The sequence below is a fragment of the Myxine glutinosa genome, chromosome 2, assembly GCF_964187855.1.
Source record: "Myxine glutinosa chromosome 2, kmMyxGlut1.1, whole genome shotgun sequence".
Lineage (NCBI taxonomy): Eukaryota > Metazoa > Chordata > Myxini > Myxiniformes > Myxinidae > Myxine > Myxine glutinosa.
In genome coordinates, this window is record NC_136262.1 from 88,748,540 (window position 1) to 88,887,681 (window position 139,142).

The 139,142-nt window shown below is 43.7% G+C and overlaps 2 protein-coding genes across 3 annotated transcripts; one reads left to right on the top strand and one right to left on the bottom strand.

Annotated features, from left to right (window-relative positions):
• The first annotated feature begins 6,082 nt into the window (after positions 1 to 6,082).
• On the top strand, positions 6,083 to 40,031 carry LOC144890618 (uncharacterized). 2 transcript variants are annotated; one of them, XM_078771204.1, is made up of 3 exons: positions 6,083 to 6,283; positions 23,027 to 23,106; positions 32,836 to 33,348. In XM_078771204.1, the coding sequence occupies exons 1-3, from the start codon at positions 6,265 to 6,267 to the stop codon at positions 33,202 to 33,204; spliced, it is 468 nt and encodes a 155-aa protein (XP_078627330.1). In that variant the 5' UTR covers positions 6,083 to 6,264; the 3' UTR covers positions 33,205 to 33,348. The 2 variants fall into 2 exon arrangements, 1 of the variants encoding a protein (XP_078627330.1); XR_013622319.1 differs by lacking the exon at positions 32,836 to 33,348 and adding an exon at positions 39,917 to 40,031 and having other exon boundaries at positions 6,153 to 6,283.
• A 66-nt stretch (positions 40,032 to 40,097) lies between these two features.
• LOC137421608 (kinesin-like protein KIF2A) lies at positions 40,098 to 99,821 on the bottom strand. The gene is made up of 16 exons (XM_068107829.2): positions 99,736 to 99,821; positions 98,896 to 99,000; positions 92,018 to 92,069; positions 91,743 to 91,859; positions 80,601 to 80,692; positions 74,511 to 74,606; positions 74,313 to 74,367; positions 73,601 to 73,763; positions 64,803 to 64,893; positions 64,626 to 64,671; positions 62,287 to 62,378; positions 61,907 to 62,049; positions 57,284 to 57,509; positions 45,661 to 45,771; positions 42,508 to 42,575; positions 40,098 to 40,664 (listed from the first exon to the last, which is right to left on the bottom strand). Exons 1-16 carry the CDS (start codon positions 99,745 to 99,747, stop codon positions 40,235 to 40,237), a joined length of 1,899 nt encoding a protein of 632 aa, XP_067963930.2. The 5' UTR covers positions 99,748 to 99,821; the 3' UTR covers positions 40,098 to 40,234.
• Between the last annotated feature and the right edge of the window lie 39,321 nt (positions 99,822 to 139,142).

Below are 139,142 nucleotides of genomic sequence, written 5' to 3' on the forward strand. Positions count from 1 at the left end.
CTAGCATTGCCCGTTACCAAAGTAAAGCAGAGATTGTTGCAATCTGAGTCTGCATGCAGATCTGGTTTATAAGACTGTTCATTTGCAGATCTACTGTAGTCTATATAACTTGCTGTTGATCTGCATTTTCAAATGCCCTGTTTCGTTCAGTTTTCTTCTGCATTACAGTACTTACGTTTATTGCTTACAGTCAGTCAGCCTCGACTCCTGACCAGCTATTTTTTGATATCGCATGAGAGCACCATGATGTGGTGGTGAAACGAAAATGTGTAAATTTTTAAATATCCACAACTAGTGATCTTGATCAATTTGTATGGAAAGAGGCATGCGATGAACTTGTGCTGAGTAATACCCCATTCGCACATGTTTAAAATCTAGTTGAAAGCAGCAATATTAAGGATTTGCATTCTAAATTTTGACAAATCGACATATACAATGTCTTGAGATAATTGGTTCATTTGTGTAAAGAAGAGCAGTTCAATATTGGATTAACATAACAACCCATTCTGGAAGCTCAAGATGATGGATATGAGCTTATTGCAGAAAACGGTTTATAATCCTTGTCTAAGCTTTACATTCATTGTATTTCCTATACAGGTGGTTATGCTACTTATGCAATATGAAGAATTGTCTGGACTACTAATACACGTAAGGTTTCTGAAATATTTGTGCTATTTCAAAAACTAACTCGTCACCATTATGTAAATTAGTAGAGTATCCGCCCTACAGGGGATCTTGTTCCAAGCATACAACAGGTTCTTCTGACACGCCCCTTTTTGGGGCAGTGAAAAGACAACAGACCGCGGTTTCGCTCACTCCCGAAAAAAAAAAATGCAGGCTATGCACATGAAGCAAAAACATGCATTCTGCTCATGTGCATATACAATATACATTTTGGTTATATAGTTTGGATAATTACAATTGCACTGGTCCATATGCTGACACCAGAGGGCTGAGGCCTCTACGTATTGTCGCCTTCACAAAGCCCATGATGCCTATGGCTCCAACTTTTCGATATTTGATAGTCTTCTTTTACAGTCGCTCAGGTTGTTTTACACTGAACGGGAAACTTGGAGGGAAAGCATTGCGATTCATAATATGACACTTCCAACGATGTATTGGGCTTTACAAAATGGCGAAAGTATGATTTTAGTCTTAGGCAAAATTCCAGGGGCATAGAAAAGGCCCCTTTATATAAGGGCATGTGCCATGTGGCAAAGTATTGAAAAGAAGAGACATTCCATAGATTGTAGAAAATGTCGAACAATAGAAAATAAGGGGTATTCAAAAAATCTCGTGTGCATGCTGGACTACCCTTGTGTTCTGAGGAGGAACCAAGTAATGCTTTAGAAAAGTTCATGTAAAGGGGCGCCAATTTGATTCATACACCGGCATGAAGAAGTAAATGCATTTTATTTGCCAGATGTAGGACGCCCCTTTATATGAACTTTTCTAGAGCATTAGTTGGTTCCTCCTCAGAATATCATATAATGGAGCAAGTGTTTGACGTTCTATATATAATGGAGTTCTATATATTATATAATATAGTTCTATATATCAGACAATGTAAGTACGTCTATAAAGTATGTACAATTGGAATGTAAGTGCATCTTTAAAGTACAGTATGTCCAATTGGAATGTGAGTGCATCTATAAATTATGTACAATTAAAATGTGAGCACGTCTATAAAGTATTGTTGCAGTTTTTAGAACCCTCACTTGTAAATAATTCTTGTAAATATTCCATCATTTAAAAGGTTAAAGGTTGCACCCTTAGTTAGTCCATATGCAACACGTAGGCCACCATAGGAACTTTAGTTATTTCCTTATTATGTGTCAGATAAGGCCGTGTTCCCAATAGTTGAATCTGCGTTGCATCAATCAAATAAGGAGTAGGCCCTTCCGTTCATTTTGCAGCCGCTCTCTCCCAAGCTACGCCATAATGCGCCCGACAGTCGGGGCTTGTCTCTCCCCAAATTGTCACGTGGTTTGATTAGCAGCATTCGCTGCATTGAGCCTTCGACGACGCCTTAGCGCTCGCTCCAAACGCCATTGAACATGCCGAGGAAAAAGATGTGGCCGAGATGATGTGGCCTTAGCGCTCGCTCCAAACGCCATTGAACATTGAACATGCCTCAGGCCGAGGAAAAAGGGGGCGGGACACAAGAACGAGGTGTGGCCACGTCAACTCACCATCAAGGGCGGAGCCGGTGAGCCCTCGCCAACCAACCAGAGCTGAGGTGAGCTCACTGGCGGGCGTGGTTTGATGAAGCGCGCATTGATCTTTGAGCGCATTATATAAGCGCACGCGCCAAGCCCTTTGAGGGACTGCACCACGGACTGCTGATTGTATAGGACTGCGCGGAGAGAGCTCGATTACCACGGACTTGGGGACTTGAGGAACTGCGTGAGGGAGCTTGTTTGATACGAACTGCCTTTGATACGAACTGCCCTTTGATACGAACTGCCTTTGATAAGAACATTGATCGGGAGAGAGAGAGCGTTGGCACGAAATACGTATTACATATGCCGCATCCCAGTTCCCCCGATATCTGTAAGGTCCGCTCGCGGTCAACAACAACGACGCGCTGCCGGCCCGCTTCCATCACCACCACGGCACGAGTCGGGACCGGACGAGGAGCCTGGACATCTGCTTGGACCTTCCTCCCCTACCAGCTACCAACCCGTGTGAGTGTGTATGTTCGTCTGCGGTCGTTAAGTTAAGACTGTATAGTTAAGCCTGCCCTGTCATACTTCTTCTTCTTCCTCTTCTTCTTCTTCTTCTTGTATATTCCTTTCGTTTCCTCTTCTTCTTGATTGTAAATAAATTCACCTGTTCTTTCTTGGTTTTTCCATAATCCGATTGCCTCCGTCCTTTCTTTCCATTGAGCACCTGTGGCACGATTTCGGAACCGCTATAATCGAGTTAGCATTTGTTAACGGCTCGGATCGCGGACTGCTAACCGCTCGGCATTTACCATCACATCCGTGGTTCGAGCGGAGTTATTTCCCTGCTCGCGGTCGGTGTTGGTAATTAGGTATTTGGGACCCAAATTGACCAATCACCCTACCCAGGACCGACCGGAAGGAGCGTTGTAGCTTCCAGGACTCGGGACGGCCAGCTTAAAAGACAAGGGGATTAACCCCCCTTGATAAGGGGAGAGCCGACCCCCGAATCCGTAACAGTATGTACAATTAGAATGTGAGTACGTCTATAAAGTATGTACAATTAGATTGTGAGTATATCCATAAAGTATGTACAATTAGAATGTGAGTATATCTATAAAGTATATACGTATATCTATAAAGAATGTGTCTAAAAAGTATGTACAATTAGAATGTGAGTATATCTATGTACGTAATGTAAAACCATACGAAACAAGTCTGGGCGAGAGTATGCAACTTTGATTGCTTGTTCTTGTTTCTCCCCTTTTGTTCTTCACGCCTCCCAACATGATCACTTTCCTCATTTTGACTAGGACACCACTTTGATCTCAGTACTGTATCCAATGATGTAGGTACTGGTACTCTCAGTCTTTGATTCAAAACCGTTATATTTCACTATATTGTTATTTCTCTTTTCCCAATCCATGATGTCCTCCATTATTGTCATGTTCTCTACTTTACCTGGCTTTGGAACGGCTATTACAGGCTTACAGCTGGCCTTGGCTTGCATTATCCACACTGAATTACATCTTCTGCCTGTAGGTATATATAGTTGTGACGTTTACACTCTCTCTGCTTATACTTACTAGCATGACTGGGTGCGCTGCGCGCACTGCACCACATGTCGTTTCATAGGGATAGGCATCTTTGACCATTTCGGTGTCTTTTGGGTCTTCATGGTGTTTTGTGTCTTCAGGGTCTTTTGGATCCTCTGGGCTTTTAAGGGTATTTTGGGTCTTTGGGGTATTTTGGTTCTTTGGTGTCTTCAGGGGCTTTTGGGTCTTGAGGGTCTTTTGTTTCCTCTGGGTCTTTAAGGGTATTTGGGTATTTTTGGGTCTTCGGGGTATTTAAGGGTATTTTGGGTCCAACAGGTCTTTTGGGTCTTCGGGGTATATTTTGGTCTTCGGGGTCGTTTGGGGTCTTCGGTGTATTTTGTGTCTTCAGGGTCTTTGGGATCTTTTGTGTCTTCTGTGTCTTCAGGGGCTTTTGGTTCGTCTGGGTCTTTGGGGTCTTCAGGGTGTTATGGGTCTTCGGGTCTTTTGGATCCTCTGGGCCTTTAAGGGTATTTTGGGTCTTTGGGGTGTTTTGGGTCTTCTGTGTCTTCAGGAACCTTTGGGTCTTAATTGTCTTTTGGTTCCTCTGGGTCTTTAAGGGTCTTTGGGGTATTTTGGTTCTTCGGCATATTTAAAGGTCTTTGGGATCTTCAGGGTGTTTGGGTCTTTTTGGATCTTATGGGCCTTTAAGGGTATTTGGGGTGTTATGGGTCTTCGGGGCCATTTGGGTATTTTTGAGCCTTCAAGGGTGTTTTGGGTCTTTAAGGGTATTTTTGGTCTTCAGGGATTTGGTGGTCTAAAGGGTCTTGGGGGGACTTAAAGGGTCGTCAAATGTCTGATGGGTCTCAGCAGTCTAAACGTAATTAAGAGTTCACGGACTGTTTCGGGTGTTAATTTGATTTGAAGAAGAATACGTTTTGGTCGCATATAAACATACATGCAAAACGACATAACCATATACGTTTCCTCTATTGTAATAAAATAGTTATACGTCATAACCATTCGTCCAGAACTCTACGGTCGTATCCTGGCATTGTACATACTAGGGTGTGCCCGCACGTACGTGCTTGCCCGTACATGCTTGCCCGTACGTGCGTGCAAAAAAACATGCGTGCAAACAACAACAAAAAAAAACTTTGAAACCACGTGGCAGTAACGACCACAGAACCCCCCCCCCCCCCTCTATTTACATGAAATGGTTTGGTCCATTGGCAACGACCACAGAACCACCCCCCCCCCCCCTCTATTTACATGAAATGGTTTGGTCCATTCGCAAAGCCAAAGCGAACGGCTTGCGAGTACGGTGACCATACCTTGGGAACCACTTGTCCGATTAATTTCAAACCTCAAAAAGGCACATCCTCGGGTCCCCAGCAATATACCTGGCAAGTTTCAAGTATATCGGACCGGTAGTTGTCGAGAAACAGCGGTCACAGACAAACACACACACACACACAGACACATACACACAGAGATTACTGGAATTATAGATAGACTAGGGCGTGCCCGTACGTGGGTGCAAAAAAACATGCGTGCAAACAACAACAACAAAAAAAAACTTTGAAACCACGTGGCAGTAACGACCACAGAACCCCCCCCCCCCCCCCTCTATTTACATGAAATGGTTTGGTCCATTCGCAAAGCCAAAGCGAACGGCTTGCGAGTACGGTAGAACCCCCCCCCCCCCCCCCCCCCTCTATTTACATGAAATGGTTTGGTCCATTCGCAAAGCCAAAGCGAACGGCGAACGGCTAAATCGCCATAGCTCGGTAACTACTTCTCCGATTAATTTCAAACCTTGAAAAGGCACATCCTCGGGTCCCCAGCAATATACCTGGCAAGTTTCAAGTATATCGGACCGGTAGTTGTCGAGAAACAGCGGTCACAGACAAACACACACACACAGACACACAGAGATTACTGGAATTATAGATAGACTAGGGCATGCCCGTACTATATATATATCTAAAATTATATCCCCCCCCCCCCCCTCTATTTACATGAAATGGTTTGGTCCATTCGCAAAGCCAAAGCGAACGGCTTGCGAGTACGGGTAAATAAATCGCCATAGCTCGGTAACTACTTCTCCGATTAATATGAAACCTTGAAAAGGCACATCCTCAGGTCCCCAGCAATATATCTGGCAAGTTTCAATTAGATCGGACCCGTGGTTGTCGAGAAACAGCGGTCACAGACAAACACACACACACACACACACACACACACACACACACACACACACACACACACACACACAGAGATTACTGGAATTATAGATAGATGCCCATCGTCTACGTGCCACACGGTGTCGTCCCAAACATTGGTTAATGATTTACCTGAAAAAAATGTGTGAACATCCGTGACGCTGACGGACCATTTGCAAAGATCGATGTGACCTCGTCGCCAAGTGAACAATAAGAAGAAGAAGACGGAAGCAAAGTGCGGAGGAAGAGGAAGCCTTAACGAGAGCGCACCGAGGGCGCGCGTTCTGTTTTGATGAAAGTCGACAGTGACCGCGAAACGCTTGTACGTTTCATTGGAAGAAGATGAAGCTGATACGGAGACGTAAGTGAACGGGCATTTTAAACCTTAATACGGTTTATATATAATACACATATATAAATTATAAGAGATAAGGAAGATGTTACGTACGTAATATGCTAGGCGTGCCACGTCAAAGTCCAGTGTGAGTAAAACAGGCGAGACGGGTCACGAAAGAAGAGAATGTTCTATTACGTTCTATTCAATTGGACAATTTAGAGACTTAACTACTATATTGATATTATAAGATCCATCTCCACACATTGCGTATTAAAAACTGTTGGGGGTGCAAATGACGATTCAAATTAGGGAGGGAATGATAGAGAGGGAAGAAAAAGTATGGAAGGTGAGGGAAGATGTGGAGAAACTATTGTGGAGGAAGGGGGAGAAAGGGGAGGGGTGGGGGAGCGTTTCCTAGGAAACATGGGCTACCGGGAATGTGGAGAGGGAAGAGGGAATCAAAAAGTTCATTTTGCATACATAATATATAGATGGATTCTTCCACCATAAATGATCGTTCTAGATATAATATATCCTTGCTTAAATGGTCCGAGATGAGGATAGTTTAAATTCTGACGATGAGAGAAGTTGTGACCTTGTTTGGACTAAACCTCATCATGCTCGGACATTGTCATCATAACGCAAATCAAATCCTGATCCGATCTGAGGTTAAAAACTTCACCATTTCCTTTGCATTTTGAAAGTGCTGCTGATGGAGTGTACAGCATCCGGGATCGAGGGACCGCCTAAGCAAACACCTCTCGAAGAGTGAAGACACCTGGACCATCACGTCAGACTTGTTATAATGGCGCAGAATCAAAATCGAAAGTTGAGTCCTGTAGGGTAGAGTGTTGAGTCCAGTACCCTTGGTTCACCGAATATGCATAACAAGACCTTATGGTACGGACTCCATGCAGTTTGACTTGATTCGAGCTGAAGATTGGTCGGTTGTATGGCAGATACCTTTTAATACCCAAAAATGCACAGCGCTCCATCTTGGAAACGGTGACAGTCGGGAGATTGCGCACACACTTGACCTGGGATACTTTGAGACCTGGGAGGACTCTGTTCCACCTTCTTGAACCCATATATGGAGATAACCAACAATAACGTGTTAAAAATAACAATAACAACAACAATAACTTTTACCAATAGATGCAAAAATCTAGTACAATTTATTTTGTGCCCAAGAATATATATTTATACCAATACCAAGCCAAATATCTATATTATATTGTTGTGGTTTTGCGATAAAGGCAAACCCCCTATAGTTAATTGCACGACAACATGTAGCCTGCAGTAGTTAGTTATTTCTTATTAAATGTAAAGATTAGCTCCGCTCCCAATGTTTAGTAATCCACACCAATATGCGTTGAGTTAGGCAGGATTTCAAACCTCCGTGTGGTTGAGGGAAGACATTTTCATGTGCAGGGAGGCGTGGCTAAAAGAACAGGCCATGTGACCAATGACAGGTAAACAGCAGGCGACCAATCAGGTCGAGCCCACATGAGCAAGCGACCGATGTGGGGCCGTGGAGACGTCACCGGCAGGCGACCAATGGTGGGTTGTAAAACCTCCCCGAATGAAAGAGGGAAGGCGGAATGGAACCTTCCTAAAGGAGGTGGGAGGGAATGGCCGCATGTGACCAACCGCGGCCAATGGGAGGCTGTGGAACATTCTGGAAAGCCTTTAGGGTCAGATATAAACCAGGGCTCATTGCATTTCAAACTCTCTCTGATCCGGCCACCCTCTCTGACCTGCAAGCTACGTCTCTCGTCGTTCGTCTTGAAGCTGGCTGTCCAACGTGCTGGTTCGTCCTTCCTGCGCTGAAATCCATCCGTCCTGGATCATCGTTCGTGCGGACTTCGAAGCGGCGGTTCGTCCTCCGGTCCTCCAAGCTGCGCGTCCGGATCGATTTGTGTGCTGCGCACGGGAGCTGGCGGACCCAAGTCAGCGTCCGCACGTCCATCGGTACGAGTTTAACCGGTGTGATTCATTCCCTGTGTGAGTGAGCAAGGCGCCTGTTGGGATTAGGTTCGGTAAGGATTGTTCAAACTGCCTCTCGTCTCTTTTTCTGTGCCTTGTAAATAAATGGCGTGTAAATTTTGTTGTTTTCAACCTATTTGTATTGTCTTTTCTTTATTGGCCTAGCATCGTCCGAAACCGAATTTGACTACTCAGTCAGGCCCATCAACCGCAATTCGTCCCGCGCAAAACCGCTCAGCACACTCTATCGGAACTGGGTGTGAATTGCGAGGGGGTTCAATACCCTGTCTTTCTGGCCACGTGTCTTTGAAGGTATTTGGGTGTCGTGACCAGTAACCCTTCAGTGCGTGGCTGGGAGATTGGCGATTGAAGTTGCTTCACACCTCGTCGGGCGTGAACTTAGTCACGCCCGACGACACTGTGGACTCGGAGTCTGAGGGGAAACGGGGTCATAAGCCCCCTCTTAGTACGTCGACAGACCCGGGATCCACAATAATATTCTCCGTAGGTGATTCTGTCTGTCTGTCTGCGATACGTTTGTCCGGGGGAGTGGCTACACCTGGTCTGAGAGCTACAACGTCCACACATTGATGAATCACTCTGCCTGTGAAACACCAGGATGACCGTTTACAGCTGGGTCGGGTTTTGAACCCAGGTGAGATTGCTTGGTAGGTGTGTTCGTACCTGTCGGCCATCCTGTCAGCCCAACGCAAGACGGGTGACATGATCCAGATATTCACAAGTTTAAATGGCTACGACAGGATTTCTCAAGATAATTTTTTGTAAAGGCAAGATACCAACCCGTGAGAGGTCACAAATGGCAGTTTTCTTTTTTAATCAGAGAGGCAGACTGAACCACCTTTAGAGGCCATTTTTCCCCACAGAGCAGGAGTTGGCCTTTTTTTGGCACCGTGGTCCCCTTGCTTTTTCACAGCCGGATGCACTTCTTGCCACCAACCCTGTTAGTCGCCCCTTGTGACACACAAGGAATTACCAGTGAACTGGTACTCAATTTGCCGACCTCGGAAGGATGACAGGCTGAGTCAACCCCCCTGGTGTTAATTCAGCGATCGACCGGGATTCGAACCCAGGATCCTGGGATCCCAAGCTGGCACCCTAACCGCTAAGCCAACACCAGAGAGGGAGACTAAGCATCATGACAAGGATTCTTAGTTGATAGATCACTACTGATTGGACCATCATAAAAATGCAGTCAGGACCCTAACGTTGAAGGCATTTAACACTCTTACATCATCACTGGAAATGCAGGCATCAAAAGTATGAAATTGCTCTATCAAAAGTATGAAATTGCTCTATCAAAAGTATGAAATTCACAAATAACAGAATAATCTACAGGATGAACCATCCCTTGCTTCGATTAATATATATACTGGATGAACATACATACATACATACATACATACATACATACATACATACATACATACATACATATACATACACACACACACATATAGAGTGCATTCAGAAAGTATTCAGACCCCTTCACTTTTTTCACATTTTGTTATGTTGCAGCCTTATGCTGAAATCGTTTCAATTCATTTTTTCCCTCATCAATCTACACTCAATACCCCATAATGACAAAGAGAAAACAGGATTTTAGAAAGTTTTGTAAATTTATTAAAAAGAAAAAACTGAAATATCACATTGACGTAAGTATTCATACCCTTTGCTATGACACTTGAAATTTAGCTCAGGTGTCTCCCATTTCTCTTGATCATCTTTGAGATGTTTCTACACTTTGATTGGAGTCCACCTGTGGTAAATTCAATTGATTGGACATGATTTGGAAAGGCACACACCTGTCTATATGAGGTCTCACAGCTGACAATGCATATCAGAGCAAAAACCAAGCTATGAGGTCGAAGGAACTGCCTGCAGAGCTCAGAGACAGGATTGTGTCGAGGCACAGATTTTTGGGAAGCCTACAAAAAAAAATTCTGCTGCATTGAAGGTTCCCAAGAGCACAGTGGCCTCCATAATTCTTAAATGGAAGAAGTTTGGAACAACCAGGACTCTTCCTAGAGCTGGCCGCCCGGCCAAACAGAGCAATCGGGGGAGAAGGGCCTTGGTAATAGAGGTGACCAAGAACCCGATGGTCACTGGCTGAGCTCCAGAGATCCTGTGTGGAGATGGGAGAAACTTCCAGAAGGATAACCATCACTGCAACACTCCACCGATCTGGGCTTTATGGCAGAGTGGCAAGACGGAAGGCTCTCCTCAGTGAAAGACACATGAAATCCCACAGAATCTTGTTTCTCACAGTCTGAGAGTCCTTTATGTGCTTTGTGCTTTTTTGCAAACTCCAAGCGGGCTTTCATGACAAAATGTGACAAAAATTATTTTCACATAACAAAATGTGAAAAAAGTGAAGGGGTCTGAATACTTTCTGAATGCACTGTATATATATTCGCACTATATATATTCGCACTATTCGCACTATCTATATAATAATAGCGTAAGGACTCGACTTTGTTATCCCTTTTACGCCGCACCCAGTGACCCGATGCCCACGGCACTAATGGATTTACGATCTACGAACCGCGCTCTTTGTTTATCACGTACAGACATACTCGAAAAATCTGAATTAGCCGACGTTGGGGCCCAAAAGCATCCGATTAACTGCCGATACGACGCCATCTTACGACGCCATCATATTGGCGTCTGCTGGGCGAAGGCGAAGCAAGCCGTCCGCTGATTGGACAGGCGAAGGCGAAAGCAAGCCGTCCACTGAGTGGACAATCCAGAGCATGCATTTGTGCCGGTGTCAGCGATCGTTGTTCATATACGCACTCTTCATTCTCATCTTTCTTCCTAACTCTTACTCGGACAAGCAAATCCCCTATGCCATCCATAATGATACACTCTATCCATACACCACATCCTCCCTTCCGTGGATGTTCCACGGGTTTCGGCTAGGTTATAAATATTTGTATATACACACACACACATACATATATATATATATATATATATGTATATGTATATATATATATATATATATATATTGTTGCGGATATGGGATTTGCATCCATCCATATCCGCTTGTAAATATTCCCCTATTTCCTCAATACTTCCCAACTATCCCCAATCCCCCATTCCCTAGTCCCATTTTCTGTAAACAACACTCTGTAGACCCGACCTCCCCCTATTTCCCCCCATTAAATGTCGCATCCAGGTCCACCGCATCTCACGTAGACAACTATAGGACATCTTGCTAGTTATTCTTAGTCTATGTCAGTTAAGGATTCGTTTCCATTAATTCTGACCCTTCGTTGCACCAGAATGTGATTGTATGGCACCGTTAGGAAGTTGAGGACCTCCCAATACCTCGCCGCAGCTCTTCCTCACCGTTCAGAAACAACAACAATGGCAGCGGCGTGCACAGGGAGTGCGCGTCCTCACTCCGGCTTGGTTGGTAGGGGGTGTTGGGAGGGCACGAGGCCTTCCCCACGAGCCGCCATCAAACATGTGCTCGACGGGGTTACCAAATAGGGGCTCCCTGTCAGCTCCTCGTCAAGGGCGGAGCCCGGTAACCCCCGCACCCAATGGAAGCGGCGGACCGGTCCCATCTGGGGCGGAGCCAACCAGCCGAGGGCGTGTCACTCCCCGTTGAGCATGCGCAGCCGAGGGAGTGGTGACGTCAGAGGCGCGCTGAGCTTGAAGCAAGAGAGACGTCCCTTCCGAGCGCTGTGCCACCTCCCCGCATCTCTGGACTGGACCGTGCTTTATCCTGTCCCTGAGCCAAGGTGCACCTTGTGCTATCGACTGCCTGTCCCTTCCTGCCATCAATCCCTGTGTAAGTCAGCCTTGTTCCGTTTGTCTGTGGTCTGTCTGGGATAAGATAAGATTGTATTTAAGTGCCCATCTCTTCTGTGTCTTTTACCTCACTCTACCTTGTAATCTACCCCTTTTCTCCACCACTAATTATACCCTCCTCCGGAGGTCTTGAGAACTGTACCCCTTGCGTCGTTTCATTTATCCCAGTCGTTGTGTCCTTTCCAATCATTGATTTAGCGTAGCGCGATTTGGCCAACGTTCGGGTGGAATCGGGTGAGTTGGGGAAGAATCGGGGGAACTGTTAGGTCGCGGCAATACCACCGCTCGGTAAATAACATCTAATCCGCGATCCGTAACAATTGGTGTCGAGGAGTGAGATACGAGGCCCGAAGCGCGCTTAACGCGCTCAAAATTACAAGCAGTTGGAAATTGTTTTTTTTTTAAGGAAAACCCGAATTTTGAAAGTCGCGCTATGGCAGATCAAGACGGCTGGGTTCCGGTAGAGGAGAGTGAGGCAGGGTCGATCCAGGACCAAATTGAGGGACAAGAGGAGAGCGAAGCAGTGAGGGCGGCAGGTTCGCAAAATGGCGTCCTCGCGCACGAGGTTTCGGGCGCACAAGATGGCGTCCTCGCGCACGTGGGTGTAGCGGCACCAAATTTTGCCGCGCCCGTGACCGTAGCAGTACCAAATTGCGCTGCGCCCGTGGTCACGGCAGCCGAGCCAGAGATGCCAGAGTACATGCGAGTCTTTATGATTCAAATGATGGCAAAAATAGATGCTCAGGGGGAGCGATTGGAGGGCCAAATGGGGGTAATGGGGAATCGGATGGATGCTCAGAGTGAGCAAATGAGGGCTGATAGTGAGCAAATGAGGGCTGATAGTGAGCGATTGGGGGGCAGAATGGGGGGCAAAATGGGAGAAATGGGGGAACGGTTAGAACAAAGGATGGGGTCCAATAGCGAGAAATTGAGGGATGACATGGGGGCCCAGATCGGAGGGTTAGGGAGTAGAATAGAGGGATTAGACAATAGATTAGGGGAAATACAGGAGGGGTTAACGGGGGTAGAAAACAGAATGGCCGCTCAAGAGAATCAAATGGAAGGGATGAAAAAGGGGTTGGAGGGGTTAGAAAACAGTATGGAAGGCAAATTGAGGGACATGAGGGACCAAACGGAAAGGGAAGTTTAAAAAATGGGGCAGCAGATAGAGGGGGTCAGAATGGGGGTAGAAACTAAATTGGATGCTCACAGGGAGGAAATGGAGCAGATGAGGGTGGCATCTGGGCAGGAGATGCAAGTGATGGGAGAAGAGATCAGAAGAGGTGTGAGTGAGGAGGTCGGAGGAGTGCGCGAGGAGGTGAGGCACTGTAAGGAGCGCATGGAGAAGGAGGTGAGAAAGGGGACTGTAAAATTGCAAGGTGGTATAGAGGAGTTGACGCTGGGAGTAGAACAACTGACAGTGGGATAAAAGGAGTTGGGGGACCAGGTAAAGAAGAACACAGCGGTAATAGAGGGTTTAAAATCGACACAGAAGGAGATGAAAAAGGACGTTGGGGTAATTAAAAAAGAGTGTCAGACGGTACATGAGGACCTGACGAGGAAAATGAACAAGGTGGTAGAGGTGATGGAGGTTAAAGAGCGGGAGGTGCGGGAGCATATAGAAAAAAATAAGGTGGAGTTAGAGGAAGAACTTAAGGGGGCGCACGAGGAGATGAAGGAGGTGAAGCAGAAATTAGAAGAAGTGGAAGAAGGGGTGAGCGAAATTAAGAAGCGACGGAGAGAGGATAAGAAAGAGATAAAGGAGGAAGTAAAAGAATTGGTCCAAAGTCTGTGTTCGGATCGTGATGATGTGCTCATTAACCGGATGAGGGATTCGCAGGTGATGGAGGAGAAGCGAAGAGAAAGAGGACCCGGTGTAAGTGGTGACCAATATGGTCGTGTGTATGATGCGCCAGGTGATTTAATAAGCTTGGGGGTCGAGATGGACCCGGATGTTCGTGAGAGGCCAAGAGTGAGGTGTATGGCTGGTCCGGAGGGTATGGAACGAGGGTGCGAGCGAGAGGGTCCGGTGATGGGAGAGGTGCGAGTGAGCAAGGTTGTGGTGGTATGGAATGGGTAGCGGGTTGCGGAAGTGTGACCCATGCATCGACACCAACAGGGGTAGTTTTTAGAGGGACAGGGGAGGCACGGGAGCCCCTTGGGGGTAATGTACTGTGGGGGCCCGGCCGGTTCGGCCCCGCGCTGACCCCGCAAGGGGCGACGCACGGGGTCCGGCAGGCGGGCAACGACTCACATACGAGGTGGTCCCACAAGGTCCCACTCGCGCCGTATGACGGTGGGTAAGGGTGGCATCCCTGCCACCCTTCCCATGATTGGGGGCAAATGCGCTATAGATTAGGGGGTTGATGGCAGTGAAAACTAGCCCGGGTGGGTTAGGATATTGTGTGTAGGGCCCTAGAAGATGACATTAGGTAACGTTAAGGTTAGTTAGTGACAAGGATACCTGTAGAGGGGACGCAGGTAGATTAGAGTGGATGATAATGACGAGGGAGTGCAATAGTTTAAAGGGACGACTGGGAAGCGCAAGTTTCAGAGGGGAGTAGTTAGATGAGATGATGCTGTGTGAGAACTGGACAGGTGTGTGGAGCAGTGTATGAGTAGTGAGTGTTGTGGATCAGCGCGAATGCGCTTGGGGGAGAGAAGGGTGCAGGCGGCACCAAGTATGAGAGCACAGGTGTGCAAGTACAGGTGTGTGGAATATATGGAGCAGAGAATGAGTGGTGTGGAGAGAGTTGGAGTAAGTGGTACGGAGTGGTGTGCATGGTGCGAAGGTGTGGATGGGGGAAGAGTGGACCCCTTTTCACGAGTACCCGGGGAGGGTAGTTTAAAGAATAGTTAGAAGGTATAGGTAAATTGTGGTTGGATATTGGCATTTGTGGTGCGGTTGCAGAATGGTATTGTGGATGGGTGCATTGGTGTGGTGAAATTGGCTGGTCGTGTGGCCTGTTAGTATGAGTGTGAATGGTTGGGCACTCCGCCACTGTTAGATGTCGGCCAGGTGAGGCCGCAGGTGGGCTCTGGGAGCCGTTAGTGTCAGTGGGTGCCTGAGGATCCCGGGTGTGGATCGGGCAGCCCGTGCCAGAGAGGGCACTGAGGGGGTGAGAGTGCGAGAGGGCCTTCCCCAGTTAGTTAGGTTAGGGTGAGGAGCAGGTGAGCTCGGTAGGCAACAACAGTGGTGGAGGTGTGCAGGTGGGCGGACCAGCTGGGAGCGTCACACGACCCAGCCACCGAAATTGTGCGGGGGCACCGAGTGTTGAATCGGGGGAGTGAGACCCCAACTTGAGAAGCACCACAGTTTGGTCAATGGGAATTGGTTTTTAGAACCCATAGTGTAAGTTGGCCAATGGATTGGCAGGGAAAGACCCCGGGTAATGTAAAGTTGTTAAAGTCATTTAGGAAATAGTTAGGATTGATGAACCTGTCGCACCATACGCAGCCACTTACCTGAGGTGATGATGATGACTCCACACCTGTGTTCCTTTGTTCTGTGTTGCAGGAAAGGAGAATTGCTGTGTGGATTTGTGAGACGCATCACGACGTGGATGAGACATTGGGGTGATTCCATCTCTCCCTCCTTAGGAGGGACTGATGATGAATTGGTGATGGCAAATTTTGATGTTGAGTTGGAGATGGCAAATTTTGATGAGAGTTGGAAATGGCAAATTTGATTGGTTAGGAGGGAGAGAAGACGAATTTGGTTTATGGGAGGAACGGGGAAGACAGTAGGGACGTTTGTTGATGTGTAAAGTAGATGTTTATGGGTAGTGTTGTGTTTTGTGGATACAGTAAGGGGTAAGGGAGGGCCAATGTAGGTTACCTGGTGGGGGGGGTGGCGTACGGTAGGAACGTACCTGTCTCACCTGGTTCCCATGTGCCCCCAGTGTGCATTACCTTATATTGCGTGCACTTTTGCGCCCTTACCACCTTACTCACTTGTCTTATTTTGTCTCCCACCTCCGAGGATCTGGCTTTGGGGCAGAGAGAGAGGAGAGAGAGGTGCTGGCTCCGCAGTTGTGGGCCTGTACTTCCGCTGCTTGCTGCCTGGATCGATACACCATATGGACCGCAATTTTTGTGGCCGCCCACAATGGACCGCAGTTCTTTTGCGGTCAAGCACCACCCGTGGATGTACCTCTGGGTCAACGTGGCACCTATGCCATACAGGTGAACCACTTTTAGTTGGCCCCCTGTCGGCCACAATTTAGAAATGGACGTGGTTGGCGCCTTTCTTTATTTCTAAAGAAGCCAGAAGGCCAAGTGCACTCCATGAAGGCAAGACCAGCGGCAGAACATCGGCCGGCTGCGACACCACCGGTGACCATGGACACTTAATTGTGCATTGTTATTGAACACTTTATTGGTGCACCGGATGGTGCTGACTGCGTATGGGGTGGTGCTTTTGGTGCTTGGACGGGGTGCTCTGCACATTATTAAAGGCCGTAGGGCCACAGGGCACTCGTGGGTTGGTGTATCGATGCTGGCATGCGTGCTCTCCCTATGCATAACATCTGCATGTGTTCCTCAAAGAACAGGTCCTGGATCGTAGTGTAAATATCAGTCTTGTATAAATGATGCTCCCTACCGGCTGTATGTTTAGTTTGAGGATGCTTTCCGCGATTTATTTATTTATTTATTTTTATTTTTTTTTGTATACAAGATCGAGGCTCGTGAAAGAGCGAACATTAATCACACAGAAAGACAAACCGACACATAAAACATATAACATCGGGAGCGGTAGACAAGATGGGGAGAGAGGGGGAAGGACGCAAACACAACATTTGAGAGCAGGGACCGAGAGACATGGAGACATCGAGAGATCTGAGAGAGGGCGAGGGCTTTGGGGGGGGGGGCATGGGAAGGGGGCGGTGGGAGAGGTATAAAACATATGGACACTGCCAGGACTTCCAGGAAAGAAGTTGGAATTTCAAACAAGGTGGATCTGGGGTGAATTAGCGGGGGTAGAAAAGATCAAGGTTTTGGATGGGGGAAGATAAGAGATGGTGGTGAACAGCTGTTTTAAAGACCTGGAGAGAGGAGTGGGATTGAAGGGAGTGAGGGAGTTTGTTCCAGAGGCGGGAGAAAAGAGGAATGAAAGAGTGAAGGTGAGCAGAGAGCCGAGATTTCGGCAGTTTAACCATCAGAGGGTTGCTGGCAGATCTTGTGCGACCTGTAGGAATATTTGGGGGACAGAGCACAGAGAGAGCTGGGGGTGCAAGGCCGGAGAGGAGTCGGTAGAAGACAGAAAGACCACCTACCTGCCTGCGGTGAGTGAGTGAAAGGCCCTCAGAGATAGCTTCATCGCGGGAGATTCCAATAATTCTGAAAGCTTTGGTTTCAACAGCGTGAAGCCGAGCTAGGTGTGAGGCAGGAGCACCGGCCCATAGGGGAGAACAGTATTCCATTGAGCTGCGGATGAAAGCCTTGTATGTGGTGAGGAGCTCAGGTGTGCCGAGGAAGGACTTCGCACGACGGAGGATGCCCAGTCGGCGACTGGCTTTGGAGGCCAGCTTGGAAATGTGGTTTTCCCAAGAAAGATCATGGCAGATAGTGAGACCCAAAATCTTGAGCGACAGAGCTTCTTGGAGAGGATTGTTGAGAAAGTAGATGGGAGGGTTGTCCAGTCGATCTTTTCAGAGAGACATAGTAAGAGTGTGAGATTTGTCAGGATTGAAAGACATGTTCCACTTGTTTGACCAGTCTGTGATTTTGTCCAGGTCTTCAGAGAGTGAGGAGGCAGCAGACTGCCGATCTGAGGGAAGAGGAATGGAGCGGCAGAGAGTGGAGTCATCAGCAAAGAGATAGAGAGGATTTTCGAGAGAGTCAGAGAGATCATTGATGAAGACCAGAAAAAGCACGGGGCCCAGAACACTGCCTTGGGGAACTCCAGCCTGAACAGGAAGAGGAGATGAGAGAAACCCATTCAGGGCCACACGTTGACGACGACTAGAGAGGAAGTCCGCCAGCCATGCGTGGAGATTTCCATGGATACCAAAGGAGGAGAGTTTGGTGAGCAGAGCGGGGTGCCAGACCGTGTCGAAGGCACGTGATATGTCGAGGGAGACAGCTCTAATTTCCTGTTTGGCATTGAGGACCTCCATCCATTGTTGAGACAGCAGAAGCAGCATGTCCAGAGTAGAGTGACCTGGTCTGAAACCAAATTGATGATCAGAGATCAAGCCATTGGAGAAGAGGAAAGATTTCATATCCGAAGCAATGATGGATTCCATGACTTTGCTGATAATTGGGAGAAGGCTGATTGGTCTGTAGTTGCTAGGATCTGTTTTTGCACCTTTTTTGTGCAAAGCGGTGATGTTGGCTGATTTCCAAGCAGATGGCAGTTGACCTTGAGCAAAAGAGAGGGTGAAGAGAACAGAGAGAGGGTGAGATAGAGCGGCAGAGCAGGATTTTAGGACCCGTGGGCTGATGCCGTCGGGTCCAGTTGCAGAATCAGAGTCGAGGGTTGACAGAAACGTTTCCACCTTGTCAGGAGGAAAGGACACGGAGTCCAGGAGCAGCAGGGTACGACTGGGTATGGTGGGTACAGAGAGGGATGGGTTTGGGACACAAGATTTAGAGGCAAACACAGAGTTGAGGCATTCAGCTTTTTCACGTGCGGAGTCAGCTGTGTAGCCGTTTGAGGTAAGGGAGGGGATGGAGGGGGAACAAACACCAGAAACGGATTTGACCAGACGCCACCAGGATTTGGAAGAGGGAGACAGATAAGAGAGTTCGGTCTTGAGAACGGAGAGATATTGTTTCCTGGCTCTCCTGAGGGTGGACACACACTTGTTTCGGGCTTTGTGAAAGGAAATGAGATTTCCTTCCGTTGGATTTGCTTTCCAGGAGACGAAGGCAAGTTGTTTCTGGGCAACAGCCTCACCACAAGATTCCGTGTACCATGGACGGGAGGAAGGGTATGACAACTGAAGACGAGATGGGATAAATCTGTGCATGAGAGAGAGCAATTTACTTTGGAAGAATTCCCAGGATGAGTTGATGTCAGAGGTGGTAGAGATGGGAGACCAGTCCAGATGATTGATGGCTGCTTGAAGACCGTGCCAGTTGGCCTGAGTGAAATGCCAGACTCGTCGACGCTGAGCAGGCTCCCTGAGGATGGTCAGAGAGATGTCCACTTTAACAAGGACATGATCAGATGATCCGATCGGAGCAGAAGAAGAGCAGCAGACATTTTCAGGGAAGTTAGTCATAACCAAGTCCAGAAGAGAAGATGTTCCGTTGACTGAGATCCGGGTCGGGAAATTGACAGATTGTGTCAGTCCCAGTGAGTCGCAGAAGTCCTTTGCTGAAGAGCCATGGCTGGTGAGAGAGGTACCCACACCCAGCCAACTGGCATGGTGACAATTGAAATCACCACATATGAGGAAGAGAGAGTTGGGATGAGTAGATAGAAGTTGGTCCATATCATCAGACAGCGAGATGTAGATGGAGTCATCACTGTTTGGTGGACGGTACAACACACATATGAACAAGAGGTGGGAGCGAAGGGGAAGCCGTAGCCAGAGGTATTCCTGGGGGTGAGGTGGAGAGAGTGCAGTGCAGGGCGAGTGAGGAAGAGAGTTTTTGATAAAGATAGCAACCCCGCCTCCAGGACGAGGCTCAGGTCTATCATACCGGAGGAGGGAGTAGCCCGGGAGAGATACTATGGAATCAGAGACATCATAAAGGAGGAAAGTTTCTGTTAAGCAGATCACGTCTGGTTTGACAGAAGCAACCTGTATGGAGAGATCAGTTAAGTTTGAACGAAGGCCCCGGATGTTTGAGGTCCATACCGTTAATGAAGAGGAAGGGGGAGCATCAGATACAGAACAGGGGGGAGGAGGGGTAGGGTAAGATGTGGAAGAGGTGGAAGAGATAGGGAGAGCTGTTGAAGGTGTGTCAGAGGTTTCAGAATAGCTCGGAGAAAGGGAAGGATGGGGCGGACAAAAGGTTTGATGGTGATTGGGTGAGCCACAATGAGGTGTTATTTGAGGAGGGGGAAGAGCGAGGCAGAAGGTTGGGGGAGATGGAGGTGAGAGTTTGAAGGGGGAAGAAGCGGGGAGGATGCTTTGAGGAGGGGGAGTGAGAGGGGGGAAATTGAGAAGCAATGAGGGGGGGGAGATTTGAAGGGGAGGGGTGAGGGGGGAGTTTGGGAGGGAAGGGACAAGGGGAGGGATTTGAAAGGGATGGGATATGGGGGAGATTTGGAGGGGAGGGGTGAGGCAGGAGTCTAGGAGGGGAGGGGCGAGGGGGCGTCTTGGCGGGGAGGGGTGAGGGGGTAGTTTAGGAGGGAGGGGGCAAGGGGGGGAGATTTGAAAGGGATGGGTGATGGGGAAGATTTGGAGGGGAGGGGTGATGGGGAAGATTTGGAGGGGAGGGGTTATGGGGAAGATTTGGAGGGGAGGGGTGAGATTGGATTTTTGAAAGTGTACGATTTATGGGAAACGAACATTTATTGCAAAATGAGTTTCTTGTGACCTTCGAGTTAAAAATACGTTTAAGGACGCTGGATGGAGGATGGAGTGCAGGAGAGTTTAGGGAATGTAGAAAAAAGGCACTATAGGAGATGGATATTTTTTTTGGGATGAATTGATTTGGTGAGCAAGTCGAAAGCAGCCTTTTAAAGAAGAAGAAGAAGAAAAAGGTGTTATAAAATATGACGGAATCCATAACTTGAGGGGAAAGTGTAAACATTGAAGGTTAATGAGTGAAAACTATCTGGGGAAATGGGGGAGAAACACGTGGTCGAAGAACGAACGAACGAATAAGAATGAATAAACGAATGAGAACAGAGAAGGAAATGTTTTTTTTTTTTTTTTTTTTTTTTTTTTTTTTTTTTTTGAGTTGAGATTTACACAAGGAAGTAGGCTATGGGTGAAAAGCCTGGGAATACAGAGAACGAAAGTTATTGGATCACAAACGACGGACCGCTGAGAGAAAAACAAAGCCTCAAGGTTGTACAGTGCACACTGTACAAGGCCTCAAGACACGACACGGCAAACAGACGATCAATTTATGAAAGATAAACACCGAGAAACAACCAAAGTTGCACACAATAACTTCACACACCGAAAGATAAATACAGTTTCGACAAAATACAATTGTGAACAGACTTAACTTCGAAAAACGTGGAGACCGTGTGGAGCTTCGAAAATCCCTCCCACCGTCTCCGAGATCTCGCGAGATTTGGTTATCCTGTGGGTGTGTTTCTGTTAGTAGAAGGGTGCAACGTCGCAGGGGGACATATTTACTCATTTGTGAACATCTGTAAAACTGTCGCACTCAGGGTTGAGTTAATAGTAGAGGGAACTACATCTGAGTGCCACACTAAAGTAGGTAAAAATTTATCGGGTCGGGACGCCCCGAGGTAGAGAAGAGTGCAATGTTGCGGATATGGGATTTGCATCCATCCATATCCGCTTGTAAATATTCCCCTATTTCCTCAATACTTCCCAACTATCCCCAATCCCCCATTCCCTAGTCCCATTTTCTGTAAACAACACTCTGTAGACCCGACCTCCCCCTATTTCCCCCCATTAAATGTCGCATCCAAGTCCACCGCATCTCACGTAGACAACTATAGGACATCTTGCTAGTTATTCTTAGTCTATGTCAGTTAAGGATTCGTTTCCATTAATTCTGACCCTTCGTTGCACCAGAATGTGATTGTATGGCACCGTTAGGAAGTTTAGGACCTCCCAATACCTCCCCGCAGCTCTTCCTCACGGTTCAGAAACAACAACAACAGCAACGGCGGCGGCGTGCACAGGGAGTGCGCGTCCTCACTCCGGCTTGGTTGGTAGGGGGTGTTGGGAGGGCACGAGGCCTTCCCCACGAGCCGCCATCAAACATGTGCTCGACGGGGTTACCAAATAGGGGCTCCCTGTCAGCTCCTCGTCAAGGGCGGAGCCCGGTAACCCCCGCACCCAATGGAAGCGGCGGACCGGTCCCATCTGGGGCGGAGCCAACCAGCCGAGGGCGTGTCACTCCCCGTTGAGCATGCGCAGCCGAGGGAGTGGTGACGTCAGAGGCGCGCTGAGCTTGAAGCAAGAGAGACGTCCCTTCCGAGCGCTGTGCCACCTCCCCGCATCTCTGGACTGGACCGTGCTTTATCCTGTCCCTGAGCCAAGGTGCACCTTGTGCTATCGACTGCCTGTCCCTTCCTGCCATCAATCCCTGTGTAAGTCAGCCTTGTTCCGTTTGTCTGTGGTCTGTCTGGGATAAGATAAGATTGTATTTAAGTGCCCATCTCTTCTGTGTCTTTTACCTCACTCTACCTTGTAATCTACCCCTTTTCTCCACCACTAATTATACCCTCCTCCGGAGGTCTTGAGAACTGTACCCCTTGCGTCGTTTCATTTATCCCAGTCGTTGTGTCCTTTCCAATCATTGATTTAGCGTAGCGCGATTTGGCCAACGTTCGGGTGGAATCGGGTGAGTTGGGGAAGAATCGGGGGAACTGTTAGGTCGCGGCAATACCACCGCTCGGTAAATAACATCTAATCCGCGATCCGTAACAATATATATATATATATATATATATATATATATATATATATATATATATATATATATATATATATATATATATATATATATATATATATATATATGAAGACACAAACCATGGTCTTTGTTCTCAAGACATGGGTCATTACCCTTGGACCCTTGGTTGTGGACAAGATCCTGTGGATTTTCTTTAGCCCATCTTGGAGACACTTGTTACCGAGTTGAGACTCAAGATGCCGTCAATGTGACATGCTGATCCATTGTTAAAAAGAGATGACTTTGGCCGAGAGGATTAAAAAGACAGTGTGTACTCGGCCAGGTAAATGAGCAGTGTGTGACAGTTTTTTCTTATTTTGAGCTGTTGTCATGGTTGTTGTGTTGCCCCTGATGTGGTGAGAAGCTCTGTTTGTGCAGGCATATTGAATGCAGCATTCAGTCTGATTCTCTGCCTCATTCCTCCTACCAGTAGCGAGACATCATCTGACACCCCAAATGTAAGTATTTTTCTATTCATCCAGATGCACCTGTAAACACAATTCTTACAGAACCAAATCACTGAAATGTTTTAGGTTTTGTGGCTCAACGTTAAGCACTTTTAAATGTGGAAAATATTTTAACTTTCACGAGAATATAAGATCCGTCGCTTCGCTGACGGAAATAACAGTCCCCTATGGCTTCTACTTCCTACTTCGATGGCTAATGTATGGGGGAAGAAAAAAAAAAGGATTCCTGGGAGATCCTTCTCTCCGTGCAGGTGTAACCAACGTCACGTGTTGGCATTTGCAGTTTTGACGCACGTGACCATGTACCCATTTAAAAAAAAAAATTGGATCACAAACTTTCCCGAGAGTTACCCGAATCCACCGTAGTTGGATTTATTGAAATCCATTAATCCGTTCTCAAGTTATAACACAACAAACAAACAAACAAACAAGAAGATGTCATGCAGAGCACGATACTTGCAAAATCCACCGATACTTGCATGGATCAGCATGCCCCAAAAAAGGATGACATTGATCCATCAAATTGTCCATTTCATCCAGATTAAAATTGACGATCTCGATCAAAGCTCGGGTTAAAAGGATGAAAAGCGACGATTTTTCAGATGAAAATTGATGGTTTTGTAAATTTGACCTCGAGTTGACCTTTGACCTTTTGACATCAAAAATAGTTGCATTCCCAATATAGTGACTCAATATACAAATGCTGTTCAATTTTCAAGTCAATCGGATTTTAAAATGGCGATTTTAGAAATTCGACCTCCTCCTTTGACCTCAATCAATCGGCTTCTCAATTGTGAAGACCTCTACAACTCGGTGAAGTTTCGTGACGATCGGTTTAGAATTGTGACCTGTAGGCCGGTGACAAACAAACAGACAGACAGACGCACAGCTCCGTTTATAATATAGATTTGGAAAATAAAATGAACCATAAACCTTGATGAGCCCTGAAGAATTTTTACTAAACCTTTTTCTTGAACATTGAGGACCGAATTTACGAAAGGCGTTTCGTGAGCGTCTTGTTAACACACGCACATCCCTTAAATGTGGACAAAAACATCGCTGTACCCGGCGCAGCAAAACGCACGTCTAAACAGCAATTTACAAAGGGAGATAAACGGCCGTTTAGTTGTGTGTACCTAAACCACCGATTAGCCTGTGAAACTCCGCCCATATCTGCAACATCCAATTGAAATGATGCACTTACATAGAATCACAGCGCCACGGACAATTGTTGGAGGGGATTTAGCCCATTGCTCCTCATCGTAGGTTGATCCATGTCATCTTGCATTAGATTCAGCAGCCAACAAAAGGATTCCTCCGAGAGATACATCCATCCCTCCTTCGAGGTTATCCATCCTTCCTTCCACTCATCCATCCTTCCAACCATTGATCATGGATAAGATAATCTGTGAATGTGTACAATCTCTGCATCCGGGCTATGGTTCCCACATGTATGCCACTCTGGGTAATCTGGATTGAAGTGATCGCCGGTAGTTATTTAAACATCTATTGGTTCACGAGTTATCAAGTGACCACTATATTCGTCATGTCTGTGTGTGTGTCTGTCTGTCCGCAGCATAACTTCCTGATGATATCATCCGATCTTGATGAATCTTGGGTGGGAGGTTGATATCATGATCTAGTTGTGTCCTGTCTGGAGTGGGCGTACTGCGCCCATTGTGGGCGGAGGGACGCCCGAAAAAGATGTCTTTTTAGGGGGTAATCGAGTTCAAGCTACATCTTCTCCGAGGAGTTGGTGGAATCTGACAGGGGTTTCGGTATTTGGTTAGGCCAATATCATGTGTCTAGCCCCACGGAGCTCGATTTTTCATTTTCGCCCCAAGGTCAAGGTCACAAGGTCACAAAATTTAGAAAAGTCGATTTTTGATGGTTTTATTACATTGTTCGCTTCCTGATAGGGTGAAATGTCGTACATTATCTTATATTATCACATACATCATGAAATACAAGTTTTCCAACAAATTTCAGAATCTTTGACCTTTGAAGGTCACAAAGGTCAAATTTTCAAAGTTGCCGGAATCGAACCGAATTTTCGGTATTGTGTAGCTAACTAACCTCATAACTGATTATATATTATTTTCTATCTCATTTCAAGGTCAGTAACCTTCGTTTTGACATTTCAAGGTCACAAAGGTCAAATTTTCAAAGTTGTCGGAATCGAACCGAATTTTCGGTATTGTGTAGCTAACTAACCTCATAACTGATTATATATTATTTTCTATCTCATTTCAAGGTCAGTAACCTTCGTTTTGACATTTCAAGGTCACAAAGGTCAAATTTTCAAAGTTGTCGGAATCGAACCGAATTTTCGAAATCGAACCGAAGAATACCGCTCGCTCGTGAACCATCGTCGTCTCCTGACTTGTCATGTTTTATGTTTGGGTTGTATACGCAGTATAACTTAATTAGTGGCTATCTAATTATGATGTATGCAGATCTGGTGATGTTTTGCCACTCCTTCCATACCCTAATAGTGATTGTAAAGTTAACTTAAACTACCAGGAAGTATATGAGAGTACAACTGCAGTTCTAACGATACCATTTTTACCAGATTCTTGATTCAAGGCCTGAAACACACTCTTAAACATGCCCTCGCCAACGTGTACAAAGTTTGTTATCCAAAAGCTTGTGACTAGGTTTTGATCGTGCATGACACTCTTCGGCGATAGACAATTCACTTTGAATGGGTGATCATCGCACAATTAGTAATTCTACATGCGTCTAACTCTTTAACACCTTTTGTCTTTCGTAAATTCGGCCCTCAGTGTTTTGGTCATTCCAGTTACAAACGTTTTTGTTTTTTTGTACTTTGCCGATGAAGATACTTGCATTGATGTTTAAATCTTTATTTAACAGGGAATGGTAAAGGGAGACAACAGTCTGGAGCTTTCAGATTGTGGGACAGAAACTGGAGTTCTTTAATTTTATTATTATTAAGGGACCGAGTATATGGAAAGACTGGGTCTCCTATTGGTATTAGACTTATTATTCTTTCCGCCGAGTTTTGTGGAAGCTGTAGCGTCGGCATCATTGCTCCGATTAAGTTGAAACTTTTCGAGAATGTTTGGGCCAATGGGAATTGATGCCATCTTTTTTCTGAATTTTGATTTTGCAATCACCATGGCAACCAGCTTTGATTTAACCAAACTTTTTTTTATTTAATCTTCTCCGAAATCTTCTCCAAAACCACAAATGCTATCGATTCGATTCTTGTGAGGTTATGATCTTCTACCAATGGTGCAAAAATGTTGTTCAAGATGATGTCATCGGTGAAGCGGTTTGGCAGCTACGTTGATGTAAAAAAAAAAAATCTCCAATTAACACGAAACATTTTTTGTGGCATCTATGTACCAATAAGAACTTGAATATGAAATTTATTTTTGATCAGTCAAATGTTCTGGTTATGAAAAAAAACAAAATTGGTGAAAATTGATGATGACATAGGTGACGTCATCTTGAAGCACTTCTGCATGTTGATATTACTGAAAAAAGCTATTTCTTCGGAACTGCTGCTCCGATTAAGTTGAAACCTCACAGGAATGTTGGGGTGAAGGAGTTAATGCAATCTATTCCGAATTTTGATTTTGCGATCACCATGATCACCATGGATTTAAAAGCGATAACTTGAAAAAAAAAACATTTTCTCTGAAACCACAAATGCTATCGATTCAATACTTGTCAGATTAAGATAATCTACCCGTGGTACAAAAGAGTTGTTAAATATGACATCATCAGTGTCGCAGTTTGCCAGCAACGTTGAGATAAAAAAAATTTGTCCAATTAACACGAAACATTGTTTGCGTCATTTGCGCAACAATAGGAACTTGAATATGAATTTTATTTTTGATCGGTCACATGGTTTGGCAATGAAAAACAAAACCAAATGTATGACGTCATGGCTTGGGTCCTGCATCACTGCTTGCAGTTTCAATTATTAATTACTAGCAGAAGTACCCGGCATTGCCGGGCGGGGCAGGGGAGGGGAGCGGGGCTGGGGGGGGAGCGAGCCCCTTGGCAAAGCGAGCGATTTTTTTTTTCATAGCGTTTCATAGCGTCATAGCGATTTTTTTTTCATAGCGTCATAGCGTTCATAGCGTCATAGCGTTTCATAGCGTCATAGCGATTTTTTTTTTCATAGCGTCATAGCGTCATATCGTTCATAGCGTCATATCGTTCATCGCGTCATCGCGTCATAGCGTCATCACGTGATCGCTCTGAGCGAATCAGCGCCCACCTGCTCTGTTTCCGTTGATTCCGTGCGCTGAAATGCGCTGAGGTAAATATGAATAAAAAATATGGATCGTCAAATATTTTGAGTTCGGCCATGTTCGTCCCACGCTCAATGGCCATGGCTATGTCAAATATCAAGCACATAAGCCTCTCCGTTTAGGAGTCTATCGGTAACATCACACACACACACACACACACACACACACACACACACACACACACACACACACACACACACACACACACACACACACACACACACATACACACATACACACACACACACACACACACACACAGTGTTTTATATATATAGATTATTATTAGCCGTTCCCCATGCAGTGGAAGACGGGGTTTTGCAATCACTTCTGTGTGTCTGTGTCTGTCTGTACAGGCCGTAACCTTTTTGCCATTTCAGCTTTTGTCATCAAGTTTTCAACAAAGCTTCATTATGAGAATATGGAGAAGACAAATTTATAATTTAAAAATTTTAAGAATTTGCATATTGGGTCATTGAATTGGTTTACCATTCAAAAGCAAGAAGCTGATTGTTTTTGTTTTTTTTAGATCGAAAGGTCAAGGTTGCCTAAAATATCAGAATGTCAGTGACACAATGACCCAATTCATTTAGTGTAACCTGCGTTCTCTCAAGAAGGTCAAAAGTCAAGGTCACAAAAGTCAGTTGCTATCTGATCGACTTGAAAGTTGAGCAAGGATTGCATATTGAATCACTGAAACCTGTTGCATTTTGAGGTCAAAATGTCAAGGTTGCCAAAAATGGGCAATCTTTTTGAAATTTTAAAGCTGTTTGTCATGTTGAGCAGACGGAAGAAAAATAAGTCCAAATACAAAGCAGACGTGGACGTGTTTTGCATTTTCAGATGCTTTCGAGTTTTCACTGCGTGTGGCCCGTAAGGTAATGCAGCCTGGAATAGCGTCTGTCCGTCCGTCCGGTGAATGCATGTATGTCCCTTCCGCTGGCGTTTTCCGGGTTTATTCCCTTTAAAATTCGTTCTCTCTGCAACAGTTGGTCTGATCGACACGAAATTTTCACCATTGGAGCGCCTCCTCCTGTAAAAAAAATTTAATGACAAGTATGACGTCATAGATCACGTGGTATGGGGCGACCTCTTGGAAAAATGGAAAAACTTTGCACCTCAAATCTTCAAAACCGCTCTGAAATAAAGTGAAAGGTGGCTAATTGTAAAGTACTCTCCATGGGGAATAACATATTTTAATGATAAGGATAGGTGCCTTCATTATGACGTCATAAATTGACAAGTGGAACGCTTGATCTGATCAGTATGAAATTTATTGAGCATGATCTAGTGATCGATTGGTTGGGAAAAAAAAACAATTAATGACGTCATCGGTCATGTTGTTCGACAGCCATATCTTTATGGCAGAACCCATAGAGAAATGCCATCTGGAACAGTGTTTGTCTGTCCGTCAGATGTATGTCTGACCCTCACAAATGTCCACCAATTACAGCTGAAGATCTGTTCACATGAATAGGGGACAGCAAACCCTCCACTCAGCAGATCTAAGCCAGGCTACGCTGATGTTAGACTATTGGTCTTTTTTTTGTATACATGGTCATGACTCATGGAAGAGCTAGACCATAGAATGTATCAGGACGCAACGTAACAAAGGGAACAGCAGGAGGAGAAGGGGAAAATGCCAAAACCAGGGCGGAGGGAGAAAGTAGGCAGAGAGGGACAAACAATGGACACGTACAACGATGATAGGTCGGGGAGAACGCAAGGGGTGGACAAGATGGATACAAAAGCAAAATATGGGGGGGAGGGGGTGAGGGAGTGGGGGTGGTTTCACGGGTATAGAAAAGATCATGGTTTTGAATAATGGGGGATGATTTGAGGTTGTGGTGAACAGCAGTCTTGAAGACCTTGGGGATAAATGAGATGGAAGAGTGTGGAATGTGGTTCCACAGCCAAGAAAGAGAGGAGCAATGGTTCGGGATTTTGGGAGTTTCACCAAAAGGGCTTTGCTGGTGAATCGCGTGCGACCTGCAGGTACATAAGGGGGGTGGGGGGGGGGGGGGGGACAAAGCACGGAGAAGGCAGAGGGTGCAAGACCAGAAAGGAGATGGAAGAAGATAGAGACCACCGACCTTTTGCCAATGACAAAGTGATAGGCCCAAAGACTCAGTTTAATCATGAGAGATTTCAATGATCTGGAAGCTTTGGTTTCCATGGTATCAAACTGAGTAAGGTGTGAGGCAGGGGAGGTAGCCTAGAGGGGCGAGCAGTACTCCAAGCTGCGGTTGAAAGACTTGCAGGTGGTTAGGAGCTAATGTGTGAATACGTAAAAAATGAACAGTTAAATAGTGAAATTTTGTGCATCTACATTTATTATTGTCTCACAGAATAAACTTATCCAGGAAGGGATGAATGCTGGGCAAAGCATTCTGGGTAAAACCAAGATGACAGGCTGTGGAATACAAGGAAATACTCCAATTCCCCAATCGGCCCCAATTCATCCAACTTATTGTGGGGTCAGCCGGGGTGGAAGTTTGGGTCAGGATTTTCACAAACCAGACGGCCAGGCTGAAAAGGCAGGAGCTGATTGAGGCAGGTTTTATCATCAGTTCACAGGATACAGGGGATATAACATGCGTACTCTTTGTGCCAGACGCCATGTGATATGAACATCATCCAACTCATGTTCGGAGATGACACCCAGCTTAATGGCTGAGGGAGGGCACACTTTGTGATGCAAGACCGGACCTGCGAAGCATCCAGCTCCAAATCTGACAGTTTATTGCAAGATGGGGAAATCAAACCCAGGAAACACAGCTCATAGTCAAGACAGCCATGGAGCAAAGGTGGTTCCTTATTGTTACATTCGTGGGTGGAGACAGAGATAGAAATAAGGCTTTAGTCCATTTCAGATTTGTGGTAAGGAAATATATGAATCCAAATATCATGTCAACGGTCACCCATGGTATCTGACTATCTGGAGAGCATGTGTACACACTGGTGCCTGTTGTGCGTGCTGGCACCTGCAGCGTGCGTGCCTGTGCCGTGCGAGGATGTCTGCACTGGGTGAGGATGTGTCTGCACTGGGTGAGGATGTGCCTGTGCCATGCGAGGATGTGCCTACACTGGGTGAGGATGTGCCTGTGCCATGCGAGGATGTGCCTACACTGGGTGAGGATGTGCCTGTGCCATGCGAGGATGTGTCTGCACTGGGTGAGGATGTGCCTGCACTGGGTGAGGATGTGCCTGCACTGGGTGAGGATGTGCCTGTGCCATGCGAGGATGTGCCTACACTGGGTGAGGATGTGCCTGTGCCATGCGAGGATGTGTCTGCACTGGGTGAGGATGTGTCTGCACTGGGTGAGGATGTGCCTGTGCCATGCGAGGATGTGCCTGCACTGGGTGAGGATGTGCCTGCACTGGGTGAGGATGTCTGCACTGTGTGAGGATGTGTCTACACTGTGTGAGGATGTGCCTGCACTGGGTGAGGATGTGCCTGCACTGTGTGAGGATGTGCCTGTGCCATGCGAGGATGTGCCTACACTGGGTGAGGATGTGCCTGCACTGGGTGAGGATGTGCCTGTGCCATGCGAGGATGTGTCTGCACTGGGTGAGGATGTGTCTGCACTGAGTGAGGATGTGCCTGCACTTGGTGAGGATGTGTCTGCACTGTGTGAGGATGTGCCTGCACTGGGTGAGGATGTGCCTGCACTGTGTGAGGATGTCTGCACTGTGTGAGGATGTCTGCACTGTGTGAGGATGTGTCTGCACTGTGTGAGGATGTGCCTGCACTGGGTGAGGATGTCTGCACTGTGTGAGGATGTGCCTGCACTGTGAGGATGTGTCTGCACTGTGAGGATGTGCCTGCACTGTGTGAGGATGTCTGCACTGGGTGAGGATGTGTCTGCACTGAGTGAAGATGTGCCTGCACTGGGTGAGGATGTGTCTGCACTGGGTGAGGATCTGCCTGTACTGGATGAGGATGTGTCCACTGGGTGAGGATGTGCCTGTGCCATGCGAGGATGTGCCTGCACTGGGTGAGGATGTGCCTGCACTGGGTGAGGGTGTCTGCACTGTGTGAGGATGTGTCTGCACTGTGTGAGGATGTGTCTGCACTGGGTGAGGATGTGCCCGCACTGGGTGAGGATGTGCCTGCACTGGGTGAGGGTGTGCCTGCACTGTGTGAGGATGTGCCTGCACTGTGTGAGGATGTGCCTGCATTGTGTGAGGATGTGTCTGCACTGTGTGAGGATGTGACTGCACCGTGCACAGCATGTCTGCAGCATGTGGGGTTGTCCCGTAGAGTGTATGATGGACTTTGTGGGAACAGGCTTAAATTTGGGGGTAGCTGCACAGGAGGATTTAGTGAGTACGGGTTAACGGGAGCCCCAACTGGCTGATACTAACAACTGTTGTTTATGTGCAGGTGCTGAGAGCCGCGAACAGTTGGATGCTCTTGGCAATGGAAAAAAAGGGAAGATGAGCAGGGGGGGACAAGGCTAGCAGCTGCTCATGCAGAATGGGGAAAGGAGTCCCAGGAGCCGTATGGCCATTGTCTCCAGCCATGATTAGATATTCAAGGCTTTAAATTGGTACTGGGACAGCTTTGTGGAATTTGGTTCTCAGGGTAAATTCGGAAGCAAGTCTGCTGGAGGGTCCGAGGTGGTCCCTTCCTGGTCATCTGAGAGGTGTGGCTGGAAGGACCTTTTTTTTGGGAGGCATGTGGAGGTGTGGGTGAGCCACACCTCGGTGGCGATACCCTGGAGGTCCAATGAGAGCTCGAGTGTAAACCTGAACAAGTTTTCCAGGAGTCTGAGGCTCAAGGACAGCACAGGACGTGATGACCACAATGCTGGGCTGTTCGATGGACACAAGTGTCCATGAGGCCCAGTTGTGGAGACTGCCATTAGATGACCAACCGGAGCATATGTGGAATGTTATGGTGTTAAATTAGATGCATGATTAAGGTACAGATGAGCCCATGTAACCTTCCACAGATGGTCTGCTGTGATTAATGGGCCCTTAGTTTGGGGCAGGGCCTTGAGATCGGCTGGCTTTGTGGACCAGTGGAATAATATTTATTATTTTTGAATAGAAATTCAAGGAGTTGTTCGAAGAATTTGCCCGAGTTTATGAATCTGCCTTCCAGTAACTGCAAATTTTGAACCTCTGTGTATATAGAAAATGCTGTGCTTAAAATGTTCTTGATTACATTTGGGTATCAACCAACACAACCATGAATGCAAAGATTGAAGAGAGAGAGAGAAAAAAGATTTGATTGTGAAATTGATCAAGTTAAAGCCCAGGCCCTGTGCAAAATCAATTTAGTCAATTCTGTTTCAATATTGACAAGTCCATTCCACAATATTGTATGCTGATAACCTAATTTCACGCCTTCCTTTTTTCCCATTGGCACCCCTTCGCCCCTCCTCATCCCTTCCCTCCTCCTCATCCCTTCCCTCCCATGCAGCCCGCAACAACGTCCAAGGATCAAATGACTGAAAATTCAAAATCAGTGACCACATTGCACGGAGGGAAAATTGCTTTGATCATTCTGGCGGTAGCTTCAGGTCTAATTATTATTGTGACTCTGCTAGCAAAAGGGGAGAAGTGGTTGAGATATTTCAGGGTCTATCAGCACCGAAGACTACAAGATGCAGGGCAAGAGGCTCCAGCTTATGTGGTTACAGATACAGAGCTGCCCGATTATGCGTGGTCAAGCACTGTTGGACACATGGACGTTGGCAGTGGAGGGGATGATGGCTTTATCGAGGACGTGTATGTAGATGAAAGTGGTCTTAAATACGAGGATGATGATGTATTGGAGGTTATAGGTTGAAGAGCAATAACGGTTGCCACAATAAATGCTATGGGAGACAAGGGTTTTATGGAAAAGTGAAAAGGTTTTGATTAAGCCAAAGGAAATTTTTTGAAAAAGATTTATCCATCACAGCAAAAATAAATAAATAAATAAAAAGCCCAATGGGGGTAGGAAATTAATTATTTTTTTTCCACCGAGCCTAGTCAGCACCTGCACAGTGGTCTTGTGAAGAGGTTTCCTCGTTTCAGAACTGGGTGAAGATTGTCAGATTTTCCTTTCTCTGGAAACCTTCACATTTCGTGGGTCGTGACCTTGTTTAGGGCAAAATTCAAAAAAAATATTTTTTTTTTTTTATACTAAGGCTCGTAGTCGGGTAGGCAGGCAGCGGCATGCTTTGCTGCCTCCCTCTCGCCTGGGACGGAAAGGACTGAGGGCCGTGCCGAATACAAGTTTCAAACGCAGCGAAGACAAAGCCGAAAACAGCATTTTCAATGGGAATGAAGACCACACGTGTAAGGTACCCACTGGGGACGAGAGGCCGAGTTTCTGTGAGTCATGAGGACTGCACCCAGAGCTGCGCCGATCAACATTGCTTCTGCACCCAGAGCTGTGCCGATCAACATTGCTTCTGCACCCAGAGTTTCGCCGATCAACATTGCTTCTGCACCGAGTTGCGCCGATCAACATTGCTTCTGCACCCAGCGTTGCGCCAATCAACATTGCTTCTGCACCCAGAGCTGCGCCGATCAACATTGCTTCTGCACCCAGTTGCGCCAATCAACATTGCTTCTGCACCGAGTTGTGCCGATCAACATTGCTTCTGCACCCAGAGTTGCGCCGATCAACATTGCTTCTGCACCCAGAGTTGCGCCGATCAACATTGCTTCTGCACCCAGAGTTGCGCCGATCAACATTGCTTCTGCACCCAGAGTTGCGCCGATCAACATTGCTTCTGCACCCAGAGTTGCGCCGATCAACATTACTTCTGGGAAGTTGCCTGGTCTTGCAGCTTGGCTTGTTTGGGTTTTGCCTATTCCATCTCACCAAGGAAGGAAAAGACAGAGAAGGAACTATGATGGGAACACGTTTGGAGATTATAGCCGGTGGCAGCGGGGCATCCCTGGGTTGGATCGGTGTATCCCAGAGGTCACGTAGATCGACATTGTAGCCACTTCGGAGAGGGAAAACAGCACAGATAAGGAGATGGCTTGGTCCACGATTCAAGCTCTGGGGTGGAGATAGATGCTTCGTGACAACAGAAGGCTCCGTTCAGTCAGACTCGCACGTTAAGAGGATGCCGGTAGCTTTATATAAATAAATATAAATATATATATATATATATTTATATAAAGCGCACCACTCCTCGAGTTTCCTGCCAAGGCAAATTCAAAAATAATAATAATAATAATAATAATTAAAATAATAAAAAACACAAGGGGACTCGAGCTAATAATCACAACCCAAAAAGCTTCATCCCTCTTAATGCATATCCCATCTCCAATCTTACTTAATTACCTAAAGTGTATGGTATGGGCCAATCCCACACGCCGAGGAAAAAGAGGAAGAAATAAATAGAATCGTGGGAGACGAGTTTGGGGCGTGGGGGCAGCCCCTGGACTCGCTAAGTACCATTGAAGGAGAGGTACCGCTCCTCATCCGCTTGGGTAAAGGGGAAGTGGAAGGGGAGGGAATGTCAGTGTGGTATCATAGTGCGGTGTCCACCAGAGATCTCTGCTTCTTAACGCACTGGTCTCTTCCTCGGCACAGTGGGTCCTCCTTCAGCCCAATGCCAGTTTCTCAGCACTGGCAAGTAGTAACTCTTCCTCTTCAGCAGTAGATCTCTGGCTCAGTTCCAATCTGGCTCAAAATCTCTGGCTCAGTACAAGGTAGAAAAACCCTTTGCGTTCCACTCTTATGCCTGCTTAAGCAGGGAGGAGACTGTTCCCACACAGAGCATCTCCAGACACTCCACCCCACTCTCCTGTCAATCATCTACACCTCATGCTGGGTGTCTTATTCACGGAGCACCCCACTCCAAGTTTCCTGCCAAGGCAAATTCCAGCTAAAAGGACTTTTCATGTGGTATTTTATAAATGAGGTGTGTTAATAAATGTCAGGATGGAGGGAAATATTTTTATAATGAGAATCAAGGCAAAAGCATGCACTTGTACGCCTTTGTCAAGGACCGCTAATGTCTCAAATGTGTCTTGAGGTAAATAAACCGAATTGGAGCTGTGTCTGGAAAGATAAGCAGAATTAAATACTGTGCCTCAAATGTTCCATTTATACCCAGGACACAAACACTAAAGAAATAACGAAAAAAATCGGGAACCTACGTGCATGGATGTGCATTCTCCTGTATTTAAATGCCGGTTGCACCCAGTTAATTATACATGTCTATTAATGACAATGTTGGAATATACAGTCACATGAAAAAGTAAATACACCCCATGTAAAGTTTTGACTTTTTCAACATATTTCAACATAGCTATTGATCTTCCTTTCAACAATATTGACAGAAAAAGGTGATTTAATACAACAAATATCATATCATAAAACATTTACATTTTGTAGTCCATTGTATAATTTAAATAAACATAAATACAAATTTCACATGTGGAAAAAGTAAGTACACCCCTACATTTATCACTACTTCAAATACCTAAAATTAGAATCAGGTGCACCAGATCAGGGGCAAATGGTTAGAACATCATGAGAGGATCTTGGAGGAACCTGTCTGATTTAAACCTCAGACATTTACTTTGGTTTGCTCTTTGTTGTTGAAGTGTGCGGCGTCACCATGCCTAGATCAAAAGAGCTCTCTGAGGCCTTCAGAAAGAAGGTTATAGATGCCTACGAGTCTGGGAAGAGATTTAAAAAGATCTCCAAACAATTTGAAATCAATCATTCGACTGTCCGGAAGATCATCTACAAGTGGAGAAGATTCCAAACAACTGCCAACTTGTTCAGACCAGGCCACCCCAACATGTTTAGCCTGAGAGCAGACCGCAAGATGCTGAAAGAAGTCTCTAAGAACCCCAGAATGTCATCACGGGACCTCCAGGTAGCTCTTGCCACTGTTGATGTCAAAGTGCACGAGTCTACCATTAGAAAGAGGCTGCACAAATTTGATCTACATGGGAGGTGTGCCAGGAAGAAACCTTTGCTGTCCAGAAAGGACATCAGGGCAAGACTAAAGTTTGCCAATGAACACCTTGGCAAAGACCATCACTTCTGGAACAATGTGCTCTGGACAGATGTCAAAGGTAGAGCTATTTGGCCACAGTACCAGAAGACATGTTTGGCGAAAACCAAAGACAGCATTTGACCACAAGAACCTGATACCAACTGTAAAGCATGGTGGTGGAAATATGGTTTGGGGCAGCTTTGCTGCATCAGGGCCTGGGCAGCTCACCATCATAGAATCCACTATGAATTCTTCATTGTACCAGAGGGTGCTCGAGTATAATATGAGGCCATCTGTCGGAAAGTTGAAGCTCAACCGAAGGTGGACCTTGCAACATGACAATGACCCTAAACATACCAGTAAATCCACCAAGGAATGGCTGAAAAGAAAGAAATGGAGGGTTCTGGAATGGCCAAGTCAAAGCCCGGATCGAAATCCCATCGAGATGTTGTGGGGGGGATTTGAAACGAGCTATGCATGCAAGAAACCCCTCAAACATTGCACAGCTGAAATAATTCTGCATGGAGGAGTGGGCAAAAATTTCTCCCAGTCGATGTCAGAGACTGGTAGACAGTTATAAGAAATGCCTACTTGAGGTTGTTTATGCCAAAGGGGGCCAAAGGTGTACTTACTTTTTCCACATGCGAAATTTGCATTTATGTTTATTTAAATTATACAATGGACTACAAAATGTAAATGTTCCATGATATTTGTTATATTATATCACCTTTATCTATCAATATTGTTGAAATGAAGATCAAATAGCTGTATGTTGAAATATGTTGAAAAATTCAAAACTTTACATGGGGTGTACTTACTTTTTCACGTGACTACCTTTCAACCAGACTGCTGACATCCCTTAGACCTTTGAAGACCCTTTGATCCCCCCCACACCCTCCCAAGACCTAGAGGACCCCAATGACCAAAAATACCCTGCAGATCCTCAGACCCAAAAAGCCCCAAAAGACCACATACCCAAAATTTCCCAAAAGACCCATAAGATCCTTTGGACCCATTGGACTCCCAAGATTCTAAAGACCCTCAAGATAATTATTACCTTTAAGACCCTTTCAATACCTCGAGATCCCTTCACCCTTCCAACCAGTTATACCCTTTTAATCTTTACGCTCCTCAGACCTCAACACAATTTAGACCCCTTAGACCCTTCAAAAAGATGACAGCTTGGACCCTTGACCATTTAGAGCATGACACCAATTACACCTAATAAAATATCACCAATATTGCAAATGGGGAAGGAAAAAAAAAATACTCAGCAATACTTGGCAAAAGAGAACGTAGAATGGCATTCAGAGCATCCTTTTGACCTCAAAAATAATTGGCGATTGAACTCTGACCTGATATGCAAATCGTCTTCAAATTTCAAGTCAATCGGATGAAAATTGACGATTTTAGGAATTTGATAAAAGCGATTCATCTTTGGCCGACGTTGACCTTTTAAATAAATTGGATTGTCAGACCACCGACTACCATTTGGTGAAGCTTCGTGAAGATAATTTTAAAATTGTGACCTGCAGGCAAGAATAAGTGAGCAGACAGGCAAACACAAAAAAACCCATACAAACCAGGGTGATCAACACTCATCAAAAAACATTTTGCCAAGTAATAAATTTGTGCAAAAGAAATGTTTGTATTATGATTGGTGCAAATCATGACATAACACAGCAAAGTTGTTAGGTCATTATCCTCAGTTAAAACAAGCCTGTGCCTCTGCGGCGACGTGTGGTGAGGCATGCATAGCGAGCCGATCCACGCAAGTAATTGATAAAGAGAACCTGATTAAACAAATAAAACAAAAAAAAACAACTACTTTTTCATTTATTTTTTGAGCAAAAGGATCCAACATTCAATTTTTATGGCAAAAAAGGCATGTGACTACATCGAGTAACTGGTGGCACCAGGCAGAAGCCTCTCCTCAGTGAAAGACACGTGAAAGCCTGCTTGGAGTTTGCAAAAAAGCACTTAAAGGACTCTCCGACTGAGAAACATGATTCTGTGGGCTTTCATGTGTCTTTCACCGAGGAGAGGCTTCCGTCTGGCCACTCTGCCATAAAACCCAGATCGGTGGTGTGTCGCAGTGATGGTTGTCCTTCTGGAAGTTTCTCCCATCTCCACACAGGATCTCGAGCACAGCCAGAGTGACCATCGGGTTCTTGGTCACTATTACCAAAGCCTTTCTCCCCCGATTGCCCAGTTTGGCTGGGCGGCCAGCTCTAGGAAGAGTCCTGGTTGTTCCAAACTTCTTCCATTTAAGAATTATGGAGGCCACTGTGCTCTTGGGAACCTTCAATGCAGCAGAATTTTTTTTGTAGGCTTCCCCATACCTGTGCCTCGACACAATCCTGTCTGAGCTCTGCCGGCTTGCATAGCTTGGTTTCGACCTCATGGCTTGGTTTTTGCTCCGATATGCATGGTCAGCTGTGAGACCTTATATAGACAGGTGTGTGCCTTTCCAAATCACGTCCAATCAATCGAATTTACCACAGGTGGACTCCAATCAAGGTGTAGAAACATCTCAAAGATGATCAAGAGAAATGGGAGGCACCCGAGCTAAATTTCAAGTGTCATAGCAAAGGGTATGAATACTTATGTCAATGTGATATTTCAGTTTTTTTCTTTTTAATAAATTTGCAAAACTTTCTAAAATCCTGTTTTCTCTGTCATTATGGGGTATTGTGTAGATTGATGAGGGAAAAAATGAATTTAAACAATTTCTGCACAAGACTGCAACATAAAATGTGAAAAAAGTGAAGGGGTCTGAATATTTTCTGAATGCACTGTAAATCCTCTTAGAATTTCAAGTCAATCAAATGAAAATTGGTGATTTTAGAAATTCGGCTTATGTTCACCTAAAATATAATTTGTGGTTGAATTCAGTGACCAGATATGCAAGTCATCTTCAAATCAAGCCAATCGGATGAAAATTGAGGATTTTAGAAATTTGGCCTATGTTAACCTTTTGGCCTATATTGACCTCAAATATAAATGGTGGTTGAATTCAGTGACCAGATATGCAAGTCCTCTTCAAATTAAGTCAATCGCATAAAAATTGAGGATTTGGAATTTGAGAAAAGTTGACCTTTGACCGATGTTGACCTTTGACCTTTTGACCTCAAAAAGTTTCCCTATTTAGTGACAATGTGCAAATGCTGTTCAATTTTCAAGTCAATCGGATGAAAATTGAGGATTTTAAAAACTTGGCCTATGTTGACCTCAAATATACTTGGTGGTTGAATTCAGTGACCAGATATGCAAGTCCTTTTCAAATTTCAAGTCAATCAGATGAAAATTGAGGATTTTAGAAATTTGACCTATGTTGACCTTTGGCCTATGTTGATCTTTTGCCCCCAAAAACAATAGGCTTCTTGCTTTTTACCAACTCGACCATTTGGTGAGGTTTCGTGAAGATCGGTTGAAAATTGTGACTTGTAGAATGGTGACAAACAGACAACCACAAACGCAACTGACCAATATACTTGAAAAATCTTCGATTTTGCAAGTAATGGTGTTTTACCTCCACCACAGGTGGGTGGAGGTCATGTTTTCACCTTTGTTTGTGAACACGATATGAAAAAGTTGGATGGATTCAGAGGAAATCTGGGGGACAGTTTGAGTGCAACAACTGACAAGAACATCTCGTCGTTAGTCGTTTTGGTGCACAGGGACTTTGATCACCCTGAAGATAAACGCACAATGACAATGGGTATACATACATCATATATGTATATAAATGCACTTTATTCAAAATTTCAACATGACCACAAAACAAAAAGTATTTTAACATGCAATTCAGCACTGTTTAAAGACAACGGTAACCATTAAAATATCAGTCTTATCACTGCATCAATGTGACCTGTGTGTGCTTGAATGTCCTCCAATTTCTTCTCCAACCTCTTTCTCCTCCTGCAAAGCTTGGACGTACACTTGTACCTGGCTTGACAGATCGGCGAGCATTTTCCACATTTTACCGTGCTCTGCAGTTCGCTCCAGCAGATCGAGATGGTCCTCTAGTTCAAAATCGGCTGTCTGGGACTTTTTCTGTAGTTGCTGCAGGTCTTTTAAGCAGCAAATAACCTCAGGCACAACGACTCCAACTTGTGATAAAATATTCTCTTCCTTGACAGCTACTGCAGACACCACATTTTGAAAACAGAGAACCTCCTCAGAAACGTCATCATTTGGTGACGCATCACTGTTGGTTATTCCTCCTGTTGTCACATTGTTCTCAGCAGTGCCTCCCTCCGCTCCACCTTCCTGTGGTAGTTCCTTTACTCTGAGGGTTTGTTGGAGAGAAAAGGTGCAAATGGAATGGGTTGTGGTGAGATAAATATACAATGTCATTCCTTTCTCTGACGAAGCAGGTAAGTTTTCTCAGCCTTCTAAATGACAGCACTACTAATAAAAAAACGACGTCATGCAGAGCACGATACTTGCAAAATCTGCCCCACACCCCCAAGAAAAAAAAATTCCATTGATGCAGCAACTTGTCCATTTCATCAAGAGTAAAATTGACAATCTTGATCAAAGATCGAATCAACAGGAAGAAAAGTGATGATTTTTCAGATGAAAAATGACGATTTTGTAAGGTTGACCTTTGACCTTAAAAATAGTTAGTTCCCCTATTTAGTGACAATGTGCAAATGCTGTTCAATTTTCAAGTCAATCGGATGAAAATGGATTTTAGAATTTTGGCTTATGTTGACCTTTTGGCCTATGTTGACCTCAAAAATAATTGGTGGTTGAATTCAGTGACCAGATATGCAAGTCCTCTTCAAATTTCAGGTCAATCGGATGAAAATTGAGGATTTTAGAAATTTAGCAAAGTTGGTGACCTTTGGCCTATGTTGACCTTTTAACCTTTTGACCCCAAAAACAATAGGCTTCTTGCTTTTGACCAACTACCATTTGGTGAAGTTTCGTGAAGATCGGTTGAAAATTGTGACCTGAAGGCCGGTGACAGACAGAGACAAGACAATCACAAACGCAACCGACCAATACACTTGAAAAATCTTCGATTTTGCAAGTAATAAAATAGGAGTAATGCCCCTGGGCTCACGTGGTTGAACCAGGGAATCACTGGTAGGTGTAGAAGACCCATTAAATATGCAAAAGAGAAGAAAGTAAACACCTATTGGGGGGGAGGGGGGGCTTTTAATGCCGTGAACAAATGTCAGCACATCACGGGTGATGAAGGTTGTTGCTTCATTGAAATAGTGTGTAGTGTGTAGTTTCAGAGAGCAAATAACTATTTTCTTTGGTCAACCACCCCCTCCCAGCCCCCCCCCCCCCCCCAGATATCACCTTAATGAGCGCAGATTTTTTATGGTCAATACACCTTCGTTCAGCATCGGTTATGAAGCTTGTAGCCATGTTTAACCAAAATTGTGCGTTTGGTTCAAGCGATAATGACAAGGGCTTACTGACTCATTCACCTTCACTGACTGGCTGACTTATGGACACTGCTCAATCGCATAAGCTCCCTCGACTAAAGTCCAGGTGAGATTTAAAAAAAAATCTTATTACAATAGAGCAAACGTATATGGTTATGCATGTGACCAAAACTTCTTCTTCGTCTTCGTCTTCTTCCAATAAAATAACCCTCTTAATTAACCCTCTTGATTACATTGACAACTGAGACCCCCTCAGACGACCCTTTCATCCCCCCCCCCCCCCCCCCAGACCCTCAAAACCACCAAGACCCCTGTGTCTTCAACCCAGGACCCAAAATACCCTTGAAAGCCCAGAGGCCCAAACCACCACTTACATACCCCGAGTAACCAAAATACCCCAAAGACTCTTACACTCAGAGGAAACAAAAGCCCTGAAGACACCGAAGACACCAAAGACCCAAAAGACCCCAAAAACCCTGAAGACCCAAAAGACACCAAAATGGTCAAAGATGCCTATCCCTCTGAAACAACGTGGTGAGGGGCACGGAGCGCGACGAGTCATGCCAATAAAAGTAAGAAAAACCATACAAACCCTTAGGTGTTAAACGAGCATTCCAACAATGAATTGAGCATATGCTGGAAGCATTGGCCCAGAACCCCACCCTCCCACAAAACAGACATTCATTGGGGGGGGGGGGGTGGGAGGGGAGGGAAGGGGAACAACACCTGTCAGCGTAGCGAAGTGTATTAAGAGTGTGTTCGCAGCAATTCATGGCCGGGGATATCATGGCAATCTGCAAAAGTAAATAAAGGAGCTTGGTCAATTTTTGGACACCACATCCTTGACCCTCCACTTGCACACCAAGTGGCAGGTAGGCATGCCTAGTTCATTTGAAAAGGAGGAAGCCAACAGTGTATTCAAAATATTAATGAGTGGGATGGGGAATAGAGAACAAAGTAAATAAAAATAACACGATTGTGGTGGTTGTAGAGGAAACAATGAAGAATAATGGGAGAGGTGGAAGGTGTGTGCAAAGTAACAAGCGAACAAATGCCAAGAAATTCAGATGTAAGTTAGCAAGACCAAACGAAGATTAGATATCTGATAAAGCAATCGTGGGTCATTCCATGTCAAATCATCAAAGAATCTGCCGTCATCTCTCAGATTTTTGTAAAACTTTGGGAACCAATTGGGACCCATGAAAAACGGCAAGAACTCAAATATTTTTGCTAACAGCCTCTTAATTAGTGAGATACAGACTAACGAACTTTGGACTAATTAGCGCGACGTCGCGAATTCAAATGGCCATATCTCTAAAAGTATAACACCTAGAGAGCTGGTTTTGGTGTCATTTTAAAGGTATTTTCATGCCCTATGAATTTGTCTGGGCAACATTTTCCTACCTCCAACCACAAAAAAGTTATCACAAAATATAAACTTCAATTGTGAATCCCCAAAAAATGTATCCTTCAAATTTCCTCAAATTCATCCCAGAGGTACCTTATGATGTCAAGAAGCTTCCACATAAATTTTGTGATGGGCACTCCAATAGTTTCTGAGATATGAGCAATAATGTACATGTACGTATGGCATATAGGTTCGAAAATCAGCATTTGTAATGTATTATACAATCAATAAGTGAGTTCAAGTACACAGTGTTCACTAACCTGACTTAGGCGTTCAATTTCCTCTTCAATGCAGCAACAGCAGCACTTGTTTTTCTTGGAAATACAATATGTCCTTCCAGTTGCAGTGGTTGGTTCAACAGTAGTAAGCACATCCTGGTAGTCAATAGTGAGAGGGTCTGCTGGTTCCAGAAATGTATATGATGGGGATGGTCCATGTGGATGGAGGAACTTAACATCCACCTCATGCCTCTCTGGGGTATGTTCCATGACACATGCAACCCACCAGTGACCATCATAATCCACTGTAACATAACCAGTTATGGCTGAGACATTGTGATCGATCATCCCAGGTGTAAGTTTCAAACTTGATTCAAACTTGTGCTTGAGTTGTTCTATCATCTCCTGTCCTGCATCCTGGAGTTTGTTAGATGGCAATCCTGTCGCGATTTCCAATTTTTTCTTCACAGTGTCACCGATTTTCTTGGTTTTGGATTTCACATATTTATCTGCAGCAAGTCTCTTTTTTGGAATAGGTGATTCTCCAATCAATCCCAAAGACTCATTCAGTGTATTCAGTTCCATTTCAGGAGAATGAAATTCAAACTCCCCTGAACTGCCTGGTATTGGTGATTCACCTCCACCATCATTGTCCTCACTACTGCTAATAGCGCTGCTGGTCACTGGTAATGGTATTTCACTCTGAGTCTCTACCACACCTGGTTGTCTTTTTGCCAGTTTCTTACGACACTGGGTACAGATTTTCTGTGCACTTTGCAGTTTGAGGCTTGGATGAGCGGCTATGGCTTTTTGGCTAACAGCTCTCAAGCCAGACGACTTTGGTTTTTCATGAGCTCCAAAAGGATTGCAGCAGGATTTCTGCTTCAAGATGAACTTTTCCTTGGCAGTCGTCATTTTTCTGCAGCTCCTTCAGAAGTGAACTGCCAATTTCTGTTGGTGGCAGGCCTAAGCATTACACTAAGCCAACTTGGACTTTCCCTGGGGATCTTAGACTGTGAAAGTTGCATCACCTCGAATTACCCACATGGGAAATCCCAGTTGGAATTCCCCAGATGAGAATTCCCCTCAGGCCCAGTTGAAAATGAAAGTATATGATACTTCAAAGCAATTGATGGTTGTTCCCTGTGTTCCCTGTCATGGCTAGGTTAGAATGATTGTATAATACATTACAAATGCTGATTTTCAAACCTATATGCCATACGTACATGTACATTATTGCTCATATCTCAGAAACTATTGGAGTGCCCATCACAAAACTTATGTGGAAGCTTCTTGACATAAGGTACATCTGGGATGAATTTGAGGAAATTTGAAGGATACATTTTTTTGGGATTCACGATTGAAGTTTATATTTTGTGATAACTTTTTTGTGATTGGAGGTAGGAAAATGTTGCCCAGACAAATTTATAGGGCATGAAAATACCTTTAAAATGACACCAAAACCAGCTCTCTAGGTGTTATACTTTTAGAGATATGGCCATTTGAATTCGCGACATCGTGCTAATTAGTCCAAAGTTCGTTAACCTGTATCTCACTAATTAAGAGGCTGTTAGCAAAAATATTTGAGTTCTAGTTGTTTTTCATGGGTCCCAATTGGTTCCCAAAGTTTTACAAAAATCTGAGAGATGACGGCAGATTCTTTGATGATTTGACATGGAATGACCCTCGTCAAGGGTAAGCCTCCTCCAGGACCAGTGATACAATGACAGCCTTTTTTTTTTTTTTTTTTCAGGACTCAACATGACCTTGACCATCAACATTTAGGAATAGTCTAGATTAAGAAAATATGTCTCCATCTACAATCTGTCTATAAAACTCAGAATCGTGAAAATTAGAGGAAAATTATTCAAGTTATGATCAAAAAGTGAAAAAGTAAGTCACGGCCACGAATCAAATATCAGGTGCACAACTTCAGTGCAACAGCTCCACTATTATGCAAAAACATCTTGGAAGGCATTGGTGAAGGAACAAAATAAATAAATAAAAAGTTTGTCAGACCGCCATTGACCTTTACCTCGGAGGGGTATGATGTAAATTAGAGCAGACAATTCACCAATACTCACTGTACCACAATAAATATTTTGCCGTCAATAAACAACTGCCACAAACGAAGATTTCCAGAAGCAATAATAATTAGTACATTACGGCAGGAAAAATGCACGAGAGCAAATGGACAACAATTCCCTTTAACTATGCGCAGGCATATTGGTGATGTGGTGCTGCAGGTCAAACCATGCAAGTGCGTGCCCTCTCTCCCACAAAAGAGTCGCGGAGAATCAGGGTGAGCTTGCTGCCTCTGAAAGGCTGGTGCGCCTGGTTCTTACTCATGGCTCGGATACATTCCTGCACAACCAAGAATCAAAGGGAAGCACATCGAGCAAGTCACAAATTCTTAATGAATCACACATTCTTAACCCTAACAACTTGATCTAAAAAGTTGGCAAAGCTAACGAGCCAAATCACAATAGGCCTCAAGTTGTTTTTTTTTTTGCACAGCATCTTTCTCCATTGCTCATCCTCTTCCCTGGTCCGTTATGCACTTCCTATATTCAGGAGCTGTCAATTAGATCACACATTTGGAAGCAAGGTTTTCTCCTGGTTTGGCCCAGTTAGACCGAACTTTAAGCAAAGGTAAAAATTCATGAAAACTGGTTGAGGCCAATGTTTATGGATTTAAAACAAACTAGAGCAATTTGACTGTTGCCAATATGCCTGTGCATAGTCGCTGCCTGTGTCAAAGGGTAGATGCCCTCGTTGATTGTCCTAAAAACAAACTAGTTTGATTTAATTCCGTTCAGCCATTCTCAAGTATCACATTTTTACCAGCCATGACAGGTTTCACATCTATAAGTGAAGCACTTTTGGAGAAGGGTTTTAAAATATATATATATATATATATATATATATATATATATATATATATATATATATAGGTTTTCAAGCTAATATGGCTGCTAAATCACATGGCATATGACATCAAAAATGTACACTGCATATGTATGGGTAGGGGATCTTGTTTGTGAAGTTCTGTGCTGATCTGACAAGGTTCGTTCTTCTATCCAAGATGGCTGCCAAACCACGTGACCTACGAAATCATTTTCAAACTATACACAGCAATGGTGTTAGATGACATTTGTAAAGTTTTGCATAGATAGGGTAGGCAGTTTTCCGATATATTATAATTGTTCAATATTTTCATTCAATCCAATATGGCTGCCACACCATGTGACTGATGACATTTTCGTGATAAACTTTTAATCACTATGCCGAGTCAATGACATGTCAAGTTTTGAGTCCATCGCTTCAGTGGTTCAGGAGATGTTTTGTTAAAGATTTTATGTTAAATCCAATATGGCTGCCAAACTATGTGACCGAAGATATTGTTGCGGATCTCCCCGTCGGCCCTTTTTCCCCTTACCAAGGGGGCATTAATCCCCTCGTCTGCGACTGACCGACGTGAGTCCTGAAGCTGTCCAGCTCCCTCCAGAGAGGCAGGTGAGCAACCTCGTTCGAGACCGCGGACAAGATGTTATGTTGCCGAGCGGATGGCAGCCCGCGGCCCGAACCGTTAGCAAGTACTAAACCCGATTCTGAACGTTGGCCAAAATCACGCCACAGATACTCAATGGGGAAATCACAAAGACGATCGGATGTGAGGAAACCAGAAGGTAAGGATGAACAAATATAATTTATTACTAATATTTACAAGACCAAAGAAACCAAGGAAGAAGGAAAAATACGAAAACAATTTACAGAAGAGGAAGACAGTGCAAATATTAACTTATCTATACAGGCTTAACTTGTACCCAGGACAACACGGACAAACAGACGACAGTCAGACTTACACGGGGATGATGACAGGAATGGCAGGAGGTGGATGGCTGGACGGATGAGGAGGTGGGACCACAGGGCTGGAAGGTTCAGCTGGACGCAGGAGAATGGCCGGGCCGGGAGTGAGCAGCCGCCGACTCTCCACACTTCCGTTCGCACGGCGGCGTTGCTTCGCAGCCGCGGGTCGAGCCGCCGTTAAAGCTCAACTCCACCCAGCTGCGGTGGACTCAGCTGCAGTTGGTTCAGCTGTGGTGGACTCCTTATTCATCTGCTGTGGGGGGCTTCCTCGGTCCACTGCTCCAACTGGACTCAACTGGGCTCCAGTGGACTGCCTCAGGTGAACTCTTACGCGCATCTCAATAGACTTGTGCGGGCGCTTTTATAACGCGCTTCGAGATCAATGCGCGCCACGCCCGTGATGGTATCTCACCAGGCCTGATTGGCTGGTGGGGGCTCGCTGGCTCCACCTTCTGATGATGGGCGGGCAACACCCTTGTTATAGCTCCTCCCCCTTCTCCGAGGCTTGACCACGCCGTAATGGCGGCAAATGCAGTCGGAAAGGGAGGCTTTGGCAATAAATGCAGTTCGAAAGGGAAGTTTTGAGGGAATTTGAAAGAAAGGGGATCTATCTTATTTCAATTCGGTGCAATGCAGAGTCAACTAATGGGAAACAGAGCCTTATACGAACAGAATAAGAAATAACTATTTAGAAGGGTATATGATTTTCTACGTGCATGCTATGGATTAACTAAGGGGACGACCTTTGACCTTTACACACAAAGCAGAGGTATTTACAAGGAATCATTACACACTAGGGGGGCATATTTACAACAAAGGATTCTCAAATCCGCAACAATATCAATTTAATATTTCAATACAAATGGGTCATAGATCGTGTGCATACAATTTCTGATTTTTAGGCGAAATCATTCGATCGAAACATTTATAGCTGGTATACTGCATTACTGCATACACACACTCTGGTGTTGGGCTAGCGCCTAGGGTGCCAGCTTAGGATCCTAGGATCCTGGGTTCGAATCCCGGTCGATTGCTGAATTAATGCCAGGGGGGTTGACTCAGCCTGTCATCCTTCCGAGGTCGGCTAATTGAGTACCAGTTCACCGGTAATTCCCCGTTTGTCGTTAAAGGCGGCAAAAAGGGTTGGCGTAAGGAAGGGCATCCAGCTGTAAAACATTGCTTCAAAAAGGGGACCAAAAAAACAACAACAACCACGGTTCCCGAAAAAGGCCAACCCCCGCTTTGCGGGGAAAAATGGCCTCTAAAGGTGGTTATATGGTTTATACTGCATTATGCTTGTGTTCCCCATTGGCATTCTTAATGTGCCAAGTTTCAAATTTTTCCACTCAGCAATTTCTGAGATGATTTTGCATTTTTATCCAAGATGACTGCCATAACACGTGACTAATGATGTCACAATCATAAACTATAAATGGGTGTCATTCCTACCCTGAAAGTTGGCTCAATCTGACATATGGTTGCTGAGAAAAAAAAACAAAAAACAATATTTAGTTTATCCCGTATGGACGGACAATGAAAAAACAATGCCTCCACCCACCTTACAGAGGCAGAGGCATAAGAAGAAAAAAAAAGCCAAGCAAAACTTGAGAAAGGCTCCAATGAGGTGGTATAAAGAGAAAATTTCAAATGCTGACTTACACCATGGAAAAGTAGATGCAATAAATCCTCCAATGAAACAGTTAGAACATCAAATGCAGACTTGAAAGAAAATAAATAAATAAACCTTTAGATACACAAAACCAATCGGTTTTATTTTTTCTCCCAAATGCAGATTTAAATTCATCAGCACAATAATTTTCCCAAAGCCAAATTTCAATTTGAAGATTCTGGCACACCCAAATTTCCTGACTCATTACCAAAGTCTTAGCCAGGATTGCAAAACTGCCAGTTCGTGATCCCAACACAGTACATGCCTATGCCCCTGAATGAGATGGCCAGAGATGCATTCTGAGCATTTTCTGGCAAAACAAAACGAGGTTTCTATAATATTAAATATGGATAAGCACAAGCGGAACATCAACATCACTTTTCGCCAGTGCATGTTCCCGTACCATTCCAAAAATATATCGGCTCAAACTGTATTGATATACGTCACCACAGGGTGTTCATATTTTATTAAAGTAGTGTCTATAAATCACCAAAAGAGCACAGACTTGGCTTTACTTCCTTTTCTCCAGTGCGTGTTCTCAATCTATATTAGTTTGGTCTCTTGGCAAAATGAAATACCTGTATTATAAAATAATAATCAATTTGGATTTTCTTCAGCGTTTCCTCACATCACGACAGATGGTGATTCAAGGTAGGTCTGCAATTGAAACTTACTTAAAAGTATGAATGGGAGTAATGGCAAAGTCTGGCATGGAAAACGCCCGAATTATCAGACTGCCAAAATTAGATAAAACTAAATTTCCCCACTAAAATGCTAAACTAAATCCTTCTGTTTGCAACTCTGAAAAGGTTGTCTTGGGCATCCTGAAAGGCAGTCCTCAGACGTTATGCCAGAATAACTCAATAATAGACCTGAGCCTCGTCCTCGTGGTGGGGTTGCTATCTTTGTAACCCAAAAAAAAAAAAAAAAAAAAAAAAAAAAAAAAAAAACACTTCCTCACTCTCCTTGCAATGCCATCTCTCCACCCCACCCCCAGGAATACCTCTGGCTGCGGCTTCCCCTTCACTCCCACCTTTTGTTCATGTGTATTGTACCGCCCACCAAACAGTGATGACTGCATTTACATCTGTCTGACAACATGAACCAACTTCTATCAACTCATCCAAACTCTTTCTTCCTCATATGTGGCGACTTCAACTGTCATCATGCCAGCTGGCTGGGTGTGGGTTCCTCTCAAACCAGCCATGGAACCTCAGGAAAGGACTTCTGCGACTCACTGGGACTGACAATCTGTCAATTTCCCGAACCAGATCTGTCAATGGAGCATCTTCTCTTCTAGACTTGGTTATGACTAAGTTCCCTGCAAATGTCTGCTGCTCTTCTTCTGCTCCAATCGGTTCTTCTGATCATTTCCTTGTTAAAGTGGATATCTCTGACCATTCTCCAAGAGCCTCCTCAGCGCCGAAGAGTCTGGAATTTCACTCGGGCTGACGGGCACGGCCTTCAAGCAGCCATCAATCATCTGGAGTGGTCTCCCATCTCGACTGCCTCTGACATCAATTCTTCCTGGGAATTCTTCCAAAGCAAACTGCTCTCTCTCTCATGCACAGATTTATCCCATCTCGTCTTCAGTTGTCTTACCCTTCCTCCCGTCCATGGTACACTGAATCTTGTGGTGAGGCAGTTGCCATGAAGCAACTTGCCTTCACCTCATGGAAGGCTAATCCAACTGAAGGAAATCTTTTCTTTTCACAAAGCTCGGAACAAGTGTGTGTCTACCCTTAGGAGAGCCAGCAAACAAAATATCTCGACTCTCGACTGAACTCTCAAATAGTCAGGTTCACTATGTCAATAAATTATATTTCGTTCAAAATCATGGTAGATTAGCAAACCTATACATTTTTGGAAAGGTTATAGCATAAGGAAACTAAAAATCAATGTTTACATTTGGAGAGATACCTGTATGGCGGTCATTTTGGATTTTCAAAATGGCCACTGTAAAATACATATTTTGTTCTATTTCTGCCTCTAATTACCCTAAAAACTTTTTAAAATATACTAAACATATATTTTCAGGGACAAGGAATCCAATGAAAGTATCAAATTAGTGCTATGGGGAATGGTAAGACACGAATCAAAGGTTTTGAATTGCAAAATACCGTCTTTATATTCGCGATAAGTTGCATAATCAAATACATGTTATCATTTTGTACAGGCAGTTAATAACATCAAAATGTGTCACAATAATTCATATCACCAAACATACACAGGCAGTCAGCAAAATCATATATACACATGCAGTCAGTATAACTTCACATCGACACAGGCAGTCAATGACAAAATACACACAGGCAGTCAATGGCATCAAACATACACGATTACAGAATATGCCATTTAGAGTTCGTCATCACTGTCCTGTGTGTCGTATCCGACAATATAGTCCGCATCGTTTTCACAGTCCGTTCCACACAAGCAAAGGTCGGTCAAATTGATTGGCAAATCGAATTGGTCGAATGGTCGATCGAATCGAATCGAATCGATCGAATTGGTCGATCGAAGCGATTGGTCGAATGGTCGAATTGGTCGAATGGAATTGGCAAATGTAAACATTGATTTTCAGATTTTCCATGTAATAACGTTTCCAAAAATGTATAGGTTTGCTAATCTACCATGATTTTGAACGAAAAAACATAGTGAACCTGACTAAAACCTGTCTCCCTTCTCCAAATCCTGGTGGCGTCTGGTCAAATCTGTTTGTCGTGTTTGTTCCCCTTCCATCCCCTCCCTTACCTTAAACGGCCACACAGCTGACTCCGCACGTGAAAAAGCTGAATGCCTCAACTCTGTTTGCCTCAAAACCTTGTGTCCCAAACCCATCTCTGTACCCACCTTACCCAGTCGAACCCAGCTGCTCCTGGACTCTGTCCTTCTCTCCTGACAAGGTGGAGAAGTTTGTCAATCCTAGACTATGTTTCCGCAACTGGACCAGACGGCATCAGCCCACAGGTCCTAAAATCCTGCTCTCTCACCCTCTGTCCTCTTCACCCTCTTTTGCTCAAAGTCATCTGCCATCAGCTTGGAAATCAGCCAACATTACCGCTTCACACAAAAAAGCACAAAAACAGATCCTTGCAATGACAGACCAATCAGCCTGCTCCCAATTATCAGCAAAGTCATGGAATCCATCATTGCTTCGGATATCAAATCTTTCCTCTTCTCCAATGGCTTGATCTCTGATCAATTTGGTTTCAGACCTGGTCACTCTACTCTGGACATGCTGCTTCTGCTGTCAACAACGGATGGAGGTCCTCAATACCAAACAGGAAATTAGAGCAGTCTCCCTTGACATATCACGTGCCTTCGATACGGTCGAGCACCGCGGCCTGCTCACCAAACACCTTATGGTATCCATGGAAACCTCCATGCATGGCTTGGACTTCAACGGTCACAGTCAACATGTGGCCCTGAATGGGTTTCTCTCATCTCCCCTTCCTGTTCAGGCTGGAGTTCAAGGCAGTTCTTGGCCCTGTGCTTTTTCTGGTCTTCATCAATGATCTGACTCTCTCTTGAAAATCCTCTATCTCTTTGCTGATGACTCCACACTCTGCCGCTCCCTTCCTCATATCTCAGATCGGCAGTCTGTAGCCTCCTCACTCTACAGACCTGGACAAAATCAGACTGGTCAAACAAGTGGAACATGTCTTTCAATCCTGACAAATCTCACACTCACAATGTCTCTCCAAAAAGACCGACTGGACAACCCTCCCATCTACTTTCAGAACAATCCTCTCCAAGAAGTTGTCACTTAAGCTTTTGGGTCTCTCTCTCTCTCTCTCTCTCTCTCTCTGCCATGATCTTTCCTGGGAGAACCACATTTCCAAACTGGCCTCCAAAGCCAGTCGCCGACTGGGCATCCTCCGTCGTGCGCAGTCCTTCCTTGGCACACCTGAGCTCCTCACCACATACAAGGCTTTCATCCGCAGCTCAATGGAATACTGTTCCCCCTTCTGGGCTGGTGCTCCTTCCTCACACCTAGCTCGTATTCACGCTGATGAAACCAAAGCTTTCAGAATCATTGGAATCTCCCACGATGAAGCTAACTCAGAGGGCCTTCACTCACTCACCGCAGGCAGGTATGTGGTCTTTGTCTTCTACCACCTCCTATCCGGCCTAGCTCCATCTGTGCTCTGTCCCCCAAATATTCCTACAGGTCGCACAAGATCTGCCAGTGACCCTCTTCTGGTGAAATTGCCAAAATCAAGACTCTGCTCACCTTCATTACTCTTTACTCCCGACTCTGGAACAAACTGCCTCACTCTCTTCAATCCCACTCCCCCCTTCAGGTCTTTAAAACAGCTCACCACCATCTATCTTTCCACCCCTACCCCCCCCCCCCCCCCCCACCGTTAATTCTCCCCAAATCCACTTCTTTTTTGAAATACCAACCTCTTTCCTGGAAGCTCTAGCAGTGTCCATGTGTTTTATACCTTTATCCCACACGGTTCCTCCCCCCCCCCCCCAAGCCCTCTCCCTCCCACAGATCTTCCATTGTCCCTGCTCTCTGCTGTTGTACTTGTGTGCTTCTCTCCCCACATCTCCCACTCCCTTTATTGTACGTTTTGTGTGTCCGTTTTTTTTTTTTTTTTTTTTGAGATTGATCTTGGCTCTTACACGAGCCTCGATCTCAGACAAAAAAATTAAAAAATGAATAAAAATGGAATAAACCCATTTGAGTGGCCAACTGTCAAAATAAACTGTCAAGATAGCACTTGGTCAATTTGATGGATTTTTGTATGGAAAAGACCCTTTCCGCTTCATTTCCAACCACAGCCAATAACATAGCAAATTGTACATTTCCCTGCATGTAATTAATCTTCACGAGGACAATCAAATACTTTTGATATGAGCTCCGATTGTCTGAAACGATGGAAATGTACATTGCCCTCACTATCTGTTCCATTTCCACCACAATTCCATGAATGTAAATGTGAAAAACAATAAATGTATAGTCCGTGGGCTGAGTAGGGTTTACATGCACACCCCCCCCCCCCCACCCCCCACAACTTAACTTCCCGGGTATGTCCATGTACCCCCCACCCTAGGGGTTAGGAAAAACCATGTTAACAGAAAAAAAAAACTCATTCCCTCATAGTTTGACCTCTGGTGACCTCATTTGCATATAACATCATTGTAAAGAGTGTCCCAGGACAAACATTTTGAGGGGTCATATGCAACCATAGGATGACTCGGTAAAAAGTTATGGCCATTTGAATTTCGCCTACCCCTAATTTTCGGAAATCACTGACAGGTGGGGTAACATCAAAATATGCGTGGGAGGTACCTTGGGAATGAGTTTTTTTTTCTGTTAACATGGTTTTTTCCTAACCCCTAGGGTGGGGGGTACATGGACATACCCGGGAAGTAAAGTTGTGGGGGGGTGCATGTAAACCCTACTCAGCCCACGGACTAGTAAGGAATCCTCCTCGAAGCAACTGTGTAAGCCATTCTTAGGAAATCCTGTCCATCGTTCTGCTGATCTTCCCCATTACTGTGAAGTGTGGAATTTAAATGGTTGTTGCACCGTGTGTAGAAGTCTTAGGCCATCTGGCTCGGCTTCAGTCAAATACTCACATTGCATCCAGGATGACAGTCTGTGGGAATCTTTCCTGCAGATTCTGTCCCAATGTATTGACTTGTACATTCATAAATGGATACATGTTAATTAAAAGTTTCATTGTTAGCAATTTAATTATAGCTTTCAATTTCTCCTATACACCGGATGTTCTCCAAATTAAAAATGCATACACATAAGGAGCGTCATCATCCTCAACGTCACCAAGACTGGTAAATGCCCAGAGACCGGGATCACCATCTTGCTACATGCACTTAATGTCTCAAGCATACTGTAGATAATCGGGCAGTGTGGGCAAGTTGGAATTATAAAAACCTCGTTCTTCCTCCTCAGATTCCAGGTCTTTCGCCAACTTCAGTTGATTTGGCACAGTTAAAAAAAATAAAAAACTTCCATGGAAAACTTCAAACGCTTCTTTGGTGGCATTTTTATGACTCCAAATAAAGCATGTACTCTTGAGGCTTGTGCATATGACCACATATATTGTCCACTATGTGGAGCGTGAGATAGAGAACTGCAGTAAAGTCTAAACTAGAACGGCACTCTTCGACGTCACGACATCGACCGATATGCCTCTGCACACATTAGGACATTATAATACTTGTACCAAGTTTGATTTAAATCCATTCAGCTGTTCTCAAGTTATCATATTTCTACCTGACATGACCTGACCTTTGACCTCTCGACTCCAAAATTTAATGAGTTAATGTTTACATCATTATACATACCTGTACCAAGTTTTAAGGGTGTAGTACTGGTGAAAAATTGAGAAAACTACATAGGTACCTTTGAGAGGCCTTTACACAAAAACAAAGTCAAGTTAATATCTAATTTTCAGTTTTTCTTGAAAGATATAATCTTGGCTTTAACTCAGACCAGTTTCAACGCTTCTTTGTCATATTACATGCATATAATTTGCATAAATTAGACCGTCAATAAAAAACAAGGAAAATCAAAGAACACATTTCTACTTCTATCTTCTATGTCACCTATCATTCTTTTCACACAAAACTTGGTACATGTATTATACATGTGTTACTCTACTACCTGATGAGGATTTTGTGAAATTATGTCAAATGTTCACTAATTATGCCAATTACCAGATAAAACTTGGTTGTCCTTCAATAAATCCACAATGGCTACTCCTATAAACAAAAGCCTTCATCATTTTAAAGGAAGTGATATTCTGAATATCCTGTCCAAATTTCAGCCCAAAAGAATGATGCATTTCCCAAGTTATAACAAATTTCATGCAAAATATTATATTTCTTGTAAATTGCGTGTAAAGATAACATTAGATATTTTAAAGGAAATACTGAATGAGTTTATACAATACGTATGAATCTAAACCGTAAAAACAGTTTTTTTTAAAAGAGGCATATTGGAAAGTTCACCAGTACTACACCCTTAAGTTAAATCCCTTCAGCTGTTCACAAGTTATCACATTTTTATCTGACATGACCTCTAACCTTTGACCTCCGGCCCCCAAAATCTAATCGGTTAATCTTTACCACATTAAACATATCTGTACCAAGTTTGAATTAGATCCCCTTAGCCATTCTCAAGTTATAGACAAATTTACTGGCTTTGACCTCTTCGCCCCAAATTCCAATCAGTTAAATCTTTACATCATTATACATACCTGTATCAAGTTTGAATAAGATCACTTCAGCCATTCAAGTTACCACGTTATCGAAAGCTTATTGCGGACGGACGGACAGACAACCTGAAAACATAATGCCTCCGGTGACCGTCAACGGAGGAATAAACAAGTAAAATAGTAATTTTCATTCAAAGTCACTAAAGTACATTTGCCTGACTTGGGGGTCATTTGGAGTTGGGAGGGAGATGAAGGGTGGATTTTGCCATGGAAACGAGTTACAGCATCCTCTGGAGAGGGTGCTGTCACATCGATATACCATAGGCGTAGAAGGTTCACCTCAACCAAAATTGACTTGAATGAATCAAGATTTGTTTGATTTGGTTGATTATGAGTCGACGTCAAACATTACAATTTTTGTCGTCATATTACGACGTTGAAGCGATGACATCAAAAATACTGTACTATGAATTGTAATTGCCATCAGGCAGAGATAGTTACCATGGAGACAGGATCTCTGCTCGGAGAACGGTAAAACAGTTGCATCACAGAAGTGAAACTCTTCATGATACGACCCAAATAAACCAGGAAATTACCACAATGCTGCAAACAGCATTTACACCTCCACTGATAATTGTAGCAGCATCTAATCGAGAAATATGACCTGAACTCAGTTTAACGATCGTTTCTCATCTGACAAATTTCATGCACAAACACCACCCGTCCTTACGAATAGTCTCCCGTCAAAAAGAGATGGGTCACGACCTACGAGCCAATTTGGATTAATTATTCTGAATTTGGGAATTGCATGAAAAGTATGTGTAAACTTTCTACAACCTTGCAATGAAAAGAAATGTTTTGCAAAAATGATACAAATATTAAAGTATCCTGACTTCTCTGCCAGTTACATTCTTTGCACTGACCTCATTACAGCATTTCTAGCACAAAGCTCGGCCCTTAAGGCGGTCTATTATTCTTGATTTAATGACAATTGTATTTTGTAACTTTGGGTGAGGGGGGCAGGGGTTCAATGCCAGCAAAAATTAAAACAATGGTGCATATTAACCTTTGACCTCTGCCCAAAACAATCACCTTAGAACATACAAAATGAAGATTCAGACAAAACTGGTATTAGAGTACAAACCTTCAAAGCCAAAAGGCTGACGTTGATCTCTGCCCCTTCTCGCCTAGTCTGTCTGTCCGAACTCGCAGTATCAGCTCCTCGCTCATTACCAGCGAGATCTATGAGAGATAGTTTTCCATGTACTGGCGCAGGACAACCAGAAGGGAGGCTCTTGGGCCGCAGGATAAGCTGGAAGATGGCATGAGATCTTGACGAATTGGTGTTCATAGATGTCTGGCCAGTGGTTCTAAAGACGAGGAAAGCAGTGGGTTTGGGGAAATAATCAAAATCAATCGATTTGACAGCCATGAAGTGATCCTTACACCAATTCCACTTTGCAAGTACTGGTAATAACACATTTGGTCCCACATTTAACTGCCCATTTTGTTCTTCACAAGCACTGCTGACAGTCACTGTGTACGATTAGAGTGAAGCTAATTGTGGCATCGATTTGTTATTTTTGAGTATCAATCATATCATACTCCAAGTTTTGTTTTTGTGTACAATGTTGAGGCTCATTGAGAAGCTAGAACAGAATGGATCAGGATGCAATGGGAAAATAATACTAGAAAGACATGGGGTGGGAGGGTTGAGGGACACAGAGGGATGAGGAACAAAATAAAGAGACATTGAAAAAGAGGATGTAGAGAATAGGGGTGAGGGAAAACTGAGGAAGGAAAAACTTGGAAGGGGCGGGGGAAAGGAGGGGAGGGGGGAGGAGGGAAGAGGTTAACGGGGGTAGAAAAGACTATGGTTGTGGATGGGAAAAATGAATCAAACAAAACGAGAGCAATCAGAGATTGCAGACCCTCACCAGGACGTGTTTTTGGTGGTTTTGAGGCTTTTGTGTTGAAATATGGCGGCCGAACCACGTGACCAAGTCAATTTTTTTTTCTCCACCAATTTATCCCTAAATGACGCGCGACAAATTTCATCTTGATCAGATGAAGTTTTGTACTGGTTGAATCAAGACATTATAATGGCGGCACCTATGACATTAACATTGCATTCCCCATGGAGAGTTCTTTACAATGAGCCATGTCTCCATTTTTTTCTATGCAGCGCTTTCGGAGATGACGTGCAAAGTTTTTCGGTTTTTCCAAGACGGCGCCCACACCACGTGACCGATGACGTCATAAGTATTTAAAATTATACAGGAGGAGGCGCTCCTATGGTGAAAATTTTCTGTCAATCGGACCAACGGTTGAAGAGAAAATCATATTTATTCTGTGCTGACAAACATGTATGTGGGAGATATGTTGAAGGCAGCACGAAGTTTGGGTGTGAAGAGAATGACAGAGATCTGTAATTTGGTGGTGAAAGAAGGCCGCATTCCAGTGGATTGGGAACCGAGTACCCTCGTCCCTCTATACAAGGGGAAAGGTGACCCTCTGGAGTGTGGCGCGTACCGAGCGATAAAGTTATTGGAGCATGGAATGAAGGTATTGGAAAGGGTGTTGGAGAGGATAAGGAAGAAAGTGAAGATCGACGAAATGCAGTTTGGATTCATGCCAGGAAGAGGAACGACAGACGTGCTTTTCATTGTGAGGCAGTTGCAGGAGAAGTACGTGGAGAAGAGGAAGAAGTTGTTCTTGGGTTTGTTGATCTGGAGAAAGCATTCGATCGGGTTCCACGCAAAGTATTGACATGGGCATTGAGGAAGTTAGGAGTGGAGGAATGGTTGATCAGAGTAGTGATGGCAATGTACAAAAGAGCGCGCACAGCTGTAAGGACGAAGGACAGGAACAGTCGTGAGTTTGAGGTGAAGGTGGGAGTGCATCAGGGATCGGTACCAAGTCCACTACTACAGACTTGGCATTTAATATGGAATTTTTTTTTTTCTTGACTTGGGTTTACTTTCTGAACTCGGTATATCAATCTGGTGAGTTTTTTTTACGCTTCGGTGATTTTTGTTAAAAGAACCATGTCACTGATTGACTGTCGCAGCAAGAAGTCAAGAACAGGATTATATCACAGGTGGCGTGACAAAATGTACGGACAGGTACATTTGACGATTGGCTTCACAATGGGTATATAAGGGTTGTTGCGTTCTGTATTAGTGGAAAACAACTGCTGCACGTCTACAAAAGTTATTGCCGCTTCCCCTGGAGATGGTCCGTCAACTCGACAATGCTGTTTGTCATTTAGTGGTGGCTTTACGAAATTCCGGCATGAAACAGCGTGCTATTGCTCGGCAGTATGGCATCACTCAAGGTCAGGTGTCAAAGATCCTGAAACGAAATGCTCAGAGGGGTGTCCCTACTCCAATACCGAGGTCAGGACGTCCCCGCAGAACCACAAGGAGGGATGATCGCCAGCTGCACAGGTTAGTCCGCAATGGCCGTACCAAGTCAGCTAATCGGCTTAGGGCCGAGTGGCAGCAACTGACAAATGTGCCTGTATCCAGAAGGCTAGTCAACCAACGACTGGTTCAAGCAGGCTATCGTGCCAGGCGTCCCCTGAGAAAGCCACGTCTGACCAGACAACACCGCCATCGCCGATTGCAGTGGGCCAGAGAGCACCGTCAATAGAACCAGGACACTGGAATCACGTGATCTTCAGTGAAAAGTCTAGATTTCTGGTCTATCGTCAATATGGCCGCGTCCGAGTGCACAGACAAGTGCATGAAGCCTACAACGAAGATTGTATAGTGCCAAGAGTCCAAGCTGGAGGTGGTGGGGTGACCGTTTGGGCTGCTTTTCATGCAGGGGGCAAAACTGACCTGGTTGTTCTGAATAGAAACCTGAACCAGTTCAAGCACAGGGCCATTCTGGAAGAAACATTGCTTCCATTTGTTCGTGCAGCCTTTTGAGGAAACTTTGTCTTCCAAGATGACAATGCACAGCCTCATCGTGCTCGCATGATCCAACACTTTCTTGCTGACCGTGGTGTAGAGCATATGGAGTGGCCTGCCACGTCCCTGGATATGAATCCGATGGAGAACTTCTGGGCAGAATTAACGCGTCAAATCGACAACTTGGACCAGCAGCCTAGCCTGCCTCTATGCGTGAATTGCAGCAGGCTATTGTCACTGCATGGCAAGCAATTCCTGTCCAAACCTTGGCAAATCTCGTGAACAGCATGCCTCAACGTGTACGTGCTCTCCTGAATGCTCGTGGGGGTTACACGAAGTACTGAACTGTAATTTTACTGTCCGTAATCCCAGTCGTAATTTAACTTTTGTTTTTTGTTAAAAAAATTTTTGGCTAATGTGCAAAATAAAGAGATACTTCTGGAAAACGCACAGAAGTTTAACACAGTACTGTCCGTGAATTGAGTTCAATATCAGTTTACATCACTTTCAAGGATCAATTTATTTGCTTCGAAATGTCAAATGTGGTTTTTGTTTCTTTTAAAGGTCACATTAACAAAATCTACAATAATTTCAACATAATTCCAATGAACTTTTGGTTATAAGTCATCTTGAAAAGTAAGTTCACCCCCACAAAAAAAAATATTCCATATTAAATGCCAAGTCTGTATTTGTAGCTGTGATGGAGGTGCTGGCTCAGAACGTAAAGGAGGGTTTACCGTGGGAGTTGTTGTATGCAGATGATCTGGTGTTGATTGCGGAAAGTATGGATGGACTGAAGGAAAAGATGAACACGTGGAAGGAATGTATGGAGACAAAAGGTCTGAAGGTGAATATCGGAAAGACGAAGGTGATGGCAAGTGGTAAAGCATGTGGTGAGGTGGAAAGAACTGGAAGTGGCCCTGTGCTGTGTGTAGGAAGGGTGTCGGAGTGAACTCCATTCAGTGTACAATGTGCGCTGAGTGGGTTCATCAAAAATGTAGTGGTCTGAGAGGGTCATTAACCAGTGTGGCAGCTACATTCAAATGTAAGGTGTGCACAGAGGGAGCTGCAGATGGAGGAAATGTTGAGTTGGATCTTGGAGATGGCGTGAACCTGGAAGGTGTGAAAACATTTTGCTACCTCGGAGACATGCTGAATGGAGAAGGTGGATCAGACTCGGCAACGGTTGCTCGAGTGAGATGTGCATGGAAGAAGTTTCGGGAATTGAGTGGCGTGCTGATGAGTGGAGTGTCGTTGAAGCTGAAGGGAAAGGTGTATGCTGCATGTGTGAGAAGTGTTACGATTTATGGGAGCGAGACATGGGTAATGAACGTAGAGCAGCAACAAAGGTTGGAAAGGGTGGAAATGCGAATGGTTCGACGGATGTGCGGAGTATCGTTGAGAGAGAGGAAGACAAATGATGAATTGCAAAAGATGATGGGAATAGAGCCTGTGATTGATGCTGTGAAGAGGAACAGGGTTGAGATAGTTTGGTCATGTGTTGAGGAAGGATGAAAGTGACTGGTTGAGAAGAGTGATGGAAATGAATGTAGAAGGAAGTAGAAGACGGGGAAGACCGAGAAAGACTTGGCTAAAGATGGTGGAGGAAGAAATGCGGGCAAGGGGGTTAACAAGGAGAGATGCAGAAAATAGGGCAAAATGAAGAAGATCGTCATGGGGACCGCAAGGCTAACCCCCGCTCTAGCAGGGAAAATGGCCTTTAAAATGCATGTTGTGTTGTTTGCTGACAAACAAACTCAAATGCAATACCCTTTCCTCTGACGAGGGTAATTATTGAGGTGACACCAAACAAACAAGGCAAATGGAGCATTACCGCAGAAGATTGCTACCTGTTACGATTGCCTGCATTGACTAGACTCAAGATCTGAGATGCATCAGTAACAAGGACCTCTTGTAGGCCAACAACATGGACCTGCCCTCGGTTGTCCTCCATCACCTGAAGTCTTGTTTTTCCATGCAAGAGGTCAAATACCTGCAACGGTATGTAAAACGCTCACAAAAACAATTCTGCAGAGATCACGAGTTTGAAAATAAACCGAGTTGAACACTGATGCTTTCAAGAAGAATCGCGTTTACAAATTACCAGAAAGTTGTCCCATTTTATTGCTTTTTAAAATTAATTTCACAGGGATGAAAACAAGCCACAACACCAGCATAACCACCACGCATTTGACATATAAACCCTCAAAATGGCAAACTGGTACTTCACCTTGCTGGCATAAAGCTCAAAGTAAGCAGCGAAGACAGAAAGACCAAGACTCTGGTACCGCTGCTGAATTAGCAGCTCAAACACGTCACGTGCTGAAAGGCACAGACAGGCCAGTCAAGTAAACATGTGACCACACATGGCAAACAACCTTCACCAACCAACAATGATGTCCACAGCAATTAGAAATGATGCCAAGCTGTTATTCCAAGATCATAGCCTTTCATTTCAAACCCAGCAGAAGCTGCACAACATTTCCAAAATTACTACTTGGAAAATCTATAATTGGAGTTTAGACAAAGGCCAAAGGGAGTGTTTAAATACACCTGAAAGCAGCATCTTTGAAAGAGTTTAGATTCTTAATGAATAGAAGCATTGGAAATAAAGATAACTTCAAGAACACATCCATTGTGCTGGAGGATTGTCACAAACCCTGCACGTTCGAAGACCAGGAAAGGCTGTCCACATGCCCCATTGGGTTTCTCCTACAGTCGGAGCCAAAACACTTCATTTTTTTTAAAGGGAAATCGCCACAAACAAGGCATAAAGACACTCGAGGTAAGGGGCTAAAACAAATTTAATGGAGGTAGCAAAAACTGAAGGGGAAACTGCACAGGAAGTGAAGATGGCAAAAGAGGAATTAATGGCATGCGTGGAAACATTGTAAAAGGATCGGTTTAAAGCATTTCAAATACAGGGAGAGAGGGGACACGGATACTCGAGGTGAACGAGGGTGGAGCAGTTACAGAAGAGTTGAGAGTTGGCAGGAGTTCTGGAGTCGAGTCAATAGGCCAACCTCAAGCCTCTTGCGGTTTCTTACAGCGTACACGCTTGTCCGGTCGGTTTATAGCGGCATCATTTTGCCTTGGATTATAAAATGTAAATATACTTGAGCTCTGGTTTAATCAGGGGATTTCCGGTACCGGGTTTTGCCAGAAGAGGGACGAGTGGGTTTCCTCCGTTGCAGTATGAATAAAGGGAATCTACTTGGAATCTCAAGGTCGGACACTTTTTCTTCCACGCTAAACGACAACTCAAACCTGAGGTACCCATCAACACGAGTGTTGGTACACAGCTTTGTTCAGACAATTCAACTTAAAGTAGTTGCATGACAAGAAGGATTAGTAGTTGAGTAGTTGAGCAGTTTCATCATTGACACTCAAGCCTTGTGGTACATGTAATAAATCGAGCCACAAAAATAGGTGAACCTAGACCAAATTGCAAGTCAGTTTCTCTGCTGCATATGGTTTAGTATAGTCCACGAAACATGGCCAAAAATTGGACTTCAGAAAAGCAGTCCAATTGGCATAAATAAAAAAAATGGCAGATACCACAAACTACTGACCCCAATATCTCCTGAACCGTCCACATTAGAGCATATAAATATGCTATGGACACATAGGGAAGTGACCCTGTAGAGTCGAGAAAACACGTTTAAATTCACCAATATAGTGAGGCCACAAGTGGATAGGGAAGCCAGAAGAGGAATTTCGGCAAGGATCCAATCAGATCACAGCGTAGGACATATCGATTATTATTTGCGTTAAAGGTACTGCATTGCAATTGGAATAATTTGAGGGGAATATGCCACATCAAAAACTTTGCGACAACAACCAAACTTGACCACTCGAATGAAATGAATATAATCTACTTCCAGGTGGCAGAAAATTTGAAAAATGGCACTTTTTCTACAGTGAAGACAATTAATCCCCAAATTGCCACGCTTCACGATTGAAACCATTGTGTTGGGTTCATTTTATTATGGAGACTGTGCAACTTGAGAGGTCATTGACAATGGTAAGAATATTGAGAGAATCAATACAAAGGGAGTTGCAAGTCTGAACGACACGAGTATTTTACGAGGGGTGAATGTTCCTGTAGCCAAATGGTAGATATTACATATGGACTACCAGAGAAAATCAATGCAATAGAAAAATTAATCGAAGAGAAAAATTGAAGACAAAGGTGTAGAAAGGCTAAAAGTCTCTGCTCAAATGAGCAAGAGTTCAATTTAAAGCATCATTGTTTCCTCTGTGGGACCCTCGTAATCCATGACAATAAGGTGACGATACTTTTTGCCAAGAGTTGGGATTTTCAGTCTTCCAGTGTGAGCTTGTGATGCGAGGGGTGACTAAATTTGATTCTCAGTGCTTAATACATGCGGGTGGGGATGTTGGGGGGGAGGGGGTATATTTCCATGTGGGGTGCGGGGGGAATGTTTTGGAGGGTGAAGTGAGGGGAAGCTTTGAGAAAACGGGGTGAGGGTTGCAGCCGAGGAGGATGGGGGGTTGCGGGTTGTAATCCTCCATCACATGATAATCGTAACGTAGAGCAATTCTCACCTGCCAGAGCATAGATCCCATTGGAAAAACCGGTTCCACCCATTGTCTATGAAAAAGAAAATTAAACCAGATGAGGAATAAAAACAAAATGATAAAAACTCCAAGTAGATTTGCCTGTACACATTTAAATAGCTGTTTGCCTGAAAATCTGGAATGCTGCATCAGTGCAAAGCATACATGCGTTTTCCCACTGCCAGTTTGTCCATAGGCAAAGCATGTGACCATGGCACCATCAAATATTGCTTGAACCAATGGCTGGGCTGTGAATCTGCAAGAAACAAACCATAGCGTTACACACTTGATTTTATCGAATACAAAGTCGAAGCTCATGTGGAGCAAAACTTAGTGGGAAAATACCAACAGCAGAGTACAGGGACACTTGGAAGAATGGGCAAGGAGAACGAGTGTCAGGGGATAACATTTTTAATTTATCCTGTTTTTTTTCAGATGGCAGAAATTCGCAGCTCTTCCACAGTTTGGTTGCTGGGCAAGTCTGAAAATGAAATAATATGTGGGGAACTACCAACCAAAGGACACACATTGCAGAAAATGGTGCACCATCACATACACCACCACCATACAGTTCGTGAAAGTGCCAAACAGTGTACAAGCTGTGTGTGCATACTGGGAGAAAGCACGAATTCCAGTGCAGAGAGTAGATTCCTGTGAGCACCATCTTTTGAAGTTGTATGATGCCTACAAACTGGTAAAGAAAAATAGAACCAAGACATTCGAAAACTATAGAGTGAAGGAGCAGATGTTCAAAGATGATCTTCAATCCCTCTTCGATATCTCACCAAATGATGCGCTTGAGAAAATGACGAATGAAGAAGACAAAGCATTCCTCATCATGCAGCGTGAGGATCCCTCAAGTTCACATATGGGATCTGTGGACAACACTGGCAGTGAAGGAGAACAGAAAGCGTATCAGGCTTGAGAATGAAGATAAAAGAAAGAAGAAACATGCTGCTGAGACTAACAGCAATGCAATCTGTTCCATCAACATCGGCTGTAGTTGATGATGATGTCTGAGATTGAAAGCTCCGATTCAGGGGACAATGAATTCAAACTCCAAAGTCCATCTTCTGTCAAACAGGCGAAAAAGGCTCCAATCAAGGTGATCACTCCAGCAATAGTGGCAACTCTGGACAGAGTAAATCTCTCAGATTGGCGTGCTATGTTTGTGGCCAGTGCTTTTGCACAATCTCTTGGTCATACCATTGAAGACATTTCTCTATCACACAGTGGAATTCGTCGTGCTCGAATTAGTGGAAGGGAAATAATGGCCACTGAAGAAAAGGCAAATTTCTCATGTGATAGCCCACTCCTACTACACGGGGATGGGAAACTGCTCCCCGATTATACTGACAATCACAAATAATCTGTTGATCGGGTAGCGATACTTGTAACTGGTATGAATACCGAGAAGTTGCTTGGAGTCCCAAAAATTCCCCAAGGCACTGGTGAAGCACAAGCAAATGCATGCATACAACTTCTTGAGTGGAATGTCAAACAGTTGGTGAAAGGCATAGTGATTGACGCCACTGCATCCAACACAGGGCTGAGAAACGGAGCATGTACCATTATATATATATATATATATATATATATATATATATATTGTTACGGTTTTCCGCCACCCTTCCTGCCCTGACCAAGGGGAGGTTAAGCCCCTTGTTCTTCTTGGGTCGGCGGAACCGAGACTTGAAGCGCCCCTCCTGGGCAAACACAAGGTAGGGTTTCGGGACAAGTTTCACACGTACCGAAATCCCTGCGCCACCACGGAAGCGGGGAATCAAGCGTCGCACGAGCCACGTGTAATTTGGGTACACCGAGCGGATTGCGTACCACGTGGTCCATGCAGTTACCGTTAGTATTGGGACCTGATTCAAGCGGTTCTATTCGTACCACGCTTAGTCAATGATGGAAAACACGAGACGGTTGAATAAAGGAAGAACACGATTTAATTATTATTTACACAAGTATGTACAAGTCAGTAGAAAGCAGAGAGACAGAGCAGCCTTAAATTAACCCCAGACACAGGCCCGATCACACTCAAGGGGAAATGCAGGCAGGATGATGTTCCTTGGTCGTCCAGGAACGGCCCCGCCCGGCATGGCTTCCCCCGGTCACAGCACGTCCCGCGAAGATGGCAAGCAGGCGGTGGAAGGGACCTCTGTAGCGCGTCTCTCGAACAAAGGGCAGATGAGGCAGGAGGGAAATGAACGCGTCTCGCCGGCTTGGCGGTTTTCCACAGCGCGTTTAGTTGCCGGCGCGCTATCACTCGCGTAACCCAATAGAGGCTCGGCCTCAAGCTCAACCGAGCGTCCAATTTGGTAAGAGCTCTTATAACTTAGTTCATGTGCGTCTTCTCTCTTGTACAACACTCAACTCTCACAGAATAGTCAAGCACCTCCCTTCGCAGAACTGCTCAACTCTCACAGGACTTTAATAACTTGCAAGCTCACCCCTTCGCAGAACTGCTCATGGGGGCTTCGCGCAACAGGTTTTATGGCCAACCCCCTTAGCCCTCTCGAATGTTCCAACCACACCTTGTGACAGTGCTGCAGCCACTCCCTTTGAGCCCTGGTTGGTGGCTCGCGCTTACCGTCAGCTTCTCCGCCGCCCTCATTCGGTCTTGCCTCGATTTGCCAGGCCTGCCTCATGTTAATTCGCGCCAAAAAGCCAAAGGCAGCATAAGAAGGCGTAAGGCGGCATAAGGCAATGGAGGGCAATGAAAGGACCTATTCTCATTATTCTACTCAACGCAAAACTAACACAGGAAAAGGACTATTCTCACACATACTAAGAAATAACTGAACTATCGCGAGGCTACATGTTGTTGTGTGACTAAACTACAAGGGGGAAATTTAACCTTTATTGTACAAACTCAAAACCGCAACAATATACATACACATACATACATAAGTTCAAAACACACCTGGTCACAAGTGTGCCGCACTGACCGGGTCCTCAGTCGAGGTCCTCAGCATCATCCCGTTTCAGCCCTTCAACCTTGATACGGTCAGCTAAAGTGGGCTAGCAGGGGCACATACACAAAATACACATCCACATGCAGCAACTACACCTGGATGCGGACATACCCCCACCCCCAGCCTGTGCGAACGCAGACTACAACACCACCTCCACATCCAGAATCCACAGTACCAAACATGGTGGAACATGCAAACACCCACCTTTATACCCTTCACCACTCACCAACAAAACACACCAGATTATTCATACACACACACACACACACACATCACCAACCAACCACCTACCCTTACAACATACACCACTCAAAATACAAAAACAACACTCATGCAAAAATACACTCACCCACATACACAAAATAAGAAATAATAATAGCAACAACAAAAAATAATAATAAATAAACCACACGAAACCAACCAACACCGTTCGACGTGCCTCCATATCCAAAATGAGCTTTTCAAGGCAACCTGGGCCACCTTGTCACACATCCTCCTTCTTTGTCCCACACACTCCAAGCAGAGCAAGAAATGTAGAAAAGGAATTGCCAATATACCCTCTACAACCCACCTCAAATGGCTGACAAACTCGCCAACCCTTCTCCCGGCACTCTGCCTCCAGCTCACTGTACTTTCCTCTTTCTCTTGTGCACCTCCTCCATGTTCTCTTCCCAAGGTACACATACATATTGTTGCGGATCTCACCATCGGCCCTTTTTCCCCTTACCAAAGGGGGGATTAATCCCCTTGTCTGTGACTGACCGATGTGAGTCCTGAAGCTGCCCAGCTCCCTCCGGAGAGGCAGGTGAGCAACCTCGTTCGAGACCGCGGACGAGATGTTATTTTGCCGAGCGGATGGCAGCCCGCGGCTCGAACCGTTAGCAAGTACTAGACCCGATTCTTATTCGTTGGCCAAATCGTGCCACAGGTATTCAATGAGGGAAAAGACAAGGACGAACGGATGTGAAGAAAAGAAGGCAAGGTAGGAAGAACAGGATTTATTACTAACTATTATGTACAAGAGTTGGGGGTTGACTCAGCCTGTCACCTTTCCGAGGTCGGCAAATTGAGTACCAGTTCACTGGTAATTCCCTGTTTGTCGTAAAAAGGCGACAAAAAGGGTTGGCGGCAGGAAGGGCATCTGGCCGTAAAACCTTGCTTCAAAAAGGGGACCCAAAAACAACAACAACCACCACTGTCTCCGAAAAAGGCCAACCCCCGCTTGTGGAGAAAAATGGCCTCTAAAGGTGTTTTTTTTTTTTTTTTAATGTACAAGACCAAAGAAACCAAGGAAAAAGGAAAAATACGAAAATAATTTACAGAAGAGGAAGACAGTGCAATACTAGCTTATCTATACAGGCTTAACTTATACCCAGGACAAGACAAAAGACAGACAGTCAGACTTACACGGGGAGGGGATGACAGGAATGGCAGGAGGTGGATGGCTGGACGGATGCGAAGGTGGGATCACAGGGTGGGAAGGATGCGGGTCCGGTTGGTGTAATCGCCGGCTCAAGTTGAGCAGCCGCTGACCCTCAATCGTATCCACACGGCGGCGTTGCTTCGTAGCCGCAGCCAAAACTCAGAGCTGCGGTGGTCAAAACTGCGGTTGGTTTCAAAGCTGCGGTATCCGACGCATCTGGTTCATCTCTCTAAAAGGTTTGCGCAGGCGCTTTTATAACGCGCTCCGAGATCAACCCGTGCCACGCCCGTGATGGTATCTCACCAGCCCTGATTGGCTGGTGGGGGCTCGCTGGCTCCACCTTCCGATGACGAGGGACGGGCAACGCCCTTGTTCGTGGGCTTGACCGCGTGCGTAATCGAGTCTTGGGGTAAAGGTGGTGCCAATAACCCCACACAGTTACTGGCACTTCGAAGATGCCATGGGGGCGTCGGAGGGATCTATCTTATGTCATTTGGTGCAATGCAGGGTCAACTAGTGGGAAACACAGCCTTAAACTAATACACATAATAAGGAAATAACTATTTAGAAGGGTATATGATTTTCTACGTGCTTGTACATGGACTAGCTACGGTGCACTCATTTCAATTAACAGCCAATTAAAGGGGAAATGTACATAGGAAATTTTAATAATAAATTTACAAAGTGAAGGTTCCAAGAACTGTAACTATTTTACACACACACACACACACACACACACACACACACACACACACACACACACACACACACACACACACACACACACACACACACACACACACACACACACACACACACACACACACACACACACACACACACACACACACACACACACACACACACACACACACACACACACTCCCTGCGTGTCGTAAGAGGCGACTAAAAAAAGGGTTGGTGTCAGGAAGGGTATCCGACCATAAAACTGCCTCAAAAAGGGAACCATGACAATTACAACTACATATGAGCAGGGTAAGGCCCAAAGTACCCCATGGGGGACCCCACTCCCTCTCGTCAAAAATCAAGGTGGGGAACCCGAACGAAGCAAGGGTGGAAATCATTCCATTTATGACGAAACGTCTGATGCCCCACGTGGAGATCTGTTTCCAAGGTTTGGGACATGGAATGTAGGGACAATGACGGGGCGATCAGGAGAAGTGGTGGAAGTATTGGTCAGAAGACGAGTGGACACGTGGTGTGCAGGAGACGAGATGGAAGGGAAGTGGTGTGAGAATGGTGAAGGGTAGGCAGGGACAGAAATACAAGTTTGTGTGGCAAGGGTGCCCGGAAGGCATGCATGGTGTTGGTGTCCTGTTTTCTGAGGAGTTTGTAGACAGTGTGGTGAGTGTGATTAGAGTGAGTGAAAGGTTGATGGTGAAAATGATTGGAACGTCATCTTGGGATATGCTCCGCAGGTCGGTCAGAGCGATGAAGAGAAGGACAAGTTCTGGTGTGTAATAGCGAAGCTGATGGAAAACGTGAAAGATGGGGAAGTTGTTGTGGTAGGAGACGACCTAAATGGATATGTGGGAAGGAGTACAGACGGTTTTGAGGGAGTTCATGGCGGTTACGGATATGGTGTGAGGAATGGAGATTGTGAAAGGATTTTGGAGTTTGCTGATTTTTAATACTCAGTTCCAGAAAGAGGATAATAAGCTTGTTACATACATGTCAGGTGGGTCGACGACAACCGTTGACGACCTGATGGTGCGTAGGCGAGATAGGGGGCACCTCTGGGACAAAGGTGATCCCGGGGGAGGAGGCTCTTTCAAAGCATCACTTGGTTGTCTGCGACATAAGGGTGAAAGGTGCTCGGAGAGCTCAGCGAGTGAAGTACTAACCGAGAATGAAGGTGTGGAGGTTGAAAGAGGTGACAGTGAGGGAAGCATTAAAAGAGAGGCTGAGTATGGCAGAGGATGATGTGGTTGAGCTTGAAAGTGGTTGGATGTTAATGAAAGATAGTCTGTTGGGAGCCGTTGGTGAGGTATGTGGATGGACAAAAGGACCACCGAGGCACTCGGAAACATGGTGGTGGGATGAAGTTGGAAAGAGGATTAATGAGAAGAGGAAGAAGTTCAAGCAGTGGCAGAAGGCGAAGGGTACGGGGGCAGAAAGGCAGAGCATGAAAGTTATAAGGCAGCCAAGAAGGCTGCAAAGAAAGAAGTAGCAAAGGCGCAGGAGGCATGTAGGAAAATATTCGGAGAACAGACTTAGTCAGAGGTATTCAGGATTGCAAAGCAGATAGTGAAAGGTGTGACGTGATGGGGGTGAGTTGCTTGAAGGATGAAGTGGGAGAAATCGTTGTGGAGCCCGATGGAATTAAAGGAAGATTGAAGAGATATATGGAAATGCTGTTGAATGCAGAGAATGAACGGGATGGCAACATAGAGAGTAGCCCAGTTTTAGGACAGGCAGAGAAGATAACTGAGAAAGAAGTTGAGGAAGCGATAAAAGCAATGGAGTTGAAAAGCAGGAGGGCCGCCGGGAGTTGTGCGAGATATGTTGAAGGCAGCAGGAAGTTGGGATGTGAAGAGAATGACAGATCTGTAATCTGGTGGTGAAAGAAGGCCGCATTCCAGTGGATTGGGCACCGAGTACCCTCGTCCCTCCATGCAAGGGGAAAGGTGACCCTCTGGACTGTGGCTCGTATGGAGCGATAAAGTTATTGGAGCATGGAATGAAGGTATTGGAAAGGGTGTTGGAGAGGAGGATAAGGAAGAAAGTGAAGATCGATGAAATGCAGTTTGGATTTATGCCAGGAAGAGTAACGACAGATGCGCTTTTCATTGCAAGGCAGTTGCAGGAGAAGTACATGGAGAAGAGGAAGAAGTTGTTTCTTGGGTTTGTTGATCTGGAGAAAGCATTCGATCGGGTTCCACACAAAGTAGTGACATGGGCACTGAGGAAGTTAGGAGTGGAGGAATGGTTGATCAGAGTAGTGATGGCAATGTACGAGAGCGCACACACAGCTGCAAGGACGAAGGACGGAAACAGTGGTGAGTTTGAGGTGAAGGTGGGAGTGCATCAGGGGTCAGTACGAAGTCCAGTACTATTTGTAGCTGTGATGGAGGTGATGGCTTGGAATATAAAGGAGGGTTTACCATGGTAGTTGTATGCAGATGATCTGGTGTTGATTGCGGAAAGTATGGATGGACTGAAGAAGATGAACAAGTGGAAGGAATGTATCGAGAAAAAAGGTCTGAAGGTGAATATCGGAAAAACGAAGGTGATGGCAAGTGGTAAAGCATGTGGTGAGGTGGAAAGAACTGGGAAGTGGCCGTGTGCTGTGTGCAGGAAGGGTGTCGGAGTGAACTCCATTCAATGTGCAATGTGTGCTGAGTGGGTTAATCAAAAATGTCATAGTCTGAGAGGATCATTAACCAGTGTGGCAGCGACATTCAAGTGTAAGGTGTGCACAGAGGGAGCTGCAGGTGGAGGAAATGTTGAGTTGGATCTTGGAGACGGCATGAAGCTGGAAGGTGTGAAAACATTTTGCTACCTCGGAGACATGTTGAATGGAGGTGGATCAGACTCGGCAACAGTTGCGAGAGTGAGATGTGCATGGAAGAAGTTTCGGGAACTGAGTGGCGTGCTGTCGAGGAGGGGAGTGTCGTTGAAGCTGAAGGGAAAGATCTGTGCTGCATGTGTGAGAAGTGTTATGAGACATGGGTATTGAACGTAGAGCAGCAACGAAGGCTGGAATGGGTGGAAATGCGAATGGTTCGGTGGATGTCTGGAGTATCGTTGAGAGGAAGACAAATGATGAATTGCAAAATATGATGGGAATAGAGCCTGTGATGGATGCTGTGAAGAGAAACAGGTTGAGGTGGTTTGGGCATGTGTTGAGGAAGGATGAAAGTGACTGGTTGAGAAGAACGATGTAAATGAGTGCAGACGGAAGCAGAGGACGGGGAAGACTGAGAAAGACTCGGCTAAAGGTGGTGGAAGAAGAAATGCGGGCAAGGGGATTAACAAGGGGAGATGCAGAAAATAGGGCAAAATGGAGAAGATTGTCATGGGGCCCGTAAGGTTAACCCCCGCTCTAGCAGGGAAAATGGCCTTAAAATGCCTGTTGTTTGTTGATTCGATTTTGGTGAAGAGCAACAATTCATCCGAGTCACATCCAACCGATCAAAGTTGACCGATACATCCATAACTTAAGATGTCCTGCTGTCAGACAGACATGGGTGAAAACAACCTCCTTCCACTTTTGGTGGCTGAAGCAAAAAGAAAACATGCTTTCTAGTCTTAAGACAGCACATCAGGGTCTCGATACATGCAAGGGTTGTGTTCCTGAAAATGACTGGATATAATCAAATACTTGCGAAACACAGATCACCATGAACTACATCTGAATTTTTCACACACAAAACACCATGCTGAGTTAATCATTACAAGCCAATAAAATAAAGTGTTGTTGAAGGTGACAAGCACATCAAAAGTAGCAAAATACATGTACAGCTTCACAATCCTCATTCTGTTTTCATCACATTCTTATTTCTTCCAGAAACCAAAAACACCCACACTGGACTCACCGGTACACAAGTTCATTGTCTGCACTGCTGTCAAATACATAGTCAAAGCAGAACTTCAGGTTTTCCAGGTACTGAGTGAGATCTACTTTCTGCCGGGGTTCATGAACCACGATGAAATTCTGCGTTGCTACTGTTACAATGTCCACTTCTTTGGTTCGAACCTCTGGGGTGTGAAGGAAAATACTCAAGGCTTGGATGGGGAGCGGGTGGAAAATGTTAAAAGCCCCATATCAAAATTCAAACTCCATTACTGTTAGGGCACTTGGCACATAAAACAAAGGCCGTTTCCGCACAAATTCGGACCAACAGGGTGCGCCTGCAACAAACGATCTTGTCTGTTCCATACAAATATGTAGAGTAGTAGCCAGGAAGATCACAGTAAAACAGAAGGATAAACCTTTGGCATATGCACACAAAAAAATAAAAATAATAAATAAATATATAGGAATTGTGGATCACGAGCTTCACGTACTGCAGTGCGTTTGTGATACTATATTCCTGACCCGATTGCGAATGCAATCATGATCTTGGGCCAAATACGCTGTAGTACGACCTACCCTGCAAAGTGTCGTAGTGAGTACCTGACTAGTCAACAGGGTCTCTGAAGTTTATCCTGTTTATTGCAACATTCACTATTACAATCTTCTTAAACACGATTCACAATGAGTAAAACTCAAACCAGTATTACAAAAAAATAAAATGGCACTCTTACCTTTCTTGTTCAGCGGCCTCTTACGAACACATACACAGATTTTGTGATTTTGAACCTGGGAAAAAAACAAAAAACATTTTATTTATTTAAACAAACAGAAAAATACAAAAACCTGACTCCACAATGAAGCAGATTGTAAAGTGGTAGTTCAGGGGAAAGGAATTAATTTGTTTAACGAGTGCAGACAAGGTACTGCACCTGCTCTGAGGAAGACAGGGGTTGAAGATGCAACGTGCTGTGAAATTCCAATATCTTGTCGAGGACAAAACGCTTGGGGTCGTTTGCTCCACATTTCTGCAACAAACAGCAATCAAACTGGTCATATAAAAATAATGAAGATAGAACGACCGAAACGGTTTTCGTATTATAGTATTCATTTGGAACAACAACAACAACAACAACAACAACAACAACAACAACAAAATGTATTTCAAGGCCATTTTCCCTGCTAGAGCGGGGATTAGCCTTGCGGTCCCCATGACAATCTTCTCCATTTTGCCCTATTTTCTGCATCTCTCCTTGTTAACCCCCTTTTTTTTTGTATACTGAATCGAGGCTCGTGAAAGAGCCGAAAGGCCTTGCCCGCATTTAGGCCTTGCCCGCATTTCTTCTTCCACCATCTTCAGCAAAGTCTTTCTCGGTCTTCCCCGTCCTCTACTTCCTTCTACAACCAGTCACTTTCATCCTTCCTCAAATCCGTCGATTGTGCTGCAATTACTTTCGTTCTCTGTTTTTGTCCGTCTTTCACCCCATACTTCCTTGTTTAAAATCTCAACTCAAAAAAATTTTTTTTTAAATCCTTCTGTTCTTATTCGTTGTTCTTATTTGTTTATTCGTTGGTTCTTTCGTTCTTCGATCACGTGTTTCACCCCCATTTCAATTTTACATTTCCCGATAGTTTTCACTGCTCAATTTAAAAATGTTTAAACTTTCCCCTGAAGAACTGTATTCTGTCGTATATTATAACACCTTTTTCTTCTTCTTCTATAAAAGGATGCTTTCGACTTGCTCACCAAATCTATTCATTCCAAAAAACAAATTCCATCTCTGACAGTTCCTCTTTTCTACATTCCCAAAACTCTCCTGCAGTCCACCCCTCCTTCAGTGTCCTCAAACATATTTTTGACTCGGTCACAAGAAACTCATTTTGCAATAAATGTTCGTTTCCCATTAATCGTACACTTTCTAAAATCCAATCTCACCCTTCCCCTCCAAATCTTCCCCATCATCCCTTCCCTCCAAAACTTCCCCATCACACCTCCCCTCCAAATCTTCCCCATCACCCACCTCTTTCAAATCTTCCCTCTTGCCCCTCCCCTCCAAATCTTCCCCATCACACATCCCTTTCAAATCTTCACAATCACCCCTCCACTCCAAAACTTCCCCATCACCCCTCCCCTCCAAATCTACCCCCTTGCACCTCCCCTCCAAATCTTCCCCATCACCCATCCCTTTCAAATCTACCCCCTTGCCCCTTCCCTCCTAAACTCCCCCCCCCCCCCCCCCCGCCGAGACTCTCCCTCGCTCCTCCCCTCCTAGACTCCCCTCTCACCCCTCCTCCCGCTTCATCTCCCCCAACCTTCTGCCTCGCTCTTCCCCCTCCTCAAAAAACACCTCTGTGCCTCACCCAATCACGATCAAACCTTTTGTCCACCCCATTCTTCCCTTTCTCCAAGCTATTCCGAAATCTGACACCTTCAACAGCTCTCCCTACCACTTCCTCCTCTTCCACATCTTACCCTACCCCTCCCGCCCCCCCCCCCCCACCCCATTCTGTATCCAATGCTCCCCCTTCCTCTTCATTAACGGTATGGACCTCAAACATCCGGGGCCTTCGCTCAAACTTGACTGATCTCTCCATACAGGCTGCTTCTGACAAACCAGACGTGATCTGCTTAACAGAAACTTTCCTCCTTCATGATGTCTGATTCCTTGGTATCTCTCCCAGGTTACTCCCTCCTCCGGTACGATAGACCTGAGCCTCGTCCTGGAGGTGGGGTTGCTATCTTTATTAAAAAAAACTCTTCCTCACTCGCCCTGCACCGCCCTCTCCCCACCTCACCCCCAGGAATACCTTTGGCTACGGCTTCCCCTTCGCTCCCACCTTTTGTTCATGTGTGTTGCACCGTCCACCAAACAGTGATGACTCCATCTACATCTCGCTGTCTCATAATACGGACCAACTTCTATCTACCCATCCCAACTCTCTCTTCCTCATATGTGGTGATTTCAATTGTCACCATGCCAGTTGGCTGGGTGTGGGTACCTCTCTCACCAGCCATGGCTCCTCAGAAAACGACTTCTGCGACTGACACAATCTGTCAATTTCCCAACACGGATCTCAGTCAACGGAGCATCTTCTCTTCTGGACTTGGTTATGACGAACTTCCCTGAAAATGTCTGCTGCTCTTCTTCTGCTCCAATCGGCTCATCTAATCATGTGCTTGTTAAAGTGGTCATCTCTCTGACCATTCTCGGAGAGCCTCCTCAGCGTCGACGATTCTGGCATTTCACTCAGGCTAACTGGCACGGTCTTCAAGCAGCCATCAATCATCTGGACTTGTCTCCCATCTCTACCGCCTCTGACATCAACTCATCCTGGGAATTCTTCCAAAGTAAATTGCTCTCTCTCATGCACAGATTTATCCCATCTCGTCTTCAGTTGTCATACCCTTCCTCCCGTCCATGGTACACGGAATCTTGTGGTGAGGCTGTTGCCCAGAAACAACTTGCCTTCGTCTCCTGGAAAGCAAATCCAACGGAAGGAAATCTCATTTCCTTTCACAAAGCCCGAAACAAGTGTGTCCACCCTCAGGAGAGCCAGGAAACAATATCTCTCCATTCTCAAGACCGAACTGTCTTATCTGTCCCTCTTCCAAATCCTGGTGGCGTCTGGTCAAATCTGTTTCTGGTGTTTGTTCCCCCTCCATCCCCTCCCTCACCTCAAACGGCTACACAGCTGACTCCGCACGTGAAAAAGCTGAATGCCTCAACTGTGTTTGCCTCCAAATCTTGTGTCCCAAACCCATCCCTCTCTGTACCCACCGTAGCCAGTCGTACCCAGCTGCTCCTGGACTCTGTGTCCTTTCCTCCTGACAAGGTGGAAAAGTTTGTCAACCCTCAACTGATTCTGCAACTGGACCTGACAGCATCAGCCCACGGGTACTAAAATCGTTCTTCCGCTCTTTCACTCCCTCTCTCTGTTCTCTTCACCCTTTCTTTTGCTCAAGGTCATCTGCCATCTGCTTGGAAATCAGCCAACATCACCGCTTTGCACAAAAAGGTGCAAAAACAGATCCTAGCAACTACAGACCAATCAGCCTTCTCCCAATTATCAGCAAAGTCATGGAATCCATCATTGCTTCAGATATGAAATCTTTCCTCTTCTCCAATGGCTTGATCTCTGATCATCAATTTGGTTTCAGACCTGGTCACTCTACTCTGGACATGCTGCTTCTACTGTCTCAACAATGGATGGAGGTCCTCAATGCCAAACAGGAAATTAGAGCCGTCTCCCTTGACATATCACATGCCTTCGATTGTCGTATCACGTATCACATGCCTTACCACATGCTGTACCCTGGTCTGGCACCCCGCTCTGCTCACCAAACTCTCCTCCTTTGGTATCCCCGGAAATCTCCACGCATGGCTGGCGGACTTCCTCTCTCGTCATAGTCAACGTGTGGCCCTGAATGGGTTTCTCTCATCTCCGCTTCCTGTTCAGGCTGGAGTTCCCCAAGGCAGTGTTCTGGGCCCTGTGCTTTTTCTGGTCTTCATCCAATGAAGGCACTCGGTGAAGGCACTCGGCACTCGGTCCAATGAAGGCAAAATTGGAGGCACGGCAATCCAATGAAATTGGAGGCACGGCTTGCCGCTGATGCAGTACCCTATCAGGAAACTGGTACTCATTTCGCAAACGTCAGAAGGATGACAGGCCGAGTCAACCCCAGCTGGTGTTAATTCAACGGACGAACGGTACTCAAACTCAGGACCTAAGGAACACAAGCCAGCCACCCCCTAACCATTAAGCCAACACAAGGCTCACCTGTTCTTTTGCCTGTGCCATGAGTATTGCTGTCATTTAGTAAAACATTCCCTCCAATAATCCCCTCTCAGTCGTGCAAAGACATTTCTAACAATGTTGTAGTCGAGTCGACCTAGTCCGAAAAAAATTACACCACTGACTCGGATGACCTGGCCACAGATACCACAACAAAAATCTATATTTTGCCATGCATTTTCTCTTGTGTCTTAGTACATGCAGTCTCTATGGTTGACAAAACCAAACAAAAATCACTTGTGAAGTCGTCGACATTACTTGATCTAGTCGCAGATGTGACTGGATATGAATGCTCCAACTCCTCAAAGCAATGCTGCACCTTTTGTGACATCACTACATCTGGGCCCGACACCGATAGCTCCCCATTTCTGAGGAGACGGTCAACTGAAGTTAATCTTATGAGAGCAACATATCGTACTCAAAATCTACCGACACTATGCACAAGTAAAAAATAATAAATACCCCTTCAAGAATGACGTGGGATCGCCTCACCGGGCCATGTAAAAATGCCACCGTATACTAGCTATAGACGGTATATGCAACACATTGCAATTTGTTATTACAGTGCTGCAAGAGGGCTTTGTTTGGTGTGCATTTGCTACACAGAGGCAATCAGATCTTAAAATTCCACATGCAAGGTGCACGCATGCGAGAACTTCAAATTTGCAGCATGACAACGCAACAAATACGTTACATTTTGCCGGATTTGAGCCAAATCCTCACCACCCAAGTTCTGAAGTCGAGTCCGAGTTCGAGTCCGAGTCCCCCAAAAAACGGACCTGAGGCATACCAATCAGACTTCTGAAGGTTTTTTTTTTTGTCCACTCCCCACCTTCCTCATTCCCTCACTCCCCCCCCCCCCCACCCCCACCCCTCCTAACGGGTTACAAAACAACCTTTCATGATCCGTTTCTTTTTCTTTTTTCTTCCTCCTCGAGCTTATTATTCCTGTGTCTCTCCCTCCCATTCTACGCCCTCACCCATTATGCCTCCAATTGCCACTCACCTATTTGTTCATTTAATGAAAATGTTTTTTATTTTTCATACACCCACTGTTAGGTTGTCATACATTGTGTTCCAGCTCATCGCTGAGCCTGATTTTGTATACAAAGCCAAGTTGACATTTTTAAAACTTCATAAAAGTGGCATTTCATTGAAAAACATCTTCCCAACTACTACATTGCACCTTTTTTTTGTCAATATAGGCTACTTTGAGGAAGAAGGTAGAACTTGTTATTCCTGTGTCTCTCCCTCCCATTCTACCCCCTCACCCATTATGCCTCCAATTGCCACTCGCCTATTTGTGCATTTAATAAAAATGCAGTAGATGCAGTGTTTGTCTTTGTCTTCTACCGACTCCTCTCCAGCCTTGCCACCCCAGCTCTCTCTGTGCTTTGTCCCCCAAATATTCCTACAGGACGCACAAGATCTGCCAGCAACCCTCTTATGGTTAAACTGCCAAAATCTAGGCTCTCTGCTCACCTTCACTCTTTCATTCCTCTTTTCTCCCACCTCTGGAACAAACTCCCTCACTCTTCAATCCCACTCCTCCCTCCAGGCCTTTAAAACAGCTGTTCACCACCATCTCTTATCTTTCCCCATCCAAAACCTTGATCTTTTCTACCCCCACTAATTCACCCCAGATCCAATTTTTGAAATTCCAACTTCTTTCAAGGAAGTCGTTGGTGTCCATGTTTTATACCTCCCACCTCCCCCCAAGCCCTCTCCCTCCCACAGATCTCTCGATGTCCCTGCTGTCAAATGTTGTTTGTGTCCTTCCCCCTCTCCCCATCTTGTCTACCACTGTCGTTATTATACGTTTTATGTGTCGGTTTGACTTTGTGATTAATGTTAGCTCTTTCACAAGCCTCGTTCTTGCATACAAAAAAAAAAAAACTAGTCATGCTATTGAGGGATATCGATCTGCATTTGGGATAGATAGAACAATGCAATCCCCTTGGTTCAGACTTCAGTACTTGCTTCAAAAACTCAAGTTAGCGGTCTGCAAAATGACTTTCAACATTTCAATTTTGGATTCAACAGGTAAGTCGGTTAATATTTGTATTACAGTCCATACTTGTACCAGGCTTGGTCGAAATCCATTCAGTGGTTCACAATCATCGCGGTAAAAAAGAACCCCGATAAATGGATATACAAACAACCAGAAAAAAAAAAATACCCCTGGTCTTCGGCTGCAGAGGCACAATTCCTGATGCTCTTCTACTTACCGAGGGACGCCGAGGCTGAGATTCCGGGATCAGGTTCTTATCTCGGACCTTTCGGAAACTCTCCCTCTCACGACTCCGAGTGAATGGTGAAACTGTGAAGAGCACAACAGGATGCAGTCACAAACGACAAATTTACAAACTGGCAACAGGTTCAACAAAGATGTCTCCAAAGTCGGACTAACGTGTTGATACATTTCATTATTGCAGCAATACCGCTCGAAGTCTGAGCTTGTGCAAGGAATTTGGAGATCGGCCAAGCACAGAATTGCAGAATTGCAATACACCAAATCCTTCCCTCGATTCATTTATAATACCACTGCAAAATTTGTAGAGACCCTCATTAAGAGGCAACCAAATTTACAATTTTTCCAATTACACCCTCCACCACCGAGGGTGGGCAGTGTTTTTAACCAGAGGTCTGTATGTCTGTCTGAACAAGATATCTCAAAAGGTTATGGATGGATTCGGATGAAACTTCGACAGTTTGGGTGTTTGACAAGGACAAATCGATTTTGGTGAACATCCACATGAGATTTGTTTTTGATATTTTCAAAGCGATTCTTCACCATTGAGATGGGGCCAAAAACGACACAAAACAGGATATTTCAAAAAGTTGTGGACGGATTATGACAAAAAAAGGTTGTGGATGGACCGAGTTGGGTAGGTGACAAGAACAAGCCAATTAGATTTTGGTTCCGGTCCGGTTACAGATTCGGCCCATCAGTGGGATACAAAATCATGGGTGAAATTGTCGAAATTTAAACGAAATAATTTTTTTAAAATTAAAGGAAAAATGACTCCTTTCTGGGGGCAGGGGAGTAGTTCAGGAGTGTGCTCACCCATAAAATGTTGAAAAAAAATTGGTCAAAATGTGCATTTTGGGGGGTGACCTTGTCGAAGTTGTAATAAACTATGCAGATAAAAAGGATATTAAAGGATGAAGGAAGGAGGCTAATGCCAGAAGGGTTCAGGATTGAAGGTGGGGGAAAAATATTTCAAACAGCTGTTTTTTTGTTTTTGTTTTTTTTGTATACAAGATCGAGGCTCATGAAAGAGCGAACATTAATCACACAGAAAACATATAACATCGGGAGCGGTAGACAAGATGGGGAGAGAGGGGGAAGGACACAAAACATTTGAGAGCAGGGACCGAGAGACATGGAGAGATCTGTGGGAGGGAGAGGGTTTTGGGGGGGAGGCATGGGAATGGGGGGGGTGGGAGAGGTATAAAACATATGGACACTGCCAGGACTTCCAGGAAAGAAGTTGGAATTTCAAACAAGGTGGATCTGGGGTGAATTAGTGGGGGTAGAAAAGATCAAGGTTTTGGATGGGGGAAGATAGATGGTGGTGAACAGCTGTTTTAAAGACCTGGAGGGAGGAGTGGGATTGAAGGGAGCGAGGGAGTTTGTTCCAGAGGCGGGAGAAAAGTGGAATGAAAGAGTGAAGGTGAGCAGAGAGCCGAGATTTCGGCAGTTTAACCATAAGAGGGTTGCTGGCAGATCTTGTGCGACCTGTAGGAATATTTGGGGGACAGAGCACAGAGAGAGCTGGGGGAGCAAGGCCGGAGAGGAGTCGGTAGAAGACAGAAAGACCACCTACCTGCCTGCGGTGAGTGAGTGAAAGGCCCTCAGAGATAGCTTCATCGCGGGAGATTCCAATGATTCTGAAAGCTTTGGTTTCAACAGCGTGAAGCCGAGCTAGGTGTGAGGCAGGAGCACCGGCCCATAGTGGAGAACAGTATTCCATTGAGCTGCGGATGAAAGCCTTGTATGTGGTGAGGAGCTCAGGTGTGTCTAGGAAGGACTTCGCACGACGGAGGATGCCCAGTCGGCGACTGGCTTTGGAGGCCAGCTTGGAAATGTGGTTTTCCCAAGAAAGATCATGGCAGATCGTGAGACCCAAAAGCTTGAGCGACAGAACTTCTTGGAGAGGATGGCAAACTGGGAAGAAAATGGCGAGCTGGAGCTACCAAGTTATGTGGAGGGGAAAGGAGTTTGAGGAGACCAGACGAGGAAGTGCAGACAGCATTGAAGAAGGTGAAAAGGGAAAGGGTGCAGGCATTGATGGTGTGCAAAGTGATGATAAATGCAGTGGGAGAAGGCAGAGTCAGGTGGGCAAAGAGGTTGTTGCATGGAATACTTACCCTGCGCAGTCAACTCTTCTGTTTTTTAAAAGAGTTGGAAATGCGAATGGTTTGCAGTGGGAGTTTGTTCTGCCTTCTCCCACTTGGAGAGGATGGTAACAGGGCCAGCGCAGGGTAAAAGGGTTGTTTTGTTTTTTGATCCAATATAGGTGACAGGACCACGTGAGCAATTGCATCATAAATTTATATTCTCCAATAAATTGTTGTGTAGATTACACTCAATACATTTCAAACTAATCAGACTAAGCATTGTCCTGTCAAATTATGATGTCATAATTAAGGCACCAATGACATCGTTAACACTTATTCCCCATATGGAGTTCTTGACTGAGCCACGTTTCAATTTTTCCCATGGAGCGGTTTTGGAGATCGAGATACAACGTTTCAGTTTTTCCAAGATGGCACCTGTGCCACATGACGTGCGCCATCAATTATTAAAATATTCTTCAGGAGGGAGGCACTCCTATGGTGAAAACGTACTGTCAATCAGACCAAGAATTGCAGAGAAAAATAATTCATACTGATCGAATCAAGTGTTGTACTTGTCGAATTATGACGTCATAATTAAGGTACCAATGACATCAACGTAACTTATTCTGCGTGGGGAGGACTTAACAAACCATGTTTCAAAATTTTCCATGGAGCAGTTTCAGAGATAGAGGTGCAACGTTTTTCGATTTTTCCAAGATGGCGCCCGTACCACGTGACCTATGACGTCATAATTGTCATTAAAAGTTCGACAGGAGGACACTCATATGGTGAAAATTGTGTCCATCGGACTAAGTTGTAGAGAATGTTGTTTTTTTTTTTTTTCATACTGATCAAATCAAGCGTTATGGTTATGCTTGCTGAGTTATGACATTAACATCTTATTCCCCATGGGGAGTACTTCACAAGGCACCTTATTTAACTTTTTTTTTTTTTTTTTTTTTTTCTCCATGGAGCAGTTTAAAATAGAGGGCCAACGTTTTTCCAAGATGACGTCCGTACCACATAACCTATGACGTCATAATTATGAATAAAAAAATTATACAGACGGAATGGAAAAATTGTCAATTTGACTAACGGTTGCTGAGAAAATGAATTTTTAAAATGCAGACACGTACGCCACACGTACACAACTGAATGTCTAACCCTTCTTTTCACTTCGTGAGCGCAGGGTAATACACAACAACAACAACAACAACAACAACATGCATTTTAAAGGCCATTTTCCCTGCTAGAGCGGGGGTTAGCCTTGCGGTCCCCATGACAATCTTCTCCATTTTGCCCTATTTTCTGCATCTCTCCTTGTTAACCCCCTTGCCCGCATTTCTTCTTCCACCATCTTTAGCCAAGTCTTTCTCGGTCTTCCCCGTCTTCTACTTCCTTCTACATTCATTTCCATCACTCTTCTCAACCAGTCACTTTCATCCTTCCTCAACACATGACCAAACCATCTCAACCTGTTCCTCTTCACAGCATCAATCACAGGCTTTATTCCCATCATCTTTCGCAATTCATCATTTGTCTTCCTCTCTCTCAACGACACTCCGCACATCCGTCGAACCATTCGCATTTCCACCATTTCCAACCTTCGTTGCTGCTCTACGTTCATTACCCATGTCTCGCTCCCATAAATCATAACACTTCACACATGCAGCATACACCTTTCCCTTCAGCTTCAACGACTCCCCTCATCAGCACGCCACTCAATTCCCGAAACTTCTTCCATGCACATCTCACTCGAGCAACCGTTGCCGAGTCTGATCCACCTTCTCCATTCAGCATGTCTCCAAGGTAGCAAAATGTTTTCACACCTTCCAGCTTCACGCCATCTCCAAGATCCAACTCAACATTTCCTCCATCTGCAGCTCCCTCTGTGCACACCTTACATTTGAATGTAGCTGCCACACTGGTTAATGACCCTCTCAGACCACTACATTTGTGATGAACCCACTCAGCGCACATTGTACACTGAATGGAGTTCACTCCGACACCCTTCCTACACACAGCACAGGGCCACTTCCCAGTTCTTTACCACTTGCCATCACCTTCGTCTTTCCGATATTCACCTTCAGACCTTTCGTCTCCATACATTCCTTCCACGTGTTCATCTTTTCCTTCAGTCCATCCATACTTTCCGCAATCAACACCAGATCTGCATACAACAACACACGGTAAACCCTCCTTTACGTTCTGAGCCAGCACCTCCATCACAGCTACAAATAGTAGTGGACTTATTACCGACCCCTGATGCACTCCCACCTTCACCTCAAACTCACCACTGTTCCCGTCCTTACAGCTGTGCACGCTCTTTTGTACATTGCCATCACTACTCTGATCAACCATTCCTCCACTCCTAACTTCCTCAATGCCCATGTCAATACTTTGCGTGGAACCCGATCGAATGCTTTCTCCAGATCAACAAACCCAAGAAACAACTTCTTCCTCTTCTCCATGTACTTCTCCTGCAACTGCCTCACAATGAAAAGCGCGTCTGTCGTTCCTCTTCCTGGCATGAATCCAAACTGCATTTCGTCGATCTTCTTTCTTCCTTATCCTCCTCTCCAACACCTTCCAATACCTTCATTCCATGCTCCAATAACTTTATCGCTCGGTACGAGCCACACTCCAGAGGGTCCCTTTCCCCTTGTATAGAGGGACGAGGGTACTCAGTTCCCAATCCACTGGAATGCAGCCTTCTTTCACCACCAGATGACAGATCTCTGTCATTCTCTTCACACCCCAACTTCCTGCTGCCTTCAACATATCTCCCACAACTCCCGTCGGCCCTCCCGCTTTTCTACCCTTCATTGCTTTTATCGCTTCCTCAACTTCCTTCTCAGCTATCTTCTCTGCCGGTCCTAAAACTGGGTTACTCTCTATGTTGCCATCCCATTCATTCTCTGTATTCAACAGCATTTCCATATATCTTTTCCATCTTCCTTTAATTCCATCTGGGTCGACAACGATTTGTCCCACTTCATCCTTCAAGCAAATCACATCACACCTTTCGCTATCTGCTTTACAATCCTGAATACTGCTTTCTGACCCTCTTCCGAATCCAAGCGTTCTCCGAACATTTTCCTACATGCCTCCTGCGCCTTTGCTACCTCTTTCTTTGCAGCCTTCTTAGCTGCCTTTCACGCCCCCGTACCCTTCGCCTTGTGCCACTCCTTGAACTTCTTCCTCTTCTCGTCAATCCTCTTTCCAACTTCATCATCCCACCACCATTTTTCCGAGTGCCTCAGTTAGGGTGCATAAAACGCCCCATGATTTTCAAAAAGTTGTTGTATTTTAATGTCTATTCCCTCAAATGTTACACTTGTTGGTAGAAGTATGTATGCAAAAAATAGATGAAATCAGAGGTGGTCCTGGGTGGCCACCGGCCACTTTTATATATTTAGGGCCATTTAGGGCCACAGCTAAACTACTTTACAAGATAATGTAAAATTAACTACAAGATAATGTAAAATTAACCATTATACCTATATACAAAAGTAAAGTCCTACTTTTACTAAATGCCTAATATCAAACAGTTAAAACAACCTTACATGTCAATGTAAAATTAACCAAAATCGTTCTTCATATTACAAAGTTGTAGTACAGTGTTGTAGTATTGTACTTTCATTGATTAAAAGTTTGAAAATGTATTAAGCACAACGCCAATGTCACTACTCCAACTTTGCTCGTTTCCGCAAATTTGGCCTCGCTTTGCGGTCACATTCAACCACTTGAAGAAGATTTTGGAAGTGGTCTTCTCTTCTTGCAGTTGAGACAAAATCAGTTGCGAGCTTTACTGCTCTCTCCGCAGGGTCATTCACAACATTAAGCCCATCCACAATGGACTTGGCTGCCTTGAAGTGCTCATTGTTCTGCCAAGTGTCAACATCCTCTGTTAGGAAGGTCATATCTAGGTGAAGAAGGTTTACTGTAAACCACGAGTCCTCGTTCACAAGATCAGCCAGGGTTGTCGCTTCTGTAATTTTTGGAAATGACGGTTTGCCATATCCAGAACCGTAGCGGTGTTTTGGAGTGCTTGGCATTTCATCTGGTTGTATGGCCAGTAACACATCTGCAAGGGCACGACGATCCTTTTGAGGAATTGCATTGCTGAACAGTGCCAAAACAACCAGTTCTGGGGTTAAATACCACAAATGTCTATCAAAGGCTTTCACAGCGCTGACTGAAATGGTTGAGTTGACAGCTTTATAGTTGAGCAGAGTCTTGTAAAAGCACAAATCAAACCATGGGGCATTTGAAGCAGACTGACATATGAGCCACCAATCACAATAAATATAAACAACAAAAACAACAAACTCCTTCAGTTTTTTCTGTTGATGTTGTGTTGTTACAGTTCCTCGAGGTAGTAGAGAAATTTGCTCTTCAAGTAGGCATATTTTGATGGAATAAAGAATCTTTGACATCCACCTTGCTTTATGCATGGCCCCTGGTCTGTGGAGTGTTCCTTGTTTTGTGACATCATCATCGAGGACTACCTGGCAGAGTTGTGCCATTTCCTTGTAGTCTTCCCTACAGTATGAAGCGCTTGTGCGGATTGTGCTTAAAACCTTGTTTTTGCAGGATAAAAGCAGCTGTTGTGCATAGTCATTGTACATGGAAATGTCAATTTTGGTTAAACTTTCATTCTTTGCATGCGATATGCATTCCCAATTCTTCTGGAATTTTTGGAACAAAGATACTTCTGGAGACTTTGATGCCTCAATTTTGAGAACGTCAAACACATGATCCAGGATTACCTCTCCAACATGATGGCGACATGCACACCACAGAAGAGCACGGTCCAGTTTTGATTGAATGGTAACACAGGCAGCTGTAACGTGTCCAGTGTTTGATGCTGTTGTGTCAAAACATAAGTTGACAACTGATTGTTTGCACTTCCATGAATGTAGATACGTGTAAGTGTGCTCGGCAATGATGTCACCTGATGACCTATCACTTCCAGGAGGATATCTAGCCACCCCCAGTAGCTTTACATCAGTGGCATTCCCAACCAACACTGGCAATCTTTCTTCCTTGACATTCTTGTTTGTGAGCGTTGGTATCTGCTTGCCATCCCAGTGAAGTGTTGCAGCTGTTGGGGCGATCCAATTTTCTTGAATATCTTTGGCGATAGCACTTGTTATTGATCGTCGAGCCTTATCAGCAGTTGAGTACGACTTGGCCACACGACGTGGATCACCTCCTGCCTCTTGAATTACAGCTTTGGTGAGCGCAACCTGTTGAACAGGAGTTATGTTTAGTCGAGTAGCAACAGACACAACTGAATGTCTTTTCAGAATATCATGAGGAATAAAGGCAGATGTACCTGCATATGTTGATCTGTGGTGACTACGCTTCCTTTGAAACTCTGGAATCGCCTCTTCTTCAGTTTCTTCCAAGCTATCTGCAGAGTCACTATCATCAGAGCATACAGAACTAATTGTCATCTCTTGTACACTGGATGATTCATGACGTTCTCGTCTTGAAGCTTCCGCTAAGAGGCGTTTTTCTTTTCTATGATCTTTATCAACTTTCTTCTTGTCAACACCACCAAATGAGGCTACTCTGTCAGATTTCATTGACTCTAAAAATACTCTATCTTCCTCATTCTTAATGTTTGTCATTGCATCTTTTGTCCATACACCAAAGGTCTTATCAAGACGTTCATTCATGGTTTGCAACTTAGCCAAAGTGCTTGGAGATTCTCGGCGAGAAACAGGTATTTGACGCAATTTGTTATTGTCATTAAGAAGGTCAAGTATTAGTTTGCAGCATTGATGGTCTGAAAGCATAGGAATATTTGCTTTAGTGTAGAATTTTTTCAGCTGGATAAGGACGATGCTGGCAGATTTCCATTTCAGTGGCTGAGTTTGTTTGCCTTCACATATTTCTTTCTGGATGTACCACATCACGCATCGAAGAACCTGCCGGCAAGTTGGGAGGCGGACTCCTGTCAATGTACCATCTGCTTCTGTAAAAGCATTGCCAAGACCAAAAATGGCACTTGCTAATCTGGTCTTCTTATCTGCCATCTGAAAGAAAATAAAGGATATTATTAGACTACTAGTATGGGACCCACGATTAGACCTCCGATTTCATTCATGTAAAAATACAAACTAATTATCAAACCATCGTTTTTTGCATAAAATTGTTATATTTGTATTCCTCTCATCAAGACCTTCAATTTGATACCAAACATGACTAGGTTTGGGTGTAAAATAACAAAATCAAACATTTTTACATAGTGCGGCCCCGAAAATGGCCCTAAATATATAAAAGTGGCCGGTGGCCACCCAGGACCACCTCTGATTTCATTTATTTTTTGCATACATACTTCTACCAACAAGTGTAACATTTGAGAGAATAGACATTAAAATCCAAGAACCTAAGGGCGTTTGATGCACCCTAGCCTCAGTGGTCCTTTTGTCCATCCACATACCTCACCAACGGCTCCCAACAGACTAGCTTTCATTGACACACAACCACTTTCAAGCTCAACCACATCATCGTCGACCCGACTCAGCCTCTCTTTTAATGCCTCCCTTACTGTCACCTCTTTCAACCTCCACACGTTCATTCTCGGTTGGTACTCACCCGCCGAGCTCTCCTCGCACCTTTCACCCTTACGTCGCACACAACCAAGTGGTGCTGTGAAACAGCCTCCTCCCCCGGGATCACCTTTGTGTCCCGGAGGTGCCCCCGATCTCGCCTACGCACCATCAGGTAGTCAACGGTTGTCGTCGACCCACCTGACGTGTATGTAACAAGCTTATTATCCTCTTTCTGGAACCGAGTATTACAAATCAACAAATCAGCTCCATCAGCAAACTCCAAAATCCTTTCACCTTCTCCATTTCTCACCATATCCGTAACCCCCATGAACTCCGTCAAAACCATCCATACTCCTTCCCACATGTCCATTTAGGTCTCCTCCTACCACAACAACTTCCTCATCTTTCACGTTTTCCATCAGCTTCTCTATCGCACACCAGAACTTGTCCCTCTCTTCATCACTTCGACCAACCTGCGGAGCATATCCCGAGATGACGTTCACCAAGAGCTTTCCAATCATTTTCACCATCAGGGTAATGATCAATGTTATTTCCTCAACAGTACAACCATCACAATACAAACCGGAGAGTTCATGGAACAAATTGTTCGTCTTGAGAAAAAAAAGACATGCAAATAATCTTTTAAACCCTTGCTTTGCGTTTCCGAGCACAATTGGTTCACGAGTTATCAAGTGACCACTATATTCGTGTGTGTGTGTATATGTGTGTGTGTGTGTGTGTGTGTGTGTGTGTGTGTGTGTGTGTGTGTGTGTGTGTGTGTGTGTGTGTGTGTGTGTGTGTGTGTGTGTGTGTGTGTGTGTGTGTGTGTGTGTGTGTGTGTGTGTGTGTGTGTGTGTGTGTGTGTGTGTGTGTGTGTGTGTGTGTGTGTGTGTGTGTCTGCAGCATAACTACCTGATGATATCATCCGATCTTGATGAAACCTGGGTGAGAGGTTGATATCATGATCTAGTTGTGTCCTGCGTAGCGTGGGCGTATTGCACCCATTGTGGGTGGAGCCACACCCGAAAAAGATGTCTTTTTAGGGAGTATTCGATTTCAAGCTACATCTTCTCCAAGGGGTTTGATGGAATCTGACAGGGGGTTTCGATATTTGGTTAGGCCAAAGTCATGTCTAGCCCCACGGAGCTCGATGTTTCATTTTCGCCCCAAGGTCACGAAATTTAGAAGTCACTTTTTGATGGTTTTATTACATTGTTCGCTTCCTGATGGTGTGAAAGGTCGTACATGATCTTATATTATCACATACATAATGAAATAAAAGTTTTCCAACAAATTTCAGAATCCTCGACCTTTGAAGGTCACGAAGGTCAAAGTTTCAAAGTTGTCGGAATCTAACCGAATTTTCGGTATTGTGTAGCAAACTAACCTCATAACTGATTATACATTATTTTCTATCTCATTTCAAGGTCAGTAACCTTCGTTTTGACATTTCCCGGCCTGGCCTGTTTCGGTTATAGTCCGTCCTTTGTCATTGAATACCGCTCGCTCATGAACCATCGTCGTCTCCTGACTTGTCTATATTAGCTTTGTTCCTGACCTTTGAATACCAGGCGAATTGGCAACCATACGAAACTGACACGTCAAAAAGAACAGTCCAGACCTGAACCTTCTGCCAACTCTTCGTGGAAAAACTGACAGTTTTGGAACAATCTCCAAGAAAAAGATTCACTCAACAGATATTTTTTGACGAAGTTAGCTCTGTCATTACATTGCAAGGCACAGCTATTTTGTCCGAGACTCACTGTTACTCGCCAGAGCACACGGCAAATTAGATTAGTCGAGACAGCACAAAGTTTCTCAAGTACTGCGAAGCTGGGGATTTTTGGAATGGCAAAGAAGGCGATTTGTGTTCTAGTGCTAAAAAATATGTTCAATTTAAATAAGTTTTAAAGGTTGTATAAGAAAAAAAAAAAAAAAAAAGTTTCCTCGTTTATACCACCTTATTATGACCAAGTATGTACCCCTCTTTTACACCACCTTATTTGACACCACCTTATTTGACACATTTAACTTGTTCGGCATGTCCTTTATGTTCCTAAGAACAGCATGTTTACTGTTTGGCACGATTTTGAATTTTGTTTGCCTGCCAGACAAATACAATTACCTCAATCCTCTGCGCACATGCATGATCGGGACAAGATTCCGTACAATTTAGCAAATTTCGGCACCGACACTGCATGTTGGTGTTAAGATTCATGCTCTACAGTATTCAAAATTCAATTGGAATAAAGTAGTTCCTCGATCACAGACTGACAAACAGGGTAAACCAATTGCTTAACCGTGCTTCATGCGCAGGGGAATAAACACCAGCAATCAAAACCTGCACATTATTCAAAACACTGGTAATCCCCCCTCTGCAACCTCAACACCACACCCTGCAGGCAAACCAATGTCCTTGCATCTCAACACCTAGTCTGAGGCCATACATTACATGTATACCTTTATTGTCCAACATATTTGGAGGTAATTGGCATTCTTGAGTCGTTGCCTGGACCTTGCGATACATTTGGGAAGTCACCCTTTCTTCAGGCACTGAAGGGAGAGCATCAACGCACTCTAGAAAATAAAATCAAAATGAAAAAATTACCGCAAATCCTTTATTTTTAAAATCGATATATCCACTAAAGTACAAATCAAATTATCAGTGTGCAATGCAAAACCGCTTGGATCTGAAAGAGCAAATCGCAAATCTATGGGTCAAGTTTTGTACTCACCACGGACAAGGTTCCTTTGCTTTCCTTTCTTTAATTGTGAAGGAGTGAAAACCTGCAAAACAAGTTGTTTTTTTTCATTGCTTTCAGTGTCATGCTTATTGTACAGCAAATATTTTCCTTTAAAATTTCCTCATTATTTGATCTCTTGCAATACCACCATTCCGGTAAAATTTCCAAATAGTTTCAATTTCTTTTAAAATTTTACAGGAATGGACACAACAAATAGATTAAAATAAACAATTAAAACAAACATTGCTACTTTTCCAAAACAAAAATGAAACAAAACAAATTACCCACATGAAAATAAAATTAGTTCAAATGTATTCATGTAATAAGGCAGCTTGCTTTAGCAAACAGTTCCTTCCTTCAGTCAACTCCCCCCCCCCACAGGAAAAGCAAAGGTGACACACACACACACACGACAGAAAATTGTTCAAATAAAAAAAAAAAAATTGGTATCCACAAATGTATTTCTTTGGTTTGCAGTGAAACAGAACAAAAAAAGCTGAAATAATTACTAAATCTTAGCTTATTCCACACAAAAATCCTAAAATGGCCAGGACAATCTTATCAGCACCTTTCAGGAGTTTAGAAATAATTACATTTCAAGTCGGTGATTCTCCTTTACTTTGGAATTGAACTCACATGTGGCGAGCTGCAGATGCATGCAATATAAAAACCACTCATTCAACCAGTTTGAATGGAGAAAAGGAGTCATTCTCCTGTTTTGTGTCACTGTGTGCACCGCACCGTGTGAACATTGAGAATTGTGTGAACCGCAATAAACATGGAGAAAATAAAGAAAACCAGAGAATAGTCTGAGGTCAGGCACAAGATTGTAGCTAAGTATGGGCAATCTCAAGGCTGGCTACAAGTCCATCGCCAGAGACCTTGATGTTCCTGTGTCCACAGTACGCAATGTTATCAGGAAGTTTAAGGGTGTAGTACTGGTGAACAGGTGATTTTTTTATTTTAGCTGAGTTTCCTTAGTCTTATAAACAAGAATCATGCTATTAGAGGTCATAGAAGTACCCCTAATTATTGAAAAATTCAAATTTCAATTCAATTCAATATAATATTTTGCATGAAATTTGTTATAACTTGGGAAATGCATCATTCTTTTGGGCTGAAATTGACAGGATATTCAGAATATCACTTCCTTTAAAATGATGAAGGCTTTTGTTTATAGGAGTAGCCATTGTGGATTTATTGAAGGACAACCAAGTTTTATCTGGTAATTGGCATAATTAGCTAATTAGTGAACATTTGACATAATTTCACAAAATCCTCTCATCAGGTAGTAGAGTAACACATGTATAATACATGTACCAAGTTTTGTGTGAAAATAATGATAGGTGACATAGAAGATAGAAGTAGAAATGTGTTCTTTGTTTTTCCTTGTTTTTTATCGACGGTCTAATTTATGCAAATTATATGCATGTAATATGACAAAGAAGCGTTGAAACTGGTCTGAGTTAAAGCCAAGATTATATCTTTCAAGAAAAACTGAAAATTAGATATTAACTTGACTTTGTTTTTGTGTAAAGGCCTCTCAAAGGTACCTATGTAGTTTTCTCAATTTTTCACCAGTACTACACCCTTTAAGGGCCATGGCTCTGTAGCCAACATCCCTGGTTGTGACCGCAAGAGAAAACTTGATCGAAGATTGCAGCGAAGGATTGTTCGAATGGTGGAGAAAGCACCTCGATCAACTGCCAAACAGATTCAAGCTGACCTTCAGACACGAGGTACGACAGTTTCAACTCACACCATCCGTCGCCAACTCAATGCAAGACGGTTCTATGGTATGAGACCCAGTAGGACCACTGCTGAGAGACATAAGAAAGCCCGACAAAGTCCAGATGTAAATCCCATTGAACACCTGTGGGGAGAGCTGAAAACATCAGTTGGGAGAAGTCACCCTTAAAATCTGGGAGAACTTGAGCAGTTTGTACAAGAAGAGAGCCAAACTGCCAGTAGAGAGGTGGAGGAAGCTCATTCATGGCTATAGGAAGTGCTTGACTGCAGTTATTTTCTCCAAAGGATGTCCAAAGGATGAGCTAGGCTGGAGAGGAGTCAACAGAAGACAAAGACCACCAACCTGCCTGCGGTGAGCGAGTGAAAGGCCCTCAGAAACAGCTTCATTGCAAGAGATACCAATGATTGAGAGCTTTGATTTCAACCGTGTGAAGCCGAGCTAGGTACGAGGCAGGAGCACCAGCCCGGAGGGCAGAGCAGTATTCCATTAAGCTGCGGATGAAAGCTTTGCATGTGGCGAGGAGCTCAGAGGTGCTAAGGAAAGACTACGCATGGCATAGGATGCCCAGTCGTCGACTGGCTTTGGAGGCCAGCTTGAAAATGTGGTTTTCCCAGGAAAGATCATGGCAGACAGTGACCAATGCTTTAGTGACAGAACTTCAAGAATATTGTTGATAGTAAATGGGAGGGTTTTCCAGACAGTCTTTTCGGAGAGACAAAGTGACAGTGAGATTTGTCAGGATTGAAAGACATGTTCCACTTGTTTGACCAGTTTGATTTTGTCCAAGTCTGCAGAGAGTGAAGAGGCTGCTGCCTGCAGATCTGAGGGTTGAGATATGGAGCGGCAGAGTGGAGTCGTCAGCATAGATCATCAGCAACAGCATATGGAGGATTTTCCAGAGAGTCGGAAAGATCATTGATGAAGACCAGAAAAAGCACATGGCCGAGAACACTGCCTTAAACTCCAGCCTGGACAGGAAGGGGAGATGAGAAACCCATTCAGGGCCACATGTTGACTACGACGAGAGAGGAAGTCCGCCAGCCATGCGTGGAGATTTCCATGGATACTACAGGAGGAAGGTTTGGTGAGCAGAGCAGGGTGCCAGACAGTATCAAATGCACGAGATACGTCAAGTGAGACGGTTCTGATCTCCTGTTTGGTGGTGAGGACCTCCATCCATTGTTGAGAGTAGAAGCAGCATGTCCAGAGTAGAGTGACCTGGTCGTAATTCAAATTGATGATCAGAGATAAAGCCATTGGAGAAAAGGAAAGATTTGATATCCGAAGCAATGATCGATTCAATGACCTTGCTGATTGAGAGCAGGGTGATTGGTCTGTAGTTGCAAGAAACCAATTTTGCACCTTTTTGTGTAAAGCGGTAATGTTGGCCGATTCCCAAGCTGATGGCAGATGACCGAGCAAAAAATGCGTGAAGATGAGAGAGTGTGTGAAAGAGCAGCAGAGCAGGATTTTAGGACCCATGGGCTGATGCCATCTGTTCCAGTTGCCGAATCAGTCAAGGTTTGACAGAAACTTCTCTACCTTGTCGGGAGAGAAGAACACAGCCCCGAAGCAGCTGCATACAACTGGGTATGGTGGGTACAGAGATGGGTTTGAGACACGAGTTTGAGGCAAACTGAGTTTAGGCATTCAGCTTTTTCACGTGTGGTCACAATGAGCTGTGTAGTCGTTTGAAGTAAGGGAGGGGACAGAGGGGGTACAAACCAGAACCAGATTTGACCAGATGCCACCAGGATTTGGAGGATGGAGACAGGTTTGAGAGTTCAGTCATGAGATTAGAGAGATATTGTTTCTTTGCTCTCCTGAGCGTAGACACTTGTTCCGAGCTCTATGAAAGGAATGGAGATTGCCTTCCATTGGATTTGCCTTCCATGAGGCAAAGGAGTTGTTTCAGGGCAACTGCCTCACCACAAGATTCAGTGTAGCATGGACAGGAGGAAGGGTATGACAACTGACGATGATGGGATAAATCTGTGCATGAGAGAGCAATTTTCTTTGGAAGAATTCCCAGGATGTGTTGTTGTCAAAAGCAGTAGAAATGAGACCAGGCCAGATGATTTATGGCTGCTTGAAGACCGTGCCAATTGGCTCGAGTGAAATGCCAGACTCGATGCTGAGGAGGCCCTCTTTGAATGGCCAGAGATATCCACTTTAACAAGGAAATGATCAGATGAACCGATTGGAGCAGAAGAGGAACAGCAGACATTTGCAGGGAAGTTTGTTATAACCATGTCTAGAAGAGAAGATGCTCTGTTGACTGAGATCCAAGTCGGGAAATTGACAGATTGTGTCAGTCCCAATGAGTCGCAGTAGTCCTTTGCTGACATGCAGTGGCTGGTGTGATGTACCCACACACAGCCAGCTGGCATGATGACAGATGAAGTCACCACAAATGAGGAAGAGAGTTGGGATGAGTGGATAGAAGTTGGTCCATGTTGTCAGACAGCAATATGTAAATAGAGTCATCACTGTTTGGAGGATGGTACAAAACACATATGAACAAAAGGTGGGTGCAGAGAGCAAGCCATAGACAGAGGTACTCATGGGGGTGGGATAGAGACAGCAGTGCAAGGAGTGAGGGAGAGTTTTTGATAAAGATAGCAACTCTACCAACAAGAAGGCTCAGGTCTATACCTTCTCTCCCCTTTCCCAAAGTATATATTAAAAAAAAATTTTTTTTTTTAATATATATTTCAACTAAGAAACTCCCTTCCCACCTCATTTTGTGAACGTACCGAGGTAAAGCTTGCATCCCTAATTGGGAAAATTGCACTTGCCATTTTGAACTGTGACACAAACAGATATCATGCACAACTCAAAGGATACTTGGGGTTTTCAACCAAGCAAATTCCCAATTTCCCTGCAGCTTGCCACACAAGTGTCCTTTTTAGACAACGTAGAACCACCTTTAGAGGCCATTTTTCCCTGCAGAGCAGGGGTTGGCCTTTTTCGGGAACCGTGGTCCCCTTTGAGATATGTTTTATGGCCGGATGCCCTTCCTGCCACCAACCCTGTTAGTCACCTCTTGCGACACCAAGGGAATTACCAGTGACCTGGTACTCAACCCGGTACCTGGTTTTTAGTCTCTCACTCGTGACCTCAAGTCACCTGGTTTTTAGACAACGTAGCATATGAAGAATGAACGGTAAAGTGGTCGCAGGGCATATGGTTAGTCAAGAACTTTACATTTTATTTTCACCAAGAAGAAAGTGTTGCATTTATGTTGGTTGGAATGGGAGTGAGGAAGAGGGAGAATGCAGGGTGAGGGGAGGAGGGGGGAAGAGGTGATATCTAACTGTCCAACTAAACTGACTTGACAAAGGGGAAGGGCAAATATACCTGTACAAAGAAAAAATAAAAAAGAAAACTGGATTCAGAATTGGACAAAAAAAAATTATATCCAAAGGAAGTAAAAAAAAAAAAAAAAAAAATTAAACCTCATTCTAAAAAATTTTTTACCTATAAAATGGCTGCCAGGTCATATGACCGATGACATTTGAATGATCAAACTACACTAACAATAAGTTAGGGATATTGAGGGAGTGACTTTTTATAGGGGTTAGGGTTAGGGTATTGAAATCAAGAATGCTGTGTTTTTTCACACTCAACCATAGAATTAGGACCAACAACTTTGTTCAACATAATACACAAAATCAACCACACCAAAGAACCTGCCAATATGCCTAACTTATTGTGAGTAGTGTATATTCCTGAAAAACTCGATCATGTGCGTGAAGTTTCACATCGATCTTGCAAATAATCATCGATCAGTTCTGGATCTTGCAAGATAACATTGTAAGGCTTCTTGTTCACATAATTAAAACATTCTGGCTGCCAGACCATGCGACCAATCACATTAAAATCTTTAATGTGTATTCCCCTTGACGACATGATATTACTTGTGTAAAGTTTCACTTAAATTGCTTAAGCAGTTTCAAAAAAAATTCAAAAAATTAAATTATGGCTGCCAGACTATGCATCGATCAGGATGAAATACAAAACATTTCATCCTCCTCCTGAAAGCATCTTGCTTGTCCTGTGTATTCCGACCCAGTCCTATCTTCACAGATGTCCCAGTTCCTAATGTTGTTCCACTTCCCTATCTTCCACTCCTTTTTAAATGTTCTGTGTGTTGGCTCTCAAACGAGCCTCGACCAAGTATACAAAAATAAATAAAAGTTTGTGTGAAGTTTCCATTCGATCTGTCTTGCCGTTCTGGACGAGTCGATTTTTTAAACGGCTTACTCTTCAAAAAAAATCATAACTGCCAAAACCACATGACATACGATGCCATGGCCATGATGGATGGGCTTTTTGTTCGTCATGGATAGGCAACCATGCCTGTAAATTTTTGCCTCGATTTGTTCAGCCGTTTGAGGGAAGGGGGGTGAGGGGGGGAGGGATTAAAGTTCAATCCAATGTGACCGACGACAATTTAATTCCCCCAAACAATTTTCAATCATTTTCAACCCTCAACTTTCATACTGGTTGGATTAAGCGTTCCACTTGTCGATTCACGTCATAATGGAGGCACCTATAACATTAAAATATGCCATTCGCCATGGGGAGTACTTTTCAATGCACAATGTTTCAATTTTTTTTTCCCCAAGGAGCAGTCTCAGATATAGAGGCAAAGGTTTTCGGGTTTTTTCCCCAAGCTAGCACCCATACCACATGACCTATGACAGCATAATAAGCATAAAAAATTATACATGAGGAAACGTTCCTTTGGTGAAAATTTCCTGTCAATCGGACCAACGGATGCAGAGAAAGTGAATTTTAAAGGGAATAAACCCACAAAACCCCTGGGGAATAATAATCTTAAAAACAACAGTTTTCCACAGCCTGAAAGGCATGTGGTACCGTAATAATTTAAATCGGCCTTCTTGCTTGGTCAACATTTAAGGATAAAGCATTGACAAGCAATAGGTTGATCAAGCATCGTAAAACTCGATTTGCCCAACAGCATCCACCTGCGTTAAAGTTCCTTGTAGGGAATGTAGGGGAACTTCGTTTTATTAAAGCACCCTTCGGGCCATGCGGTGGTGCACAAGAATATTAAAATCGGACAACTTGCCCAATCTGACATAATACGCACATTTGTGGTTCGCCGAGAAGGCAAGGGGATGTCACTTTTCAAGTATGGTGCCTGGATTTGCTCCAGTAAATGCTTGTTCAATTCAAGGATCTGCCACAATTCAACCTGAAATAGAGCGCATCATGATCCAAACAATTTTACTGGGCAAGTTCTTTAACTCAACGAAAAGAAATAAAAATCACAAACATGCAAATATTGCATCGAATAAAGAAGCAAAAGGTGTTACAAGAAGGAGATAGTATGTTATGCTGTTAAATACCATGTCATAATATATATGGGAAAAGTGCAATTGTAGACCGATACAGATAGAGAGATATACCCCTGCCATCGAAGGTGGATGGAGGTTATGTTTTCACCCCGTCTATTTGTGAACAGGATATCTCAAAGTTGGACGGATTCGGATGAAATTTGGTTGAAAAGTTGGGTGTGTGACAAGGAATAGTTCATTCGATTTTGGTGAAGATTCAAATCTGGATCCATAAGAGAATAGTCATTCGTCAACATTGAGTGACAGGGAAAAAAAATTATATATATATATATATATATATATATATATATATATATATATATAGCATTGTATCAAAAAGTTTGGGACAGATTCGGCTAAAACTTGGACTGGTTGGTTGTGTGCTCATCAAGAGATCATTCTTTTGGAGGAAACAAAATGTTATATTTATTTAAACTTGAAAAAAAAAAAAATCTTTTCTTTAATAGCCAACACAAGACGTGCAAACAGCACACGTCTCCAAAACAGGACACCACAAAGCTATTCCTTCAATTCTGAAAACATGGAATCAATTTTTAATCTCACAATTTGCAGTCTCAAAATCAATGACATACCGTTTTGTTCATCCCAACATCATCTTCAAACCACTCAACTGTGACAAGACCTTCGTTGGTACAACAAAGAACTGTCGCGACTTGTATTTTGCCTTGTTGGAGTAAGGCATTGCCAGCAAGGGTAGGAAAAAAAGTGGAAAATATATAAATAAAAGGTCAGTGCACTTCAATAACAAATCTTTATTGTCCCATATTCAGAGAAATTATTCTCTTCACAAATGCATCTTCATGTTGTATAATAACTTTCACATTGCATCGTTTACAAAGTGTCCCGAATAAAACTAGAACAGCACTCAGTAGAGCGCATACCGCTGTCAGGCTAAATTTAACATTTTGTATCCCTCCGATAAGCATGATCTGGATCCGGACATGAACCAAAATCTAATCTTGTTCTGCTTACCTACCCAACTCATCCAACTAGTTTCGTCCACATTCATCCATAAGATATTGTGCTATATTCATACAATTTTTTTGGCCCCCATCTCTCAATGGTGAATCACTTAAAAGTTCTTATCCAGATCCTGATGCGGATCTTCACCAAATCTCATTTCACACACCCAACCTCTACACCAAATTGGCCGAATCAGCCCACAACCATTTACATGTCCTGCTCAGACAGGAGTGAAAACACAACTCGGGCAAAGTCAAAGGCATACAATCACAAATCCCCACGCTTCCCACCAAAAGATTGAAAGACAAAAAGGTTCCACCAGGTTTGATGCAATATCAAAGAGTTTTTTTTTTAAAGCCTTCCATTTTGACCCCCACCACCCCAAGTCCCCACCCCTGGAGCATGAAATGGGGGTCAAATCCAAAATAAAATTGTTACATATTTCACGTCTCCCAATGTTGATTGCATATGCAGAGTTCCGTTAATAAACGTTTTAGAAAAGTGGCCGTAATCACATTTCGTGGTATTTGACCATTTTTTATTCCACCCTGGGGCTGCAGGGGGTGGGGCCAAAAAAAATTATATTGCCCTCACATCTTGCCATGTAGGGATCACAACTACCATGTTTGGCGAATTTCTGAACAGAGGTGTGAGGGCCCCGACCTTATTTATACACCGGATTAAGAGGCAGCCTCCCAGGACGCTACACCCAAATTCAGGCCGCTAGCTCGTCATAAAGACTGAAACCACAGACTCCAACGGGACTGAATAATAGGTGAATTTTAGGTGAACAATAAACGGTTTCACCACCTCATTTCCTGCTTCGATTTCGACACGTCATAGCACACACAGCACGGGCGCCGCCATCTTGGATCTCGCAATGTTAAAGGTCCTCACGCCATACAACTACGTCACCATCAACTCGCAATTTCATTGGTTGCGAGCAGCATCAAAACATCGGCTCAGAATGGAAACCCCAGAATCAAAAAGTTCGAGATTCAAATATAAATTAAAAACAAAATACTCCGTGCATATATGTATGTGGCCAGGTCCACAAGGGAAAACACACCAATTCCTTGGGTGTGTTCCATTACCAATCAGCTTGTCGAACGCACAATTACACAGCAACACTTTTTAACAGGTTAAATGTAACCGGCTCAAACACGTCGTTTGTCGTAATCACGGTATCAAACACTCCAAATGAACGTCGACCATTGATCAAGATTCAAATACGATCTAAGATCTTCACCATTTGAACGTGGAACCTTCACAACACAGCCTTCGTTCAGCCTTGATTTCACCACCGCAATGTCCATTGCTGCAGCGCCGCCCCCATCAGCCATGTTGAGTCCCCAGTCCCCACTTGCGCATTCCGGCTTTATACACCCTGTAACATCTGCGCATGCGCACACATGCCCTCGATTCAGCTCCCGCTTCCATGCGTAATGGGAGTTCTTCAAAAATCATCAATTTCAATTGAATTTCCACTTTTAATTCCACGACGACATCTTGTATTCTCAATAATAATATAATTGACATAAATCCAGTTTTCTTGATGCCTCACTTCCTGTGTCCTCACAAGATCTACTTAGGTCTGCATGGCTACAATAGGAGATATACTGCATATTAATTGCTTAACTGTGCGTTTTATCACTTTCTTTGTTTTGAAGGTTCGGTAACTTGAATTCGGTTCGGTAATAACGGCAATATTCGTCCTGATGAAGCAGAACTTACACGGGAAGGAAGGAAGTACCCATGATGCAGTGCGCGGGCGCCATATTGTTTGGCAAGCTAAACAAGCGAGAATAGGTTGTGTTATTGGCCTAATGCAAAAATGTTACACTGCAGATTAAGCCCACATCAGAGAATCTGCCCGACATGATGTAAATGGTGAACACATACAAGATGGCGGTGCTCAGGTAAAGGAGTAACATGCCACACTTGCGGGAAAAGGGGAAACTTTAGCAAAGTTTGCAGGTCGGCTAAAGCAGTGCAAGCTGTTACGGACAGTGGCCTTTTCCTAGGTACAACGGAAGAAGGAGAAGACCCGGTGTTGATTGAAATAAGAAATGTTAAAGTGAAGTTTAAAATCGACACAGGAGCAGACGTAACCGTCATCCCAAAGAATGTGTACAAATACATTACAGAAGGTGACTCGAATGGCAGCCATACTTCCGCCTGGTTGGCCATATCACTCCATGGTGAAGAATCACCTAAAAAATTCTACGAGCCGGATCCGGATCTTTTCACCAAAATCGAATCGATTCTTCCTTGTCACACACACAACCTGTCCAACAAGTTTCGTCCAAATCCATCAATAACTTTTTGAGATCTGCTATGTATCATTTTTGGCCCCATCTCCCAATGGTGAAGATTCACTTAAAAAATTAAATAATGCTCATATCCGAATCCATATTCAGATCTTCACCAAAATCGAATCGTCCTTGTCAGGCACCCAACCGGACCACCAAGTTTCGTACAAATCCGTCCAGAACTGTTTGAGATATTTTGTTCACAAACAGACAGACAGGGGTGAAAACATAACCTCCATCCACCGCTGGTGGCGGAGGTAACAAGTAGAAGGGAGGCAACAAGTACAGCCTGACCAAAACCCAGAAACCTCTGTTTGGACCAGGGGGAGTTCCACTCTTAGTGCTGGGGTAGCCAGTGAGACTCTGCACAATGGGGAGAAGACTGCAAAAGAGGATATTTATGCAGTGAGAAATCTACATACATCTTTGTTCGGAAGGCTAGCTATAGCCAAACGAAATTTAGTGTCGAGGCTAGATAGCTTCAATGCTGAAACGCTAAAGAAGACTTACCCGAAGATATGCAGCGGTTTAGTATACCGGGAGCCCAGGGGGGTCAGCCTAGCTGGAAAGTTAACCAATTTTCATGTATATAGTAATGGTCCATGTGCATGTCCATATAAGGAAATGGACGTCTGCCGGGCACATTATGGTGGGTGTGGTCAAAAGGGCCATTAGAAAGGGACCCCAAAATTGAGCTAGATCAGCTCGTGAGTTAACCCGGTGAAACCTACTGGAAAATGTTCGGCATAGTCCCAGATATCATGAATGACCACTGCCAGACAGTTTCAGTGGTGGGTTGTGCCGACCAGACTTACATAACCGGTACCCCAAAATTGAGCTAGATCAGCTCGTGAGTTAACCCGGTGAAACCTACTGGAAAATGTTCGGCATAGTCCCAGATATCATGAATGACCACTGCCAGACAGTTTCAGTGGTGGGTTATGCCTGCCAGACACCCCCAATACCACCACCCCAAAATTGAGCTTGATCAGCTCGTAAGTTAACCCCGTGAAACCTACTGGAAAATGTTCGGCATAGTCCCAGATATCATGAATGACCACTGCCAGACAGTTTCAGTGGTGGGTTGTGCCGACCAGACTTACATAACCAGTACCCCAAAATTGAGCTAGATCAGCTCGTGAGTTAACCCGGTGAAACCTACTGGAAAATGTTCGGCATAGTCCCAGATATCATGAATGACCACTGCCAGACAGTTTCAGTGGTGGGTTATGCCTGCCAGACACCCCCAATGCCACCACCCCAAAATTGAGCTTGATCAGCTCGTAAGTTAACCCCGTGAAACCTACTGGAAAATGTTCGGCATAGTCCCAGATATCATGAATGACCACTGCCAGACAGTTTCAGTGGTGGGTTATGCCTGCCAGACTCCCCCAAATGACTCCACCCCCAAAATTGAGCTTGATCAGCTGTAAGTTAACCCGGTGAAACCTACATGAAATAGTTCGGCGTAGTCCCAGATATGAATGGCCACTGCCAGACAAGTTTCAGTGGTGGGGTGTGCCCGCCAGTCTTATATAACCGGTACTCCAAAATTGAGCGAGATCAGCTCGTGAGTTAACCCGGTGAAACCTACATGAAATAGTTCGGCATAGTCCCATATATCATGAATGGCCACTGCCAGACATTTTCAGTGGTGGGGTGTGCCCGCCAGACACCCCCAATGCCACCACCCAAAAATTGAGCCAGATCAGCTCGAGAGTTAACCTGATGATAATAAAATTGAGAATAAAATACTATGGAATAACAGCAACATAACTTTTGAAAATCAGATGTTTTATTTCAAGTCATGAGAAAAGCAGGGATTTGTAAGGTATAACACGTCATTTGTCGTGGGTATTGTAAAGACGCTGACGTTATCTGTTTAATGTAATACGTTGCCGAAACTATTATTTCCCTTTAAGTTCGTAATATTAAAGAAAGCGTTTCGGATATCATGGTTGGATAAATTGCATACTGCTGAAACAGGTATGGATTAGTCAGGGGAACAATTTATAGAAATGTCAACTGAAAATGCTATCAATGTTTTAAACATGAAAACAAAACACTTCTACTCATTGATTGTAGAGAAAAAAGAAAGAAAGATAGAACCTGATGTATTTAATCTTTGGCAACAACGATGAGCTGTGGTACCGTGAGGTCGATGCTGACATCGGTACCATGTGGTTTTACGGTACCATGAGTGCCGCTGTAAATGGCATCCGATGCCATTGCAGTTACCTTTCGGTCGACTAACTTGTGTGCACCACTGAAAGTTAGTGTCATGCCACCAAGGAGACATCTGAAGAACAGGTCCAGCTGTGCTGGTATCTCTGGCGGTGCATTCCTTCAAATTTTGGACTGTTGCAGGATTTGGGGTCTTGGTCTTCGGGAGCTGCATCATCAGAGATCTGAGATGGAGAGCGGCCCATCTTAACTTGTTATCCCCTTCATACCGTTTAGAATCCTCATAAAGGCGAGCCTTGGCATCCTCTTCTGGAAGAGCAGAACTATAGATGAAGTTGCCTTTCCGAGGGTCTGCCAGTTTTATTGTGATTTTTTTTTCTTTGAAATGGTCTTTTACATTCCTGGTAAGATTTTGAGCTGTGTAGGCCTGGAGGTCTGCCCCATATCCTCAGACACTGGTGTACTCCTCTTTGTACATGCAAGTAAATCACTAACTAACACAGATCGTTGCTTTCCTAGCACCTCATTCTGGATATATGAAAGCAGAGATGCAAATGCTCTCTTGTGGTAGGACTGAGATGAGCTCCCTTCATTGGGCCTATCTTGATCATCAGTCTTCCTCAGGAACTGGACACGGCATGATTGGTGGTATTCTGCTTCCTTTGCGATCAGGTCCACGCCACCCCGAATGAGACTCTTGATACGTTCGTTTTTCGAAGACTTTACCCAATGGCAAAGTGACTCACAACCGGCAACTGTCGCTATCTTCAGTCTGGGCTCCTCTTTTTCCATTTTTCTTCTCACGGATTTTGCCACAGAAAATACAAGTCCCTTTCAACAGGCCCCGCTGATCCGACTTGGGAAGGACACTGCAGCGTCTTGTTTGGATAGAAGCCTTTTTGGCAGTAGGTTCATCATCAGGTGGCAGGGGTTCTGTCAGACGCTTCACTGTTGTGTAATGCTTAAGACAAGAAGGGTGATAGCTGACAGTAGATTCGTGATCACTGCTTACCAAAATGTGTTGTGTGAGAATAATGCATTGTATTAAAAAATCCCCAGAGCCACACTTTTGCTAACACCCATTATAAAAAGAAATGACTGCAGTAATATTAAATATTAATTGAGAGGAATCAAAATTGACATTTTTCGTGGTATGGGCATTAGCTTACCTTGAGGGAAATGGTTCAGTCACATGTACAAGAATGATCATAATGGTCCAGTCAGACACGAAAAATATATGCCTTCATTTCCTTCAATCAAGAAAAGAACATAAATTCACATTGTTTAGCTTTAAATTTAATGACCGCACACCAAAGCATATAGGCTCCACTTGTAGTATATAGTGTGAGTAACCTTGGCTGCATAAGGTTCATTGACATGTCTATATCAGTGGATAAGGTAGACCTAATTAATGGACAAGTGGTCCTCCATATGATGGATGGACAGCATCAGCAGGAGGGTGAGGGTTAGGTGAATTCTACGCATTTTGTGATTAGGCCTGAGCGCTATTCTGGTAACATAATCGTACCTGATGGATTAAAAGGGATGTGGATGTACATGTACCGCTTTGCATCATCATAAACACACTGATTTTGAGTATAGTTACAAAGGAGAGACTTCTCTTAAATCTTTAAGTTTTAAAGCTTGATTAATGAGATAATAGGTGGCAGCGTGACATCTATGGGGAGCAATTTAAGTAACAAAACTTACCTCTCATACTGCTTCTAATATCTTCTTGGATGTGTTGATGACTGATCATTAATAAAATGAGTTGGGTTGCAGTGAAAAGAGAACTTGACTACTTGATTCCTATTTTAAAACTGACTTTATTTCCCACACATATATACCGGTAAAAGTGTCACAAAAAGTAATACATGTAAAGTAACACGCCTGGCACTTTGTTGTCCAGGTTCAGGCTTGGTCAAATACATGCTATATTGATAATTGTGAGTAAATTACAAAGCCACAGAATCAAGAGATAAATTGGGCTTTTTCTCAACTCAATCTAGCCGTCTAGCTCAATGGAGGGGGGGGGGGTGGGGGGCGTTCGGGGGTGTCTGGTGGGCACACCCACCACTGAAAATGTCTGGCAGGTGGTCAGTGGTCATTCATGATATCTGGGACTATGCCAAACTATTTCCTGTAGGTTTCACCGGGTTAACTTACGAGCTGATCTCGCTCAATTTTGGGGTGGTGGCATTTGGGGGTGTCTGGCGGACACAACCCACCACTGAAAATGTCTGGCAGTGGTCATTCATGATATCTGGGACTATGCTCAACATTTTCCTGTAGGTTTCACCGGGTTAACTTACAAGCTGATCTAGCTCAATTTTGGGGTCCCTTTCTAATGGCCCTTCTGACCACACCCACCAGAATGTGCCCGGCAGAGCTTCATCATGGGAGATTCCAATGATTCTGAACGCTTTGGTTTCAACAGCGTGAAGACGAGCTAGGTGTGAGGCAGGAGCACCAGCCCAGAGAGGAGAGCAGTATTCCATTGAGCTGCGGATGAAAGCCTTGTATGTGGTGAGGAGCTCAGGTGTGCCAAGGAAGGACTTCGTACGACGGAGGATGCGCAGTCGGCGACTGGCTTTGGAGGCCAGCTTGGAAATGTGGTTTTCCCAGGAAAGATCATGGCAGATAGTGAGACCCAAAAGCTTGAGTGACAGAACTTCTTGGAGAGGATTATTCAGAAAGTGGATGGGAGGGTTGTCCAGTCGGTCTTTTCGAAGAGACATCGTAAGAGTGTGAGATTTGTCTGGATTGAAAGACATGTTCCACTTGTTTGCCCAGTCAGTGATTTTGTCCAGGTCTGCAGAGAGTGAGGAGGCTGCAGACTCCCGATCTGAGGGATGATGAATGGAGTGACAGAGTGAGGAATGAGGAAATGGAGTGAATACAGCGCATAGGGGTCATCAGCAGAGTATAGGAGCCCACAGATTGGTGTGCAGGTATGGTTGTGGTGCCAAAGAAAGACAAATCGGTTCGCATCCGTGTAGATCTGACAAAATTGAACGAGGCAGTACGCAGAGAGAAATACATTCTACCTCTGGTAGATCAAACCTTAGGCATGCCAGCAGGAGCGCAGATTTTCAGCACGCGAGATGCTAACATGGGATTCTGGCAAATACTACTCACTGAGGAGTTAGCAAAGTACACTACCTTCATTACACCTTTCAGTAGATACTACTTTAATTGCTTGCCATTTAGAATTGTCTCATCGCCAGAACACTTCCAAAACAGAATGTTGACGAAAGATTACAAGTGTAGTACTGATGGCCTTACAGGTGTAGCATGTCACATGGATGATGTTCTCATCTGGGGAATAACACAGGAAGAGCACGATGTTAGAATGCACACAGTGTTAGATAGAATTCAAAAGGCAGGGATCACGCTAAACACTGACAAGTGTGAATTCGCAAAGCATGAGGTGAAATTCCTGGGGCACATCATTTCAGCAGATGGAATGATGCCAGACCCAGATAAAACCAGAGCAGTCCAGGAGATGGAGGAGCCAGGAAACGTCAGCCAACTACGGAGTTTCTTTGGGGTGGCAAATTAGCTGGGGAAGTTTATCCCACATTTATCTGGAAAAAACAAACCACTGAGAGACCTGTTGGTAAAAGAAAACCACTGGTACTGGGGAAGTGAGCAGCAAAAAGCATTTGACATGTTAAAACTAGATCTCTCCTCTACACCAGTGCTCACACTGTACGACACGAACAGGGAGCTGAAAATCTCGGCAGATGCATCATCCTTTGGACTGGGGGCAGTCTTCCTGCAGAAGGAGGGGGAACTTTGGACATCTGTGGCATATGCATCACGGTTTTCTGATGCTGGCAGAGCAGCGTTACATTCAGGTAGAAAAAGAAGCATTCGGCCTGACTTGGGAATGTGAAAGGTTTTGAGACTTTATCATCGGCAAGCACTTTCGGTTGGAAACAACTCACAGGGCTAGGTCTCTGTAGCTTGGACCAGAGGACCAGAGTCAAAACCACTGTGCAGGACCAGAGTCAAAACCACTGTGCAGGACCAGAGCCAAAACCACTGCGCAGGAACTAGAGCTAAAACTCACTCACTAACCCTAACAACTCACAAGCCACTTGTGAGTCTATTGGGAGCACAAGCTCTAGACACACTTCCGCCAAGGATCCAGAGATTTCGGATGAGACTGATGAGGTACTCCTGCACAATCTCACATGTACCGGGAAAAAGCCTGATGACGGCCGACACACTTTCATGTGCACCAGTGAAAGATGGGGAGCTAATCTGTGACAGAGCTTATGGAGGACACTGACATCTATGTTGATGAAATGGAAAACCAAATACTACATTGGAGTCATCAGAAGGGACCCGAATAAGCAAAGAGAAAAGATGGAGTCATCAGGAGGAACCTGGATAGGATTCAGGTTTCAGCCACTACTCCACAACCCTCAAACCCATCCAGGCGCAGCCAAGTGAACCTTCCAGAAAAACCTCTGCAATAATTCACTTCTCCTTGGACAGATAGGTGAAGAAAGAGAGAAAGAAAGAACAAATAAGAATTAGAATGAATAAGGAGAAATGTGAAAAAGTAGAAAGACCTGTGAAAGAAACCAAGATCCCTAACTCCTCGCCCTAGCTCCTTCCCTTAACCCCTAGCCCTAACTCCTAGCCCTAACATCTAGCCCTAATGCCTAGCCATAACTCCTGGCCCTAGCTACTAGCCCCAACTCCTAGCCCTAGAAAGATGTTGGGAAGAACCCAGATAGATAGATTTCAGCATTACTTCCTCAGGCAAAAACGCAGCAACATTTATCTGGAAAACACCATTGACACAGTCATGGAAAACTTACCTGCAAGTCCAAGCTATCTGACAGATTTGAGAGAGCAACTAAATGCAGACAGCGTGTGCTCAAAGGTGATGACACTGTGCATGGAAGGAGGGCCTGATCGTAGCAGACTGGACGGAGTGCTGAAACACTTCTGGACTGGGAGAGCACTGTTAACACTACAATGGACTTCTGCTTAAAGGAACAAGGTGTTAGTAATTCCCTCTGCAATGAGGAACAGTGTACTCTAAAAGCTACACGAGGGACATCAGGGAGTAGTCAAGTGCAGTGAACGTGCTAGACAAGCAGTGTGGTGGCCAGGTCTAAGTAGTTAGTTAAATGAACTAGTTCTGAATTGCAGAGAATGCATTAAAGAAATAATAAATTACGTAGAGCCTTTAATGCCGACCAAGCTACCTTATACACCTTGGCAGAGGTTAGGGGCAGACATGCTCACACTGAACAAAAGCAACTACTTACTTGTAGTAGATTATTTCTCACGATATGTGGAGATAGCACAACTCACTCCCACAAGGTGTGCAGATGTAGTAGTCCTTCTGAAGCCAGTCTTCACCTGACATGGCATTCCGGAAACGCTTGTTACAGATAATAGTCCTCAGTTTTCAGGGAGAGACTTTGCAGTGGTCTATAGGTTCAGCCATGTGACCAGCAGTCCCAAGCACACTCAGAGTAATGGGGAGGCCGAGCGAGCTGTTCAGGCAGTAAAAAGAAACTCCCAAAGAAAGCAGCTGACCCATATAGAGCATTGCTCGCATCCAGAGCAACCCCCAGTGGAACTGATACAGCCCAGCACAACTGTTGATGGGGTGTAGGCTATGCACCACTGTTCCTATCTTTCCAGCAATGTTGGATCCAGTTCTTCCAGATTAAAGATCAGTGGATCTCAAAGAAAGGGAGAAGAGCTGGATAGATGCTAAGTTCTTTGACAGGAGACACCAGGTAAGAAACCTAGGCGAGCTCAAACCTGGGAGGAAAGTGTGGATCACAGACACAAAAGTTCAAGGGACTGGCATCTGCACATTCAACTCCTCGTGCCTACCTGATTGACGTGGCACACGGGATAGTTTGGAGGAACCGGCATAACCTGGGGCCCATGCAGATGACGGAGAGTGACACTGGAGGATCCAGAGCGTCGGTCCAGCCATGGGAGGCTGCACCGGCTTCACCAACACCGACTTCACCAGCACCTACTCTTTCAAGTAAATGGGTCGCACCTGTCATCATCAGGACAAGGTCTGGGAGAGAAATAATCAAGCCACAGAGACTTGAGCTGTGAGAGACTTGATCTATGAGAGGCCAATATTGATAGTTTCTCAGTGTTAGAAATGTACAGAGCTTTAATGTAAAGCCTGGGTTGTCCACCCCTTGCATTCAAAGAAAGGGAGATGTGTTATCATGCAAATATACAATGTACGAGTAGATACAATGCAAGTATACTTGATGCACGGATATACATCACGGCATGAGGAGTCCTGGGTCCTGAGCCGGGGGAGGAAGGACGTGCTGTTGTGAGCTCTCGGGTACAGCTTTATTATATGATACCCAAGTAGTGACTAGTTTGCTTTATACTGTAATAAACAGTTGAGCCTTTGCTGTTGTGGAATCCTAGAAAGCGCCCAATGCAACAAGGCCGAACAAGGCCAAATAATTAGCGAAACGTTCCATTGCAGTAAAGCAGAATAACCAGATAAACGTGCTCGATTGTAGAGCTACTGATACTATCATTGCTAGGGAAGTGAATACTGTAACTAACATGGTGGCGCACATGGCATTATGGGATTGTTCTGAAAACCCACTATTAGTCTATTGCTTAATAAGTTTATTCAATGGCCGTAAAACCATAATTATACAGTACATAGAGTACTTACTTCCTCCGAAAATATAGCGGAAATAGTGAACTCCTCCGCATGAAATACACGCGCCAGTGGTGCGTCTTGAGTCGGTCGAAATTCGTTGCAGCGGTCTGGTGAGGACAGGGTTAAGCAGAGGTGCGCCAATCGGCATCCGAGATTTTACCAAGAGCTTGTTTTACCAAACGCTTTAAAAACAATCCAATATTTGGCCCTGCTCCTGCTAAGGGATTATAAAGAGTCGAAGGGCACATACTCGACATGTTTGTTTTTGTTCTGCTCCTGCACAGTGGTTTTGGCTCTGGTCCTGCACATTGGTTTTGGTTCTGGTCCTGCGCGTTGGTTTTGGCTCTGGTCCTGTGTGTTGGTTTTGGCTTTGGTCCTTTGCGTTGGTTTTGGCTCTGGTCCTGCACATTGGTTTTGGCTCTGGTCATGTGCAGTGGTTTTGGCTCTGGTCCTGCACAGTGGTTTTGGCTTTGGTCCTGCACAGTAGTTTTGGCTCTGGTCCTGCGCGATGGTTTTGGCTCTGGTCCTCGTGTTGGTTTTGGCTCTGATCCTGCACGTTGGTTTTGGCTCTGGCCATGTGCAGTGGTTTTGGCTCTGGTCCTGCACATTGGTTTTGGCTCTAGTTTCTGCGCAGTGGTTTTGGCTCTGGTCCTGTGCGTTGGTTTTGGCTGTGGTCCTGCACAGTGGTTTTGGCTCTGGTCCTGCACAGTGGTTTTGACTCTGGTCCTTTTCGTTGGTTTTGGCTCTGGCCCTATGCGTTGGTTTTGGCTCTGGTCCTGCACAGTGGTTTTGGCTCTGGTCCTGCGCAGTGGTTTTGGCTCTGGTCCTGTGCATTGGTTTTGTCTCTGGTCCTGTGCAGTGGTTTTTTGTCTGGAGGTGAACATAATACTGATGCTCGTCCTGTCCGCTGCTGTTGCTTTGCGAGAGAAGTGACATGGGGGAGCTGTTGCTGCCAAGGCAGTTTGGAGCTGGGGCCAAGCCTTGGGCGAGCTGAGTCGGCGCAGTGGAGAGTGTGTCAATAGGGCCAGACCAAGCCACGCTTACACATATCTTTTAGTTCTCACAGTAGGTTATTTCTCTCACGCATTCTTTTCTCAGCTATTTTGATTTTATCGTTCTCCCTTGAACACAGACTCACCATCAATAAAGAGAGCATCAACAATTGGTGGCGTTACCATGGCCTGACTCCCCGACAGTGACAATCACTGATAACGCACCTTCACAGTTTCTCTTGCACCACCCACATTTCATGCACCCCACCGCACTCGTGACACCTGAGACACCCCCAGTATTTCTCCTCTCGACCCCTCCTTTTTAGCATTTGGGTCACCTTTAGCGATGAGCAAGAGGCCATGACCCTCGTTCCTATTCTCCTTTTTCTGGGCTTTTCTCCCTTAGTGGATGGTCTGATTGGGTATTCAGGTCTTGTGTATAGTCGTAAGTAAAGCATAATATTAAGTAATTAAGTCTGCGTCTTGTCCATTTTTCTTTACTGCATATATCGTGGCACTCTTTATTGCTTATGACCATTGTTCTTCAGTACTTCTTTTTTTTTACTGCATTCCCCCCTTTTTGATGATTACTTGCTTGTGTATTAAAGTGCTGCATAGCACCACATCTTCACATCTTACATTATTCTGTAAATAATAAATTCAGTCTTGTTGAATTTCCTTTCAATCTGTCTGTGTTTTCTTTTCCTTCATTGAATCAGCACTTTTCGCACATTAGGTTAGACTGGGAGATTATAATTCTCCACTTGATTGGCTCGTATTCAAATCCGGTGTGCACTAGCGGTAAGCTCGGTCGCCCTAATTAAAATCCTATGAAGATAAGATTGATGCATAAGTAAGGGCGCGTCCCCCGTGGCTCAGGTAAAGTGGCTCAGCTAAACGGTGGTCAGACGGAGAACCCTGGGACCACGTGGTAGACCAATTGGTGCTTGCGGTTGCCTAGCAACCCGCTGTGGTACAAAGTTATTCATGATCGGTGGCCTCAAGCCAGTAAGTCCGAGGCAAACCGAGGATCCCCCTCATAGTAGGCCCGAAATCCGTGGCTGTAACAATATTTAGAGCAAAAATATATAGACGTGGACACACACAGACACACACACACACACACACACACACACACACACGGGCATTGCAATAGTAGTAGTGTAATAATGTTGCTTCTTGGACACCTCCGTTTAACATGGGAAATCCCTATCTAATGTCATTTACCCCCTTGTCTTTTTCAAAAATCATAAACACCTCTATTTCTCCCACCCTCATCTTTATGAACCTTTTGTCTGTAGTACCTATCCTTAATGTTGTTCATTAGACCACTCAAACACTACAAATATTTGTTTTCTCTTATAGACCTATCATCCTTCTTCTACATATCATCTGGCAGATTAATCTTTGACCCACTCAAACATTGACCCATTCACTTCCATATTAATTCTTTCCCTCCCTCATTGCCCCTAAAGACCTCTATTTCTCTCACCCTGTTCTTTACGAACCTTCTAACCTTTTGACATGTTATCCTTATTCATTAGACCACTTAAACACCTGTGATCCTTCTGACCTTATGAACCTTTTAACCTTTTACTCTTAATATCATCTGGTGAATATAACCCACTCAAACAACGACCCTACAAATATTTGTTTATGTGTGGGAAATAATTTAATTCTCCTACAACTCTCCTCACCGTCTAATACATTAACAAAAAATATGTTTGAGTTTGGTTCTTTATTAAGATATTTTAACTGAGCTAAGATAAAATGGTAAACCTCCCTCAATGTTCTTATTTGAGCGCCTCCAGTGCCACACACTTTTTGGTAGGCTCTGCCCACCTTTTGTTAAGCTCCGTCCACTTTTTGGAAAAACCCCGCCCACTTTTTGGTAAGCCATGCCCACCTTTTACTAAGCCCCGCCCACTTTTTGTTAAGCCACGCCCACTTTTTGCTATGTCCCGCCCCCTTTTGCTAAGCTCCGCCCACTTTTGCTAAGTCCCACCCACTTTATAAACTCTTCAGCATTGTATCATTTCCAGGTAAAACATTACATCATTTTCAGGGAATTTCCATCACATCATTTCCAGTTAAGACACGCCCAGGGAATTTCCACAGGAAATGACACACACCCAGCCCTTCTTATAAAAGGCACCGACCACACAGGCTTTTTCAAACACGCTTTCTGCTTCACTTGAGAATGGACTCCTATGCCGAAATGGAATGGGATAACTTTGCTATTCCTTGGAGTCCTACTACCTGTGTAGAACTCAACCTTCAGATTGATGAACTGGACTCGAACCTCTTATCAATGGAGGTAAGTTTGTTTATTTATTTATTTATTTATTTAATTTTTTTTTTTTTTTTTTTTTTAGATGAGACTCATGTAAGAGTTAACAAAGTTTATTTTAATATTCATAGAGCTTGATTTATACAAATAAAAATATTGTATTAAATTAATACATTGTTATTTTCTTTCACAGGAAATTGTATCTGAGATACGAAATGAAAATTCTGCTTTTAACACAACTTGGGATGAAGTTATTTTTTTGTTTGAAGACATTTTGAACAACCAAGACCCCCAGAACGAGTTCTACCTTGATGACCCAGCCAAAGAGTTATACCTTGGAGATCCACAAAATCCTGAAAAAGAGTTTTACCATGATGATACTTGTTGTGAGTTATCAAAACAAAACCCACTGAACAAGTTCTACCTTGATGAGCCAGAATACAAGTCATACATTGGAGACCCACAAATTTCTGAAAATTGGGAAAGGGGAGTTCTCCCTGATGGTCCGCAGTTATACTATGTGAGACACATCATAGAAACCCTAAAAAATTGTGAAATGGGAATTCTCCCTGATGGTCCGCAGTTATACTATGTGAGACACATCATAGAAACCCTAAAAAATTGGGCAAGGAGAGTTCTCCCTGATGGTCCGCAGTTATACTATGTGAGACACATCATAGAAACCCTAAAAAATTGGGAAACAGGAATTCTCCCTGATGGTCCGCAGTTATACTATGTGAGACACATCATAGAAACCCTAAAAAATTGGGCAAGGAGAGTTCTCCCTGATGGTCCGCAGTTATACTATGTGAGACACATCATAGAAACCCTAAAAAATTGGGAAAGGGAAGTTTTCCCTGATGGTCCGCAGTTATACTATGTGAGACTTATCACGGAAACCCCAAATATTTCTGAAAATTGTGGTTCTACCTTGGGGACTTGGAAAGATGGTTATATTTTTGGAGACTCGGAATGGGGGTTTTGTTTTGATGACTCGGAATGTGATACCTATCTTGGAGGCTCAACAGGAATGTGGTTATACCTTGGGAACTTGGAAAGTTGGTTTTGTTTTGGAGACTCTACCTGTGGGGTCCATCTTGGAGACTCTTTGGATTCTAAAGCAATGAACAATGTTCTTTGTTTAATGACGCTTGATTTAAGCAATATCAAGAAAGTTCGAGGAAGAAAATGCTGGAAAATTCTTTCTTCCCATTTCTACTTCTTCAAACTTGAAAGCCTTGAAAGACAGAATTGGAAGAAGAGGAAAAAAAATAAAAATGAAATACATATTTTTAAAAAAGAAGAAAAAAAAGATTATGTTAGGGTTTGGGTGGGATTTTGAATGTGAGGGTTAGGGATGGGGTTGGGTTAGGGATGGGGTTGGGTTAGGGTTGGGATTTTGAATGTGAGGGTTAGGGTTGGGGTTGGGTTAGGGATGGGGTTGGGTTCGGGTTGGGATTTTGAATGTGAGGGTTGGGGTTGGGTTAGGGATGGGATTGGGTTAGGGTTGGGATTTTGAATGTGAGGGTTAGGGATGGGTTGGGGTTGGGTTAGGGATGGGGTTGGGTTAGGGTTGGGATTTTGAATGTGAGGGTTAGGGATGGGGTTGGGTTAGGGATGGGGTTGGGTTAGGGATGGGGTTGGGTTAGGGATGGGGTTGGGTTAGGGATTGGGTTGGGTTAGGGATGGGGTTGGGTTAGGAATGGGTTGGGTTAGGGATGGGGTTGGGTTAGGGATGGGTTTGGGTTAGGGATGGGTTTGGGTTAGGGATGGGTTTGGGTTAGGGATGGGGTTGGGTTAGGGTTTGTATATTATTATGACTCACTCACACATACACAAAAGTTAAGCCCCAACTGGAAAGTTGAGGGATTCTGTGTTTGGGGTTCACAGATTTAAAAACGTATCCCCATTATACACACACAAAAGTTAAGCCCCAACTGAAAAGTTGTGGGATTCTGTGTTTGGGGTTCACAGATTTAAAAACGTATCCCCATTATACACACACAAAAGTTAAGCCCCAACTAAAAAGTTGTGGGATTCTGTGTTTGGGGTTCACAGATTTAAAAACGTATCCCCATTATACACACACAAAAGTTAAGCCCCAACTAAAAAGTTGTGGGATTCTGTGTTTGGGGTTCACAGATTTAAAAACGTATCCCCATTATACACACACAAAAGTTAAGCCCCAACTGAAAAGTTGTGGGATTCTGTGTTTGGGGTTCACAGATTTAAAAACGTATCCCCATTATGCACACACAAAAGTTAAGCCCCAACTAAAAAGTTGTGTGATTCTGTGTTTGGGGTTCACAGATTTAAAAACGTATCCCCATTACATTTTATTTATTTATTTATTATTTTCAAGGGTATTATCTGCTTACTTGTGTTTTTTGTAATTCTTGCGAGTAAAATGAACCCAAGATTTCTTCTCCATTTAAATCATATAATTTGTAGGTCCAAGGGACTGTATCCATTACATCAATGATTTTAAATAATTCACGAGTCCATTTTTGTGTATAACCTTTCTCAAAATGACTTTTCCATTTGTATATTCTTACAATATCACCAACTTTAAACTTGGGCTTTCTCAAATTAATCTCCTTTTCATATTCTAATTTTGTAAATGTTTCTGATGGTTTTGATTTTGTTGATGAATGAACTGTATTATTGTAATTATCTACAATATCCTGAATTAAATACACCCATTTTTGAGAACCGAGTTGTGTGAGTTTTTTATATAATTTCTCTTTTAAAGTACGATTAAAACGCTCAATAACAACTGCCTTTCCTTCATTAAAGGTGCTGTATAATTTAATACCCTTCCCCTTAAGAAATTTCATGAATATTTTGTTATAGAACTCTGTTCCCTCATCAGTCCATAACTTCTTTGGTTTCCTTTTATCCCGATCAAATATTAGCTTAAAGGCTAACATTAAAGTATCACCCCTTTTATTTTTTAAAGGGACAACCCAGGCAAATCTACTCCTCAAATCAATAACGGTTAAAGCATACCTGTATCCCCTGTCATTATTCAATTCAATTAAATCAGCGGACCATATGTGGTCGGTGTATTTAGAATAAACCTTCCTTCTTTTAAACTTTGTGATTATAGGTTTGTGTAATTCTTCAGCCAAAAGCTCCTCAGTCTTGATGACATCATTAGAGCCTAATAGTTTTTTGAGGAATAACCAAGACCAAGTTTCAATTTAGCATTTATCAAATTTCTCACAATAAACCTATCAACTTTCTCTCTCAACGTTGGATTTTGTATCAAAGACAAATTATACAACATTTCGCTGTCGGCTTTATGTTTTTCAGTCAACGTAGTGGTTTTCCCATAAGCAATATCATGCTTCATACACACTTCGTCAACCCTATTTGTAGGTTTAGACCAAGGTTTAGGATTGTCAGCCTCATCTAATCTTTTATCCAAGTTTGTTCCTGGACCACAGAAAGAATACCCTGGAAGGTGTAATTCCCCTGGAATTCCAGTTGTTGTAAATTTACTTCCTGACAGAAACTTTTGTATGTCTCCTCCTCTTTTAGGAGAGATGAATTGGCACTTTTTAGAGCCACATACTTGACATATTCCTTTTTGATAAACTCTATTATTTTTAGCTTTAACATAAGAGATATTTTTAGATTTAGTTTTCTTTTTACATTTGAGACAATAACTCATATTTATTTATCAGAAAAATTCCGACAGAGTATCAAAACCTTTTTGGTTTTCAACATATACATTTCAATCTTTATTTTTAAAACATAAAGAATCCTAAGGAATGCCTTCACTCTCTCCTCCATTTATTTACAAATAAAAACTAACTAAAGTCAATGACACCAACATCATCAATCACATAATCTTTTCCTTCTTCTTCTTCTTCTTCTTCACCACTTTCTCGTTTAAATCTCCTCCCTGAAATTGAAGACATTGACGTTGTTATTTTTGAAACCATTATCTTCATAAGAGTTGTTAATTCTTTAATTTCCTCTTCGGTGCGTTGAGATTGATTTATTTGCTGTAATACACTCAATCTTTTACGAATCTCACTGATTTCCATCTTTTTATATTTTTCCTCCCTCTCTCTTTGCTCCCTTTCCTCCCTCTCCTCCTTCTCCTTTTTCTCCCTCTCCTCCTTCTTCTTTTTCTCTCTTTCCTCCTTCTCCCTTTTCTCTCCTTCCTCCTTCTCCTTTTTCTCCCTCTCCTCCTCCTTTTTCTCCCTCTCCTCCTTCTCCTCCCTCTCCCTTTCCTCCTTCTCCTTTTTCTCTCTTTCCTCCTTCTCTTCTTCAACTCCTTCCTCATCCCTTGCTACCCTTGAGTTTGAACCCCAAAGAATATTATACATATACTCATCTGGATTTTGAGATATTCTTGTATCTATAATTATTTTTCTCATAATAGGATACCAATAAGATTTGTTGACGATTTCTAAAAGAGTTTTATATTTCATAACTTTGAGAAGTTCATTTTTATTTAATATTTTAAACAAGTCTCTATTTGTGGGTTTAACAATATCAGTATAAGGCCAGTTTTTTATGACAAAATTCCCATGTATATGCTCCAAATCATAAGGTATGTAATACCGAGCACCCTTTTCTTGTAGGTATCCTTGAATACAAAAATTATAATTCTCTTGTAGTCTTCTTCCTGCCATTTATGTATCAGAAATATATGTGAGATTAATATTATGACAGGTAATACCACCCCATCTTCCCACTACCAAATCGGTTTGTATTCCTCGGCTTTCTATCCTTATCTCATTACCTTCCTTCTTTGTCATGCGAACCATCGCTATACTATCATATATTTTTCTTTTCTTAAAATCACGTATTTGTTGTTTACTAATTGTACTTCCACATAAATCCTTATCCTCACCAAGTGGATAATATTCTTCTTTACGAGACTGATTTAAATCATGTAGGTCTTCTATGTTTATTGAAAAAGACCAATTATACCCTAAATCAGGCATATCATACCCCCATTTATTAATTCGCATATTAACTAAATGTCCTTCTTTATAAAATTCAATTGTAAGCAGGTAGTTAAATTCAATGAGGAAAGGTGTATGGTCAGTATAACCAGGTGTTGTGGTTGTAAATTTTACTTGTTTCACAAAACGTGCTGTTTTCTTTAAAAATATATATTGTGATAAATCACTTAATCTAATTAAGTCATTCGCATCTGTAGGGTTTGGATAATTGATTAATTTATAAGTATTCTTCATATTAATATTTTTACTTACACTATATTTTTGTCGTTCAGCCTGTGCCTTTGTATAATAATTTGATAAATCAATATCCTGAGAGGATTTTCCAAAGATAGAACCATCTTTTCCAACATAAGTCATTTATATTAGATTAAAAATGATATCATAAAAATTTTCATTATTGTTGAGTTGAAATAATACATATAAACATAATTGACCACAACATTTAGAATTAATTTCTTGAACTTGAAATGTTTGATAAACACCATTCTGTAAGAATTGTATTACTTCAACAGGTGGTGGCATACCATAACTATCAAAATAATATTTATCCTGACTATTATGAATACAAACCCAATGAGAACCATTCTGTGTGTCTAAATTCATAATAATATTCTTTGTATTCTTATTTATATGTATTAATTCATCTCTCATACAAATAACCACATTATCAATTTTTAGTGTTTTACAATACTTAGCTAGTTCTATATTTGACGTTGTATTCTTTCCAAATTGTTTAAACCATTTATCCATTTATTTATGAGAAAGATACAATCCATTACCCCGTTTAGTTAGTTTAACACCCGCTTGAGCGATAGAGGAAAGCATATCTCCAACCAACAATCTAGCTTTATCAGGTAGACTTTCAAGTTTTTGAGCAAAATCTACAATTACACCACTTCCACTAATTTGTTTCTCCAACTCCTTGTTATGTCTTTCCAATTCTTTTTGAGCTTTTAGTTGTGCCTTCCTTTCGTTAGCAGTTTTTACCGCTGCTGAAATACCACCAGTCAATGCTCCCGCCGCACTTAAACCAGCAAATAAAGGAATTAGAAACGGGAGAAATCCTCCTCTTGACTCGTCTATTGAATATTTCTTTAACATAGGTTTCGTCATTTTAATTTTAAGTGATCCAACATCATTTAGTGTTTTTACTTGTGTGTGTGTGAGTAAAACATCAATTCTTACAGCTCCTTTTCTTTGAATTGTATTAACATTAATAATACAAGGCTTTTGATTTTGAATACAAGATGTTAATTTATTAAGATTGATTTGATTAACATATACCCCAACCATTTATTTATGAGAAAAAACCTATGTGATATTAATCATAACACCATTATCTGTATTAATCTGTAATTCTGTTTCCTCCAAAAGCAAACAATATGCATTAACCTCTTCACTCTCCCCTCTTTCAATGTATAGAGAAGTATCCACTCGATTAGACTTTATAGTTTCCTTTTGAGAACTCAGGTCAATTGCGTAGATTGTATAAAGTTTTTGAAACGCAACCATATCCAAAATAGGATCATTATTACCATTACTTTCACACACCTTTTGGTAGGACTTGTAGGCTTCCGCATAATCATTTTTTTCCCAATCAATTTCCAATCTATCTCGCGGATAAAATGTGCCATCAAGAGAAACCCGAAGTTGTTTCACCTTAGCATTATCACTCAGCGCATTATTCTTATTAGTACCGTCCTCTCCATCTGGTTTTTTTAAAATGAGCCAGAGGTATCGTGGCTTTCCTTGAAGAACACCCAAATTCCAAGTGTAGGTAGTGTGTTCCAGTTTAACGTGTTGACATCTTCTTTTAAGGTATGATACATTTAGCGGTTTCTTTGAGTTAAGTCTTCTATTTAACATCTCTTCCGTTTTAAGATTAGGAGTATATTCACTGATATACCAACACAAATCATTAATAACAAATTTATTGTTGTCTCCAAAAGCATTTTCATCCCCAAAAAGCAACCTATTTACATTATCATTCCTTTGTAGTTGAAATCTAATTTTAAGACCATACAAAACTTTATCATAATCGCAAAATCCAAATATACCTTTAAGAGGTACTGCTACGGTAAAACTATTCACTGCTTTTGTTTCATCATTATACATTGACTTCCTTTGACTATAACCAGGGTCTGCGTTTGTACCCGTTGACATATCAGGAATAAAACCTTCAACAGCTCCCTTACCCATTCTATCACTAAACGAATATAGTGTAAATTTCATCATTTCAGATGTAGCAGAGACATAATCAACCGCTTCAACCTCTTGTGTTCCAATATACAGGCGGACACTGTCAAACATTTTCCAGAAGAAATCATTTACGAGTGTAGCATTAGTATTATTCGCAGCCTTAGTGAATTTAAATTTACACAGCAAGAAACTATCAGCTATATTCAAGTAAGTTTGTTGATTATTTATTTCAAAACTTTTTGTTCCGTTTGAATTCCAGTCTGTTCCTGTTATAGCATTTACCTTAAAATAGTCTTCCTTTTTAGTGGAGTTTGAAATGATAATCGTATCATCCAAATCATAGATACTATCAATCGCTTCCATACTTGTATTTATATAGCATTAAAATTGTTGAAACCCTGACCCAAGTATTTTAATGATTTTTTGTCGTTCTTGTGAAGATAGTTGAGTTTTACCTTTTTTTATTTCTTTGATTGCTTGTAATTTATGAGACTCCTTTTGAGCATCTTTTATACTCTTTATAGCACCCGCAACGGAGCCCACGGCAGAAGCAGTTGAATCAATTAGGTCTTTATGTTTAAGGATGGTTGAACCAATACCCATTAGAGTATCAATTATCCCATCTCCTTTATTTCGAAATTGATGACCTACACCTCGTTGTCTCTTAGGTTTATAGTATCCTCTACCCACATACCTTGTATAGTCTGGTGAAAGGAACATGCCCTCCCCTGTAATTATTTTATATTTTCCCAACTCGTGTTTTCTCACAATAACCATTATTTATTTATTGAAAAACTTCACGTAGGTGAATTCTGATGGATATAATTTCATCATTAAAGGATATCATACGATTATCTTGGTCGGTTATCCTAAAACTTACTCTGTATATGGTTTTTCCTGACACAGGTAAATAGACAAGATTTTTTGGTTCCATATTAAATTTATAACCAATCGGGGTTGAGTATGCACTGAATGAAAATATTGTATTTGTTCTTATTCCATCGTTATAAGCACCATCAATCAAATCACAATGAATTAATACTGAATTTATACCGGAGGATATTTGGATAACATTATCACTGTAAAACGTCCCGTTATTTTCAATCTTTTTTGAAGAGAAACCCAATAGCTCTCTAAACGAATTTTCAATCGTGAAATCAACTTTATAATTATTTTTAAGTTTAATAGTTGATTTTGAAGTGTGTTTTTGAATATCTATTACAATATTTTTTGGTTCATCACCTTTTTCTTTCATAAGGCGAGAGACTTCTGAAGATATTTGAGAAATCTCGTAAGCTCCAGGTGAAACGGTTATAGTTTTATATCCACTTCCTGGATTATAACTAAACTTGTTGTTTTTCTCTGTGATATTAAAAAGGGTATTGTAAGTTTCCATTGACAACAAAGATGCCTCATATGAGGTAAGGGGGTCAAGTTGTAGTGGGTAAGGGAATGAAGCTGTGTAATCGCTCGTTGTGAAATTAAAACTAAGAATTGTGCTTCTCATCTTATTTAATATCTAATAAAATATCTTTGTATTGACATTTATTAATTATTTTCATGTTCATCAACTGATCTAAAATGGCTGAGGATTCATTAAAACAATTGTTGTTTCCAGCCTTCTTACTACCTAACAACAATAATAGCCTATTAACTAATTGTGATGGGTCATTTGGAAGAAAACTAACACCCGAACCAAGCTTACTTAAAGCATCAATAATATGTTTCTCCTCATTCTTCTTACTTTTACCAGCAACAGAAACTCCATAATCAAGTGCATTTAGCAACTCAATATATACCCTATCTTCCTCTCTTTCCATATCAAGTGGTTCCTCAAAATATTTTGAACCGCTGAATCCGGGGTTTGTTAGAAGAAACATTAATCTTGGAGTTAATTTAACATTTGGTTGAGTAGAACTCAAGAACATCAATTCATCATTAAATATCAATACCTTTTCTTCCACAAGATGAAACACTGCTGGTTCTTCTGTTGGAATGAGACCTGCTCTGGTTTTTGAACCCGCCGAATATTCATTGTTTTGAAGAGCTTCCACAACATAATTAGGGGGTTGATTTACCTCCTCAAGTTTCCGAAATAATCCCTCGTCATCATATTCTAATTCACCAAGTTCTTGTTTTGTTATCTGACTAAAATCTTTGAGCATTTGAAGTTTTTTCGGAGTAAATTCTACCGTGGGAACTGTAGGTGAGTGTTGAGTTTTCAAAAGTGGTTTAAAGAATTTCTCTTGTTTTCTTTCAAAGGCTTCTTCACCAGTTAGTTTCTGTCTCCGTTTCTTCTTTATCTCTTCCTGTTGTTTAACAACTTTTGAAACTAATTGTTGATGTTCCTTAAACTTTCTTTCTCTTTCTTCGGTATTCATTTTCTGTATTTATTTATTGAAAAATATCATTTAGTATCTCATCTTGTTTCACAACAATATATTTATATTTTCCAATCGTGTGTTTCATATAATTTTCAAATTCTTTTTTACTACATAACGTAGAGCAATTATCTCTCCAAAAATTATTTACATCTATTGAATTTAACTTAAATAAAATAAAAGTATTGGCATTGTTTCTTATTGAGCGTCGAGGGAGTTGAAAATATGATTGACTAAGATATATACAATTACAAGAAGAATGTCTCCCTCTTGTATAGTAGCTATCCATTACTGTTTGGTTTCTCTCATTAACACAATCATCAAAGATGACGAGGTTCTTTTTTGATTTATCTAAATCTTGAGGTGAAGGTATATCATCCATATTATCACTGAGAATACAAGTTATGGGTTTCGATTTTGATTTCTGTGTATCACAAAATAATTGTATTATATCTTCAATATTATAATCATTCAGTTTGTTTTGAAGTTTAAATAAACCGATAATGTCTTCCTTTTTAAGACCTGCATTAAAACCCTGTGAGAGTAGTTGATACTCGGGTTGAAAACTTGACTTTGTAAAAATTATTAAATTATCATAATCTAAAAAATTAGGACCAAGGAGCATCTTTAAAAGTAAACAGGTTTTCCCACATCCGCTTGAACCAACTATTAGACATCTCAATGAATTTGGAATGTTTTTATGGTTATTAAATTTTATCTTATTTTCCCAAACGGGTAAAAAATCATTCATTTATATATTTGGAAAACAAGTCATCCAACTTTTTTTGAGCTATTTTAGAAACTCTATATTTTATCCTGAGTTCGGGTTTAATTTCAAAATAATTCATTATTTTATTTATGTAGTATCTTGTATTAACATTTCCATTAAAATTATTTTGAATAATAAATATCATTAAACCCTTATACATTTCCTCAATACAAAGAGTCTCTTTCCTTGTAAGAAATGGTGTATTATCACCATAATGCTTAACATTCATCTCTCTTATTAATCTTGTAAAGTAATTCATTTTTGGTTCTAATTTAAAAGAGTTATATGTTTTTTTATATTTCTTATTATCATTAATTAGAATATAATCACAGAATAAACATTGTTTATATGAATCCTCATCATTAAGCCCCACTCTATCACAAGCCGGACAATTCTCTAATTTATCATATGGAGAGTCTGGAAATTCTAAATATCCTTCAGAACTTATCATATTTATGTGGTAAATTTTTACTTAAACTAAACGCAAGTTTATTCATTAATAAATACAATGTTTCAAAGCACAAAAGACAAATTTCAATCAATCTCTACTTCGGTGGAAGATATAGAAAAATATGTCAAAGATGTTAAATTGAACAAAGATAAATATGGAAATTTTTGGGTAAAACCAGTTATGGAAAATAACATGAGCCCCTCTATTTCATTTAAAGGAAGAGCTCTAACTATACCTGGAAAGACATCCATTAAAGTAAATCTAACAAAAGTTTCTCCTCTACTCCTGGCAATTTATTCAAAGCTTGAAAAAGTGATTGACCACGATACTTTGAAAAAGAATGATAAGACCATTAATAATTCTAGAGGAGACATTTGTATTTTCTTTAATAATCCAAAGGGTGTAGATCTAAGTAAAATGAATGATGTTAATATTTCTGGTGAAATGTCATTTCGTTCTATGATAGTTAGAGATTATTTAAAGATAACTTTTGATATAAAAATTGTAGAGATTGAATCTGTTAATGAAAGAAAGTATATAGATATTGATGGGAATATTTTTCTTGCTAATTAAATATGAGTCAATACAGCAGTGAAGATTTTACTATTTCATTGAACTCGGACGATAGTGATGATAGTATTTCATTGAACTTGGACGATGGTGATGATAGTATTTCATTGAACACAGATGATAGTTATGATACTAATAGTTTGTGCTCAAATGATAGTTATGAGAGTAGCTTTATTGATGACTCTGAGTATGATTCTGAGTATTCATGTGATAGTTATGACTTAGATGATTCTGAGTGAAAAAGTGTTTTAGTTTAAGCACAGCGATATATATAAAACGGAGCTGTAAAGCTCAAAAGTGTTTTATTTTAAGCACAGTGATATATATAAAACACCACGTTTTCTCACGCTATAAATATGGTTTATTGTGATACTTGCGAGAAGGAAGTAAAATATTATAAACAACATATTCTCACCGCAAAACATACATACAACATTTTAAACAAACTTTCCCCTCTTCCACCTGAAACAAAACACTGTTCTACATGTAATAAAAATATCCTCAAGAAAGGCTTCAAAATACATCTTAAAACAAATCTACATTTATCAAATTTTATCACAACTAAAAACTCTGATGGAGCATTCAAAGGACATATTAAAATAAGAGTCTTTAACTTCAAACCTCCTGAACCAGAGTCTATAGTTGATGCTCTAGAAATAGTTAAACCTGCTGTTCAAACGTTGATTGAAAAAACACTAAAGGAAATGAAACCACTTAAATTTTATATGGGAGTAAAATTAGAAATGACAAAGGATGAAGGAGTTATAGATGCACCATACATGAGAACTGAGCCACACTTTATATCTTCATATCAAGATTTTAAAACATCAGGAGTCTATGATGAACTTATTAAACAAGAGCAAGATGTGGATAATTCAATCGTAGGAAGTGGATTCAATATAGGAAAAATTATTTACATAGACATTCATATTCTTAAATCAGATCCTCTAAAAGCTTCTTCTTACATTGATTTACCCAGTGTTATCAAAAATAGAAAAGCAGTTATCAATATCAAAAATAAAGACAATAAATGTTTTCTCTGGTCTATTTTAGCACACTTACATCCTCCACATTTTCATGATGAAAGAGTATCTCATTATAAAAAATATGAGAATACATTAAATACGAAAGATCTAAAGTTTCCGATGACTTTAAATGATATTCCTAAATTTGAAAAGATGAATAATTTATCAGTTAATGTTTATGGTCTAACAGAAACAAACAACATTCAGGTTTTAAAGCTTTCTGACAATTGTAAACAAACTCATATTAATCTTCTATATTTTAATTCAGACGAAAATTCACATTATACATACATCAAAGATATTGCTAAATTAATAAAACCACAAGTCTGTAAGAGAACAAATAAAATATATATTTGTTTGCGTTGTCTTAACTTCTTCAATTCACAAGAAAGATTAGATAAACATTCAAATTATTGTGGCGAACATAAATCAACGGTAATCAATATGCCTAAAGAAGGCTCAAAGATCACATTCAAAGATGAAAATAAAAAGATCAAACATCCATTTGTTATATATGCTGATTTTGAAAGTATTTTAGAAAAAATTGATACTGCTTCTCAAGATCCAAAAGAATCATACACAAATAAATATCAAAAACATACTCCTTGTGGTTTTTGTTATTATATCAAATCATCCGTTGGTGATAAATATAACAAGTTAGAGATGTATAGAGGCTCAAATACCCCAGAGGAGTTTGTGAAACGACTAGAAAAAGACTGTGTTCGATTAACCAAGATAATGACAGAAACCAATAAACCAATGTCCTTAACAAGTAAAGAAAAAAGGGAATTTATAAAAAACAATGTCTGTCATATTTGTGAGGAGAAAATTGGTAAAGGTCTAAAGGTTAGAGACCATTGTCATCTCACTGGTAAATATAGAGGTCCGGCTCATCAAAGTTGTAATATTAATTATCAACTCCCCTCTTTCATTCCTGTCTTTCTTCATAACAACGCTCATTATGATACACATCTATTTATCAAGGAACTCTCAAAGACTTCTGGAAGTATCTCAGCAATTCCAAACACGGATCAGAAATACATTTCATTCACAAAAACAATTCACACATCTCCTATTACTCATATCAGATTTCTTGATACATTTAAATTCATGGCAAGTCCATTGGTTAACTTGGTTCAAAATCTAAAAGAGTTTCCATGTCTTTCAGAGTATTTTTTAGATAAAGATTTTCTAACACAAAAGGGAATTTACCCCTATGACTATATGGACTCATTTGAGAGATTCAATGAAACACAACTTCCTTCAAAAGAAAATTTCTATAACAAATTAAATAATAGTCATATATCTGATAAAGATTATGTACACGCATAAAATGTTTGGGAAAAATATAACATCAAGAATCTTGGCGAGTATCACGATTTGTATCTCAAAACTGATGTGCTTTTATTGGCCGATGTATTTGAAGCCTTTAGATCTGTTTGTCGCACTGGATATGGATTGGATCCTGCTCACTACTACACAGCACCTGGATTGGCCTGGAGTGCGATGTTGAAAATGACAAAACAAGATTTGGATTTGATAATCGATGTTGATATGCTTTTGATGATTGAAAAGGCAAAAAGAGGTGGAATTTCACAAGTCTGCTCGAGTAGATACGCAAAAGCAAATAACAAATATCTTCCAAATTATGATCCAACGAAAGAGAGTTCTTACTTGATGTACTATGACGCGAACAACCTGTATGGCTGGGCAATGTCTCAGGCTCTTCCTTATGGAAAACTTAGATGGGTAAAGGAAAAAGACTACAAAAACGTTTTACAAGATGTATGTATCTCTACACAAAAAGAATTGGATGAAGAAAAAGTTGGTTATTATTTTGAAATTGATTTAAAATATCCAGAGGAACTCCATAACCTACACAAAGATCTCCCATTTGCTTGTGAGAAAGAAAGTCCAAAGAAAGAATGGTTGAGTGATTATCAACGATCGTTTGATATAGGTGAATCAACAGAAAAATTACTTACTACATTATATAACAAGAAAAATTATGTTCTACACCAAAGAAATTTGCGACAATATTTATCAAAAGGTCTAAGAGTAGAGAAGATCCATAGGGTTCTAAAGTTCAATCAAAGTCATTGGTTAAAGGGGTACATTGATTTTAATACACAAAGAAGAACAGAGTCAAAAACAGATTTTGAGAAAGACTTTTATAAATTAATGAATAATGCGGTCTTTGGTAAGACTATGGAGAATGTGAGGAAAAGACAAAATATCAGACTATCAACATCTTGGGAACAAGCATCAAAATTAATTAATAGACCGAGTTTTACTCGAGCTGAGGTCTTTACTGAGAACTTTTGTGCGATCCATTTGATTAAAGAGAGTATTGAAATGAACAAACCTATTTATATTGGAACAACAATTCTTGATTTATCAAAGTCATTAATGTATGATTACTTTTATAATAACTTGAGGAAGAAATATCAAAATGATGTTAATCTACTTTATATGGATACAGATAGTTTTATTTTGAAAATTAATACCAACGATGTTTATTCAGACATGAAAAGAGACATTAATATCTATGACACGAGTAATTACAGTCCAGAGAGTGAGTTGTTCTCTTCTAAAAATAAAAAGGTGATTGGAAAGTTCAAGGATGAATTAGGAGGAAATGTTATGAGTGAATTTGTGAGATTGAGGTCTAAGGCTTATGCTTATAAATACATTGTGAATAACATTGAAAAGACTGACAAGAAGTTAAAAGGTGTAAAGAAAAATGTTATTAAAGAAACAATAAACTTTAAGGATTATTATAACTGTTTAACAACAAAGAAAGAAGAGTTTAGAAAGATTAATGGAATAAGAAGTTATAAACATCAATTATATTCAGAAGAGATAAATAAGAAAGCATTGGGGGCTTTTGATGATAAGAGGTTTATTTTAGAAAATGGAATTGATAGTCTCCCTTATGGTTATATAAGTATATAAGTGATAAGATATATATAAGTGATAAGATATATATAAGTGATAAGATATACATAAGTGATAAGATATATATAAGTGATAAGATATATATAAGTGATAAGTTAAAAAGGGGGGGGGGGTTGGGGATTTTAACGGGCTACCGCCGCCTTTTTTACTATTATATAAATGATAGAACCAAGTATCAACCAGACTAAAGAGTGGAGGTGTAATCAACCTTGGTATATAAATGGAAAACATAATGAATGTGAAAAATATCAAATAGGTATAATTGAAAAGGCAACTGGTAAAAAAGTTCACAAAACAAATAAGAGAATTAATTTAAATACCGGTGAATTGGGTAAAAAAGATGGAAATATTTTTGAGTGGACGGAAAACTTTGATGGTTGTCAGGAAAATATATACTTTAATTTAAAAATGGTATGTGGCACTGGAGGCGCTCAAATAAGAACATTGAGGGAGGTTTACCATTTTATCTTAGCTCAGTTAAAATATCTTAATAAAGAACCAAACTCAAACATATTTTTTGTTAATGTATTAGACGGTGAGGAGAGTTGTAGGAGAATTAAATTATTTCCCACACATAAACAAATATTTGTAGGGTCGTTGTTTGAGTGGGTTATATTCACCAGATGATATTAAGAGTAAAAGGTTAAAAGGTTCATAAGGTCAGAAGGATCACAGGTGTTTAAGTGGTCTAATGAATAAGGATAACATGTCAAAAGGTTAGAAGGTTCGTAAAGAACAGGGTGAGAGAAATAGAGGTCTTTAGGGGCAATGAGGGAGGGAAAGAATTAATATGGAAGTGAATGGGTCAATGTTTGAGTGGGTCAAAGATTAATCTGCCAGATGATATGTAGAAGAAGGATGATAGGTCTATAAGAGAAAACAAATATTTGTAGTGTTTGAGTGGTCTAATGAACAACATTAAGGATAGGTACTACAGACAAAAGGTTCATAAAGATGAGGGTGGGAGAAATAGAGGTGTTTATGATTTTTGAAAAAGACAAGGGGGTAAATGACATTAGATAGGGATTTCCCATGTTAAACGGAGGTGTCCCAGAAGCAACATTATTACACTACTAATAGTCTCACAATAGTCTCGCGAGACTAAAAATCGACACCATTTGGCTGCCTCAATTTACCAGCTCACGATGATGATGAAGATGATGATGATGTCAATGCTAATTTACAACTTCTTGTGAAAATAATAATTTAAATACAGTTATTGAGTTATCATTGTGTAATTATAACAGGTGGGGTATCCTCAAAGGATAAAAAAGTTATTAGAATATTCGTTTTTATCAAGGATTTAATTAATTAAGTATTAAAGTCCTTACAAAGATAAGCATTGAGTGATGTCATTGAGGGTTAGGTCCATTCTCAACGAATTTGGTTGCTTTGTACTTCCAAGGGAATGCAATTTATTCAGAAAAAGAATCGGAAAATGGTTCAGTTAATATGTTAGGTAAATTGACCAGATTTAAGTCTTGGGGCAATTTCTACTGACATCACTGTTGATGTTCGGTTTCCTTGGCACACCTGAACTTCTCACCACATACAAGGCTTTCATCCGCAGCTTATTGGAGTACTGCTCTCCCCTCTGGGCTGGTGCTCCTGCCTCACACCTAGTTCGGCTTCACGCTGTAGAAACCAAGGCTAAAAGGATCATTGGTATCTCCTGTGATGAAGCTGATTCCGAGGGCCTTTCACTCGCTCACCGCAGGCAGGTAGGTGGTCTTTCTGTCTCCTACCGACTCCTCTCCGGCCTAGCTCCTCCTGCTCTGTCTGTGCTCTGTCCACCAAATATTTCTGCACGACGCACGAGGTCTGCCAGCAACTACTTTCTGGTGAAACTACCAAAATCAAGACTCTCTGTTCACCTTCACTCTTTCATTCCTCTTTTTTCCCGCCTCTGGTACAAACTCATACACTGTCTTCAATCACACTCCTCCCTCCAGGTCTTCACCACCATCTCTTATCTTCCCCCATCCGAAACCTTGATCTTTTCTACCTCCGTTAATCCACCCCAAACCCACCTCCTTCAAATTCCCTGTTTTCTTTCCTGAAAGTCTCTGCAGTGTCCATCATGTTTGTCCCGTGTACCCCGTCCCAGCCCTACCTGATGTCCCTCCTTGTTCCCTACTGTTGTTGTGCTGCCCTCTCTCAACCTCTCATATCTCATGTCCCCTTTGTAAATTTAGTTTTTTTTTAAATTATTGAAATTATTTGCAAAATACTGCAAAAATACAAATTCTGTGAAGTTGCAATATGACAAATTTAGGATACCCACACTTCCATAGTCCTAAAACTCCAACCAGGTCTCCAGAGTCCTAAAAAAAACCGCAGGTCTTAAGGTTCAACCGCGCTAACACTGTTGAACCTTAAGACCTGGGTTTTTGGGATGCCCGATAATAAATCTATCCAAAAATAACAACCATACACTTGGTCATTTCCAGCAAATAAATGAATGACCTTTGGCTCCTGAACTAATTGCACTAGACGTCCCATCTACCAGCATTAGTTGGTGGACGTTAACGATTCCATAGTGTCCTGTGCGAAGAGTAGGTGAGCTATTGCTGGCACCCTGAACAAATTCCAAATTCCTGCTCAAACCTGAGTCTAACGTCAGGCCTGGCCAGCTGATTTGTGAAAGACTTTAGCCAAACTTCCCTCTGCCAACCCCACATGAACGTCGGAAAGATTGTGGCCCTTAAAGAATAGAAATGGGAATCTGCTGTTTAATCAGATCCTTTGGATATTTTCTGCCTTTTATACCACACAGATCCTCGTGTCTGCAAAGCTAAAATGCCAAAGAAACCGGAGATATAAAAGTTCAAAATTTTGGAAGCGCTATGGCCCTTTTTTACATTTGACCTATTTTGGAGCGTGGTGTAATATAGACATAGACCCTCACGGCTTTGGAGACGCCATTGTATTTCAAACCAGAAGAAGCAGAGGTTTATCAGTACAACTTGGTATTGGGCTAAGAGCATTTTTCTGGGGACAACCATCCCGTTCAAGCTTTGTTCTCAGATCTTTGGGAGTACCAAGCTCTCGGCAGAATCTCCATCCCACCTCCTTTCAGACTTGCATACATGAGGGCAACAAAAGAAATGGGTTTGGATTCTTTACCAGGTAAATCCTTCAAACAAAGTGGCAATTTGGCCCCCTTGGATTCAAGGAGCCCCTTGTATTCACCTGAATCTATAGGGGAAAACTGATAGGGACATCCCAGTTGTGACATTGACATGAAATCAGACTGTGGAATATATCAACTCGGTTTGGAATCAATCCTTACACGTCTACATGGACGGTTCTTAAGACACTGCACAAGCGAGAACAGCAGCGGCTTCCATTTGCATTCCAGACGCGAAGGTGATAAGGCTCGTGAGGCTTTCTGATTACCTTTCGCTATTGTTGGCAGAAATTTTTGCCATCGTTTTGGCTCTCGAATGGATAATTGACTTCAACTCCCTTAGCGTAGTTATATTTTCTGATTCACTCTCTGCTCTGAAGGTGTTGGAGTCCCTATAGGGTGGCCACAATGTCTTGTCACCACTTGTAAAAATTGTGACATTACCTTTGTGTGGAGAGTGTTCGTTCGTTTCCTTTTCCATTTTTCAGATTGAATGAACGTAACGATGGGTGATACCAGCAATTACACCAATGATCAACGGATTGTTGTCAGTTTCTGGGTTCACGAACGTCCACAAACAGGAGAAACAATGGAAGAGGTGCACGTCGACTTCCAGCAACGATTCTGCCAAGAAGCTCCTACATTAAGCCACTTCTGCTTAGGGAGCATAAACTCCTTGCAACAGGAAACATATATATATATATATATACGAAGAACTGGAAGGCAATCAATCAGAGGTCAGCAGTGAAAATTGGTCGAATAATCTGGTGCCAGGTCACCAAAGAGGTTGATCCGTAAACGATCCGCAGAGCTTGGAATACCGCTTTCAACAATGCAAAAGCACATGAAGGTTGACCTAAAATTGCACCCACGTTCCTCCAAGAGTCATCAGAGAATGTTCCTCCAAGAGTCATCAGAGAATGTTCCTCCAAGAGTCATCAGACAATGTTCCTCTAAGAGTTATGAGACAATGATTTAAACCACAGACTGGATGCATGTGCAAAGATGCATCGAACATTTGTCACAATCCCAAAACGTCTTATACCGAAGCTCTCAAGCACGAGATGAAGGAACCCATATTTTTTGATGAGGAAGCGGCACATCATCCGCCTCGTGTCATGATATGGGTTGGGAATCTGGGATGGATGGCAAACGACTGCATGGACCATATTTATTCCATAATCCAGTTAATCAGCACACTTATCTGCACATGTTACAAAAATGAGTTGTGCAACAACTGGAAAACCTTGGAATTAAGGATTCCGTGATTTCACCAAGACAGGACACGACACATGAGCAATCAGCTGTAAGGAAATACCTTGGCGAGGTTTTCAGGGATAATAACTTGTGGAACACTTCAGTGTTGTTTGTCAGCTAATATGATAATAAAGCACGGCGTTACGCGCGCTGCTTGCGAGCAAGGAGGAAGCGGACAAGCGGTAACTTATAAGCGTCTTTATTTCAGGAGCTCACTGTAACACTGGCGCGCTCCGGGCTGCGCGCCCGGTGTATGTCATGAGGCCACGCCTACCCCTCGGGCGTGGCCACCGCCCACTTGGTGCGCGGAATGATGTCACAACGCCAGTGGGCTTTTGTGTCCGCCACACGCGCCCCCCCAGAATTCCCGCGCACCTGGAGGGCCAGTTTGCAGGGCAGACGAATGACCCGGCCGAAGTGCCCCCTGGCGATCGGCGGCGTCCGGGGTGCAGGGATGCCAGGTGGGATGCCCCTGGCTGCCCCTGGGATGGGTGCAGGACCGGGGGGCGGCGTGGCGGCGGGGCTGGGCGGTGCCGGGGGTCCGCCCGCAGGGGGGCGGCCCCGACGTGGGGGTCGGGCCACTGGCGGTGGATGGTCCACGTCGAGGTGGGCCGGCTTGAGGCGGTCTACCGAAACGCGGTCAGGAGTACCGCCGATGTCCAGGGTGAAGTGCTTCACCCCGGTCTCCAGCACGCGGAAAGGCCCGTCGTACGGGGGCCGCAGTGGTGTCCGGTGGGCATCGTGGCGGACGAAGACGTACTCCGCCGTGCGAAGCTCCGGGGCGACATGCGTCGGTGGGTGCCCGTGGCATGCCGTTGGCACCGGGGCGAACCTCTGGGCGGTCTCTTGCAGAGCGGAGCGCTGCTGTGCCGCGGACCATGGTGCCGTGGAGTCGGGGAGGAACTCGCCCGGCACCCGCAGCGGTTGCCCGAAGACCAACTCCGCCGCGGATGCGCGCAGGTCCTCCTTGGGCGCCGTCCGGAGGCCCAGCAGGACCCAGGGGAGCCTGTCGACCCAGCCGCCGTCGCGGAGGGTGGCCCGGACCGCGGCCTTCAATGAGCGGTGAAATCGCTCACACAGGCCGTTAGCCTGGGGGTGGTAGGCCGTGGTTCGGTGCAGCCGGACCCCGAGCCCCTGCGCGACCGCCCACCAGAGCTCCGAGGTGAACTGGGGGCCGCGGTCGGACGAGATGTCTGAGGGGGCGCCGAACCGGGCGACCCAGGTGGCGATGAAAGCCTGCGCGACATCGGCCGCCGTTGTCGATGCCAAGGGCACGGCCTCCGGCCACCGGGTGGTGCGGTCCACCATTGTGAGGACGTAGGTGAAACCCCGCGAGGGGGGCAGAGGTCCCACCAGGTCCACGTGGACGTGGTCAAACCGGCGTTCCGGCACCGTGAACGGGGCCAACGGGGCCTGGGTGTGCCGGTGCACCTTGGCGCGCTGGCACGCGAGGCACGTCCTGGCCCAGCCGCGGACGGCCTTCCGGAGGCCATGCCAGACGAACTTGTCGGCGATCAGCCTTTGGGATGCCCTCGCGCCCGGGTGGGACAGGCCGTGGATGGCGTCAAACACCTGGCGCTGCCAGCCCGCGGGCACGATGGGGCGAGGACGCCCGAGGGAGACGTCGCACAAGAGGGCCGCGCCCACGCCATCGAACGCCACCTCGGTGACGCGGAGGCCCGTGACGGCGGTCCGCAAGGCCTGGACGTCGGGGTCAGCGGCCTGGTCCGCTGCCATCCGGGCATAGTCGATGCCGAGGTGGACTGCGTGGGCGACGGCCCGGGAAAAGCAATCCGCCACCGGGTTGTCCTTCCCCGCGACGTGCTGGATGTCCGTCGTGTACTCGGACACGGCCGAGAGGTGACGCTGCTGCCGGGCCGACCACGGCTCGGTGACCTTGCCCATCGCGAAGATCAGCGGCTTGTGGTCGACGAAGGCAGTGAATGCACGGCCCTTGAGCAGATGGCGGAAGTGCCTGACCGCCAAGTGAAGCCCGAGCAACTCGCGGTCGAAGGTACTGTAACGGCGTTCGGGCGGACGAAGCTGCCGGCTAAAGAACGCCAGCGGTTGCCAAGCTCCACGCACCCATTGCTCGTGCACCGCGCCCACCGCGTAGTCCGAGGCATCGGTGGTGAGGGCGATCGGTGCATCGGGCGCCGGGTGCGCGAGCATGGTGGCGTTAGCCATGGCGAGCTTCGCGCCCGTGAACGCCGTGTCCATCTGCTCGGTCCAGGTAACGTCGCCTTTGCCCGGCTTACCTCGGAGAGCTTCGTGCAGGGGGCGCAGTAGCTGGGCGATACGGGGCAGGAACCGATGGTAAAAGTTCACCATGCCCAGGAACTCCTGCAGCCCTCTGATCGTGCGGGGGTGCGGAAACCCCTGCACCGCCTCCACCTTGGCCGGCAGGGGGACGGCTCCGTGCCTGGTGCCATGGTGCCCCAGAAAATCGATTATGGTGGTGCCGAACCGGCACTTTGCGGGGTTCACAATCAGGCCATGCTGGCCCAGGCGTTCGAAGAGCGTGTGGAGGTGGCGTAGGTGCTCTTCGCGGGACGCGCTGGCGACGAGGATATCGTCCAGGTAGACGTAGACAAAATCCAAGTCACGCAGGACGCTGTCCATCAGTCGCTGGAACGCCTGAGCCGCATTCTTCAGACCGAAGGGCATGCGCAGGAACTCGAAGAGTCCGAATGGCATGATGACCGCCGTCTTTGGGACGTCCTCCGGCCTGACGGGGACCTGATGGTAGCCGCGTATGAGGTCCACCTTCGAGAAGAAGGACATGCCCGCCAAACGAGCGGAAAAGTCCTGAATGTGGGGGACGGTGTAGCGGTCGGGAGTCGTGGCGTCATTGAGACGGCGATAGTCCCCGCACGGTCGCCATCCCCCACCGGGCTTCGGCACGATGTGCAGCGGCGACGCCCAAGCGCTCTCTGAGCGCCGAACGATGCCGAGTCGCTCCAGGGTAGCGAACCCCGCTTTTGCCACCGCCAGCTTCGTCGGCTCGAGGCGGCGTGCCCGGGCGTAGACCGGTGGCCCGACGGTGGGGATGTGATGGGCCACCCCGTGCTTGACGGCCCCCGCCGAGAAGGTGGGCCGCGTGACGGCCGGGAAGCCGGCGAGGAGGCGGGTGAATGCGTCCGCTGCCGGAAGCGTACAGACCAACGTGGCCGGAACCGAACCGTTCGGCAAGCCACTTGGCAAGCCGCTCGTTGAGCTGGGCAACGCACAAGCGAGCGAGCTGAACGTCTCGGCCTGGACAAGACGTCTGCGCTTGATGTCGACCAGGAGCCCATTAGTGCACAGGAAGTCCGCGCCAAGCAGTGCCATGGGCACGTCGGCGGTGACGAACGTCCATCGGAAAACCTGCCCTCCGAACCGCAGAGAGAGGCAGCGTTTTCCGTACGTACGGATGGGCGTCCCGTTCGCGGCAAGCAGTGCGGGGCCCCCACCCGCGGCGTGCTTGTCTGACGTGCCGGCGGGAACGACACTCACCTGCGCTCCAGTGTCGCACAGGTAACGGCGCCCGGAGAAGGTGTCCGTTATGAACAGCAGGCTGCTCGAACGGCCGGCGCTCATCGCCACTATTGAGCGCCGGCCCGGGCGTTTCCCGACCTGTTGAAGGAGCATGGCGGATGACACTGCCGAGCTTCGTGGCCGAACTTGGCGTGGAACCAGCACCAGGTGGTGGAGCTGGAGGAGCGCGGCTGGCTCCGCCAGGCCGGTGGAGTTGGCGGGTTTCCCCGCGGTGGCGGTTTTCGCCGCGGCGGTGGGCGGGGCGTGGCGGCGGTCACGAGGTGCGTATCAGCATGCTGCGTATGCTGTATAAGCTGATGCTGTGGATCAGCAGCATCAGCAGCAGCATCAGCAGCATCAGCCACGAGGGCCGTGACGGCCACGCCGACTCTCGCCCGCGTGTCCGAAGCGGCGAAGTACTTGTCCGCCTCGGCTGCCAATGCTCGGGGTTCCGTTAGCCCGGTCCCGGCCAACGCGAGGCGAACCTGCGCTGGAAGTTGGCGACGGAAAAGCGCCCGGAATAGAGAACCGGGGGCTTCGTCGCCCAACAGTGACAGCATATGGTCCATTCGGACCGACGGGCGTGTGTCACCGAGCTCGGGGAGATCCAGGAGGCGGTCGGCCCGTGCGTCGTCCGTGAGGCCGAACGTGGCTAGGAGTAGCCGCTTGAGTGCCTCGTACTTGTGGCCGTCCGGTGGGTGGCGAAGGACGGACACAACTCGAGCGGCCGTGTCGGGCCCGAGGGAGGCGACGACGTGGCAATAGCGCGTGTCATCGCCGGTGAGGCGCCGAAGCTGAAATTGGGCTTCGGCCTGGACAAACCAGACTTCGGCCTGAGCCTCCCAAAATTCGGGAAGTTTGCTGAAGTTGGCCATGGCAATGGCGTCGCGTGTGGAAGGATCGCTCCGGCAGATCCAACGTCGAGGGGGTCACCAGTAAAGCGTGGCGTTACGCGCGCTGCTTGCGAGCAAGGAGGAAGCGGACAAGCGGTAACTTATAAGCGTCTTTATTTCAGGAGCTCACTGTAACACTGGCGCGCTCCGGGCTGCGCGCCCGGTGTATGTCATGAGGCCACGCCTACCCCTCGGGCGTGGCCACCGCCCACTTGGTGCGCGGAATGATGTCACCACGCCAGTGGGCTTTTGTGTCCGCCACAATAAAAGGCAATGTCACAATTTTTACAAGGGGTGACAAGACATTGTGGTCACCCTGTGCAGTTTGTTTGCTTGGTTCAGTCAAACTGTCACATGCGTGGCGTATATAGAGCCTTGCGTCTCTGAAAACGCCATTAAAACCAATAAGAGAATAA

Coding starts and splice junctions, on each gene's coding strand:
- LOC144890618 (XM_078771204.1), top strand. Junction 23,107..32,835: donor CATCATCTGACACCCCAAAT/GTAAGTATTTTT, acceptor CCTCCCATGCAG/CCCGCAACAACGTCCAAGGA.
- LOC137421608 (XM_068107829.2), bottom strand. Junction 62,379..64,625: donor TGGGATCTATGCTCTGGCAG/GTGAGAATTGCT, acceptor TGTGCCTTTCAG/CACGTGACGTGTTTGAGCTG. Junction 57,510..61,906: donor AATGCAGGCAATCGTAACAG/GTAGCAATCTTC, acceptor CCTCGTCTTTAG/AACCACTGGCCAGACATCTA.